General features: G+C 42.9%; 1 protein-coding gene across 2 annotated transcripts; it reads right to left on the reverse strand.

Moving 5' to 3' along the window:
- Nucleotides 1–514: 514 nt before the first annotated feature.
- On the reverse strand, nucleotides 515–104,999 carry DCAF5 (DDB1 and CUL4 associated factor 5). 2 transcript variants are annotated; one of them, XM_037900294.2, is made up of 9 exons: nucleotides 104,424–104,999; nucleotides 87,944–88,087; nucleotides 83,956–83,992; nucleotides 80,944–81,083; nucleotides 69,067–69,196; nucleotides 43,561–43,774; nucleotides 24,453–24,519; nucleotides 11,826–11,953; nucleotides 515–4,517 (listed from the first exon to the last, which is right to left on the reverse strand). In XM_037900294.2, exons 1-9 carry the CDS (start codon nucleotides 104,635–104,637, stop codon nucleotides 2,700–2,702), a joined length of 2,892 nt encoding a protein of 963 aa, XP_037756222.1. In that variant the 5' UTR covers nucleotides 104,638–104,999; the 3' UTR covers nucleotides 515–2,699. The 2 variants fall into 2 exon arrangements, with proteins under 2 accessions (XP_037756222.1, XP_037756223.1); XM_037900295.2 differs by lacking the exon at nucleotides 104,424–104,999 and adding an exon at nucleotides 104,238–104,366.
- Nucleotides 105,000–132,366: the final 27,367 nt, after the last annotated feature.

Below are 132,366 nucleotides of genomic sequence, written 5' to 3' on the forward strand. Positions count from 1 at the left end.
TTTATTTGTTAATGTCTATGCAAAGCAGACAGGACCTGGATTTTTTTAAAAAGGGTCTTGGCAAGGAGATGCAGTGTCCTGGTACTAAAATGTATCCCTCTTGGAAGCATGGAGAGCTGAACTGATCATACTGGATTTGAAGCTGTGGTCCTAATGAACAGCAATGCTATCTAATCTCTGGTGAACAAGGGGTTAAATCTCAGCCTAACTTCCCCCTCTCCTAGCGCAGGTGCTCAGATAAAGGGTTGAAAGTGTGACTGTTAGGGAATCATTGGAGAGTGTACATCTTTGGGAAGCCATAATGAGTCCCCACGGCCTGAGGTTATAAAACAGAGCTGAACTTCGAGCCCTGGGGAGCTTTTCTTCTGTTTATAGTAAGAAAATAAATTTGAATTCTTAGTGTGTTACTTTCTAAGAAAAGACCTTGCTTATTGTAATGCTTTTCAGCAGAGTATTTGGTCAGGAATTCCAAGTATTTCATAGCACATGCACAGAAGGGGGGAAAAAGTGACCGTAAAGGATAAAAAAAAGTTTCCAATTTAATGAACTTTAAAAGATAGATTTTTTGCTTTTGCAACCTTAAGATTTGGGCTTACAAAACCAGGATTTACAACAGTTTTTTTTTCCAAAGTATAAACAAAGACACTCTAAGAAGCCATCTCAATTACAGCAATCTGAGTCCCACTATTACAGAAATGTTTTTCCACTGGTAAGATAGCAAAATATTAACACTTCCTTGATGCTACTTATACTTGTTTTGAAAACATTTTCCCCCTCCAATCTTCTTACATGCTTGTTAAATATTGTATCATTCACCATCAGAGTTTTCCCTTAGAAAAGCTGACCCTGACCAGGAGAGAGGAAATCATCTATGGCACATAATTGCTCTCTCCTCCTCCTAATTCATCAAGGTTTTTCAGTTCCCACAAGAATAGCACATTCTTCTCCCTTCTCCTTCCCTCTCTCCTCTTTCCTTCCATCATCCTATCAGAAGCTCTCTCTGTCTTTCATTTTCTTTTTTCAGGGCATTTTACCTGTCCTCCAGGCACAGTGTATCTGTGAGGCAGTTACTCTGAAACCAGTGCTGGACCACAAGCTGAACAGAATGGTATTGCAAAAATGGCTTCCCAGACAGAGTTCCTTATTCCTGAAAATCAGGCAGCCTTTGCTAGCACTTTCTAGCAACTACTAGATTCAGCAGAAGCATTTTTTTCTTTTATCAATACTATCAGAACCAAACAAGTAATTTTTACTCCCTATGTAACGGTTTTCTCTTTCCTCCCTAAATTCCTCTCATCTAATTGTGTGGGCAGTAGTACCATTGCCCCAATACACCAAGCGTGCCAGGGCTGTTGGACTACTGCACTCTAGTAAAAACAGGGCCCAGCCAACATTACCCATCCTTCCAGGATGATATACCAGCTTCACAGCGACAAGCTGCAAAGCCACCCCTCTATGACACAAGACACCTCCTAAGTTTCAGCGTACCCACATTTAGGGGCAACTACTCTGAAAATAGCTCATACATACAAATACTTGTTGAGCTGGAATCCACAGGTCCAGCTGCAATTTCAATATTGCAGCACGGCAGAGGAAAAACCAACCATGTATTCCAATACAAGCCTATTTGCACAAGCTCCCTAGTGTGATGAATAAGACCAATTCTGATACAAATGAACAGCAAAATTGGAAAGGCTTGAAAAGTTGTATCAGATACACTATATATCCTTCCCTCCCTCCAATCTATAATAATCATCCTCTTTCTTTGATGGATTGCCTCTTGTAAGTACGCACACAGAAGGTAATGCTTTTGTTATACATCCCTGCATTCAGGGTCACACTCCAGTGACAATGAACCAAAGTATGCCAGGCATATTCAAGGGTCTTTTTCTGTGCCATATTTGAATGGCCTTTGATTGGAGTTGGGTCTACATCAATTCACACTTCTAACACCAAACATCAATATCTCAGCATAACGATGCAACTGTATTACCTTTCTACCTTTTCAAAAAAAAAGTTATCAGAGGAACAGCCTAAGTTGATTTTGGAAAGAGGCTTGTTTCCTACACCTTTGTATTCATATTAAAATTACTTCACTGAAGTACATCAACGTAAGTGCTTTATGAAGTATCTCCACATACGTAAACAAGGAGGATATTTTCAAAACATGGCTGACACATCTTTACTTTCTGAAGTGGAATACGGGGCCAGAGCGCTTTTTCCCATTTGCTCCCATTTTCTTTAAAGAACACGCTGCACACCACTACCAGTGTGGTCTAATTCAACAATCATCCTTCATGAGACCGCAAAGCCTGTAATGTATAACAACTATCAATATGCAAAAACTCCTTTTCAGCAGATTACTTACATTAACACCAGTCATATTAGGTGGCTGGCTGAACAAACAACACACGTTCACACAAGAATAAGTCAACTGTCTTAATAAGGATTTACTTTAAACAGAACCTTGAATGGGTACACTATACTCAGTCTCATTATCAGAGAGTTGATTGGATTTTTATACAGCACGAGCCATAGGCAATCTAAAATAGACTCACTGAAGAATGGAATGGAGAGTCAGAAATGCAACATTTTAGACCCCAGCTCTAGGTGCCTTTAATACTTCCTGTTTTTCTTTTTTTAAGGAGAGAGCGAGCACGCACCCAAGAGAGAGTGTGCTAAACAGATGTTTTGATTTATCATGTTTTTAACTTCTTTTCTGATGAAGAATTCTCTGAATCTGTGTCTTCAATCTCTGCTCTGTGCCTTTTCAGTCCTCCAAGAGCTTGAGAGCTCTCGCTGTCTGTCAGATGCAAGTTGCTGATATCCTCTTTTGTCCCCACACTGTAACTGTTGGAGTCCATTTCAGACAGGCAACAGTCTTTGTGCAAGGTCACACCTGTCTGTACAATGTTGCCATTATCAGCATTTAAGTGTGATTGTAGTCCTTGGGTTACAGTCTCCTGCTCTCCAAATCTCTGTCCATTGTTGAAGTATGAAGGGCAAGGATGTAAGTGGCCATTATTGTGATTTACACAGGATGTCTCAAGGTTTCTGTCCTCACTGTCATCAGTTTGGTTTCTGGAGTAATTACCAGATCCACTACAGATGGCGGCAGCAGAGAGTGAATCCTTAGAAACAGCCAATGAGTGGTGGCTTGATGCTGGTTGACACTTCGGGCTGTTTTTCTGTACTAGAAGTCCTGCAGTTTGAGTGCATGGCTCTTCGGTACGACTACTTAGCCCTTTGCAGATGGCTTTTCCATTGAGCTTTTTAGTCTCAAAAGAATGTTCTACAGACCCACTGCTGGTGTCTTGGGATGTGCTTTCTTGATCCTCCATCCGTCGCTGATTGTCGCGTTCGTGATCTTGACCATTACTAGAGTTTTCTACCATACCATATTCCTTTAAAGTTTCTTTGCTGTGGCTTTCAGTAGAAATATCTTGGGCACCTTGAGGAACTAATAAACTCAAGTTACTAGCATCTTCCTTATTTAATGAGGGTGCTGTACAGTGTCTTCCACTAGTTCCTGGTCTCCCCTCATCATTCTCCCCCTCTTCATGAGAGGATTCACCATCTTTACCAGTGGAATAGGATATATAAGAATATTGAAGCCATTTGTAAGCTTTGTAAATCTTTCTCTCTACTGATTCACTATCTGAGCAAGGAGAGGCCCTTTCTTTGAGGACCTCCATATTAGTGGAACTTCTTCCAGGTGAAGAAGCTGGAGAAGAAGAAAGGTCATCTACTTTAATCTGTGGGTAATCATAGATATCCTCACCTATGTAGGTGCTCACATTTTCTGGATTTGTACTAGTCCTCTCTTCCCTTTGCATTTTCTGTCGTCGTCTCAATGCATTGCGTTGACGTGTCGATGCACGTCTTTCATTCAATTCCTCTTCATCATCTGTGCTGCTACTACTGCTAGAACTGCTAGATTCATTCTCCTCAGGACTTGGGGACCTTGGCCGCGGGAAAAGGTCTGTGTCCAGTTCTGCCTCACAGGTATTCTCATCAGAATCAGACTCATTGGAAAGAGCCAGGAGACGTTTATCCTGATATCTTCTAAGTGCGGATAGCCTCTGTTGACGAGAAGCCACATCTTCTCTCGCTGGCGGAGATTCTGTTGATCTTAAGGTCCCTAAGTTATAGGCTGTTTCATCTGATTCTTCTGCCATTTGCGGTGGGGAGTGATGCAGAGAGGCAGAGGATTCTGATTCGCTATACCCGGAGCGTTCACTTACTCCAGCATGGAGCTGCAAGATGGTGCTTTCACTAAGGTCACTGTCGGAGTCAGAACTCCAGCCTTCAATCTCCCGGCGCACGAGGGAGTCAAAGAATGCCATCATTCGTGGATCCTCCTGGACAGACTGGTTGGCATAATCATGGGACAGACCACTGCCACTGTTCAACACAAGACTAATGTACTCTTCATGAGTGTAGAGGCAACGTGAATCATCCTCAATTCTACCATCCAGATCTCCTGTGCAGTCAGGCTGCTTATAAGGACTCCAGATCTGTAAGAGAGTGAAACAGAAGAATACATTGCATATTTTATATATATATATATATATATATATATACACATACACATACACACACACACACACACACTCTATTTTAAATACATACTATTTAAAAGCATTTCAAATACTACAGCAGTACAAATGCAAAGATTATGATATATAAGATCATGTTTTAGACTTCACTGTCCCCCGCCTCCCAAATAAGAACTTATAGTACTTGGAGAACTGTTCCTTTCACCCAATTCCAGATTTTTTTTAAAGGAGTTTTTCCTCCCTTGGCAGCTCACATCACAAATCTCCAATAGTTTCAGTATTTCAGACTATAATATTTCTTGCAAATATCAGTGTTCTATTTTTGTATAAATAGGTGTTGCTTTCTCACTATGGGTAAGAATACTTTGTTGCCTACAGTACAGTTTAAGCAATAATGAAGGCACTTGTTTCCCAGGAAACTAGGATCACTTGTAATGATGTGCGGTGACATTTCATCCAGTTGCATATTATATGTATATCTGCTCAGTGATCAGGATGCTCAATGCATGCAGGTAAAAAGCTGGATATTACTAGTACATCTGCTAAACAGTCCTGAATTAAAAGGTTATGTGAGAGATTGACTTCCCCACCCCTTGATGCACCTGATGTCAAGGGACTGCAGCAGATCTAGTCAAAAAGATCCCCCACTCCTGCATTCCCATGAAAGAGAGGGAAGTAAGAATGTTTAGATATTTATTTACGCTAACTTTGAAGGGGAGCTGGGCCGTGATGTTGGGAAATTCAGTCAGTCAGTGTCAACAGCCTTGGCTATGCTACCGGTGCAGAGCCCAGTGCTACTAGAAGTTTTCTTGATGAAAGAACAGAATACCAGTTCTCTGTCGGGATCTAGGGATGCACTAGCTAATGCAATACTTAGATCCTCTCACCTCTTTCTTTTATTTCCAGATGGAGAAGCAACAAGACTAAAGCATTAATCTGGACTCTGACACTAACCACTATCACCTGGCTAATGATTAATATAAGTCCAATATTATAATTATGTATATATGTATTGTAGACAGAGCTGTAGCAGCACCTACACTCAGGGTTGCCCAATGCTTCCATTGCAAAGACCCAATTTTCAGTCCCTTAGAATGCTCCCAAACTAATTGTTTGGGCTGCAAGTTTCCATGCTGGGTGTCTGCCTCAGACTGAAGTTTTTTTGGGAAAAGTTATAGAAAAAGTGGTTGAGCCCTTTCCCAGAAAGAACAGGAAACACTATACTGGTTTTGCCCATGTTAAAAAAAATGTTTACAACAATGATTTCATGGAGAAACTTGAGGCATCCTTAGCAGCAAGAATTTTAAATTTGTCAAGGAGGGAGGCTGTGTTAGGGACGTGCCTTTTGCTGTTCCTGTGAAAAGTGTCCAAATTTGGCCAAGTTAGGAGCCTTTGAAATATTTCCGTTTGTAAATGCTTAGTGGAGACTCGTTAGAATTTGGCAGATAAATTCTCTGCCGATTCCATCTGTACTGAGCATGCTCCATCCTGTACCACATGCCTACTGGACTGCCATGGGTGGCGGGTGTCATAGGCTGGGGGAGGCTGTGCCTCCCCAAATGGCGTGACCCTGCCCACACTCTGCCACCAGGCCTCCCCCTCCTGCTTTGCATGACTCCAGTCTCCCTATGTGGTAGCCCTGGCTCGGGCCACGCCACCTGCCCTTCCTCCTGGCGCTCTGGGGCCCGAGGCCATGCCAACAACCCTCCTGGCACTCCTGGGATGGGGCCGCGCCACCCCTCCCTCCCGGTGCTCTCAGGCTGGAGCTGCACCGCCCTCCCTCCTGGGGCAGGGCCTGCGGCCACAGTGAAAAGGCTCTGGGCTCCAGCAGGGGGACTGGTGGAAACATGGAAGGGGCGGAGCCTCGGGTGCAAGGGAACCCAGCCGGCAGTTCACTTGCCACCCATGCAACAGAGCAACGGAGTATCCCAGAGCTGCTGCTCCTTGCAGCCAAGGGCCACTGGAATTGGGAGCAGGGAGACTGAGGGTATGTCTACACAGCAAAAAAACCCAACAAATCTGCAATTGGTCCATGCCAGCCAACTCGGGTTCGCATGGCTCGGGCTGTGGGACTGTTTCATTGCTGTGTAGACTTCTGGGCTTGGGCTGGAGCTGGGGCTCTCTAGGACCTCCCAGAACCTGGGCTCCACCATGAGCCCGGGCTCCACCCTGAGCCCAGAAGGCTAAGCAGTAATGAAACAGCCCTACAGTTTTGAATTTTTGAATTACAGGGACTTTTGAATTTCTTCCTCCAAAATATGCCTGCCTGTAAAGAACAGGAACTAGGTCCCAAGCAGTGAAAGAAAACTGATCTGGCCTGCTCTTGTGAAAGTGTCTCTGGAGGAGTCTCTCCTGGTTCGGGAGCAATTAGGGCAGAGTTTCCCTTGTGGAACCTGAACTGGGTTTCTTCATAAACAAAATGCCTTGGCCTTTTGCCTGTCCTGTCTGGGTGACTACCACACTGAGGGATATGGAACAAAGGAAGATAATAAGCTTGGCAGGTAACAATCCCTAAAAGAATTCATCTCCCAGTAGAAAGAGGAGAGGAGAGGAGAGGAGACAAACACTACTCCCAAATTTTGGTTTTAAAACCTGGGAGGGCAACAGATATCTGAGTGGTTTCAGAGTAACAGCCGTGTTAGTCTGTATTCGCAAAAAGAAAAGGAGTACTTGTGGCACCTTAGAGACTAACCAATTTATTTGAGCATGAGCTTTCGTGAGCTACAGCCATCCGATGAAGTGAGCTGTAGCTCACGAAAGCTCATGCTCAAATAAATTGGTTAGTCTCTAAGGTGCCACAAGTACTCCTTTTCTTTTTGCAGATATCTGAGTGCAGAATTATCTGTCTGGTCAGGGACAAGGATGCTTGGATGATCATGCAAGGGGCGTAATTGAGCACTGGAGCTCTACTTACAAGTCTGAGCTGCCTTTGTTATTCACAGGAAGAGAAATGCAGCCCCAAGTGTCTCAGACTTGGGTAGAGGTCATAATCCAGGAAAATCCATGAGGTACTGCACATAATTTATATACCATGTCAAAATAACTGAAAAAAAGTTATGCTCTTAATGTAAGTGAAAATAATTAGAGCCACCTGACTACATCAGATTATCCTACTAAGCAGCAGCAGATAGCCATGTAGACATTGGCTTGTTACCACAGAAACAAGGGTGAAAAGATTTTCCTATACTCGATACACTGGTAATTTTCAAACAAGTGGAACAACATCACTCATCTTCAAACTCCAAAGCTGCTATTCATTTTAGGATTTAATGCAAAAATGGCATTCATTCTTAAAACTCTCCCTGGACTCGCTTTAGTTTGTGTCCTATGGACAGTCCCTCTGTACACCCAGCATCCCCTGCCCAGCTTGACAGACCTCCTCTCTGGTTTCACAGGTGCTGGTGGGAGTGCCTCATCTGCATCTCCCTGTGTCAGACCATTTTTTCATTCTGTCATTTAATTGTAAAGGATTGCAGTTTGTAGGAAAGATGTTACTCTAAATAAAACTGCAAAGGGCAGCTATGAAACCAGTACCTTAACTCACTTCTACACTCTTCAAAACCATGTCCTCCCTTCAGAAACCTGCACTTGGAAAGAGAGAGCTATACCCAGGGGTTAATGCATCCAGCATTTCCTCTCTGGTAATATGGATTCAAACACACTTTAATCCTGAGCAAAATGAGCATGATGGGGCTCAATCAGGGCTGTCTGAAGTACTCTGGGTTTAACTATACCCTCAAAATAAACATCCAGATTTGAATTTAAAGCTTCTTACATGCCATGTTTTCAGGTCTGGTGAACATCAAAAGTCCAAGTCAATGAGATATAGACAAGTGGGTTCATTTTAAAAATCAAAGGCCAAAGCCACCCCTGGAGTAAAACCACTGATTTTATTAGAGTTAAGATAGAGATTAATTTGGCCTTCATTTGGGACCCAGCACTAAAATAGCAAGTGTGTTGGCAGAAGTGCGTGGGAATCTCAAATAGCTGGTCTGTATTATACCTAGATGTTGGTATTGAAGTAAGGCACTGCTAACAAGTGCTAAATTTAGTAAAGCTAGTCTAAAAATTAAAACCCAAATGATTGCTTGTATCCACATTTTAACTCATCACAGACCTCCTATAGCTGAGGAAATAGAACACTAGTCAATAGCTGAAAGGTTGTCTTTATATCTTCATTTAAAAAAAAATAAAAACAAGGATTTTTTCGAGTGGCAGTGAAGGGAAGAGAAGAGCTTTTAAGAAAGATTTGAAAACCAGCTTTAGAGGTCAGTTGTACATCTTCCCTCTCACTTGTAATATCATTACATCCCTGGGGCAGCTACAGCAATTGCTTAAATGAAAGAGTCACATTAGGAAAGGATATACATTTTTGAGAGGCTTTAACGCAATAAAAAACTCTCATCTTTTCCATCCACCTGTTCGGTCTGCTTCTGCCCTCCACATGCATCTCTGCCACCTGGTCCTTTTCTTCCTCTTCTCCCCGGGCAGACTGCCTGGCTGCCTTTTTTCCTGGACATCATTCCCTCTGGTAGTTCCTGAAGCTTCTCATCCAAATACATAGCATAGACCCTTAGCAGAAGCAGCTAAATTGACTTTACCTTCTTACAGGCAGCTGCTTTTATTGGCCACCAGGCTTTTCTTTGCAATGAAGAGCCTGGACACTTGTAACAGGAACTGGAAACCAGGAGAAGCAACCAGCACCATGTAACCTACCTACTTTCCATGATGAGCAATTGCTCTGCAGATCAGTTTGATAACTGCTGCATGTAAGATGGTACCTCTAATAGGTTAGCAACCTTCACATGCAGTACTGCATTGCAGACCTCAGCACTGGAAATGAGCTCAAATGCTGGCAACAGACTTGAACTCAAGACATGCTGGCCCCTCAATGAGAAGGATAATTAGCTGAGCCAGACCGATGATGTACAACAACCAAAGGGCAAGAAGTTCTGCCACTTTCATGTATGGAGTTGCCTGGATTTTATTAAACTTTTTTCCCCCCAACTTGTGATCTTAAAGGCTTCAGTTTTTTCAAAACAGATAAGCGAGTTCCGTCACACACACTGTGACAACAGAAATTGTCTTTTAAAGGAAGCGCTGGAGCAGAGAGGTCTTTGAAAGAGTTACACAACCTAAGAATGAACACTTAACCGAATCAAGCTTTTAATCATTAGACAAAGAGGAAAAAAAAAAAAAAAAAAAAGAGTACACAAAAGCAACACAGGGGATGTGTTTATACCAAAGTTAATCCAACAGACTAAGCACAGTCATGCAGGAAGGATTCACAGGGTAAAGGGTCAATATATCCAAAATCCAAAAAAGAGGGACTTTAGACTGTATGAATTAAGTTCACAGAGCCAAAAATTCCTCTGGCAGAATTGCATTTAAATAGAAACAGGCAGTCTGTTAGAAATTGAAAGTCAATACGCTTCTAAAGACCATACAACAGACTTTGTCAAAATCCATATTTAGGATGATGCAATCCAGATATTTTCTTTTGTTTTAAAAACACACACAAGTCTCTCAGGAGAATATAAATGAAAATGGAAACAAAGAAGAGGAGGACAGTGGAGGTGCAAAACTAAAAAGTGTCACAGAAAGACACGAAGAAGAAAGTGGAACTAGGATAAGATTCTAAAGGCTGTTAATAGTTGGAATGTGAATGAAGCGGATAGGGATGAGACGTGGCCCAAATCCTTGGGAGCATGGCCCAATGCCCAACTTGCAGACTATTAAAACATTTATTGGCAGGGTAAAGGTTAATTTGTAACTGACTAAAAGCATTTAGTTATACTCAAACAACCGCCATTACAGCCACCTGCACTCAAGAATGTTACAAAGCCATTCAGCAAATGGTTTGAAGCAGGATCAGTTTTCATGGTTAGAAATTTGGTCAGTCTTGGTCTGTCAACAGGAATAGTGAAACAGAATTACTTATTTCCATTGCAGTGGCATGCAAAGCATGGGAAGTGCTGTACAAACACCTAGGACAACTCAGGAACAGAAGCCAACTTATCTTATGGCCCCCAAGAGAAGTACTTGATTGCAAAATAGGATATACCTCTGCATTCCACGTAGTTTCTGATAGGCACCGGCCTTCTGAAAATTCTACACATTTTTAAATGCAGACTACAGAGAAAAGACAATTCTAACATCTAGCAATGTCCATCCCCTCTTGAATACATACAAAGATATGGTAACTTATACAGCTCCACTTATTCATGTTGTCATTGTACAAGCACTTAATACGCTTTGTGAAAAATTAGAAATGGACCCAGGAGGTAGTACCTGGGTCGGATATAGGCTAAGGTTCAGTTGTACTGAACCCTTCCAGGATGTTCTCATGAAATTTCAGCCCAAAATGTCAGAAATCATATGAGATAACTGATCATACGACATTTCTGCCAGTTCGGGCCAAACTCTCTTGAGACGTTAGATATGCTCCAAATGAAACTGGAAAATAGGTTCCTTTTTCTTCAGGTCCAAGCAGGAACCAAACCATAGGGGAAGATTCAAATCCACAAAATTCAGATCTGACCCTATGCCCCCACACCATTTGAAATTCAAAGGGATTTAGACTGAAAATTCGACTTTTGCCAGTCTCTAATAAAACACTATATTTAACTGAAAAAAATCTGCTATTAAAAAAAGTAGAGACAACGTCAAACATCAGGAACATGGCACTGGTGTAATATGGATTCAAATATATGGAAAAAAAATGTGGCCCAAATTAAAGAGTTGGGTAAAAGACAAATGATATCCACTTGACAGGCTAGCCAACTTGAGCCATTGCCTTCAGAACACTGCTGCCAAACAGCAGCACTTGCTGATTATCAGCTAAGGGCTGCAGGTCACGTGGTGCTAACTGTTGTTCTGTATCCAGATGCTAAATTAAATTATATTAAAAAAAAAAAACGAGCTAAAAAACCCCCACACAGACATTTTTCTAATGTTATTTTTCTATGTATGCAATTGCTGTTGTTGCCACAGGAATATGACTGCAAATGGCAGGGTATTATGAAGGGGAGAGTGTCCATAAGACAGACAAACATTAAAACATAGTCCATACTACGAGAACCCCTGCTGTGAAGTCATGACAACTCATGGGACACACGCCCTGTTTGGGGCCAGACAGATAAAGGGGCTAGCCCTCTTGGCATCAAACCTTGGCGGGGGGAGTGAGTCATTAACAAAACAAAGGTGCTGTTTCAATATCAGTTTTTAAAAGGAAAAATGTATTTATGACAATGACTGTTCTCTTACCTTTATAATCTTTTCAACACCAGAGGAGCAAATCATGTAGGTATGGGGATTAAACCGGACCTGGTTTACAATTGACCGATGACCTTTCAACACCATAAAGGCACCATTAACAACCCTGCCGATCCCACCTAGTTAAACAGAAGAAAGAAGAAGGGAACTGAATTGGAGCACACTATATGTAACAATTCATCTTAACTATACTCTGTAACCCTTGGGTTGACAAATAGAATATCAAATCTGCACATAAGTTACTACAGAAAGAATGCAGCTTCACTGAGGACTATACCTCCAGCAAATCTGTCCTTGGAGACTACACACTTCAACCTCCTAAATAAAAAACATGGGAAGTTTTAGAACTCTGGGATAAGTGTGATAAATGTATTCATCTCATATAAAAGAGCAGCAACATATTTAATTGAACTGCAAGTGAAGCTGGCTTGTTTGAAGCAGAAGACCAAGAGTCTAAGTTTGAGGCAGAGATAAATTCACAGGTTGGTTCACCAATCATTGTGCCTTCCTTTATCAGTGGTAAAGATTGCAAGATAATTTGCAGGTAATGAAATGGAGCAAAAGAGCATTGTTCCACTGGGTGTGATTCCTTGTCATGAGGCAAAGGAAGTAATCCACACTGGCTACACAAAGGGGAGTGCCAGAAAACAATGGTAGTACCTGTAAGGTCCTACATTAGTGACTCACATTTAAGTGTGAGAAGCTCTCTGTATTTTATTTTATTAGGTCTAGTTCCTAATGACAGCTTTTCACAGAGTTGATTCTTCAATGTATTTATATGTAAGTATAATTGTTTTGAGAACACGCACTTGTATGTTTAAATAAGGAAATGTCATAATGAAGAATGTGAGCAAAAACAGCACTGTTCTTTAAAAGTCAAAAATGAAAACAACTACAGAGGAAGGAAAATGATCTATCAAAATATAACTCCTGAGGTCAAAATATATCTTTTAGAAAGCCGAACGTGGTTTACTGAGCTATGCTGCCTGCAGCAATCCTAACTCAAAAAAAAAAACAAACAAACCAAAAACCACCCCCAAAAAACCCAAAACACAAAAAAACCCAAACCCACAACATACACAGCTTGCTTGTTAGGTTTAAACTGAACTGCCTTTTCCCCTAAGTGGCTCTGCTCATGAGGTTTCTTTCCCCTTTGTCCCCATACTTGAGCTACTTCAGAACAAATATGGTACTGTAGTTCGATTCCTATGTTGTCCTAATTAACTAGCAACATTTTCTCCTGAAATGGAGAGTAGTGAAATTTCCATCAAATGGCCATTTCCTGTAGGAAAAGCTGCACTGACACTAAATGGCAGCCAGGCTGGCGGGGGGGGGGGGGGGGGGGGGGGACCAAAACCAAACAATCTCAAATACAGCTTTTATAGCAGCCTTCCTTTGTAGCTTACGTGAATAGCATGGAACATGTATTCTCCCTTAGGGAAAGCTTTCATCAGCTGATTTCTATTCCTCTACCCCAGAAAGCTCACTTCTCAACATGGCAATGCATAAATGAGGGACACAATGTGTGACAAGAACCCAGAATGAGAAGGACACAAAAGTACTTGATTTAAAATGTAGGATTTATTCCATTTATGTAAATAACTCTTTCCATAACTTCAGTTTCATGGAACTTTATTTCTGGCAGAAAGACTTTTCAATGGTAAAAGTGAAGGGATGTTAAATCTGTGAGAGACACAATTAACTTTAGGACTAGAATGAACATACCACATTTGAGATGTATGCATGAAAGAAAGAGGCCATAAATTATTTTTAAAAAAGCAAACAGCAAGACAGAGACAGCCTGGCCAAATGCTTCAAAACTTACAAAATGGTAAGACCCCCAGTAACCTGAGAAATTTGGAAAGTTCTTTCTCCTCACCTACATCTCTTCTTGGGCAGTCACCAAGATTGAACAAGGTGACATTTCAACTCATTTCGGCAAGTCTCCACAGAAAATACCAGTTATGACCCTCACCCTTTTCATGCTATTGTCCATGCTAGACATTCATGATCACATTCGTTCATGCAACTTGCCTTATTTCTATGGCATTCTTTCCAACCAAATCACAACTGTCAATCATTAGCATGCATCAGGCCAATTGTGCAAGGTTACACCAAGTGCATTTCTTGAAGTTCTTAGCTTGGTGGACAAACATTCCAGAAAAAAGCCTTAGGAGTAAAAAGGCAGAAGCTGCTCAGTAAATGTTTCCAGTACAAGTGATGCCAAGAAGGCAAGTTTTAAACCGTTCACTGATTCTACACACTGGCTACTTGAACACACTGTAGTACAAGATTCAGGTCTGATATTGGGAAATGCTTTGCAGAGGATTAGGAATGCTCCTAAGAGTCAGGCGCTAGAAGTAAAACGGGAAAAGGAAGGATGGTCTTGCGGTTAAAACACAGGCTTGCAAGTCAGACACCTTGGGCTCTATTCCCAGGCTTGTCACAGGCTTCTTCCATGCCCTTGAGCAAGTCACTTCACTATGACCTTCAGCTTCCCCATCTGTAATATGGTTATAATAGTTATTTACCTCAGAGTTATTCTGAAGATTAGTATTTGTAAAGTACATTGAGAGCTCTGGATGGAGAACAACATGTAAATGCAAAAGATCTTAAATACATGGGCATCCAGAACTTCACAGCTGTCACTATGCTGCAAAGTGTGGCCACTCAGAAATTCAGTGGCAATGGGAAAGGATCTCCAATCATTCTGCTCCAAAACTGGAAGTCCTTATCATTTCAGCTAACAGAGACTCCACTTGCTGGATCAGACTCATCTAGCTAATCTAGTCCAGTATCCTGTGGCCAGTATCAAATCCTTCAGAGGAAGATGGAAGAAAGCCTAAAATGGACAATTACAGAAATATTTCCCTATGAGCAGGTTATTCTAACCCTATCAGTTAATGGTAAGCTTATGCTTCCCAACACAAACGTTTATATCTCTTACAGTAATATTTTTATACCCTCCAAATGTTACTGATGAGATTTTTACCTCTTGTGACTTACGTGGCTATCCAAAAATTCATGGTCTTGTAGGTTGTTCCAGTTAGGGTGAGAAACTGGAGAGAGTCAGGTATTTCTTTGATGCAATTTCGTTTATTTACAAAAAAAAAATATACATAAAGTACTATTTCTCTGAATACAAGAGAAATCAAATGGGACAGTTCCTTTGCTTGCTGTTCTAAGCCTGCCTTTCCAGCCAGCACTCTGTGCCCAAAAAGCTCTTTTCTAGCTTTCCCTCAGGGCCACATTACCAGCACTTCTGTTACTCTTTGCTTGGGTTTCTCTCCACTTCTGTCACTGTTCTGTTTTTCAATCTCACGTACACACTCTTACTCAAACGATGCCTACCTGAGCTCCTGCCCATATAATTCAAAATTCCTGAGTGGCCTTGGATGTGCCTTCATTTTGGCAGGAGACATGGGCCTGTGTTTGGGGTAGTGGCCACTTAACTGTTTCAGTCACCTGATTCCAATGGCTTCTTTACATTTATCTTGAACATAAAGTGGCAGTTACACTGGACTCATAGCAAGGTTTAATTCAACCCATAAGAATAGCCATACTGCATCAGACCAAAGGTCCATCTAGTCCAGTATCCTGTCTTCCGACAGTGGCCAATGCCAGGTGCCCCAGAGGGAATGAACAGAACAGGTAATCAAGTGATCCATTCCTTGTCACCCATTGCAAGCTTCTGGCAAAATCCATAAACACTATTCTCATCCATTTATGTGTCGTATATGTCAGTTTACTCCAGCACTTTGTTTTCATACAGCTCAGTCTCTGACAGTGGTGAAGGCTAATGCAAACAAGTTATTTAGCTTTACTGTAATGTACTAATGCTCTAATCAGTCCTTTTACTCAATAGTGATCTGGCAGACTCATTCTAATAGGGTTTCATCTTCTAGTATACTTAAATTTTGGGAGGTTTTGGTGATTAGTGGTTCGAATTCCTAACTCCATCTTTAGTTTTATTTGCCATAGTTTGCTTCTTTCTGTTGGCTTCACTTGGACTGGACTTCTGTTTTATGGAGGACAACCGTTTGGCCAGAATAACCTCTTGTATTATGCCATTTGACTACACAGATTTTTTTTCCCCCCCTGCTGCCCTTATTTCTTTTTTGTTCAAGGGTATGCATACCTTCTGTGACTGACTCTGCACGGTAATTTCAATATTCTTGTGTAATTATAGTATACATATAAACTGCTTCTATTTTGAGTCTGATGATTTAATTTCCACACTTTTGACTTGAGGGTGTTTTTGATTAGCTTCCTTATTTTTTTTAAATCCTCCTTTCCGAAAGTTTAGCATCAAAAAGTTTAGCTTGCTTTTTATAGGATCCTTCCCATGAAGACTGTAAGTTTAGTTGTACTGTTGTCACTGTTACTCAGTGGCTCAACAGGGCTGGTAACTACTTTTTGATCTACTTCTACCTCCTACATGTTACTCAAAACTAGACTCCATAATAGGTCTCCTTTTGTATGCTCCAAAACTAACTGCTCCAAAGGAAGAAATGTTTAATTATTATTATTTGTATTACCATAGCACCTAGTAGCTACAGTGTCCCAACATATTGGACTCATTTCTGAGAGTGGTGCAAGCACAGGGTTTATGAGACAGAGCTGGGTATTTCGGATTACATTCAGCAGAAGGCAATGGAAAATGGACTAACCACCTTGGTTTAATTTTACATTATTATAGCAGAGTCTAATTCTTCTAGCACTAGCATAGAGAAATTAACTCAGAGATCCTGGATTACAAATCTGAACAAAAAAATTCTACAGGCTAATTATAGTTGTATTTAAATATCTTCAATTTCCTAGACGTTTTTTAAATGGCTAACACAATAATACTTTATGAAATATGTCTGGACTCTAGTTGTAGACAAAAAGTAATGCTAACCTGCAATGTGAATCTAGTAGGTGTCTAACAACACAACAAAGGAGTTAGAATTAGGCCTGTTTTTATAATCTGTACGAATTATCTGGAAGAAGGGATTTAACAGTAGGGAAATAAAATCCACTGATAATAAATTATGCAGTGCTGCAAATATCAGTTTGGACAGAAACACCACAGACAGGGCATGAAATACCAAAGTGAGATTACACTTAGAAACATGCATGCCAATACATTCAGGAAATGCTGTTAAACATATTGAAGGGAAGAGATATACTTGGAAAGCAGTAATGCCAACCAAGATCTACAGGTGGTAGTACCCACAAATTAGATAGGAGTTTGAAATGCCACATAGTATTGGGAAGGAATTAAGATTTTTGGACCACACAACCAGAAGTATCACTGAGGAACCTATAACAATCTAGAATGGAGAGGAGTTACTCAGGTGTAATGGGATGAACATAAGTAACAGATTGTCTGATTAGCTGGAAAAATGACCTAGTGTTGGAAGTCTACTAAAATGTGGAATAGTCTGAAAAGTAATGGAAGCCCCATTACTCATATAATTTAAAATTGGACAAGGCTCTGGAGAACTTACTGCAGGGAACAATCCTCCACTGGCCTCTCGAGGACAAACTGAGGGACCTAACAAAGTCTTTTCCGTCTAAAACTTAAAAAACAAACAAACAAAAAAAAAAACACCACTCATTCATATAAGGTAGAGTGACATTCCAGAGACAAACATGTAACTTCATACAAGCCTTGTGAATTATTCAAAGTGCTGAAAACTAGCGAGAAGGGCCAGATGTTCACAGCTGCTGCCAGTTTGCCACAAAACACCATTAATCTGTAATACATGGCACTGCAGTAGCAAGCCAATTTAAATTAATTTGTTTTTCCATTAATAATACTCTGGGCCACTTTGTGCCTTTAGGGCACAGCCCTGTATTTGAGTTGTATAATGCTAGGGGGAATCCATGGAGGGATTATATCTTCAGGAGTCATGTGGTGTGGGGAATGGTGATAGTAAGGAAGGACCATGGCCTTGCCTGAACTCCTCCCCATGAATAAGTAGGACACAGGTAATGAGATTAGACATATTTCCTGCAAGGGGGGAGAAGAGAAGTCCAGGTAAAACATCCTAAATTCTTCCTTCTCCCCACTCCCTTGTGCATCCATGAAGGGGACAGGTACATTCTGGCTCTTTGTATGTTAGCAAACACCTCTGTTTCTAGTTTTAAAAATACATGGCTTCCCATTTGCAAAGAACAAGCACACACACACACACAAAACAAACCAGATACACACAGCATGGACCAGACCCTTGTGTGTATAACAAACAAAAAAAACCCAAAACCACCCCAAACCAAAATACTACGCAAAGGGAAGTTAAGCAAAAAACTGGGGTTTCTATTCTCTCTCTTCTAGAGAGTGGGATTTAATAGTCTATAATGCGGACAAAGTGGAGGCCTGGAGAGGTTTTGAAATCCACAGGGAAATCTCAGACTGAAACATCTATAGAGAGTGGAGGCTTCTGCACAGAGGGTCAGTCCCTGTGCAATACTGTGCCCTGCCATGGGAGCAGAGTTTCCTCTGGGATGTTGGTGCTGGAGGCTCCCGATCACTCTTTGAACAACCAACCCACCCCACAACAAACCACATGCTTGACAGTCTGCAGGTGCAGAGGAGGACTTGAAGGAACGAACGCTGACAGTCAAGGTTAATTCCTCAGGATATTTCCTAATGGGTTTTCCAGGGGGATTGTCATGTGGAGCAGCCCCTCCACCCTCACTAGAATACCAGACCATCTAAATTGCATTTGCCATACCTGGGATGGGAAGGGGGAGTATGATGCTATATAAGATCAGCTTCTCCCTCCAACAAATTTTATGGCCAATTATTCAGGATTTCTACACATTTCAGGAAGTTGCAGGGGATAACATGGACCTAGCACGAGTTGTAAGTATCTCTTGGGAACAGCTCTTGTGAAACAGGCAAACAACATTAACAGGTTTTTTTTTTTTTTTTTTTTTTTTTTTTACTGATTAGCGTGACTGGAATGTAGGTGGGCTGGACATTTTGATGATAAATTTTTTTTACTTTTCCCCCTGGGATGTTTCAAGTAAGTCCCACCCTAAATGATCCAGCTCAGCATTCTTCATTAATGCAATTAGCAATTTTCATTTTAAGTGGTTAAGTCGCTGAAATCACTTCCTAGTCCCTAGGGGAAGGGCTAGGCCTATAAATGAAGATATGCTAGAAAGTGAACTTTCTATAGCACAATGGAATTTGATTTCAGTATCAAGGAGTTGCTGTTTGCTTCTTACTGTCAACTTCATTGGGAAACGCCAGCATCACTTGCCAGCAAGAACATGTGATTTAAAAAAGTTACAGTAAAAATCACTGTCTAGATTCAGGGCTGCATCTACCTCAGGATTCTTTGTTGCTAAAAGCTGTCGGCACCTCATCTACACTAGCCTCTTGTTACACTGGTGGAGCAGAACAAGCAGACAAGGAAAGACTTATTACTGAAATAAACTGGAAAGATTTGGAAAAGCAACACACACCCTTTACATTCGCTCTTCTCTTCTGTCAGGAGAAACACCGTCTGCTGGTGCTTTTAGCTATATAGTTCTCAAAAAAGTTATATATGCTTTTAGCTATATAGTTCTCCTAGCACATTGTTGGCACCATAAAAATTAACAATTTTTCAGAATGCTCTTCCTGAAGTTAAAAGAACAAATCTTGTAAAGTTATAAGGTGGAAAATAAATTATTTTTCTTGGATGTGGAAGTGCCAAAGACCCTAAGCATTAATGCAAATGGACATATTACAGGCATACACAGTGGTTGCCAAAGAATTCAGCACAATGAAGAGAAAAAGACAGGAGACTGAATTCTGGGGCAACCAAAATGGTAATTGTTGGGTATTTATGTTTCTCTTCCCTTTCTGTTCTCAGTGTTATCCTCACTTTTGAAAATAAGTATTAAAATTATTTTAATGCTGGTGAAAGGACCTAGAATGACAGTCCTGGATGCTGCAACTTCTATTGGATACAGCAGTACAAGCTGCCCAACAATGCCTCCATTCTGGAGGATGTCCTCTCTGAACAGCATTTGCCTTTGCAGCCCACTCAGGATTTGCCTTCTCTCCCAAGAAAGCCAACAAAGGCTTGTTAATGATAGTTGAGGTGGTAGTTTGTGCAATATGGACAAGTTTTGGTAACTACTGACCTGAGGCGGATTCGAACCAGGGAAAATGGATTTATATCCAATCACCAGTTGTGTGAGACACAACAGACTTTTTAAATTTAAAGTGTTTCAGAGTACATTCCCACTGGATTAGATCACTTCCCGCCCCCCCCAAAAAACCTCCACTAATCATGTTGAGACTTGGAAAGCTTAAAGCACAAACTTGTCTCCAATGCAATAAAATCTTGCCATCTAATACTTCAAGCATGAAGAGCTGTTTGCATTTGCAATGACATTGCAAAAAAGGGAAGAAAAATTGCATAAGTCGTGCTGAAAATTGCCATAATTAGTTTAGTAACTGGACCACAATGACAGGCCTGTTACTGCCAGCAGTTACAGAGTTACAGTCAAAGATGGTATTAAGGGAGATTTGGAAATGCAGTCTGCTGATCTGATTTATTAAGCAGCTCAAAAGTCTGGTAACAGTCATTTCAATTAAATAACTCAGTGATCATCTGATCACCTTCTCCAACCACAAAATAATAAAATTCCTGTTCTTAAAACAGCTTCTTGGAGTGATATTTAAAACACACACACATCCCACCGTGGTTTTGGTAAATTCTGTTGAAAAACCACAAACAGTTAAAAAAGGTTCTAACAGTCTTGCTGAGCAGCATGGGTGAGGCCTACATCTCACCTCACTTCAGCCTTCCTCACTGCCAATAGAAACTTGTAGAAATACTGGATTTGGTTACCCAAATAAATGACCAATGTCCCAGAATGGTGCTAGGGCGCCCTGTGCTGCAGGAAATGCTATCCATCAGAAGAAAGATAAAACTGAGACTCTGCCCACTTGTACCCTTCGATGAGGAATCCATAGCTTTAATGAGGGAATTAGCTAAAAAACTCACCAAGCCACTGATGATTATTTCTGAATAGTAACTGAGAACTGGATAGGAACTGGGGATGTAGGGGAAGCACAGGACCAAATGTTCCACCATCTTCAAGGAGGGAGGGAAAAGGTGAAGGAAGTGTGATTGCTGGCACTTATATATGTATATTACATTATCCCTATTAAAAATGATCAAACATATAGGGAGAAAGTTGGAAAAACGCTTTTAAGCTTCCTAACTATTGTATCATCACTTAAGTCTCTCAAGGTAAGCAATGAAAGCCCCCATTGTGTGGGACATTTAAAACTAGGCTGAACAAATCACTGGAGAGCTTACTGTGGAGTGGGGAATGACCCAGCCTGCCCACTGGGGAAACATCTCTAAACTACAATTATTTGCAAGAGTAGCAGAGTTTGTTCCAGTGTCCTGGAAAGATGCCAACACAAGTAGTTACACTGCACATACAGAAGAACCTCAGAGGTTGTTCATAACTCTGAACTAAACATTATGGTTGTTCCTTCAAAAGTTTACAACTGAACATTTGACTCAATACAGCTTTGAAACTTTACTATGCAGAAGAAAAATGCTGCTTTTAAGCATCTTAATTTAAATGAAACAAACATAAAAAGTTTCTTTAGTTTACAAAAATTTGACAAGGTTTCCTTTTTTTTTTTTTTTTAAAAAAGTCCTTTACGTTTAACTATGTTTAGTAGTTTTACTGTTGTTGGTTTTTCTGGTCTCTGATGCTTCCTGACTGTGTACTTGGGGGGAGGGATAGCTCAGTGGTTTGAGCATTGGCCTGCTAAACCCAGGGTTGTGAGTTCAATCCTTGAGGGGGCCATTTAGGGATCTGGGGCAAAAATTGGGGATTGGTCCTGCTTCAAGCAGGGGGTTGGACTAGATGACCTCCTGAAGTCCCTTCCAACCCTCACCTTCTATGATTCTATGACACTTCCAGTTCCAAATGAGGTTACTGCCTCTCCTAATCTGCTGTCGAGTAATGCTATGAGCTGTTAAACAGCTATCATCACTTTCCACCCCTGAAGTGGCTACATTTTGGTAATGAGTGAAGTTCTTCTTATTTAGTAATTCTGAAAAGCAATTTCAGGCTTGCAAAAAGGTACCATATCATACACAATTCATCAGTACTTCTCCCTCAAATGTGCGTTAATAGAAATATGTCTCAAAATCAATTAAAGAGGGCTCATAACTCAGCTGTAGTCATCTCTTTACTAAAAATACCAATAATTAGAAGAGTACAGTACAGTACATTATTTGTAAAAAACTTTAATTCATAACATTTATGATTGCCATAACTCTACCTTATTGGATTATGGGCATACAGACAGACACTTCTTAAGACTCGTACTGGAGGCCAGAAACTGAGCATGAGGGAATTTCCTGTATTAGCTTAGGTGGGGTGAGGTGAAAAAGGCCTCAGCACACCCGTGGAAGGAGATTTTTTAAAATTAAATAAAAGTAAATGTTGGTAATTTTTGTAGTCAAACCCCACTCACTGGGTTGAAAAAACTGCCTTGCCAGTTTAGAAAATGCCTTTTATCACAACAAAGAAGACTACATAAATTCTGGAGAATTCTCCCACTCGCTCTTAGGTTGGAAGAAGAAGTGAGTGAAGAAGACAGATAACTACAGATCAGTTCATCCTAGATGAACTGGATGGCTGGCAAATTAATTACCACAGAAGCCAATATCCATAAGATGTATAATGGCCCCATTATTACTCATGAAAATCTTGAAGAGTCATTCTCAGATCAAATTCTGGAAATGTTCAATGGGTACATTAACATGCATCAGGGTTTAAAAACAGATTAGCAGCACAGGATAGTTAAATTGGGCCTCCTCAAAGGAGTGGCATAATATCAGCAAATAAAGTGATGCCTATATGAGATAGGAATGATTTACCAGCAAGAGTATGAGCTCAGCTAAAGTCTTCCAAAAAGGGAACCACTCAAGTTACAGGAGATCAAGATATACATACTCTATCTCGTGATTTTCTGATTACTGCATTTGACATTAAGCAATTAGTTTTGTAACGGAAGTGTTGAAAGCTTATACTACTCCTACCCGCAAGTTACAGTAAGAACGGTCAGGAAAATGAACAGGAGTACTTGTGGCACCTTAGAGACAAACACATTTATTTGAGCATAAGCGTTCATGGGCTAAAACCCACTTCCTTGGATGCATGCAGTGGAAAATACACTAGGAAGATATACATATACACACACCCACACGCACACACACAGAGAACATGAAACACTGCGTGCATCCAATGAAGTAGGTTTTAGCCCACGAAAGCTTATGCCCAAATAAATTTGTTAGTCTCTAAGCTGCCACAAGTACTCCTGTTCTTTTTGCAGATACAGACTAACACCGCTGCTACTCTGAAACCGGTCAGGAAAATGTTGACTAACATGATATGTTAATTTGTGCTATCTCTAGGTATCAGTCCTTGTACACAGGTGCTCATTTGCTCAGCACCAAGTTCAGGATTGTGTGGTTCACAGCCAATAGCTGAAGACAACTAACAGAGGGATGGATCCTCTAGATATTAGGGCCATCAGCATCCATTGCCAGAGAAAAGCAGTATCTTGAATCCAGGAACTGACGGATAAGTAAAGGAAGAGTATATGAACAGGCCTATTTTAGAATATAGAAGTGTAATTTAGAATCTACACATATTTTCTCTTACTAATTTCAAATAGCTGTTTTAAACCAAACAGTTACACAGGAAAATGAGGAGAGTGATCTCCTAGAGAAAGGATGAGAGAGTCAGAGGAAAAGAGTTAAGTCAAAGGAAAAGGCAGGGCAAATCCATATAATCCTGGTAAAGAGACGTTAATATCTTTGAATTTCTATGGTCTAAACATAGTCATCAGTTTTGTATCCCAATAAAATAGATTATTATATAGAATCAAGTTTAATAACCAGTCCAAAATTAAGAGGCCTCATTTTCTCCAAAGTTCTCCAGTTTGCTGAGCCTTTTATGATCTACTCTCCCTAGCTCTTATAATTCACTGTACCTGAACAGCTTTTAAGAATAAAATAAAAACTTGGCAATTTACTTTTAAGGCAAGTTATCTGCTGCATTACTATGTAACTGTAGCACAGGAAGTCATCTTCTTATTAGCGTATGTGCAAAGTGCCTCACGTGGCACATGACCAGGATTCATCACCGAATTTGGTCCGCAGGTTGGATCATTAGCTTCCCCAACTTGAGCCAAGTACTGACACGGGGTGGGAGTGAATGCGGATCCCTGCCCCCCAGCAAAATATGTCAAACTTAGTTGTATTCTATATAAATAAGGTACACATTTTCAACAGTGACAATTAATAACTGAAGCAGTTCAAAGGAAGTGGTAGATTCTCCAAACACTTGACATCTTTAAATCAAGAGTCAACGTCTTTCTAAAAAGATATGTTCTAGATTAAGCACAACTCAATGCAACGGAGAGACTGGGTGAAGTTCTAGGGCCTGCATTATGCAAAAGGTCAGGCTAGAATAGAGTATATGAGGGTCCCTTGTGGCCTCAATCTATAATACAGTAGGATATTGTGCGATATTTTGAGAGGTACCTAATATTTAACACTAGTATTTGTCAGATTCCCCATACAAGCTTACCTGCTTCTGGATCCGGAGGAATTCTCCACATGTATAAGTTGAAGTCGTCAGAGCCAGAGAGGATGTACTATTAGAAATAAAAATAAATAAAGCAAATTACAGGTGAGGCATCACTTGAATTAGGTTCTCTTTCTTAAAAGTGAATTGAGAGAATTCCAGCTGTTTGGTCATGACTTTTAGAACTTCAAAAGTTTTACTTCTCTTTGTGTCTGGACAGGCTGCTGTCCCAATCACAGAACTCTGGACAAAAAAGGACGAGAGTTCGAAGCAAGCGTCTGCTGTCCATGTTTTATTTTTGGTCTGCTACGCAGTCTAGCCTCCAAAGCAGAGATGGATGTAGACCAAAATCCCAGACCCAACCACCCGAACTTTGAGCTCTCACCCTTTCCTAAACTCAAAATTGTTCATCCTCAGACACCACAAGCATCTAGGATGTGCCATATATTCAACCACCACCACCTGCACCACTGATGCCCTTTATGAAGATTACCATGAAAAGTCAATCACTGTTGCCAAGAATCATCTTGCTATTAGTCACTAGAGGGAAAATGACCAAATCTAGCTCTCTCTTCTTAAATTTCAGGCAATGCTGCAAATATGAGTTTATCACAATACTGTACTTTTTTTTTGGTTTATAGTTTTGCTGGGGAGAAGGTTACAAACAGCTCTCCTTTCAACAGCCTATAATGGATGAACAAAAGCTTTACAGTGGAGTCGCATCTTACGCAGGGGTTAGGTTCTAAAGTCAGTGCATAAGGCGAAAATCATGTATAGTCAAAATTACCCTTGAAAATCCCTTAAATTGCCCATAAAGTACAGTACTGTATACACTCCATCACATTAAGATTGGGATCAGCATCCATAGTGCTACGTATCTGTCAGAACGTAAGCCTCGTATACGTGGCCCTGAAACAGTGAATCACACCTTGTTCGAGAGGTTGGAGGTGGTACGGGGGGGGGGGGGGGGGGGGGGGGAAGAAAGACTACTTCAACGTCGTTATGCACAAACCAGAGTGCCACAGGGTCGCCAGGAGCATTCTCTATGATCAGCAACACTTTAAAGTCAAGACCTTTCTCTTCGAGGTACCGCTTGAGCTCTGGAATGAAACACTTGTGGAACCAATCCAGAAATAATGCTGCTGTCACCCAAGCCTTTTTATTTGATTGCCAGAACACAGGCAGGAGATTTTTGTTCTTGCCTTTTAGGGCCCGGGGATTTGCAGCCCTGTAGAGCAAGCCCGGCTTTATTAAATGCCCAGACGCATTGCCACAAAACAGTCACAAGGTCTTTAGCTGTTTTGAAGCCAGGGGCCTGTCTTTCTAATTTCGAAGTGTAAGTGCAGTTGGGCATTTTTTTTTTTTCCAGAAGAGCCCAGTCTCATCAGCATTAAAAGCTTGTTCTGGAAGCTAGCCCTTTTCTTCTATGATTTTCTTTAATTGTTCGGGGTAAGCTTTTGCTGCCTCTTCATTGGCAGATGCAGCTTCACCAGTAGTCTGCATGTTTTTGAGGTTGAAGCGGTTCTTAAAACTGTTAAGCCAACCTTGGCTGGCTTTGAATTCCTTCTCATCAGAATGCCGTCCCTCTTCGGCTGGAGGTTTGAATAGCGTGTAGAGGCTAAGAGCCTTTTCTCGCAACGTGTTGCCATCGATAAGCACACATTTACGGTTCATGTCTTCCAGCCATAAGTTTAATGCCTTTTCAGTCTTCACTAAAGTCTTACCATGCACCTGGCTCGTCACCTTAGGAGTTATTGGAGCACTTGATGCCACGGCTTGACGAATTTCTCTCTTGAATCTTGATGGCACGGATGCTAGATTCGTTGTGGTCATATTTACGCGCCGCGTTGGAGACTGACATACCGTCTCTCAGTAAGTCCAACACAGCCAGTTTTTTCTCCAGTGTTGGAACAGATCGCCGTTTCTTCAGTTGAGCACCAGATGAAGTAGTTGGCTTGCATTTAGGGGCCAAGTTGTACGAAAAATATGTACAGTATCTTTAAACACTAGAATCACACTCAGCAAGGCGAGATGCTCACACTATGAGAGGCACGCGGGAACTGAGACCGACTGAGGGAGGAGCAGATACACGTCTCCCATCTCATGCTCACTCCGGGGCATACGCTCATTGAATGGAATGGTGAGCTGAATCGCTCACACTATTTACATGTATCTTGTTATTTTTCTTTTTTTTTTGCCGAGCGTGTACAGTTGAATTTGCGTAAGTTAAATGCGTGTATGATGCGACTCACCTATACACGAAGGCACATTGCACATTACTTTATGTATTCCCTACTTTGCATAGTGCAAAGGTGCAGTATGACTCTGATGTGTCACTTTATGAAAATATGCTTATGATAGGATATGACATAACAGATATATATTATGCAAGATAGCTCATATGAGATATCATTGGAAAGGTTATGATTTACTGAATGTGATTATCCAATTTGTATGCATGTATAATTTCTGTATCTGAAGTTAGGAATATCAACTATGAATCTGTATTTCAAATGTGTTACTTTGGGCATCGACCCCAATTAGCCCTTCAGGTGCAACAATGGAAAAGCCAGACAGGGCTAATGGGCCATTAGCAGAGACAATGGACTGTGAAAGGACTTAGTCTTCCTGTGGACGCTCCAAACAGCCTACAAGTAATGGTGGCTACAGCCTTGCAGAGACATGGGTCTGAGTCACCTGGTACTGGACCCACCCCTTGGAATGTCAGCGATCTTCCACTGGGAGACAAAGAGCTATATAAGGCAGGGGAGTGACATCATTGAGGTTCTCCTCTGCCTCCCCACCTTAAGAGACACTGAAAAACACCTGGAAGCAAGAACTGAACTGAGGGGAGAAGGGTTGAGCCCCAGATGGAAGGACAACCAGCTTGCGAATAATACTAAATGAGGTTTCAAGCTGGAGACCAGTGTAGCTGTCTTTCAAGACTTTCTGTAATCTGCCTGCAACAATATCTAGGGTGAGAAATTACTATTTGTAACCAATTTCTTTAGTGAAATAAGCTTAGTTTGAGTGTTTGGTTTTATATGCTTAGTAATCTGCTTTGTTCTGTTTGCTACCACTTTAAATCTGCCTTTTACAGTTAACAACATTTGTTTTGTTATTAAATCCTGTTTCTGTAATTTCTAACTGGGGGAGGAGGGCAAGGAGTTGCGCATACCTTCCTCCACATTGAGGAAAGAGGCATATTTCATAATATACCTTTGGGTCTGCAATCCAAGGGGAGGTGGACACCTGAGTGCTGGGGCAAGTCCCTTAAGCTGAGCCTTCCCAGAACTGAACTGATCTCAGTGTCTGTTTCATCTTGCAGTTGGGTGTGGCCCTGCCTGTGTGTTGGCTGGAGGAGGCTTAATAGCCTGGTTCAGCAAGACAGGTAAAAAGGGTCCCAGGCTGGCATAACAGGCGGGCTCAGTGGTATCTCAGCACATCAGGTGGCATCCTAAGGGTGACATTGTCACAATGACAAGGGGACATTTGAAAAGGAGAACACTTCACTGCCTTCCAGTTGCCAGGGGACACAAAAACCACCTCTTACCACATCTTCCAACAACCTGCTCTGTGACTCATTTACCTTAATCTCAGATGATGGACAACAGGGTATGCAAACTAAGGACAAAGGGGCATATTCTGATCTCAGTTACCCTGATGTAAACTGAAAGTAACTCTGTTGGGTCTCCTGACTTATAAATCATTTAAATTGCTGAAAATCTGATTAATTTAGCCCCCAAAATCAAACTTTTTTTTTGTGAGTGACAGAGAGAAAGAAAATTTAGCCTTTTCTTGACCCCTGACAGAAGATAAGCTCTGCTTATCCGGCTTGAGTTTAACTGGTTTCCATTCTCCAGGGATAAACAAAACTCATCAGGCAGAATGATAGCAGGCTGTGAAGAGACAGGTCCTGTGATCTTAACACAGGACTAATAAACAAAAATAAAGCCAAACTACATGGAGAAACACACAACCTTGTAAAAATTGTAAACAATATGCTAGTTGCTGTACAGGTAAAATGTGTGCTGCCACAACAATGCAACATCAGACCTCTGGAATCGCCCCCACAAACACAATGCAAGCAACTATTCTTTTCTGCTCCCAGCTCCAATTTTAAAACTATATGGGTATGAGCAAGCATCTACAAATGCAAATTGCCTGTTTACTAATGTGAAGGAGCATGGATCAAATACCAGTTGCTTTACAAAACTTGTGTGCACTAGTTCTGTATTGCTTAGAGACTCTTCCTTTCAGTGCCAAGCACTCCAAAGAGTAATTCCTACAAGCCAACATGTTCAGGCACTTAGGCAGCTTACCAGTGCCAAAATGACCTAATGGTGCCAGGAATATAAGCGGTTCCCTTTCATATGATAGCTTGTAAGTGCTAGCCCACAGCAGGCTAGGCGACTGTGCCAGATCTACATAAATTAGGGTTTACGCAGGCAGCCTCCCAAACAAAAACAGTTCAAGAAACAAAGCAGTTCTGCAAAAGGTATTTGTTACACAGGAAAAGGCTACATGGAAAGTTTTGTTGTCGTTTTTGTAGTTGTTTAAATTATATAAAGGGTTGCCATCTTATCAACATTTGTTACCGCAGAACGTAATCAAAACAGAAACTGTTCAGCACAGGGCAAAGACGGCCCTCGTTTGAAAATAAAATGACAAAAATATCCCTGACAATGGTTTAAGGGAAAGCTAAATTTAAATATTTCTATCAGGAAATAGCTGATGCTGAACAATAATGCCCCAAGTTTCCCCCTCTACCAAAATCATTGTCATACCCAGCACCTCATGTCTTGCTTTGGACAATATACGTACTACAAAAGAAGTACATATATTACTTCGGGGGGGAGGAATAGCTCAGTGGTTTGAGCACTGGCCTGCTAAACCCAGGGTTGTGAGCTCAATCCTTAAGGGGGCCATTTGGGATCTGGGGCAAAAATTGGGGATTGGTCCTACTTTGAGCAGGGGGTTGGACTAGATGACCTCCTGAGGTCCCTTTCAACCCTGGTATTCTAGGATACGTCTATGATAATAACCAGAAAGAATTAGTTTCAGATTTATTTTTTTAAAGGGGAAAGGGAAAGAGAAACCAAAAGAAAAACCATTTGTAAAGAACAGAACAGATGCATACAGCTCGTCTGGAAACTTCAAAATGCATCAGGCTGCAGCCATGCTAAGAGTCTGGTTTGGGAGCAAAAAACTCTTTGGGAACCTAGTAACAAAGGGAAAAACTGAGGCTACGTACGTGGTGGTGTTAGTTGCACTTTAGTAAGTGAGTGTACGTAGGTCTAGTAGTCCAAGTTTTAGGGATTCTAACTTGCCATAACTTGCATGCCAAGGAGCTGGAAGAGGAAGTTAAAAGCTCCTCTCCTACTTTTTAAGTTACTCCTAAACTTTTCTGCTAGTCATTCACTTCATACTACATTCCTCTCTCCTAGCCCATTGATGAAGTTGCACGAGCTTAAACTCACTTTAGAGTCAGTGGGCCAAATTCAGAAGTGAGGCTGCAGAATTTGCCACAGAATTCACTTCTTGCCACAGACAGATGTACCAGAGTCCCAGTTTTCATTTTAAATAGTGAGTTGTGCCTAGCGATAGCCATCAAAAGCTGTTAGTAGCGTAAACTGAAGAAGAGAGTCACCTACACAAGTCTGCAGACAGCTTGAACCAATAGCTCAGAGATGGGAGTTCGGAACTTTGGGTAGGAATAAAAAGCCACATTTCAGAAGATACGAAGAATTCAGCATTTCTATCACAGAATTTGCCATTTTGCTGCCGTAAAAGCCAGTAGCCAACATTCCCCCCACCCCACATCTCCCTGCCCTACCAGGGTCTCCCTGTAGTTGTCTCTTGTTTTCCAGCTTTCCTCACAATAGCAGTTAACTGGATTACAGAGCATGCTCCCTGCACTGTTGCATGGAGCCACGTAGCAGGGGTCAGGGAACCAGAACAGGAGTCCAGTTTACAGTCCGGCACTGGGGAGCAGCCAGGAGTGTAGGCATGTGAGCTGCACTGGCTGAAGAACAATGCAGCAACTGAAAAGAGGAAGATGAGCTGCTGAAGCCATCTACAACCTCCCCATGTCCCTGGCACATTCAGAGAGGAAAGAAGGTTCTAATCTGCGCTGTCTGTACAAGAGCATTGGATCCAAAGCCTGGGGCATGTAAATGGGCCACCTGTCCAGGATTGTTTAGACATCCATTTTTGAAAATAATTAATTTTATTTCAATTAGTATTTAAATGAACCATAGTTGCATGTGGTATTGGAGGATAGGAATGGGAATGAAGTGTATTTCATAATAGAATGAATTAATACTGCTGTAGAATTTAAAATGTTGTTGCCATGGAGTACACAGCACCATGGTTATACGTTGGTAAGTGGCAGAAAGCCACTAAGCTGGTTTAAAGAAAGGCATCCATTGAAGGAGCCATATAAGCAATGTTATGTCAGCTTAGACTCCACTTTATATATGGTCCATGGATCTTAGGTTGCAATGGAATGTGCAAGACTAACAGAGTATCTTCTACCAGCTGATTTGCAGAGTAACACTGATGAGGCTCATGGAGGTAAGCCAGCAGTGATGGACTCACAAGGGTGTTAGGAAATACTGAAAGGATAAAGGGTGGGCCCCCAAATAGAGGATTGGTGAAATAGTGGTGACTTTTGAATCAGGCCAGACACGGAGGGAAGAGCTCACATGCTCAGATCTTTGGAGGAGAAGCCTCCACCAATGTTAAAAACACCTGCTTCATTGTCTGCATTTTTGCTGCAGTAGCTGATCACTACCGTAGAAGTTAACATGCAGAAAGTTCACATGTGCCATTAACAGAAAAGCATTTCCTAAGAATCAGCACATAATTAAGTATTTCATTCTTTTAAAGGGAATTCTAAGGAAAGGGATAGATAATAAGACAGAAAAAAATCATATGGTCTCTATATAAATCCATGGTAAGCCCATATCTTGAATACTGTGTGCAGATTTGGTCCCCCACATCTCAAAAAGGATATATTGGAATTGGAAAGTTACAGAAAAGGGCAACAAAAATGATGAGGTGTATGGACTAGCTTCCGTATGAGGAAAGATTAATAAGACTGGGACTTTCAGCTTGGAAAAGAGATGACTAAGGGGGAATAGGATAGAGGTATATAAAATCATGACTGGTGTGGAGAAAGTAAGTAAGGAAGTGTATTTACTCCTCACAACACAAGAACGAGAGGTCAACAAATGAAATGAACAGGCAGCAGGTTTAAAACAAGCACAAGGAAGTATTTCTTCACACAACACACAGTCAACCTATGGAACTCTTTGCCAGAGGATGTTGTGAAGGCCAAAACCATAACAAGGTTCAAAAAAGAACTTGATAAGTTCATGGAGGATAAGGTCCATCAAAGGTTATTAGCCAGAATGGGCAGGGATGTTTGCCAGAAGCTGGAAATGGGCGACAGGGAATGGATCACTTGATGATTATCAGTTCTGTTCATTCCCTCTGAAGCACCAGACATTGGCCACTGTCCTGAAAGACAGGATACTAGGCTAGACTGACCATTGGTCTGACCCAGTATAGACGTTCTTATGAAGGATCAGCCTCCATCTATGCTGTTAGCAACAACAAGGGGAAAAGACTTCTAGATGACAACAAATTGCCGATTCAGAAGTTGCCTTAGAAGGAAGAAAACTCTCAGGTGTGGTTAATATCTGCTGCTGAAGAATGCATGGATTCATTCTCAGAGCTGTACGTATGTTAATTCCAAGCATTTTATGCTATGACTATGACTTTGGAAGAGTTACTTCTAGACTTGTGTGTTCCCCTTTTGGTCCACTGCAGCTCCTCCCATTCCCCCCACCCCACTTAAGTCTCCCAAAGGAAATTACCACAGGCGATACACACAAGTTGAGATCTGATCTGTTGCTGCTGCAGTTGCACAACAAATATTAGCACATTCTAGAACCCTACTGCCTTCAAGTTTTTATTTTCCTATTGTTGCCTGTTGGAAAGCTCTCAGCATCTTTCTATCTATATTTCCTATATGAAGAATGAGAGAATTCCACTCTCTCTTACCTCCATGAAACGCTTATTCTGTTATACTGCTATATTGATTAATGCAAAGTATGTGTGTAAGGAAGGGTCACTTAAGTCTATTCCGATAAGCGGAACTCTATATCCATCTCAACCCCCACTTTGCTCTTAAAAAATAAAATAAAATAAATATCTGTAGTTGCCATTAGGCCTTCCATCATATTAGATCAGTCCTAAGATATGAGAACTACAGGGCAGATTCAAATGGATAACAAGGGAGATATTTTTCATATGGAGACTATTAAATGACTGACATCTACTTTACAATTCCACTAGAATTATTGTAGTAATTCCACGTTTCTTGGGTGTAGAAAATATGCACATGTGCAAGCAACAAGAGAATTTGTTATTTATCAAGGACCTGTTTTCAGTACTGCTAACACAGAATGCCCACTGACACATCTGAGACAAAAATAAGGACATGTCTATGGAAGAAGTTGGGGGAAATGCCTCCAAATTAATAAAAATAAAATAAAATAATAAAAGTGCAAAACTATTAGCAAAATACCACAGCCTGACAGGAAAAACAGTTCATGTCTAGGCTCCCCTCTTTCCCTGGAAGACAAGACAAGACCAAACAGTTTGCTGACCAAGCCCTTCCTTCCACACACAAGACTGTTGTCTCCATGCCTGGCTGTAGTCCCCAAGCCTGTGAACCCAGCTCCCTTTAAGCCTCTCAGTATGAGTTTTCCTCATCAGGGCAGCCACTTCTGAGGCCTCCCTCCTCCTGACTGATCCCTCCCTATTACTATCTCCAGCCAAAGGACCTGGCTTGTGGAGTAGAGCTGATTTAAGTACCTGTATCCAGGGCAGACTATTAACAACTTCTTACCCTGGCTCAGTGGGGAGTTCGTATACCCAAGCAAAAGTATGGAGAGAGGCAGGTGGAAATTATTCCTAGAAGCATGTGTTAGAATTAGAAAAACTTATGAATAGAAATGCTGTACTCAGTGGTGTTGTACCCATGTTGGTCCCAGGATATTTGAAAGACAAGGTGGGTGAAGTAATGTCTTTTGTTGGACCAACTTATGTTGGTGAAAGAGACAAGCTTTCAAGCTTACAGAGAGATCTTCTTCAGGTCTGGGAAATGTATTTAGTGTCATAGCTAAAGGCCAGGTCTACACTACACTACACACTTACTTTGGTATAACTACGTCATTCAGGGGTGTGAAAAATCCACCGCCATGAGCGACATAGTTATACTGACCTTAACCCCCCCACGTAGACAGTGCTATGTTGACAGGAGAACTACCACCTCTCGTTGAGATGGAGTTATTAATCCTCTCCCATCGGCTTAGCGCTTCTGGTAAAGATGCTCTACAGCAGTGCCAATGCAAGTTTGTCATGTAGACTGCCCAAATACAAGGTGGAACAGATTGTTTAGCATAAGTAGTTAAACACACATTTCAAGGCCATTAAGACCCCTCCAGTCATGGGGGGAAATAAAGGTGGGGGGACGCAACTGGGGAAGGGGTTGTTAGTAGGTTATAAATTGTTATTATAAGCCATACATCCAGTGTCTCTCAGTCCATTATCTTTTTTAATAAAGAGAGTCTAGCAAAGTCATGAATTTAAGCTCCCAGGCTCGTCTTTTGAAGGTGTTGAGCAGGTTTCCTTTGAGAATAGGAACTATCAGAGCATGATCACTCTGTGAAAAGTATTCACCCACAGGGAATATGGTATTTTTGTTTTTTTAATCATTTTCCTGCGTGAGTTCATTTGAGAGCACAGGGATTGTCTGGTTTCACTCACATAGTTGTTATTGGGACATTTAGTGCACTGGGTGAGGTACACCATGTTGTGATAGGCACATGTAGGACCCTTGCATCTTGAAAGGTTTGTTGTGGGAGTTGATCATCGAAGCAGTAAAGATATGTTTATAGGTTTTGCATCCGTTGCTCTGATGAGATCCGGTGCAGCTTTCAGCTGGTGTGTCCTGATTTGGGGAGAGTTTGCTTCTTCTGGTGAGCTTGGAGAGGCTGGGGGGTTCTTTGAAGGCCAGAAGTGGGGGTTCAGGAAAGAATTCTTTCCGGATATGGTCCCAATCAAGAATGGGTTGTAATTGTTAAATGACACCTTGTATAGGTTCCAATGTGGGATGACAGAAATATTATTTATCCATTAAACGTCTAAAAGCCACAGCTGTTTACTTAGTACAGTGTTTAGATACTATAGCAATAGGTGCATCCAAAACAGAGTAGATAAAATAGGAAACAAATTGAGAGACTACAGAGGAAACTGGTGGATGAGACAGACTAGATAACATCATTGGACTATTACTGTGGCATTGTTAATTGTTAGTTTTTCCATTCCAGGATTGGACATCAACACAGGAACACCATAAGCCGCTTACTCTTGGCCTCTCTATCAGGCAATTGTCGAAGCGGGGCAAGCTTTCAGTTCAATTCTTCCTGAATGACCTGCCTCTGTTTATAACAGACAATCATTTCTCCTTATTCACATTATTGCCAATTTTAAGATCTCATCTGATCAACTGAATTTCTTATTGTTGTCTGCAAAATTTCCAGCCCATCCTTACTAACTACCTGTTCTCCTTTCTATGAAAGGACTCTTGTAACGTCTACTCCTGCCTGGATAATGGTGGCTCATTAGTTTAGCATTTGTAGGTAGTGCTACGGCTTCCTGCTAAATCCATTAACCTTCAGCCGTCACAATTTTTGCTATGTTTTAAAAGCCTTGGTAACTATATGTATCAAAAAAAGTTTTTAATCAGGCAGAAAAGAAGGTTCATATCAATGGTCATACAAGGCATCTTGTTTCTAGAGGCACCATTTAAATGCCAAAGTTGTGACACTGAGAAAGTCTGAAGCTTTCCATTCCATACTTGCTCATTTCTTCAGGGATTTATACAAGTTTCAGTCCCCAGACAAGCAAACATTTGTACATTTGCTACTTAATGAAACTTATCTGCATTCCTGAGGTAACAAGTGCCTTCTTCCCAGCTTCACCATCTCTTTCCCTGAGTACAGATATCAAATCTACCTTTCCCTCTGGAAGATCAAACAAAAGGAAACCAAGCCATTCTATGTAAAAAGCATATAACTTAGTCATGAATTTTATTTTGATTAAGACTAAAAAGAATACAAGTCTGATGACGCCTCTGTGGGGAGTTTTGCCTTCCAAGACTCACTTTAGAAAGCAAGACCCTGTCCTTTATGAATAAGATATATAGGATTTATGCAACACAGCTATTCTGCCTTTCTAAATTCACAATCTAAATGCCCCCAATCTACTGTATAAGTTTGCCTTGTGTCCTAAAATTGTTTTTAAGTTTGGTTAATGTTGAAAACCAATTCCATTAACATGGCTGTGCCACAGGTGTGGACAAGGCACAAGACATACTGAAAATCATTCAGGCCTATGTAGTGTGACCAAGAGGATTGAGAGATTTTCAACACACAAATTTGACTATGATTAGGCTGCTGGTGCACAAGACCCACTAATCATAATGCTGGCCAATATAGTCTTATTGTGTCCTTGTACCCCCTCGATTTGTCTGTATCCATCTGTTATCTTGTTTCATACTTAGATTGTAAACTTTTAGGACATGAACCATGTTTTTGTTCCGTGTTTGTACAGTGCCCAGCACATTGGGGCTCCTAAGTGTTATGGTAATAACAAAAACAGTGGCTTAAAACAAAAAAGTTATCCTTTTTCACCCTAACCAGCACAATTCTATTAACCTGAAACTGTTTTCCAGGCTGGTTCTTTAAATTACTTAACATGGCTCAAACTGAAGCATAAACAGGACTTAAAACCGCCCCTCATCCTCAAGAAGCAAATCAAGGGAAGAGAAGAATCTTCTCCATTTATAACATTTACATAAATGTTTACACAGCATACACTGTTTGTCCAATTACAGCTGTTGGAGAAGGAAACAGTCATCAGCTACTGTTGTTAACCGTGTGCTGATAAACTTACAGAGATCCCCAAAGGCTTTCTCTGCAGTAATTGATTGATTGTTGCCCAGGAAGAGACATGCTGGTCTAATGAACTGTACTGACTGGACAAGAAAAGCCAGATGGCTGTGTAACAGAGACTAAAGAACTGCACTGAAAATTCAAATCAAACCACTACTCCCACCCCCAACACACACCCCAATCTTAAAAGCAACTGAGTGTCCAAGGGGCAATTTTAAAGACCGGTCATACAAAACTGTCATCAAAACCTATCAATCAATATTTTGCAAACTCACTGCATAGTAAAACTGAATTTTTAAATCACCAGGAGAAGTAATTGAAAGTCTATGATTGCATATTTCTGCAGCAAGGAAAATATTCCCACTACGTCCCAAAGAAAACAAAGAAGAAGTTTCTATGCATGCGGAAAGGAAGAAGGGTAGATGTAGACTATTTCTGAACATTGCTATAGCTGCAGGCATCCTGCATGCTTTTCCTGCTCTCTTGAACCCATTGAATAGAAAATTCTATTAATTATGAGAATACAAAATTCCTAGCCTTCTTATCACTATCCATCTAGAAAAGAGCATATTTTAAGCTTGGTTCTGAACACAGTTTGTCCTTGTCTACACTTGCAGTTAAACAGCATTCAGTACCAGTTCAGCTGCACCCATCCGCTGGCCCCTATTTTGTTAGCAACAGGTAATTTTTTTTTTTTTAAAAAAAAAAAAGCATAGACCAGACCACACCCATCATCCTGAAGAGAGAAGTCCTGACACTGCAGATTTCCTAAAGTGCACATAAAAGGAGCCCCAATTCTGCAAACCTCTGAAAGTGCATGAAATCAGGGCTCCTTGCCTGCAGAGCCTAAAAGGAGCAAAGGAGTACAGCTCCTTTTGTGCTGACCTCAATGTCCCGAGGACTAAGGCTCTCCTAAGGTCTTCAGGAAATGAGGGAGAAGAAATGTACAGGGCAGGAGGGTTGGGGGGAGATGAGGGGGAATCAGCAGAATCAAAGGGGGGTGTTCTCTATCACTTCTGCTGCAACTCAGATCCTATGAAGTCTCTTTTGGGATGGGATGGGAGGAGGGGAAGGAGAGACAAACACTGAAAGTGATGTTTGGCTATGGAATTGGGTTTCTTCAGCTTCTATATACAAAGCTCAGTTCCAACTGCATTCTTTAAAAAAAGAATCAAAGATGACTAGCCATTCAGCAAGCTAACTGACAGACACCAATTTTATCTCTGTAAAATATAGTAAGATGCTAAATTCCTTTTTATGCAAGCTTGTCCAAACCCCCCCCAAAAAACATATTTGCACATGAGTCCTTTACATTTCAAGACCTGACACTGCAAGAGAAATTAGTTGCCATGAGCTATCATTCATACTCCGGCATCCTTTTGCACAGGAAAAGCATACATGTACTCTTTAGAGAGGAAAAGCTCCCCTTTAATTTTTAAAGAATTAGACACTGATAAGTACCACTGCCTCAAAAATGTCCTTTTAACTAGAACGAATGCAGGATAGTACAACAAAAGTTAGATTTCTATACCACGGCAACACCCTCCCTCCCCCCATTTATGGGGCTTAGCAACCATATAACTAATCCTGTTTGGGAGAGAGCAGTGCTGATATTTTGATTAGTTGATGGGCACAAATCATATTATCCATCACCAGAGTTTAGTGTGCAGAGTTAAACGTAATGAAAGCTGTAACTTTATAGGGAGTTTGAACAGTCTGCAGTGCAGCAAGTGGTGCATTCCTGAAACTCCCCTCCAGTGTAATGTCAACAGAAGAGGCTGAGTGGTGATGTAATGTCTGAGGGCATGCCATAGATTCAAGACACTTTTTGTTCTATTCACAGGATACAAATTAACCCTTTTATTGAAGCAAGCAACAACCAGCTGTATTTTACTACCACAGGCCCTGGAGTGGTTCAAAATATATATAGTGTGAAATAAAAGCTGGTTATTGGCATTCTGTTCATTTGCACCACATATTGTAGCTGGGAATCATGAGCAGGAAGTTTATCTATCTTCAGGTTTTATACCACTGCCCACCATGAAGATACAAATGCCTTCCATTAAGTGTATATGTACTTGGACAAATTGTGCTCTTCATTTAAACCCAGGCAGTCCCTCTAAAGTTGATAGGGTGCATTGGTGTAACCAAGGCCAAAGTTGGGCCTATTCAGTCTGCCTTCCCCACACCCCTTATTTTCTTCTATGGGTGTGTGAGCAGCTAGGCTGGGCTGAGTTGAGCTCCTAATTAAGGCTAACAAGACACTATATCGTGTTTGTTCACTGATCAAGATCAGAGCTCCTGTAAAAGGAAGAGGCGAGGCTTCTTAGTAAGTGGCACATGAACAGTATATTCATATTTAATAACTAGGACAAGGGCAGAATTTTGTGTGGATCCAAATAATAAAAGTTTTCAGTCAGACTTTAGTCATCATAAGAACCTAGGTATTTGCAGAAGAGTAATATACCACTCAACATGAGTAAGGGTAGCAGAATCTGGCCCTAATATCATCATCAGTTATAATCCAAACAAATAGAAATTCATTATGGATTGATTAAAAAAAAAAAAAAAAAAACTAAAAAGGAATGCAGGTATTTGGTGCAAACTAAATTGAGGGTCTGACATTTCTGGGAAAAATCTTTCATATTCTGTTTATTTCAACAGGTTCATAAGGATAACGGTTATGTTAGTGTTCAGACTTGAATGATTCAGATGCTTTCATAGGAACACAAAGGCCTGTTACCAAGGACATAGAAAGAAGCACGGCTAGCTAACCTGTACCCAACAAAAGGGATATGTTCTTGTCACAGCCTATGTGCCCAAAATATCTGTAAGTCCAGTAGGAATGCAAACCTGAAGCACTTTTATAACATTTCTCTCAATTTCATTAATGATTGAGATTCAGTTTATATTTTGTATGATTTTTAGTTCAGCAATTTCATAGTGAGGTTAAAGAATGAACATTTCTACTTTTTACAGCTTCAGAGAACAATGATACTAACTCATCGACATTAGGCTTCTATTTCACTAGCAGCAGGTTTGCTTTAATACCATTTGCCTGCATGCAAATCACTTACAGCAGGTTCCCATTCTCAATGACAAATATTAAAGCATTTTCTATCCCTGTTCCATGGGATGGTTAACAGAGTCTATCGGGGGGGGGGGGGGGGGGGGGGGGGAGGGGGGAGGGAGGGGATTCCAGAGCACAAAACCCTATAAAGACATAAACACAAGAACACCTGTAGAGACTGGTGGCCATAAAACTCGCTAACAGTTTCAATCTTCATCACTGTCTGGACAAAGAATCATCTACAAGTTCTGTTAACAAAAAAACTACATTCTTAGCAATGTTGGTTATTTAGGACTTTTGCTGTACAATGAAAAGTGTACTTTATACTCTCTAGTGGGAATTAACCTTTATATTCAGCTATCAGCCTAATATATCTGTAAAACTAAGCTAACTAGCGAATAATATAAAGGGGGGGACAAAGACATGGAAATCTACCTCTTCCCCCAGCTCTAAACATGCAATAAATTTGCTATCCAGGAAATTTACTTTTCCTCCTCCTCCTGGTTTTGCATGATCATTTGCTAATATATTTATGACTTGTTCCGTACCTCATGCTTCATCTTTGAGACCCCCTTAAAATGGTCTCTTTCCTGCCCCAGCTCCCAAAGACGAAATAAAATGAATCATAGAATATTAGGGTTGGAAGAGACCTCAGGCGGTCATCTAGTCCAACCCCCTGCACAAAGCAGGACCAAACCCCAATTTTTGCCCCAGATCTCTAAATGGCCCCCTCAAGGATTGAACTCACAACCCTGGGTTTAGCAGGCCAATGCTCAAACCGCTGACCTATCCCTTCCTCCCTCTCCTTTCTTCCTTTTGTCAGGATCCTGAACTCAACCATCTCATTGTCACTGCTGCCTAGGTTGCTACCCACTTCTACTTCCCCTACCAATTCTTCCCTGTTTGTAAGCAGCAGGTCAAGAGGAGCACAGCCCCTAGTTGGTTCCTCCAGCACATGTGCCAGGAAGTTGTCCTCAACACTCTCCAAAAACATCCTGGATTGTCTGTGCATTGCTGTATTGCACTAGTTTAGTGGATAGCACTCATTTCTCAAGTACAGCCCTCTCAACACAACCCCCATCCAAGGGTGAAAGTAAGTTAAAGGACTTACCAGTACGCCAGAGTCCTGAGCAGGGGGCATGGCCTCAACCGGAAGAGGCGTGGCCTTAAATCCCCAGGCCCTTTAAATCTTGGGCCTGGGGCTCCAGCTGAGGTAGTGGCGGCTGGGAGCCCTGGGCCCTTTAAATCACCCCTGAGCTACCAGCTGCAGAGGCGGCTGGGAGCCCTGGGGTTCGGGGGCGATTTAAAGGGCCCAGCGCTCCAGCTGCCACTACTGCAGTGGAGCCCGGGGCCCTTTAAATCACTGAGGAGCCCTGGGGACTCCCGGCTGCCACCGCTACCCCGGGGCTCTGGCAGAGCTTTAAAAGGGCCTGGGGCTCCGCTGTGGTAGCGGTTGCCGGAGCCCCAAGACCTTTAAATCCCCGCCTGAGCCCTGCTGCCCGAGCCCTGGGGTAGCGGCGGCCGGGCTCCGTCTGGGATTTAAAGGGCTCCAGCCGCCGCTACTGCCCCGGCCCTTTAAATCCCCTCCGGAGCCCCACCGCCACTACCCTAGGGCTTCGGCAGCAGGGCTCCAGAGGGGATTTAAAGGGCCGGGGCAGTAGCGGTGGCTGGAGCTCCGGGGCCCTTTAAATCCCCACTGGCGCCCCGCTGCTGCTACCCCAGGGCTTTAAATTGCTGTCTTGGAAAGCCAGTGCCGGTATGCTGTACCGGGGCATACCAGCTTACTTTCACTTCTGTCCCCATCCCACGCCCTATTGAGGTATGCCTTTGGTAACCACATGTTTTCCATTTAGGAGTATAACTTTTAAATCAAATACAACTCTGTCAGGTGGTCTCAACTTTTATATAAAACTCCATATTTTTAATTGAAAATTAGAATAGAATATAAAGTATTAATCACTAGGTCCAATGTAAAATATTAAATCTTGAGTTACTTCCTTAAGATGTCTTGAACATAAAATTAAAACGAGGACTGAATCGTACATAGTCTGCTTAGCACATACCAGGAGACAAGAAATGAGAGCGGCAGCCAGAGAAAGCCTATCTTAAGCGACACTCACAAATTGAACATCCCTTTTATTTCCAAACCCTTCCTCCCATCTTCCTACTTCCAAAACAACCCTCAGATACTACAGTAATGGGATGCAGCATAACACTCTAAGATAAACAGATGGGAGCAAATTTCCAAGCTCTTTTTCTGTAAATTCTGTAATTTTTCTGGGTTTCATGAATGGACACATATCACACAAAGAAACAAAAACAAAGAACTCCAACACACCCGCCAAAGTACAGAATTTGCCTTACAAAGAGCTGCAGAAGTCTCTTGTCCTGTATCCCTTGTGGATTTGGATGCAGGTTCCAGCTCTTAACTTCATGTCTAGATATGCCCCACCAGGATGCAATTCCTGTTGGAAGTGACAGCCCTATCGTTGGAAATGACAGCCCCTACATGTCCAATTCCTATCACTGGATATTTTAAAACGTATCCAGTTACTTCTAACTATTGCTGTGTAGTTTCGTGAACTTTCATATTCCAATTAATTATTTTTGTAGTCCTCTAAATCAGTGGTGAAAAAAAAGTCATTGCAGTTTTCCTTTAGTTTGGTTGACTGGTGTACTAGGTACAAGCAAACACATGATTGGTATGCCCCGTTATACTTGACATTTCTGCAGTTAACAGACTTCCCCACACCAAAGATTAAGTTACATGTACATGTTTTGCCACCAGTGAAAGGTCTCCAGTGAACACCCTAAAAAAGTTTGCCATTTTGGAAGACTGCCCCAATGGTCTCCTGATGATGTTCCATATTATGTCTCAGCTTCCCTCTTTCCTTCCCTGCTCTAAGTTTCATCAAGAAGTGCATCCCATATTGCTCAGAGATTCCATATTGTATGTAACGCTTATACACCAGCTTCCTAACTGAACCAGATAACCTGTCTGTCGGGTTTTTCAAAAGGCAAAGAACAGGCCCAGTGAAGAATGCCCACACTCTTCCCATAAAGTAATGAAGTTTAAAAAGCTAAAGGTCGATCTGGGTCCTGAATCAGAGAGAAGGCAAACATCTTCTACAGAGCTCATGTAGTTCTACTCTGACCTCTAGAGGAAAAAGACTACTGTCATGTTTAGGTTTGTTCCATTATGGACCCATAAGTAGTGGCATGCTTCCAAAAAGGGTTAATTTGCTTCTGCAATATATTTCTTTGCCCTTTTTAAGTTTCCTTGGGGCAAACTCCTCTAATTTTTAGATTGCCTTCAGTACTGCTTCTGTGACTCTGATTAGAAATGCACAAACATACCTACTCCCTGTGCTTCTTAGGCACATCCACTTACTTCAGTAACAAAAATATGTTTTCATGCCTGAGCCCTTATAGTTACAAGAGACTCTATTCTATCTCCTGCATAGGAAACATATGTTCTGATTCCAGAATCTTTATTATTGATATCAGGGGAAATCTCACATGCTGGGCAGGTTTTATGGTTCCAGTAGTTGTAAACATTTGTTTTTACTTGTAAAATAATAAATTTGACACGTAAGTTGAGCAAGAAGAATTTTAAATACCCACAATGTTTGATTTTACAGGCCTGTTTCTCCTGGCTTTAAATAATAATAATTAAATGAAAGTAAGTTTATTTTTATGACCTAGACAATATTGTCTAATACACAGGTCTGAAAACTGATCAAATGAGCCTTTCAGAGAGCTAATTTTAGATTACTTTATTCAGATGTAGAATTTACCATACACCTTGGTGTGCATTAGTTTTCACTTAATTTCTTCCTGTTGCAATACTACACAATTTTAAGGCCACCCGCCTCCCCGTGTGTTCTGGATTCAGTAATATCCCCCAAATCAGAGAAGGCTCTTAAAGTGGTTTTCAAATGCTCATGAAAGCCTCTACTTTTGCACAGAGTAATTAGCACATGAGCTTGGGAGGGCACCACTTGCCCGTTACCTGGTCACGGTCGCCTGCAAAACAGCAGCTCTTCATGGTACAGGAGTTGAAGTAACCTTGGTTGTCAAACTGGAAGACAGGCAGTCGGGAGTGGATATCGTAGAGCACTGGTGGAAGACGCCGACGCAGTGCCAGCAGCTGGGTACCATTGCTGTTGAATCGGACACTCATGGCACTTTGAAGGGACAGATTTCCACCATAGCGGAGCAGTGAACTAGGAAAGGGGAGAGAGAACAAGTCAGGCAAGCTGCCTGAGATTTAAAGTTTACATAAGAGCATCAACTGTGTTTCACTTTTTAAAATACATATGTGATCTCCCAGTGTAGGTTATCAGAGTTTTAAAGAGAAGAGGAAATTCTGCAGAATGATCTTTGCTCCAGGTGTCGTCATTTTCATTATGCTGCCATATAAACAATTTTATACATCTGAATAAAGTCTCTCTCTGCCCCATTTCTGCAAAAGAACATTCAAAGCACCCATTCCCAAGCAAATTTGACTCAAAGCTTGAATGACAAGCTATCAAAAGTGCTCAGTTTAGAAAGGTGTCTGGAGATAGAGGCTAGTGCGGTTTGCTTAATTGACAGAGATTTTATTCTCCACCCTCCCACCACGTGCAGCAGATAGAATTCCCTGCATGGGGACAAATTCTAAGACACAGGTGATTACAATTGTTAAAAAAAACCAACCCACTGTTGTTGTAGGGTTGGGCTATTTGCATTTTTGACTAACCCTGCCAGCACTCAGATCTTTTGGTTCATCCGGTGCCCTAACTATTGTGGGCTAATCCCTTTTTGCTATCGTGTTGGTGGAGGATGGAGGCTGCAGCTCTTTATCCACAAGTAGATGATCAGACCATTCCCTCATTCCAGCTTCCATTTACAGTTTCCATCTCTACAGCACATCAGGTAATGCTAGTGGGGACAATCAGCTCCAGGCATCTTAAATAAAAGACTACTTTAATATTACGTTATTATGAAAAAGCATAAGATAAGAGTTAGCCAATCTCAAACATGTCACCTACAAATACTGCTAAGTAGGCAAAGTTTATATTCCATATGACACGATTGCCTAAAATTCTTACATGGTAGAAGTCCATAGCCTCACCCAGCACGCTGATCACAACCAGTGTACCTATGTCAGCTCTTGGTCACGTGTCCAAGACAAAAGTGAGTGTTGTGTGTCCCCAGACCCTAAAGATTCTTCTTTATAGGAAAACCAAGATCTTTGTCTCCCACAGGTGCCCAGGATAATAGGAACTTGGTTTGAGGCTTGGGTTCCTTTGTGCTTCCAAATGCATATTCACTCTATGGATGGGAAAAATCTTTTGTTTCCTCTGTGTCTGGTTTAAAGGGATTTAATGACTCCTACACAACATCTGAGATGGACCTTTTGGTTCATGGGTTTGGGGGAGTCCCCACCAGATGATCTGTCCACCTTCAGTAGCTAACAGGCATGTGCGTGCAGATGTAACATTTTCAGAGGAAGTTGACTCATAGGTTTTAATGCATCATATTTTCAGATATAGTTCTCTTCCCAAGACTTTTATAAAAGTGAGTCACTCCCCATGGAAGGGAATCTGCATTCCACAAAGGTTTAAGCATGTCTTGTTTCATGACATATACTGTAAAACTGAACAGATGCTTGCTCTTTAGTTAGAGTCAAGAAGAACCTATTAATGTACTTAAAATGGGCTCAGTTTTTTCCTCTCAGTGGTCAGAGCTGGATTTCCTTGAAGAAACTAGAGGCATTTTTCAAAAGTCCTATTACCTGACATTTTGTTTTCTGTCACCAATTACCTGACATTTTGTTTTCTATCTTCCTGCCAGGACATGCCTGCATCGGACTCTTTGCTCTCCAAATCCCCACTACAAGGGTGATTTAATTAGATTACACAGCACACTCCCTGTACTATTCCACGAAGCCAAGCAGCAGGTGGTTGGGGAGTAAATTGGGGGTGGGGGGAGGGGGAAGAAGAGGTAAAAGCAGAGATGGCAGAAGGGAGTTGGTGCTTTATAGCAGAATGGGGACCATGTTTGATAATTGTATATAGAAAGGTCGATGGGGAACGACAGGAGTATACGTGATAAGGGAGAAATTTAATAGAAGACTCACATAGGGAAGGGTGAAGAAGAGGGTCTGATGGTTAAGGAAGCATCTGAGGTGTACATCATAGCAGGGAGTAGGTAGTGACATCTAAAATCTTGCATACTTTTTGATTCAATTGTCAACTTTCTAAATGGTGCTCAATATGTGGATGATATAAGCTCCTAAAGATTTTGCATAGCCTTGGCCCAAACTTATTGGGCAACTCCAAACCTACTAGAACCTTCCCAAGACAGTAAAAGGCTACATCGGGGGAGGGGGGAAAGAGGGGAAAGTACAATAAACCAAGTTTGGAATTTCTAGATCTAAACTATTTTAAAGTTATGATGTGGCAAAAAGGTAAAAATGTTTGGTTTTTCAAAAACTGTCATAATTGTCACTTTCAGGTTTTGGGGCAGGGATAGTGTCTTTCTCCATCAGTTGTGAAGTATATAGCACATCTTTTTTGTGGGTGATTAGTCAGATTATTAGCACTACTTTCCCCAGTTAAAAGTTTCTTCTGGTAGAAAAGCGCGTGCACACACGCACACACACACACACACACTTCAGGTGGTCTAGTTTATAGTGCAAAGCTAGTTACAGTCTTAACTACCTGGTGACTAACATGTCTCCCAATAATCTCACTTTTCAGTATTATGGCTGCCCCCTGAAGAAAGCTCATAAATGCATATTGAAAGTTTCTAATTCAAGATAAAAGAGCTCTTGCTTCTCAGACTTAGATTGTTGGGCTGAACAAAATAGGTACAAGTCTTCTTTTAAAACTTTGATGTTGGGAGATTAGAATTTTCCCTTGTACCATCTGAACTTGTACCATAAGGTGCCCCCAATGCCCAGTCCCACAAGGATACATTTGCAATACAAAACAAAATAGTAGCCATCACATACACAACACTTTGACATGTTTTACATATGCAAAAGATAATTAATGGGTAAAATGGACTACCAAATACAGCAAGAGAAGCTGCAGCCATGAATGTATTCAAAGGAGTTGGACAAACATTAAACCCTCTGTGCGCTAGGAGATGGAACATTTGTTTTAAAATAGTTTTCAAAACACAGCTCCCTCCCCCACAAACTTTAAACATTTAGCCAGCAGGAGTAGATCTAGCCAAATCGCAATAGCCACCAGATTTAGAAATAGTAATTCAGTCCTGTAGAAGCAGATGCCAAGTAGGCTTTCTGAATCAAATACTGCATACTGTTTGGTCCACAAACCTGTATTACATTTGGCTTGGGGGCATATGGGAAAGTGAGGAAAATGCATTTGCAGACTTCAGACAGGACTGCATTTTTTGCTATACACAGGGGCTTAAGAGGGGGGAAACGAACATAACAGGGTACAATCCATAGCTAGGTAAGTGAATGGATCTAGAGAAGCTGTGCGGCACTCCTTGCAGCCTCAACTATACATTCAAGCCTACTTCCCACAAATTACGTCCATTAGACTGGCAATTCTTTTAAGTGAAATTAGCAATGCGGTAGGGATTGCCTCCAACTTCACTGTACCAAGTCAAGCTTTACAACCCACCATCAGCGTGAGCCTACCAAATATCTGCTCACCAAGTGATGCTTAACTATTAAGTAGCTCTCAGAATAGATCTCGGTGGGAATTTGGGTAGCTTTTAATGCCCACCTAATTCTCTGCTGAGTCTGGACAAAGGAACTGAGAAATCCACCATCTGAAGTTCATTTCAACTTTGAAAAGTGACTATAAGAATAGCATCTTCTTACTCAATAGATCAGATTCTTAGCTATTTTATTTAGTGACTAAAAATAAAAGTTGTCACTGTTTTTAATCCTGAAAAGCCAACACAATGAAAAGAGTAATGCACAAGTTGGAATACAATCGCATCTCAACTACGTTGTTCACTAAATTCCAAACACTTACACCTGTGCAAATCCACTGAGACAGCGGGGCACCCTAGAACCTTTACTACAGGTGACAGGGATATTGAAGAAAAAAAAAAAAAAAACACAACTTGCCTCACAAACTCTGGGGTGAGTTTGCAGGACTGGCAGTGGGGGGGGGGGGAGGGAATCTGTTTTTACTTGTATACTGTTACATTTGCCCTAGAGTTAGTGAGAGATATCAGTGTTTTAGAGTCACATTTCAGAAAGGAAATCTAGAGAGGATTTTTTGAGGTTATCATCGCTGCTGTCGGGGGTGGGAGGAAAAAGTATGGCCATTCTGAATTTCCCTCACTTGTTTTTTATCATGTCACCTTCTCTGTAGCTAGAAGAGAAGACAAAAGTCTCTCCCCAATGAACAGATGACAATATATGCTCATGGGGCTTTTTATTCTTCCCCTGTGTGAGCCACCAAGTAATAGGAACATAAAACTTTAGTCACTTGTACTCAGTGAAGAGGTGTCACTTCCCTGATATGAAATTGAGGTATTCAATCAGTACAGGTTTTGGCTCATTTTAAGACTGCTTTCTCCTCCTCCCTTCCCCCCCATCACTTATACTCCCTCACAACTTTCCTTCACAGAGTAGTTCTCAGAGGTGGCATCCTCTTGCAGGAAGTGTTATTAGTATAACCAGGTAGAACCAACAAATATCCCTCAGAGAGATGAAGGCCACCACCAGTAACAAGATACCTAAAGTCAACTCTCAGAGATCATCATCTGTCATGGTAATACCAAGCACAACCAAAGCAACCACTGACGGAGCATGTCTGAGTGAGCAAGGTAACACTCACTTTCTGCCATAAGTATCACCCTCTTCACTCACTCATTCAGAACTATCCTGGCATTTTGTCTGCTTCCACTGCCAGCTGGGTGAGCCAGATTTGGAATGCTGGCATTGCTGCACAGCTCTGGAAACAGTCAACGACAAACATACACTTGAGGTTTTTTTGGTGGTGGTAGTGGGTTTTGTAGAATTAGGAGAAAAATGTTCTGTCTATAGACTAAATCTAAGTCCTAACACATATATACTGGCATTGGGGGCAGGGTGAAGGAGAGAATGACAGAGTTATGTACAATATGGTCATTGCCATAACTGGACGCACTGTGTACGGGCAGCACTCATGTGTTAACCAAACATGGAGCTCAGATGAACAATATTAGGCTGTCAATCCAAGATCAGCACCATTAGTGCAAATAAATCCATTTTTGCTGGAAGCTGGGGGGGGAAGGGGTGGAAAGAGGGGAGAACCACAACAGCCAGTATTTGCATCAGCTCAAGGCTTCCTTTCCAGGGAAAGGGGTGGGGGGGTGGGGGAGAAAGAGAACCACTTATGCCTGAAACAAAAAATTTGCCTTTTAAAAAAGTGCTGTTTAAATAAACATGCCATTTTTTTTTTTTTGAAAGATGGACATTTGGTGGGTCAGCATAAGTTTGCCTGAGTTCTTCATAAGTTAGCTTTGCCACACTTAGTAGCCACTGATACACAGAGAATAGCATAGGACCTTGGGGGAAGTTTAAAACAAAAAGTGCACCAGGATAGCATTAGCGGAGCCATTCAATACACATTCCTTTTGATAAGCAACAAATGTTACACAACAAAATGGATTACACTCAATGTCTTTAGGAAATGAGAGTCATTTGTGGGGGAGGAAAGGAAGGAAGGAAGGAAGGGAGAGAAAGTGTTGATAATTCCAAGCAGGGTTGTTTACAATATAATGTAATAAAGAAGATTGACCTTAAAAGGAAAAAAAACAAATTGAATGCTCGTAACTAATATGAAAACAAAATGTCTAATACACATGATCACATGCCATCAGGTTTGTCAGCATCTCTGTAACCACTAAACTGAGGTACTTCTAACAGTCCAAAAAAAGAATTTGTAATGGGATAAAACCTGGCAAAAAGAATCTAAGCCTGGGAAAACAGAGAAGAAGTTTTTAACAGATCAGCTAAGCTTTGAAAGAAGGTTGTTTTCAATACACAAAACAGGAAGTTCTTATTTATTATGGATCACCCCCTACAGGGACTGAAAATATTGATGGTATAGAAGAAAACAAGACGACAGTCTTAGCTTTTGAGACCAGTGGACTTCTCTACTTTATTTACAAAGCCAAAACAAACCTGCTATACATCTAACCTGCTTTGAAAACATAAGCATGGCCATACTGAGTCAGACCAGTGGTTCATCTAGCCCAGTACTCAGTGGCCGGTACCAGATGCTTCAGAGGGCATAACTAAAACAGGGCAATTATCAAGTGATCTACATACTCTGTTGTCCAGTCCCAGCTTCTGGCAGCCAAAGGTTTAGGGACACCGTGAGCATGGGGTTGCGTCCCTGACCATCTTGGCTAATAGCCACTGATGGACCTATCTTTAATGAACTTATCTAGGTTTTTTTTTGTTTTTTTTTTTTAAACAGCTATACTTTTGGCCTTCGCAACATGCCCTTGTAACAAGTGTCACAGGATGACTGAGTAGTGTGAAGAAGTACATCCTTATGTTTGTTTTAAGCCTGCTATTAATTTCATTGGGTGACCCCTGGTTCTTGTGTTATATGAAGGGGTAAACACTTTCTTATTTACTTTCTCCACATCATTAATGATGTCACAAATCTAGCCTCCCCACCGTAGTTGTCTCTTTTCTAAAAGTCCCAGTGTTTTAAATCTCTGCTCATATGGAAGCTGATCCTGTCCCCTAATTTTTTTTTTTTTTTTTTTTTGCCTTTCTCTGTAAATGTTTCCTAATTCTAATATATTTTTTTGAGATGGGGCGACCAGACCTGCATGCAATATTCCAGGTGAGGGCATACAATAGATTTAGATAGTAGCATTATGATATTTTCCCCTCTTATTATCGATCCTTTTTTTTCATGGTGCTAACAGTTTGCTTTTTTGACTGCTGTTGCACATTGAGCAGATGTTTTCAGAGAATTATCCATAATGACTCCAAGATCTCTTTCCTGAGAGGTAACAGCTAATTTAGGCCCCATCATTTTGAATATATAATTGAGATGACTTTTCCCCAGTGTATTACTTCACATTTTTCAGCACTGAATTTCATCTGCTATTTGGGTGCCCAGTCACCCAGTTTTGTGAGATCCCTTTGTAACTCTTCACAATCAACTTTGAACTTAACTATCTTGAGCAGTTTTGCTTGCAGCTGCGAACTTTACCACCTCACTCTTTACCCCTTTTTCCAGATCATGTATGAATAGGTGGAACAGCACTGGTCCCAGTACAGAGCTTTGGGGGACCCCGCTATTTACCTCTCTCCATTCTGAGAACCGACCATTTATTCCTACCTTTTGTTACCTTTGTTACCAGTTATTGATCCATGAGAGGACCTTCCCTCTTATCCCATGACTGCTTACTTGACTTAAGAGCCTCTGGTGTGGGACCTTGTCAAATGCTTTCTGAAAGTCCAAGAAAGCTATATCCACTGGATCACATTTGTCCATGTTTGTTGACAGCCTCAAAGAATTCTAGTAGATTGGTGAGGCATAATTTCCCTTTATAAAAGCCAGGTTGGCTCTTCCTCAACATATGGTCATCAGTGTCTGATCATTGCAACTATAGTAAAAAATGGAATTAATTTGCCTGATGATCAAGTTAGGCTTAAACAGCCTCTAATTGCCAGGATTGCCCCTGGAGCCTTTTTTTTAAAAATAGGCATTACATTAGCTGTCCTCCAGTTATCTGGTACAGGGACTGATTTAAGCAATAGGTTACAGACTACAATTAGTAGTTCTGCAATTTCATATCAGAGTTCCTTCAGCAGTCTTGGGTGTATACCATCTGGTCCTGGTGAATTATTACTGTTTAGTTTAACCAATTTCTTCCAAAACCTCCTGTACTGACACCTCAATGCGGGATAGTTCCTCAGATTTGCTACCTAAAAAGAACGTCTCAGCTGTGGGAATCTCTCACTCACATCCTCTGCAGTGAACAGCAATGCAAAGAATTCATTTATCTTCTCTGTAAAGGGCCTTATCTTCCTTGAGTGCTCCTTAAGTACTTCAAACCTCCAGGGACCCCACTGATTGGCAGGCTTCCTGCTTATGATGTACTTAGTTTTTGAGTCTTTTGCTAGTTGCTCTTCAAATTCTTTTTTGGCCTGCCTAATTATACCTGTACACTTAACTTGGCAGAGTTTATGCTACTTTCTATTTTCCTCAGTAGGATCTGACTTCCTATTTTTAATGGATGTCTTTTTGTCTAACTGCCTCTTACTCTGTTTAGCCATGGTAACATTTTTCGGACTTTTTAAAATTTGGGGTATACATTTAGTTTGAGCCTCTACTACAGTGTTTTTAAGCAATTTCTATGCAGCTTGCAAGTGTTTCACTCTTGTGACTGTTCCTTTTAAATTTCCGTTTTAATGAACTTCCTCATTTTTGTGTAGTTCCCCTTTTTGAAGTTAAGCTATTGAGGTTGGTTACTTTGGTATTCCCCCCAACCCCCCTACTGAGTTCTGTGGTCTCTTAATGCCCGTGAAACACAAAAAAGGGAGGTGAAAATAACCCAGCAGCGCATACAGTAAAATTAATCTACACATACAAGATGTTCCTAAGAATTCTAATATAATTTAATAGTATGTGCACAATGTTCTGAAGGCCCTGTAGTATTTCTAATCATAGCAATACTTTGTACAGGTAATTCCTGTAGGATGATACTACCCAGAATCCTTCACAGGAAATTGGGAGTCTTTGTTTGGAGAGTGAAAAAACAAGTTTGGGCAAAATTAAGCTTCCAGGTCTGTCTTCCCATAAAAAAATTAACCCCACATAAGCACAATATACTACTTCCTCCCAGACTGGATAAAGAGTGGAGAAATTTAGGGTAAACAGTACTGCCAATCTCAAACATTTAAAAAAAACAAAAAAACAAAAACCATGTGCCCCCCTCACCCCACCAAAAACAAAATATGTTTAAAAATCATGAGGTTAAATTTTATATTTATAAAATCTGAGGGAGTGGGGGGGAGGGTTTGCTTTCTGGTTCTTGTAGTGCTCATTTAGGTCTCATTTTCAAGTTTTTCCTCCCCAACCAGGAAGGCTAAAAAACTTTCATTAAAACAAACCAAAATAATTGACTTCAGGAGCTGGGACTTTAAAATAAATATCACAAGACTTATGATAAACTTGTAAGAGTTGGTAAAACTGGGTAAATATCAGGAAGCGTTTCCTTGGGTTAGAGCCAGGGCTGTCCCTAGCCATTTCGATGCCCTATGCAGCCCCCCACCTGTGGGGGTGGGGGCCGAGGCCAGCCTCCATGGGGGGGAGCAAGAGCAGGCTTGGGGGGCGGTTTCCTCCCTGTCCCCCCAGCATGAGCTGGCAGAGTGGAGCTGGTTGGGGCTGGGTTGCTCCACTTCCTGCCGCCTGGTCAGTGCAGGGCAGGGCCAACCCCTGCTGCAGTCCTCAGGGGAGTGGGAGTGGGGGTGGGGCTGGGGCAGGAAGAGGTGGAGCGGAGGCAGGGCTGGGGCGGAGAAGGGGCGGAGGCCATGGGGAAGAGGCAGAGCAGGGGCTGGAGCAGCACACAGCTGCGTAGGGCACCAGGAAATTTGGTGCCCCCAAAATTTCCTGATGCCCTATGCAGCTGCGTATTTTGCATATGGATAGGGACGGCCCTGGTTAGATCTGCCCCATCTAATTTGGCCATTGAATGCAGCCTTTGCCCTGCCAATGAATTCAGCCTTTCTAGACAGTTCACTTCTTTCACATATATCTTTGTGCCTTCTTCCATTTTGTCCTTTATTCATAGACAAAGCTACAGACTTTTGGGCTTGGGGGAGGAAGGGTGAAGAGGAAAGCATTAAAAAAAAATTCTTCTTCAAACCCCTCCTTCAGACTCACATCCACCATTATGCCTACAGAACACAGCCAGATGACAACAACTAGGCAGCTGAGTCAAGACTACTGCTGATTTTGCAAAATCATGCTTATTTTACTGTTAACTAATGCTTCTTCCATCCCCTCTCCATTTGCTTGTTTCATCCACCTGCTGAGTCTTCTCATAAACCTGTCCCAGAGAGCTCAACCTCTGAATCATCTTCATGACATATCTGATAGCACCTAGCAGAATGGAGCCCTGATCCCTGCTTAGGTCCTCTAAGAGCCGCTGTAAATCTAAATAATAAGCGAGATCTACCAGACTGTAAAATGGTTTTTCAACAGAAACAGAAGACCCTTTGTTTGATTTAAAAAGCCAAGTGGAGAATTTAAAAAACAATCCTGCTATGACCACAGGGAATGGTCTGAATCACCTAATAGACCTCTTCCATCTCTAAATTCTCTGATTTAGGATTTTATTATTTAAATTGGTCAAAAGTAGCAGTTGTATGGTAAGGTGATGGTGTGTGAAGGGAATATATGTAAGTAGGATTCAAAGCAAAAACAAACTACAGCAGATTCCACCAGATAACCAGACTGATGAGACACCAGATATGCTATAGGAAGGTGACCTTCAGACAAAAACAAAGGCACAAATTATTGTTTCTGAAATGAAGCTGATTTAACATCAGTAAAAAGCAAGGTACACAGCTGCCAGGGAAGGCAATATGTTTGTCTGGAAAGGTAATTCATAATGAATTAAAAACTGCTACACTTGAAAAGTGAATTTGTTACTATTACTTTACTTTAGCAGGTTTCAGAGTAACAGCTGTGTTAGTCTGTATTCGCAAAAAGAAAAGGAGTACTTGTGGCACCTTAGAGACTAACCAATTTATTTGAGCATAAGCTTTCGTGAGCTACAGCTCACTTCATCGGATGCATACTGTGGAAAGTGTAGAAGATCTTTTTATACACACAAAGCATGAAAAAATACCTCCCGCCACCCCACTCTCCTACTGGTAATAGCTTATCTAAAGTGATCACTCTCCTTACAATGTGTATGATAATCAAGGTGGGCCATTTCCAGCACAAATCCAGGGTTTAACAAGAACGTCTGGGGGGGGGGGGTAGGAAAAAACAAGGGGAAATAGGTTACCTTGCATAATGACTTAGCCACTCCCAGTCTCTATTCAAGCCTAAGTTAATTGTATCAAATTTGCAAATGAATTCCAATTCAACAGTCTCTCGCTGGAGTCTGGATTTGAAGTTTTTTTGTTGTAATATCGCAACTTTCATGTCTGTAATCGCGTGACCAGAGAGATTGAAGTGTTCTCCGACTGGTTTATGAATGTTATAATTCTTGACATCTGATTTGTGTCCATTTATTCTTTTACGTAGAGACTGTCCAGTTTGACCAATGTACATGGCAGAGGGGCATTGCTGGCACATGATGGCATATATCACATTGGTGGATGTGCAGGTGAACGAGCCTCTGATAGCGTGGCTGATGTTATTAGGCCCTGTGATGGTGTCCCCTGAATAGATATGTGGGCACAGTTGGCAACGGGCTTTGTTGCAAGGATAGGTTCCTGGGTTAGTGGTTCTGTTGTGTGGTATGTGGTTGCTGGTGAGCATTTGCTTCAGGTTGGGGGGCTGTCTGTAGGCAAGGACTGGCCTGTCTCCCAAGATTTGTGAGTGTGTTGGGTCATCCTTCAGGATAGGTTGTAGATCCTTAATAATGCGTTGGAAGGGTTTTAGTTGGGGGCTGAAGGTGATGGCTAGTGGCGTTCTGTTATTTTCTTTGTAGTAGGTGACTTCTGGGAACTCTTCTGGCTCTATCAATCTGTTTCTTCACTTCCGCAGGTAGGTATTGTAGTTGTAAGAATGCTTGATAGAGATCTTGTAGGTGTTTGTCTCTGTCTGAGGGGTTGGAGCAAATGCGGTTGTATCGCAGAGCTTGGCTGTAGACAATGGATTGTGTGGTGTGGTCAGGGTGAAAGCTGGAGGCATGTAGGTAGGAATAGCGGTCAGTAGGTTTCCGGTATAGGGTGGTGGTTATGTGACCATCGTTTATTAGCACTGTAGTGTCCAGGAAGTGGATCTCTTGTGTGGACTGGTCCAGCCTGAGGTTGATGGTGGGATGGGAATTGTTGAAATCACGGTGGAATTCCTCAAGGGCTTCTTTTCCATGGGTCCAGATGATGAAGATGTCATCAATATAGCGCAAGTAGAGTAGGGGCGTTAGGGGAAGAGAGCTGAGGAAGCGTTGTTCTAAGTCAGCCATAAAAATGTTGGCATACTGTGGGGCCATGCGGGTACCCATAGCAGTGCCGCTGATTTGAAGGTATACATTGTCCCCAAATGTAAAATAGTTATGGGTGAGGACAAAGTCACAAAGTTCAGCCACCAGGTTAGCCGTGACATTATCGGGGATAGTGTTCTTGACGGCTTGTAGTCCATCTTTGTGTGGAATGTTGGTGTAGAGGGCTTCTACATCCATAGTGGCCAGGATGGTGTTATCAGGAAGATCATCGATGGATTGTAGTTTCCTCAGGAAGTCAGTGGTGTCTCGAAGGTAGCTGGGAGTGCTGGTAGCGTAGGTCCTGAGGAGGGAGTCTACAAGCAGTTGTGCCAGAGTCAGACTGCAAGACTATCATGATGTTCGACACTAGTACACACACACCAGGACTGACACTGCTAAGTAAATGAAAGAAAGTGCAGCCACACACCTCTTCGGCATCAAAAGTAATCACAACTTTCTTAAGTAACAGGTGATTGATTACGGAGGTTTTGCTGTTATATTAGTCCTTCCATTAGAGAGTCTCAAAGCAGAGATTTACAACCAGCCAGTTAAGCATCACATGCTTTCCTATAAATGGGTAAACTGAGGTAGAGAGATTTGCTCAGCTGACAACATGACAGAGTTGAAAACAGAAGTCAGGGTTTCTGACTCCCAGTCTGTTATGGGAAGTTACTTTTATTCTCGGGGGCGGGGGGGAGAAACAAACAAAAAATCTCTCTAAATATCCTTTCATGCTCCCATTTATTGACTTTTCCATAAAGGATTTAGTGATGTAGTTTTCATGAAAGCTGCTATATAAAATGAAGCTGAGTAGTACTGAACCAAGGCAGGAAAATATGTATGCTGGAAAGGTCATACCTTTCACAAAGGCCTTGCACCTATTCACCGCCAACACTATTCTGGAATCAAAGCAGCAGTTAATATATAACTGCTGAAAGTGTTACAGGTACCCTTTCACAAAAGATATTCCTAGCACAGGTCACTACCATTGGTGTGGGACTGATTTGGCACTAGTAAGAGAAATAAAAGGAGAAGAGCCAATTACATGTGGTCACAGAGTGCATCCCTTTTCTTATGAGCATGCGCTTTGCTTCCCTTCCCAAACACACCTTACTCAGGTAATCCTTACTCAGCCCATCCCTCTGCCACTTTCCTCAAGCACATGAGAAATGAATGTACACAAGAGAAACATGTAATCAAAGCAGTAGATCACTCCATTCCTTTTACACCACCGCCTACATGTGACACAGAGACCCACTGGGTACCAGCTGCAAAGGGTTTACTGTTCTGTAACAGCAGTTCCTAACAGACCTGAAACTCACGACGCACAGCACACCACTTCCAGGGTATTTATCCATAAAGAATATCATGTGAGGTTTACACTAAAAGCTGGTGTCACGCTGATTATGACTGTGATTGTAACATGTATGTATTGTTACTAGATACTGGAAATGTGTTCTTATAGTTTGCATCAAAGTGTTAATTCCAGGCAAAAGTGAAAAACTGGTTTCTTTCCAGACCAGATATGTTTACCCATCTATCTGCTGAAATGTAAATTGAGTGTTGTCTCATTCACAGTCACCTTCATGCAGATGAAGGATTGGGCAATTTATCAGGAAGAGCTGAACGGCAGGGGGGAAAAAAAAACAGTCTTATCTGGGGGTGCACTTCAAAAGGTTTACTGGACTAGCTGAGGGACAAGGAAAGCACCTCATTATCTTGCATCTATGAAGTAAACGAACACTGTTTACACTCATGAAAACGGGATCAAAACCAGCCTCGGCTGGAAATGCTGCAAAAAGCATTGGGGCAGGTAAGCCTACTCTAGACAAGAGGTTAGCTTGTTACATTTAGACTAGTCTCTAGAAATTGTGTATTTTGTTTTATATGTAACCCTTCTGCTTCCATTATCCTTAACTTACTCTCTCTTGACTCTTGATAAGAAACTTATTCTTGTTTTCACTATAGATATATCTCAGTGCTGTGGTATTGTACAAGGTATTGATCCTGAGTTGAATCATACAAGCTGGTGTGTACTGTTCTCTTAGGGACAGCATATCTGGCATTACTAAGAGCATTCGATGGATAAGCAACTGAACACGGCAGGGGAATGCTTCAAAGGGCCTCAGGGACCAGAGAGCATCTACTGTTAATCTGCAAGGCAAAGTAAGGGCTGGCATAGCCCAGACAAGATTGTTTCGGTGCCTAACAGGCTGGAGGAATCAGGGAGCTGACACAGTTAAGCACACAAGTCTCCCCCTCGCTGGAGGCACAGGGGTAACAAGGTGACTCGCAGTCTTGGGCACCTTGAGAACTGTCAAAACACGCAAACTAAAAACAAACAAGTTCATTAACAATTCACCCTGAGTTTCAAAGACAAAGGAAAATAAACCCCTTATAAATGGACAAGTCATTGGACCTTTGAGACAAGGCTGAGACACAGAGGTGCCATTTCACAGCTATCACAAAGCAATGCCTTGTCTAAGGAAGAAGTATATCTAGCAAGTGCACTACATCCATCTTAGGACACACCCCTATGCCAGTGAATAGCTCTATTGTCCCCCCTTCCCTCTTGCTTGGCTCCTGGCCTGTGTTTTTATGAGTGATTTAGTCTTTGTTCTGCAGGTGTTAAATACCCTCATTACACACAGACATGGAGGTCACACTTTTACCTATAAACAGGGTTTTGTTTTGTTTTTTTAAATTGTACCTTGTTTAATTATACTTCTAATAGCCAGCCAAAAATAAATTGCCTTCCTAGTTGCAATTGAGAGATCACAGATTGCTTGCTTGCATCAATAACTTTGGTGAACACAATCAGTAACTTCCTTTTAGAGCTCCTTCTCCCTAAAAGGCTAGCAGCTCCCTTGCAAGAGGACCCACAAACAACCCCTTGTGAATAAAGTCCATTTAACATGCGTATAGCTTCTCTTCTCTCAGACGGAAGAGTTTGTTTTTCCAGACTAGTTCGGCATTATGTTCTATATATGTATACCTGGATCACCTAATTTATCTAAGTATTAGAAATATTCATTTTGATACACTTACCTCTCACATGGACACTGAGCAAGTCTTACTATTTGTAAAAAGCTTTGAGATCCTTAGATAATAGTGACAGGTTTTGTTACTAATAAGAAGCCACTCAACTCAAAAAACTGTCAGACTCCTCCAAAATTTCACTTTGGAGATGGGCCACTACCCCTATTCCACTCCCTTGCCACCCTCTCCTCTCTGCAAAAAAGGAAAAAAAAAATTAGTGTAGAAGATTCAAATTAAAAAGCAGCCTTGCCTCTTCTCCCTGGCACTCCTACATAGAAGGATATGAAGAATCGGTTCAGAGTAAGGTCCAACCACAATTTCTGAATGTGTGTTGAAAATTGTTTGGTCCTGTCTATATTTTAGATTAGTTTTCAGTACCCCCCTGCAACCATTGATGACACCAGTTATCAGCAACTGGTAAGATTTTTTTTTTTTTTTTTAGTGTCCACAAGTTGTCTCCTAGTTCAGAGCCCATATAAATGTGAAGAAATGGAGGTGGGGGAAGAGACAGAACTACAAGCATATAGTGCCATTCTCTTTTTGGGCAACTAAAAACAGTTTACCACAGTAACACTTCAGCAGTACCAGCCAGTGCCTATTTCTTCTCAGCTCTGGACCCTCTGACCTGCAGCAGAGCTCAAGCTGCTACAAATCTCAATCTTGGGTTCAAAAGACTATGGTCTGGAGCAAGCCAGACTCTACTGGGAGTTTGAGAACACACACTTCAGTGGGAAAGGGGTGCAGCAGCACAGAGCTCAAACACAGAAGCTTGTTACTAATGGACACAGACTGCATAGTTAACTCAAGTGATCGGTACCCAAGTTAGCCTAGCCCACGTGTGAGCAGCAACATGGTAAAGCCACACTCAAGTTACTGTGCCCATACACTGTTGCCATACTCACTCATGTGAGCCATTAGGACTTCTGTGATCAAATCCCATGTTTCTCAGTACTGCAGTAAGCCGAGATTAGCACTTCAATGGTTTAGCCTGCAGTCAGACTGCAAAGTGGGCCAGTTACCAGCCTGAGCATGAGCAGCACTCCGGCTTTAGCCTATAACCCAGGACAGACCAGCTAGTTCAGGTGTAAAGCACCACCATACTCTGATGAGAGGTTTTTGCACACAGACAAAAGCCAGGTCAGAGGCAACATCTGAGTAAGATCCCGAGTCCATTGCAAAGTTAAGACAAGCTCTAAAAAGGCATGGAGGCCGAAGAGAGACGGCAGTACCAACCTCAAAAAGCATGATGTACCTACCAGGTTGTATCCAGCAGAGACTCTTTGGGTATGTTTACACTGTAGTTATAAAGTGCAATTCCCATCGTGGGTAGACAGATTGGCTCTACCTCAGCTTGAGCTAGCACACTAAAAATAGCAGCATGGATGTTACAGCACAGGCTAGCCACTCAAGCTCAGACCATGGGTCTGGTGGGCTTGGACTCACTCAAGGAGCTAGCTAACCCAAGTTGTCACCAGTGTTGCAACATCCACACTACTAAGTGAGGGAGACTCAGGCTGTCTACCGGGGCTGGGAATCACACTTCCCAGGTGCAGCACAGACACACCTAGTGATAAGCATCTTTAGAAATATCTTAGGTAAGTGTGTATGGGTATCTACACCAGCAAATTAGAAAAGTGTTCATCTCAGGAGTACAAATATTTGGCAGCAAATACACTAGCAGTTTGCTGTGCAAATTTTACAGATTTAAAGCAGCACCCCTGCTTTTAAACCACTGGAGCAATGCATTTTTCCAAAAGCTACCACCAAAGATTAGATGTGCATGTAAAACTTTAGGAAAGAGAAATGCTCGGCCCTGAAGAAAACAGGACTCACAGGTCAAGTGGTGGATAAAGTCTGAATGAAATCACAATATCTTCAACAACTGATCCATTTCCAAAACAGTAATTATGCTGAAGGCTTTAACACCCTCAAAAATAGAACTACCACCATACAAAAATCCTCATCCTACGAAATCTGGCATAGTACCAAAGATCTCCACAAACTCAATAGGGTTGCACTATCAGTTTCAGTGGTTTGCTGCATTACTTTTCACAGTGGTAAAAAGCGGTCTTCAGACACAATTGGAAACAAACGCGCAGATCTCAATTTAGCATCTAGGCATGTAGGGCACTTGTACTGAATTATGCATTGCCAGGAGGAGCCCAGGTGTGGAACAATAGCCAGTAGTGCAGGTTAAGCGTGAGGTGTATCAGTTGAGCTGCATGGCAGCACAGAACTAGAGTAAGAGGATGCTACAATTTAGGTCTGAGATGCATTTGTAGAACTGTGGGAGAGGACTGCAAGTCAGATTTGAGGTGCTTTGGTAGAGCTGTGGTGGCGAGAGTTTACACTGCATCTATTTGTCCTGCCTCTACTAGCTAAGACCAGTAATTTCGACAGGTACAAAATTAGTCAAACACACATCAAAAGGCAAAAATGACAGGAAAGAGGAAATGAGTTAACAAAAATGCTGATGACTAATAGTTGACAAAAATGCATTTTTTTTTTTTGCTGCACACAGCAGCACGACTTTCATTTAGAAAAAAAGGCTGGCAGATGTCCCAACACAAAATAAATAAATATATATATATATATATATATATATAGAGCGCATATAATTTTACTGTACTGAACCAATTAAACAGTTAGTGCTTATACAGAGCCAACCAAAGGGATGTGGTTTCTTGGCCATTTGAAGGGACTTCTGCAATTCCAAAGCTTGTGAATTAGCATTTATTTGTTGGTACCATGTTGTCTGCTCTTGAGATTACTAATTTCTTTCTCCCCATTTGAATACCACAGCTCTTATCACTTGACACTATGGAACATGAGACTGGTGCCACAATATGGTCACAAAGAGCACTAACAAACCCCCACAGTTCCTTTCCTCAGAATAGGCCCTTTTATGAACAGAGCTCTACTTAAAGCACAGTCATAAGATCAGACTATGTACAGATCTTTTACTTCCACAAGGAATGGAGAGCACATTACAGTTGCTGTTTATTTCAGGCTGTCTAGATCCAGTAGCAATGCTTAACTAACATTCAAACTCATAAGTGCCCTTCCACAATGGAGGTTTATGTCATTCACAGCAAGGGGGGGAAAGAGGGCAGACGGAGTACTGGAGAGAGCTACTGGAAAATATTATATGAATAAATAGCACCCTATTAATTTTAACTAGGAGAAAAGTCAGTACAGCCCAGACTACGTTTTTTCCTTAGGAATCAGAATTATTCTTACATCTCACATAATGGATGGGATTCAAAACAAAGGTTCCATAGTAGACTTATATGCCAGGTGGGAGGGGGAAAATGTCGCACTGCATAGCAGAGTGCAGAGGCCTTACACTGGACCCAGCATTGTGGAAGTTAACTCTTCAAGTTTCCATTAGCTCACACCCACACAGGTAGACAGGACTGAGGTAATATAAAAAAAACCAATCAGGAGTTAAGGGTTGGATTTTCAGTGGTGCAGGCCACCTGAAGTTCCCATCCATTTCACTTGGTGCTGCTGTTGCTCAACACTTGGAGACGGCAGTTACGTTATGCATGTACCATTGTGAAAGCTTGCAGAGAACCAACCAAAGCCAGCCTCAGATAGTGCTCTTCTGGCAAGCTTGTTAAAGAACCAACCTGTATTAACCCAATGTATCTCACATGCACAACTTCCAAAGTCTTTCGCTTCATTCACAGCGGGAACACCTTGATATGTTAACATCCTGACTGTTGGTATGACACAGTTGAGAGCTCTTCCCAAAACAATCTTAGTAGCTTAACTAAGCTACTGCTGAGAAGAAACAGTCTGACTTATTACTTTAGTGCCTTAGTATGTACAAATGATACCTGCAAAGGTGCATATCTATAGTCTAATGCCATGTGTGCCAGTTCACTGAAATCCAATGGCTTGTAATAGCAAGGGGTTAAGTGGGTCCAGGAGACTATTATATTCTCCTTGCTCCCACTAATACAGTTAGGATGAGTCCATTCTGTGACTGCAGAGGCTTCTTTACAAGCTGTTCTGCTTTGAGCTACAAAGCCACCTTTCAGTACTTTCTTTGGGGAGACAGGGAGAGAAATGCTCTCTTTTTGACTTTACTGGAGTCCCAGAGACACACTGAATTTTACCCCATTTTACATTTTCCACATGATAGCCCCCACCTTTCCAGTACATTCAGACAGGAAGGAACATCCTTCAAGTCCAAAGGATCTGCTCTTTAATTGATGGGAAGGCAATCCCTACCTACAGAGCTGGAACTTGCTTCCTGGGCTTGGAGTATGAGAGAGACAGTAAGACCAGGCTCCAAATCAAGATGCTAATGTGGATGAGATTCATTAAGCCAGCCCTCTTAGTTTTAGTTTTTGTAAATTCTGTATGAATAGTAGTGCATCTTAGGCTCAGTTAAATTTTAGACAATTTATGCAAATAGCTTTCTTATCTGAAGGGGCAATATATATTGGAGGACTGTTCTCTTAGCTGAGGAAAGAAGTTCTACAAGGCAACTAAGAGCTGATTTGATTTTAGGAGTTGCTTGTTTTGTTTTTAAAGTGATGGTGAAAGCTACTGTCTTAACCTGGACACCCACCTACTTGAAAGCAGACTGACTTATGTGACAAGAGCTAGAAGTCATAGTACAGCCATCAGATGGTAACTTTTGGTCACTACAAACCTTAGTTGGATTTGAACCAGTCTCTTATAGGTGAGGAGTTCCGTATCTCACTACCAATCCCCTAAGGAAACTATTCAGTTTCTCCCCCTTTCACTCAACCAAACAAGACACTTGTTCCTGGGCAGGATTTAACACCTTCACCCTTCAAGAACGAGGCATAGGGGTGCAAACGCACCATCCTCATCATGAACAGCAGTCACAAAGCACTATTGGGAGTTCATGGGAATGTTTTGTTTGCTGACCATTTCAAAAGTGGAAGATGGCCAAAAACAAGAGGCGCCTAAATTCATTCTGATCTCAAGTGATTTCCAGATTAGTTGACATAGGTAAGAATAAACCTCATCTGACTTTACTAAAGGGAGAGAACTGAGATGGAGAAAGAGACAGTATATCCTTTAACAGGTTCCAGATTTAAAAAAAAAAAGTGGAAAACTTGAGAACTTAAAAATACTGTGTAATTAGACATGTCAAAAGGAGAAAATATGTAATCTGCCTTATTTACTTACCCCAGGCAGTTCTGTACAATACACTTCATTCTTGTAAGCAAAGACAATTTTTAAGACACACACAAACATGTTTTTTGGGTACACAATATGGATTCTAGACACCATCTAGTGGCACAAAAGCCTTATGACAGCTCAGTCTGAATAGTCATCCTCCTCAAGGATTTGCAAAAGCAGTGTAGCATTTTCCCTACAGAGCTCACTAAACATGGTACCAAGGTATTATTAAAGAAAGAAGGAAAATAAGTAAGACCCATATGATTTTGGAGATCTGTTTCTTTTGACAAAACAACCATATGCCCCAGCTAGGGTTCATAAAACACAAACAGCACTGTATCAGCACTTCACATGTTGGCACTCAGGGGCCAAAGCACCATACTCAAGACTCCCAAAATATCAGTGCAACAGAAAAATGCACTTGCTGTGTTGAATCAGTCTGGCAACAGAAAAGCAGTTAATTGACTTGGCTTGTATTTAGAGATTAGCTCTTTCTGTTGGTCAGTCTCTCATACAAGATGTAACCTGGGACTCATTTAGTCAGTACATGATCAAATTTAAGACTTGACCAATGAAACTTTTTTGAGTCCTATCTCAAGCCTGTGTAATTGTCCCTATCTTTCCCCACATATTTAGAGGAAAGTTTGGCTTTTCATTTTATCACTACACTGCAATAGTTAGAAAGCTGCTATTGTCTTCTGCTAATCGGAAGGCTGATCCATTTCAAAGCCCGGGACAAGTTGTACTCATACAGTAGGAACAGAAATTGAAAAATATTTTACAGTTTTTATGGTTAAGTTAGAAGGGGTGAGGAGTGCTGTTTATGTAGTGTCATGGTTGCTAATCTCTAGTGGTTGATGAACAGAAGGTATAAAAGCCTCATTACTGATAGAAATTCTCCTTAGCGCAAATGGCAAAGACTTTTGTATTTTGGAACAAAATAACCTGAAATTATAACCCAGCTAATTCATAGGGTATAAGGCTAGAAGGAACCACTGATCGTCTAGGCTGACCTCTTGCATAATACAGATCATAGAACTTTCCCAAAATAATTCCTGTTTGAACTAGAGCATATATTTTTAAATCACCAGATATAGGGAAGCGACCACCACAAAGTTGTTCCAATGGTTAGTGGTCCTCACGGTTAAAAAATTACGCCTTATTTCCAATCTGAAATTGTCTAGTTTCAACTTCTAGCCATTGGACCTTGTTATACTTTTGTCTGCTAGACCTTCAAATTTTTGTTCCCCCTGTAAGTACTTATAGACTGTGATCAAGTCATCCCTCAATCTTCTCTGTAAGCTAAACAGATGGAGCTCTTTGAGTATCACTATAAGGCAGGTGTTTCAATCCTTTCAACATTCTCATGGCTCCTCCCTGAACCATCTCCAATTCATCAACAGCCTTCTTGAATTGTTGACACCAAAACTGGATGCAGTATTCCAGCAGCAGTGCATTAGCGAGACATACAGGAGGTAATGTAACCACCCTATTCCTTCTACTTTTCCCCTGTTTCTACCTCCAAAGATCACATTAGCCCTTTTGGCCACAGCATCACACTGACTTCATGTTCAGTGGATTGAAGAAATCTGGAGGGGGGGGAGGGGGCGGTGATGGTGGACAGAGTCACTGCTTCCCAGGATAGAGTCCCCCACCCTCTATGGCCTACATTCTTTGTTCCTAGATGTATAAGTTCACAGTCTATTTTGACCCCTTCTCACCATCCCAGCCAGCTTGGGGGTGGGAGTTGCTATATCACACAACATCCTCCAGTGTATACAACTACAACAGCTGAGGCATACTTCTGAAACTACACAAAAGCCTTGTCTAGACTAGAGTTTAAAGAGGTGATGTTAAGGCGGTTAGCAAGTTAGCCAACACAGCTGAAGAGTCTAGTGTAGACAAGGCATCCAGCCTTTAACTCATTGAGTTGCTTTAACTTGACCAGTTTAACACATTCTAAAGCAGGAGTGGGCAAACTTTTTGGCCTGAGGGCCACATTGGGGTTCCAAAACTGTACGGAGGGCTGGGTAGGGAAGGCTGTGCCTCCCCAAACCCTAACCCTATCCGCCCCGTCTCACTTCCCATCCCCAACTGCCCCCCTCAGAACTCCCAACCCATCCAACCCTCCCTACTCCTTATCCCCTGACCACCTCCTCCTGGGACCCCCTGCCCCTAACTGCCCCCCCCCCAGGACTCCACCCCCTATCCAACCCCCCCGCTTCCTGACTGCCCCGACCCCTAACCACACCCTCGCCCCCTGACAGGCCCCCCCTTTCAGAATGCTGCCCTGTGAACACGGGCGGAGGACTCAGGAGGAACAGGGGCAGCTGTGCAGCCAGAGAGAAGCAGCCGTTTCCCCTTCAAAGTGCCGCTTCTCTCCAGACAGCTGCGTGGCCGCCCGGTGTTCCTCCTGAGTCCTCCGCCTGTGTTTGCCACGCTCTCGCCACCTGCACCGCCCGCCTGCTCCCTTGTGGCTGCAGGTGAGCCTCCCTTCCTGCTCTCCCCTGCTCCCGCAGTGCAGCCCCCTCCTGTGCTGGCGGCATGGTGAGCTGAGGCTGCGGGGGTGGGGGGGGCAGTGGAGGAGGGGCTGGGGACTAGCCTCCCTGGCCGGAAGCTCAAGGCCCAGGCAGGACTGTCCTGCAGGCCACAATTTGCCCACCTTTGTTCTAAAGGCAGAGTACCTTGTCTACACACTACTCTTCAAATATGTAAGTCTTTGCCAACATATTCCAGTCCAGTCAAGGCCTCAGCGGCCTAATCCTGCAGCCCTTAGACAGTGAAAAAACTCACTGAAGTCAATTATGGGACTTTTTCTTGAGTAAGAGATGCAGAATCTTGCCCTAAATGAGGATTTCATGTGTCTGAGATTCAACTTCTCCCTGCAAAGTTTATTATTTTGTTCAAAAATAAACCTGTTAAATCCAGAACAATATAAATAGCAGCCAAAAGACAGAACACACTCTGATTGGTAACTCTTTTTAAGGTGACAATTTTAGGTATCAGCAAGAACAAAGCTATACAAGTATGGATTAAATTAGTGTGCTCTGAAATAAAGGCAAAGTTGGTTATTCCTCCCTTCCCTGCCACCCCCCACCCACGAACTCTCCATTCTGCAGTAAGTTACATATTACTAAGGCTAAGCAATGGGGCAGAACAGTGTCTTAAGATTGGAGTTCAAAGTTATTCTGCAAGTCGGTGACAGAAGCAGCAGGCTCCGAGGGAAAAAAAATCACTGACTACTTAGAGACCAACCCAGAGACCTGTCAGGATGGAAATAAAGGTCTAAATGTCGTAACAAAAGTATAAACTGGTCAGCAAGAGAGTGCTGTTATGGCCAGAAAAATGTTGGTACCATTTTATGCATGTACTATCTTACATATATTTATTCAAGATCATTTCTACTGCCTTTAATGACAATAATTTTGGCTACTTTCTAGTCATGCTAGCCCAGCACAGCCCATCCAGCTATTTGGGAGAGCACATTACACTCTATTCTGGCTCATCTAGGAGTTTGGTAACTAAGGGCTTATTTATATGGGGCAATTTTCTGGCATAACTATACTGCTATAACTCCCCATGTGGACACTTATTCTGGAATAGAGAGCTGTATCATGACATAAATTAAACTGGAAAAAGGCACTCATTCTACAATAAAAGTGTCCATACTGAGAGTTATAGCAGTAGAGTTATGCCAGTAAATTTCCCTAAGTAGACAAGCCCTGAGTTGCAACCATGGAAGCTTTATTACCACAGATAGGGGTGAGCCAGAAACAAAGAGCCCAGATTGTTTATCTTTTTACAAGCAAAAAAGATATTTTATAGTATTGACAAAGGAAAAAAACGGAGCTGGGAACCTGACTGTATCAGTGAAACCGGGACACAGAATTCTACAATTAAACTGTTAATAATTATTTAGGGCTTGTCTAAACAAAAATAGTGCACTGCAACCTGGAATGTAAACATAGTACACAGCAGGCCAGTGGGAGCCGCAATCGGCTGAACCTGCGGATGCAGCAGGTAAACAAACCGGTCCGGCCTGCCAGGGGCTTTCCCTGAACAAGCGGCGGACCGGCTTTGAGAACCACTGTCTTAACATGTTTAAATGAGTTTTCTATAAAAGCCAGTCCTAATCTAACTCCATTAGATGAAGATTGGTCTGCCCTACCGGTGGATAAGTAACAAATACAAGTGTGCTGTTGTCAGAATAAAATTGTAAATCTGGGGCGATGGGCAGTGTAAATCACTGTAAATTCATTGTCTTGGAATTCTCTCTTTTCATTTATCTGCACGTGACAATTTTCTTTACTCTCACTGTAATGACATTTGCGTATTTCCAATTACGAAACAAGAAAAAACAAAAAGGGAAATTTTGTACTTGAACTGCTCAAAAGAATTCTCAGACTATGCTAATCAAGAGAAAATTAAATTTAGTTCTAAAGTTAAATTTGTAAAAGGGGAGAAAGAAGAACATTCCTTCCCAAAAAAGCAACTCCAACAGAAAAAGCCTAAGTGCACATACCACACTCAGATGTTGCACATTAGGGATGTCCTTCACTTAAAAAGGAAGTATGTCTCCCCTCATATTGTAATCTTATGCTCTCATTTTGAAATTGTAAATTTTTGCCAGAAATGCGGAATAATGAAGTTGAATGAGACGATGGAAGTCTGGTATCCATAGGACTTTTTGAATATCTAAAACTCTTGGGTAACAGAGTCGCTGCTGGGTCAGTTCACCCAAGGCACAGACTTTGAAGACTGATGGCTTTTTCTCCTGTTACTCAAAAACGGCTAGCTTCCACTAAGGTTGCACACTCTACTAGTATTTCAGTGCATCAGTGCTGGGTGTAAAGTTAAGATGCAGTGATAATAGCCTGGTGAGCCTTGCAGCTTTCCAAAACTCCTGGGGAGATGAAGCCCCATTATGAATAAAAGGAGTTTTCGTATAAAATCAAGGTTCTAATATATACACTAAAAAATTAACCCTCCATTATTGCAAAACTTCATGCCCCCAATTTTTTTTTATTGTGCCTCTCATTCAGGTCCTTTTTCACCACCTCACAGTTGGACCACAGCTAGTTGAATGGCATGCTAGCACCTACGAAAAGAAGATTAGACAACATAATACTCTATGAGAATAAAGATAGCCAGCTCTTACCTCTGTGGTTTGCGAATATCCCAGAGTCCCACACCCTCTTTAGAGTTGGCAGTAGCCAGTAATCTGGGTTCTACTGGATTAAACATCACACTATGAAAGGCTGATGGGTAGTTTGCCAAGCAGAAGGGCTCTGTTGAAAAAAAAAATAAAAATGAAGATTTCAGACATAAGAACAAACAGTGCATGCAATTGTTCTGATGCAATGATTTTGCAACTCACTATACCGTTTCCATATAGTCATCTGAAAATACAGATTTCCCTGCAGATTCTTAAGTTAAACACATTCCAAACAATGTAACTGATGTTTTGAAATCTACCCACATATATCATCTTTGCCCAGTGTGGAAAAATCCCATATATGGGACTTTAAGAAAATTCTCCACATAGAAGCTTAACAGAAGAGTTTAAGGCCATGACATTATACAGATCCAAAATGTCAATCTCATTAAGAGGGAAGGCAAAAGCTGATCAGAGGAATGAATTCCATAGTCAGTAGGTTCTTAAATCAGAGGTTCTCAAAGTTTCATAGTGCAAACCACACATTTACTGAAGGAATAAATTTAATGGAGCCCTCCCCATTCATACAAGGCAGCAGCAGTACTTGCTTACATGGAAAAGTAACATTACTTAATGAAACTTAGCAGCTAGAAACAAGGGGGAAGAGTCAGAACCATGTGAGAAGCCATCTCTCCACAGATCACGAGCTCGTATTCTGCAGATCACAAATGCTCTAAAGATCAGTGTCAGAGAACCACTGACTTTGGTCACTTATTTTTAATTCTAAGTGTTATTCAACAGTTTTGTGATTCACAGAGATGTGCTGAAGTTCAGAGGAAACATACCTGGTACACATAACATCACATGTAGGTAAATTACTTGGTTAAGTAGGTTTAAGCTTCCAATAGCATAATCTGCATCAGCTTTTTATTCAGTGGACATGAAAAAATTAGTGTTAGTTACACCAATTTTATGTTCTGTGGTGACCGCAATCAGCCCTGGCTGAATATGGGCACAACTCTTGTTAAAAATCAGCACTAAAGAGTCTCAGCACCTCTGAAAGTCAGGTCACTTGTATTGGGTTTTTAACATTAAGCACTCAAGTTTGAAAGTGTTGGCAAAAGTTCGTACTACCCAGCAGAAGTAGTGTCACTAGGACTACATTTATTTTTGTAATCACTAACAAACTGCCTTCAAGTCTTATATACAGAACAATAAAATAAAACCAAATAAAAATACATAACTTTTTAAAGAGAAAGACATGCAACTAACAAGGCATGTGCCAGCCATCATCTCCATTCTTCTACTTCTATATTATATGCTTTTCTGCCACTTTTTTTGACTCAGCTCTACAGAGTAAGGACCTTCTTCTTAAGTGTCCGTATAGTGCCTGCTACAAATGTGGCACGTATCCAGTTTGAGACCTCTAAGCAGTGAAGCATTTAAAAAAAACACAAGGATCTGCTATCCAGTTTGAAGAGGAGCTACTCTACCATTAGAAATCACTGGAAATGGAAGTTGTTTTAAACTGACTGACCCACATTTGCAAGCATCCAACATTTTGGAGATCTATAAATATAACAGGGCAATTTTCGAGAGAGAGGGTGTGGTTTTCTTTTTAAAAAGAAGTTTCAAGAGCTATTGATTAGAGAGATCGCCTGGACATCATAACGTCTCACAGCTAGTGATCAGTTTATCCCTGTGATTTCCTCCCAAATGATCCCATTATTCAGTCTACCCTATAGCTACCCAGGACTGGCTTTTGGTGCTCGTGAAATTGACTTCCTTTTTGGAAATACTTTTAACCAATTTGCAGCCTGAGAGGGGTCAAAGGCTGCCATTGATGGCACATGTCAAATGCCTGCAGCTGAGCCAAGTACCTCAATGGAACAGCTAGTGTGACCTCTAGCTATGAAGGGGAAAAGGCGAATAGAAGGAAAATTCACCAAGCACAGGATAGATAAAGGGACCCAGTGTTTTAATAGAGACTGCCTTTGTAGCTTTGGTCAAGTCTCAGCCTCCAGCTGATCTCAATTTTACAGACAGGGAAATGTTTCTATTTTATAGTGCTGTTCTGGTGATTAAAGTTTATGAAAAGCTATTACAAGTGCTTAAAATTTATTGGAAGGCACACACAACCCTCCAGTGACTGCAGGCCTAACAGCTCCTAAAGCAGAGGTCTAGAGAGTTGTCCCTTAAAATGCACTGACAGCTAGGCATAGGCCCGAACACGAGCAGCAGGTCTGCATTTCTCCCTCCCATTTTTAGTGTTCACATTTGGAGTACCCAAGACTGTCCTATGAGTAGTGATGTGATCAGAATTATGTTGACAGAGAAAAGAGGGGCAAACATTTGTTTGGCAAGCCCATCCAAAAGCACTAAGGCTGGCTGTAGGCAACAGGCAGTTTCAAAAGCAGACTAATGGTAAAGCTGATCCTTTCAGTTTACATCATCAAATTGGGTTCCTGCTGGGACATAAATGCTGTAACATTAAAATGGCAGCCCTCATTGAGAAACAGACCCCATTCAGTGAATGGAGATACTGGAACAGTGACAGATTGCCAAATGAAGGGTTTTTTTATTTAGAAAATATTCACTTGGCCGAGTTACTGTAACTAAATCGCTGGAGTTTCACCTGCATTAAAGACACACTACAGTACTGTACTTCGAAAGGTAACTTTTCTCCTAACTTACAAAAGTCTGACAACTTGTTTAATTAAAAACAGATTACACATCCAAAATTAGTCAATTTAATGAATAAGGGATTTAATTTGGTTATTGCTTTATTTCACACTTGCAGCTCTCACACATACCAATACAAAAAGGTTTGTTTCTTACAAGACAAGTTCAATACCATCCCTTCCAAAACTTGAGAAAACAAGTTTTTAAAGGGAAAGGCTATGCAAGAGACTGAGGGCTTGGGGGAACTGAATTCCACTCTATCACTGTTAGTTAAAATAGAATATTTAATAGCAGCTTCTACATGAGATTTGATATTTTAAAGGAATTTGCCAGGATTTTGACCCTGCATACATTTACTAGTAGGCACAGTGCTCACTACCACAAATAGTCCCATTGAAGTCATTGAAATTATTTATCGTGATGAGCACTACGTCTTGTAGCAAAATGATTGAAGGCTTGGGACTTAAATGCTCAACAGGAGCCTCCATACATGTTTGTTTCTATTTAATCACTAGAAAACATGCAGATTTTATAGTGAATCCCAATAACCCTTGGACAAAAAGCCATCCTTATCAACCAACCTCTTAAGAGGCTGCCCCAGAACAATCTCAAATGTATTGAGTGCAATCCTGCTCCTCGTTGGTTATAAGGCCATTTCTTAAATGAGCCCTGGTCTACACTAGGAGTTTAGGTCGAATTTAGCTGCGTTAAATCGATGTAAACCTGCACCCGTCCACACGATGAAGCCCTTTTTTCCCCGACTTAAAGGGCTCTTAAAATCGATTTCCTTAGTCCACCTCTGACAAGTGGATTAGCGCTTAAATTGGCCTTGCCGGGTCGAATTTGGGGTACTGTGGACGCAATTAGACAGTATTGGCCTCCGGGAGCTATCCCAGAGTGCTCTATTGTGACTGCTCTGGACAGCACTCTCAACTCAGATGCATTGGCCAGGTAGACAGGAAAAGGCCCACAAACTTTTGAATTTCAATTTCCTGTTTGCATGGTCACCTGCAGCTTGCCACGCTGGCCAGAGCTCATCAGCAGAGGTGACCATGATGGAGTCCCAGAATCGTAAAAGAGCTCCAGCATGGACCGAACGGGAGGTACAGGATCTGATCGCTGTGTGGGGAGAGGAATCCGTGCTATCAGAACTCCATTCCAGTTTTCAAAATGCCAAAACATTTGTCAAAATCTCCCACAGCATGAAGGACAGAGGCCATAACAGGGACCCGAAGCAACGCCGCATGAAACTTAAGGAGCTGAGGCAAGCCTACCAGAAAACCAGAGAGGCAAACGGCCGCTCCGGGTCAGAGCCCCAAACATGCCGCTTCTATGATGAGCTGCATGCCATTTTAGGGGGTTCAGCCACCACTACCCCAGCTGTGTTGTTTGACTCCTTCAATGGAGATGGAGGCAACATAGAAGCAGGTTTTGGGGACGAGGAAGATGATGATGATGATGAAGCTGTAGATAGCTCACAGCAAGCAAGCGAAGAAACCGGTTTTCCCGACAGCCAGGAACTGTTTCTCACCCTGGACCTGGAGGCAGTCCCCCCCGAACCCACCAGGTGGAGAAGGGACCTCTGGTGAGTGTACCTTTTAAAATACTATACATGGTTTAAAAGCAAGCATGTTTAATGATTAATTTGCCCTGGCATTTGTGGCTCTCCTGGATGTACTCCCAAAGCCTTTGCAAAAGGTTTCTAGGGAGGGCAGCCTTATTCCACCCACCATGATAGGACACTTTACTACTCCAGGCCAGTAGCACGTACTCAGGAATCATTGTAGAACAAAGCATTGCAGTGTATGTTTGCTGGCATTCAAACAACATCCTTTCTTTATCTCTCTGTGTTATCCTCAGGAGAGTGATATCATTCATGGTCACCAGGTTGAAATAGGGAGCTTTTCTTAAGGGGACATTCAGAGGTGCCCGTTCCTGCTGGGTTGTTTGCCTGTGGCTGAACAGAAAGGTTCCCCACTGTTAGCCATGGGGAGGGGGGGTGTGAGGTGCTAGCCACGTGGTGGGGGGAGGCAAAATGCAACCTTGGAACGAAAGCACATGTGCTGTGTATGTAATGTTAACAGCAAGGTTTACCGTGAAAGAGTGTAGCCATTGTTCTAGAAAATGTGTCTTTTTAAATACCAGTGCCTCTTTTTTTTTCTCCACCAGCTGCATGTGTTTCAATGATCACAGGATCTTCTCCTTCCCAGAGGCTAGTGAAGATTAGAAGGCGAAAAAAATGCACTTGTGATGAAATGTTCTCTGAGCTCATGCTGTCCTCCCACACTGACATAGCACAGACGAATGCAGAGTGCAGGAAGGCACAATAAGACCGGGAGGAGAGGTGGCGGGCTGAAGAGAGGGCTGAAGCTGAAAGGTGGCAGCAGCATGATGAGAGGAGGCAGGATTCAATGCTGAGGCTGCTGGAGGATCAAACCAATATGCTCCAGCATATGGTTGAGCTGCAGGAAAGGCAGCAGGAGCACAGACCGCCGCTACAGCTCCTGTGTAACCAACCGCCCTCCTCCCCAAGTTCCATAGCCTCCTCACCCAGACGCCCCAGAATGCGGTGCGGGGGCCTCCGGCCACCCGGCCACTCCACCCCAGAAGATTGCCCAAGCAACAGAAGGCTGGCATTCAATAAGTTTTAAAGTGCTGTGTGGCCTTGTCCCTCCCTCCTCCACCACCCCACCTGGTGCTTCCCTCCTCCACCACCCCACCTGGGCTACCTTGGCAGTTATCCCCCTATTTGTGTGATGAGTAAATAAAGAATGCATGAATGTGAAGCAACAATAACTTTATTGCCTCTGCAAGCAGTGATCGAAGGGGGGAGGGTAGGGTGCTTAGCTTACAGGAAAGCAGACTGAACCGGGGGGGTGGGGGTGGGGGGGGTGTTCCATCAAGGAGAAACAAACAGAACTTTCACACCGTAGCCTGGCCACTCATGAAACTGGTTTTCAAAGCTTCTCTGATGCGCACCGCGCCCTCCTGTGCTCTTCTAACCGCCCTGGTGTCTGGCTGTGCGAAACCAGCAGCCAGGCGATTTGCCTCAACCTCCCACCCTGCCATAAACGTCTCCCCCTTAATCTCACAGATATTGTGGAGCGCACAGCAAGCAGTAATAACAGTGGGAATATTGGTTTCGCTGAGGTCTAACCGAGTCGGTAAACTGTGCCAGCGCGCTTTTAAACTTCCAAAGGCACATTCTACCACCATTCTGCACTTGCTCAGCCTATAGTTGAACAGCTCCTGACTACTGTCCAGGCTGCTTGTGTATGGCTTCATGAGCCATGGCATTAAGGGGTAGGCTGGGTCCCCAAGGATACATATAGGCATTTCAATGTCCCCAACGGTTATTTTCTGGTCTAGGAATAAAGTCCCTTCTTGCAGCTTTTGAAACAGACCAGAGTTCCTGAAGATGCGAGCGTCATGTACCTTTCCCGGCCATCCCATGTTGATGTTGGTGAAACATCCCTTGTGATCCACTAGTGCTTGCAGCACTATTGAAAAGTACCCCTTGCGGTTTATGTACTCGCCGGCTTGGTGCTCCGGTGCCAAGATAGGGATATGAGTTCCGTCTATGGCCCCACCACAGTTAGGGAATCCCATTGCAGCAAAGCCATCCACTATGACCTGCACATTTCCCAGGGTCACTACCCTTGATATCAGCAGATCTTTGATTGCGTTGGCTACTTGCGTCACAGCAGCCCCCACAGTAGATTTGCCCACTCCAAATTGCTTCCCGACTGACCGGTAGCTGTCTGGCGTTGCAAGCTTCCACAGGGCTATTGCCACTCGCTTCTCAACTGTGAGGGCTGCTCTCATCTTGGTATTCTTCCGCCTCAGGGCAGGGGAAAGCAAGTCACAAAGTTCCCTGAAAGTGCCCTTACGCATGTGAAAGTTTCGCAAGCACCGGGAATCGTCCCAGACCTGCAACACTATGCGGTCCCACCAGTCTGTGCTTGTTTCCCGAGCCCAGAATCGGCATTCCACTGCATGAACCTGCCCCATTAGCACCATGATGCCCACATTGCCAGGGCCCATGCTTTGAGAGAAGTCTGTGTCCATGTCCTCATCACTCACGTCACCACGCTGACATCGCCTACTTGCCCGGTATCGCTTTGCCAGGTTCTGGTGCTGCATATACTGCTGGATAATGCGTGTGGTGTTTAATGTGCTCCTAATTGCCAAAGTGATCTGAGCAGGCTCCATGGTTGCCGTGGTATGGCGTCTGCACAGAAAAAAAGGCACGGAACGACTGTCTGCTGTTGCCCTGACGGAGGGAGGGACGACTGACGACATGCCTTACAGGGTTGGCTTACAGGGAATTAAAATCAACAAAGGGGGTGGCTTTGCGAGAAACTGAATGGCCCCCTCAAGGATAGAACTCAAAACTGCGTTTAGCATGCCATTGATTTCACAGAGGAAGGAGGGAGGGAGGAGAAAATGAATACAAAACAAATCTGGTCTATTTCTTGTTTTGAGCCACTTCATCTATCTTTATACGTCTTGCTGGCAGCAGACTGTGCAGTACGACCGCTAGCCATCATCATCTCCTGGGTGCTTGGCAGAAGACGGTGCAGTACGACCGCTAGCCATCATCTTCTGCTGGCTGGAGGTTAAAAGACAGCGCACTGCCGGTATGACTGAATCGCCACGAGACAAAACAAGAGAAATGACCTGGCTGAGTCACTCCCATGTTTGCCCAGGCGCCCGGTTAAAAGAGCACCCGGGACTACATCGATGACGGCTACCAGTCATACTGCACTGTCTGCTGCCAAAAGGCAATTAACTGCTGCTGTGTAGCAATGCAGTACCACGTCTGCCAGCACCCAGGAGACATATGCTGGTGGTTAGCTGAGCGGGCTCCATGCTTGCTGTGCTATGGTGCCTGCACAGGTAACTCAAGAAAAAAGGCGCAAAATGATTGTCTGCCCTTGCTTTCACAGAGGGAGGGAGGGAGGGAGGGAACGGGGGCCTGACAATATGTACCCAGAACCACCCGCGACAATGTTTTAGCCCCATCAGGCACTGGGATTTCTATGCAGAATTCAAATGGGCGGCAGAGATAGCGGGAACTGTGGGATAGCCACCCACAGTGCAACGCTCCGGAAGTCGACGGTTGCCTCGATACTGTGGACACACTCCGCCGACTACATGCACTTAGAGCACTTGTGTGGGGACACACACAACTGACTGTATAAAACCGCTTTCTACAAAACCGACTTCTAGAAATTCGACCTAATTTCGTAGCGTAGACATACCCTGAGTGTCAGTAACAGGTACAGCTGAAGCAGTCACAAATCTGGAATTGCAAGTACAAATGATTTCAGAAGCCTTAGTTAAACCTGAGATTAGCCATATGATGCTAAATACAGTTTCGTCCTTTGCACACTTGCAGTTAAACTGTGCTCAGCTCTACCTGTTGCTAACACCCGTTGTCAGCAACAGGTAGTTTTCCCAAGGCTTTACAATCTAACTGCTCAGAAAGAGACATTAAAGGAGGGTGGGTTTTGTTGTTGCTTTTTGTTTGATTGGTTTAAGAAAAAAAACCTATTCAGAGACCTACCTGTTTAGTTAGGTGTTCACTCAGTATGGTGTATTTTAATAAACCTAAATTGTGTACTTACACTATCGAGTAGTTTAGCTCAAAAACTGAGGATTTAAAAAAAATAAAAAAAAGTTTTGCATAGGGCTGTCAATTAATCGGAGTTACCTCATGCGATTAACTAAAAAATATTAATCATGATTAAAAATATTAATCACAGTTTTAATCACATTGTTAAATAATACAATACCAATTGAAATTTATTAAATATTTTTGGATGTTTTTCTACATTTTCAAATATATTGATTTCTATTACAACACAATACAAAGTAGAAAAGTGGTCACTTAATATTATTTTTTATTACAAATATTTTCACTGTAAAAACAAAATAGTATTTTTCAATTCACCTCATACAAATACTGTAGTGCAATCTCTTTATTGTGAAAGTGTAACTTACAAATGTAGATTTTTTTTGTTACATAACTGCACTCAAAAACAACACAAAGTCCACTCAGTCCTACTTCTTGTTCAGCCAATCGCTGAGACAAACAAGTTTGTTTACATTTACGGAAGATATTGTTGGCTGCTTCCTTTGTATTTATGTTCCAGATATGCTAAACATTCGTATGCCCCTTTATTCTTTGGCCACCATTCCAGAGGACATACTTCCATGCTGATGATGCTCATTAAAAAAAAAAATAATGCGCTAATTAAATTTGTGACTGAGGGGAGAATTCTATGTCTCCTGTTCTGTTTTACCCACATTCTGCCATATATTTCGTGTTATAGCAGTCTCAGATGATGACCCAGCACATGTTCATTTAAAGAAAACTTTTACTGCAGATTTGACAAAATGCAAAGAAGGTAGCAATGTGAGATTTTTAAAAACAGCTACAGCACTCAACCCGGGGTTTAAGAATCTGAAGTGCTGTCCAAAATCTGAGAGGGACAAGGTGTGGAGCATGCTTTCAGAAGTCTTAAAAGAGCAACACTTAAATGTGGAAACTACAGAACCCAAAACCACCAAAAAGGGAAAAGAAAGGAAAAAAACAAAAAACTAAAACCTCATTTACTTTCTGCTGGTGGCATCTGACTCAGATGATGAAAATGAACACTTGTCAGTCCATTTTTCTTTGGATAGTTATCAAGCAAACCCATTATCAGCATGGACGCATGTCCTCTGGAATGGTGGTTGAAGCATGAAGGGACATGTGAATCTCTAGAGCATCTGGCACGTAAATATCTTGCGATGCTGGCTTCAACAGCGTCATACGAACCTGTTCTCACTTTCACGTGACCTTGTAAACAAGAAGCAGGCAGCATTATCTCCTGCAAATTGTACCCAAACTTGTTTGTCTGAGCTATTGGCTGAAGTAGGACTGTGTGGGCTTGTAGGCTCTAAAGCACTGTTTTATTTTTGAATGCAGTTATTTTTTTGTACATAATTCTACATTTGTAAGTTCAATTTTCATGATAAAGAGACTGTACTACAGTACTTGTATTGGTGAATTGAAAAAAATACTATTTCTTTTGTTTTTTACAATGCAAATATTTGTAATAAAAATATAAAGTGAGCACTGTATATTTTGTATTCCGTGTTGTAATTGAAAACATCCAAAAAAATGGTATTCTGTTACTATTTAACAGCATGATCAATCGAGATTAATTTTTTTAATTGCTTGACAACCCTCGTTTTGCAAAACCCAAAATGCAGTAGAAATATTTTAATCAAACTTCACTTTTTCCCCTCCCTTGGACAACATACAAAAGCAGCTTGAAAACTGAACCAAGCCTGGAACGAAATGTTAGATTTCACCACGAACCAAGCTGTATAGATAGAGCACTCAGCATACACGTCACAGACTATTTTATATTTGTGTTTGAATAGAGACAGACAAGCTTCCAAGAAGGATGCTGGCCAGTTCCAGGTTCTCTTTCTGTACTACAGAATGTACCACCACTGGACATCATAGCTACCTGAGAATTTTTGTTGTAACACACAAACAGTGGGGTTCAGAAAAGTTGTGGGTTTATTTTAATTAGAGCATGGTTTATTTTTATTGTTTTGCAAAGAATTTAAAAAAAAAAAAAGAAAGAAAGAAAGAAACCCTGTTAAAAAAAGTACTACATTAAGGCACTTAGTTTCCATATGCAGAAAAGAACAAATTTCTCCAGGCAACTAATAAATGTCTTTGCCTTCTGTCACATTAATTTCATAGATCACGAAAGAACCTGAACACAAAGTAAACTCTCGTCCTCATCACATAGAATAAAGTGTAAATACAGAAGCAGAAAATTTTACATGAGCCAAATTAATGATTCAGTAACCTCAAAGGTAAATTTTTAGTTCACGTTGCATACAGAAACTGGATTTATTATAAGTACTTCTAATGGGCTTTCATGTCTAGTTCAAGGACTCAGTTCATTCTAGGGCCTGAAAATGCAGGCCAGAGGGGTAGTGCCTGCAACCCTGCTAGTCACAGACAGCTGCACTAACCCCAGAAGTGGGCAGCACTGACATGTTAGTGGGCAGGGTCAGGACTCCTAGCAGATGAGCTAATTCAGTGAGGAACCAAACTACTGTGGTTCCAAACAGCAGCTTTATGTCAAATAAAATGTTATATTAGAGGGCAATAAGATGAAACTGATGTAAAGTCAAGGAGGAGAGAGAAAGGAAATAATTACTGCAGTGACATGCACAATGTTCTGAATTAAATTTCCAGACAAACTATTTTAAAATGGAGTTAAGGGGGAGAATACGTACCAGTCATTTACAGTGATATACTACAGGATATTGTAATTATCTCCAAAATGATCTTTATAATCCCAGGAAATTCAGATTTAAGATGAAATTTAAAAAATATGGAAATGCACAGTTAGGGCACCTAAACAACCTTAACTCTGCTCTAGAATGACACCATACAATAACCATATGATTATGATTACGGCATTTTAATTTCAGACTAGAGCAAATTGATTTTTAGAAGACACTTCTTTTTCTATGTATCTTCAAAAAGGGACAAACGGAGAGGGGAAAGAAAAAGGAGAGCTCACATGCACCAGCTGTTAGGAGATGGGACAGTCTCCCTGAATGCAGTAAAACTAAATATGATCTTTGGAGTCTGATATTTGAAGCCGTGTAGGCTGGCAATCCTGTGCTCTTACTAGGGTTACCACCTTTCTAATGGCTGGTAACCAGACCCTGAGACCCTGCCCCTTCTCCACCTCTTCCCCCAAGGCCCTGGCCCTGTCGCAGTCAGGGTCTTCACCAGCACAGCTAAGGTCACCTTACCCAGCACCTGTGGGCTGCACAGGGCCACGCACTGCTGCAAGCCACACAAGCAGCCAGGCCCCTGAGGCAGCTGCAGCTGCTGCACTGCCCCTTCTCTCTGCTTAGGATTGCAACATTTTCCACAGATTTAAAAACAGCACCCATACAGACACACAAGCTAAAACCTGGACTGTCCAGCTGAAAACCAAACGGGTGGCAACCCTAGCTATTACCACAATCCAACATTAGTACAAGATAGCAAATCACCACCCACATGAATCATGCACCATACTCCTTCCCCACCCCCAAAAAAGGCAGCTTGTCTGCATTCAAGAGCTTTCTCTACATTAAATACTCTTTTCTGCCTACAGCGCTCACCTCCATGGGGAGACTCTCGGATATCCCAAATGAGAACCCGGCCATCGTCGGATGAACTGGCAAAGACGTTATCATTCACTGGGCTCACTGAAAGGCCATACACTGCATCTTCATGTGCAAACACATCCAAGGTCTCACTGCTGCAAGACAAACATGTATTATTTCCCCTCCTTTTGGTGTACATTGTTTCAGGAGGCAATTGAGAGCCATAGTTTTGTCACCTGACAGTACTGAATGACAAGATCAACACTGCTCAGACTAGATATGAAGTTCTTGTTATGGAATTAAAATAATATTTGCTAACTAGACATCTATCACAAAAAGCGTCCAAAGTGCGGTTGCATTAGATAAGTTTTGCAATAAGTGAGCTAAGTCAGTTCCTCTTTCTTTTCAACTTGTAACCTTTAAAAGACTACTAATATACTAGTAATTGTAAACAGAATTAATATAAAATAAACAGTTACTCAGCTGTGACTTTTTAAGGAAGGGAACATGAGAAATAATATTTTAAAGTAACAGGGTAAATTCATATATATATTTAACACCAGGAATGAGTCTGGCCCAACACATTCTGTGCTACTAATAGCACTGAAGCTTATACAATTGCAAGAACTTCATGCCAGGGTGGAGCCAGCAACTTTGACAATAATATTAAGGGAAAATACATTTGTCTGATATGAGTTAATATACTTTTTGGAATTTTGGGGGTCATACCTGTTTTAAAGAAGTAAACTTGCTGAAATTGTGCTTTTTATTTTATTTGCATTTCTTTAGGGAGTAAAAAAGGTGGTCTCAAAGGGTTCTGGTTTTAGTTAAAGTTTTTGTTTGCTTGCTTGTTTTTTTACCCTGGAAATATTATGAATGTCAGCTCTGGTTTCCTGTGTTTGAGAGGGGACTTCCTGGGGCCCGAAAGATAGCTAGCTTTCATTTCTTAATTAAAAAGGGACAAGGAGGTGGAGAGTGTTGATTCTTTAATACAAGCTTTCTTTCACCTAGAGGTTTGTCAATCATTGGAGTTAACTGTTAAAAGAACAACAGTTTTAAGAAGTCTCAGCTACTTAGCTTTCCTCTTCGGATGTCATTTCACTAGTTCTCTAGTCAGTGTCTTCCAGGATAGACCACACCTGAATTTCTAATGTGGAAAACAAGCTAAGACCACCCCCCAAAACCCCCAATCCCTTTTCCTCACATGTACTCTTTATCCAACATACAGCAGCAAAACAAGGGTTCAAGCCCAGTTTCCACTCTCCTCCCATCTTTGTAGGTCACTTTGAAAAGGAGCAAGAAAGGAAGAATGCCAAGAAAAGACAGGCCAGCATGACTACTTAAAGGCTAGAACAGCCAGTGTGAGGCTCCTGGATTTGTATTTCTTGGGGAACAACCTAGATGCATAGTATGACTAGCAAAAACTCCAGGGTACAGAAAGCATTCAAGGAAATCCTGTCTGAAATTAATGCAAGTTTTAGCAGTGCCCATGCTAAAGCTGCTGATCTAGGAGAGAGATCGAGTAACTATCTCGGAGGTGACTAACTTGGAAAGCAGTTCTGATAATATAAAGGCCAGAAAAGCAGTAGCAGGAAGTCCCACTTGAGCATATGAAAAAAAGAATTTGATGGAGCTAGTTTACATAGAGCCATCATTAAAACATAAAATGTTAAAACAGAATGAAATTTTAGAAAATTAAAAATCAGAATTCAAAATATCACACTGACTGGGTTCCCCACAGAAGATGGTGCAAACAAATATTGCAGTATTAGAGGAATGGGAGAACTGTGCTGCAATTGGACATAATATATCTGAAAATCCAGTATGTAACAAAAGCACATGCCAAAACAAAATCAAAGGAAGGACTGTACTTAAAACACTCAAGCAAGATATATGGTGAACAATCATTTTCTGTAAAAGATGCCAGTGACAAAAACTGCTTGTCAAAACTAGGGATGTGGAGGGATATAAAACAAAACTGTATAAGGTTTTTGTTTTGTTTTACATTCCCAGGTGTAAGCCAGAGAACACAAGCGAAATGGAGAGGATTTGTTCTTACTAAGAACAAGTGTGAAGAGCAAGACATACAGATGTTATATTTTCTCTTCAGTCAAATGTCAGGTCAGACACTCAGGTGAAACATATATTATGCTGAATAAAAGTCCCCAAAAGACTTCTTAACAAGTTTAGCAACAGCGATCCTTCCAAATTATGCTAACCAGGACTCAGGCAACGCAGAGATTTAAGGTTTTATATTTCTCGCTATTCTTACATCCGTTCCTGCCTTTTCTGACTTCGTATTCATTTTTCATCAGTGCACATTACATTACTTAACAGTTTGTGGAAGTTAAACAACACGTACAGACCAAAACATTACCCTACAAAGGTTGTATCCCAGAAATCAAATCCAGCTCAGAAGAAACATACACTATCCTGATTGTTCAACTCTGATATTTAGACAGGGTAACAGTATGATGTTAAATATATTTTGGATAACCTTTCTACCCATGTTATCTCACTATGACTTCTAGGGCACAATTCCCCACAGCCTTCTACTTCTGGTATCAAGTGGGTATAAAATCCTACAAATGCGAATGACCACTGCCTTGCACCTTGTGTAGTTATTTACACCTGTAGGAGTTCACACTCACTTTGTACCAAAACTGCAAGGCTTTGGGAAAATGGGCCCTTGGAGCCAGATTTTTAAGAGGTATTTAGGCACTTAATTCCCCTGGACTTCAGTGGGAATTAGGTGCGTAGGTGCTTTTGAAAATCCCACCACAGCCTCGATACCTTTAAAAATGTGGCCCTTCTACTCTGTAATTCCCCATTTGCACATACTACTGTCTTCATGAGAGTACCTATCCCACCCCCAAAATAACATGAAACCAAAAGGTCACCCGATTTTAAGACCATACATTTTGGGCTAAAATGTTCTTTACTTTTCTTCTAGAAGATCAGTTTGGATGCCTCCAATGACTAAGGTTATGAAGCTGAAACAGCAGTGGAAACAAACTATGCATTTACCTTTCAACATCATGGAGTATAACTTGCTCATCATTGCCTATAAAGAGAAATATAAACACTTAAAATCACGTACTGGTCATTAAAACTTTATAGTTAAAAATAAATAAATAAAAGTTTTTGCAATTTCCATTTTGAAAACGAAAGCATTCTGGAGCAATGACCAGCCTGGTTGCCCAATGGTCAGCACTCTGCTCATCTACACAGAAGCTCTGGGTCAATTTCTGGTTGTTGTCTAAAGCACCAAGGCCTTACAGGAGCGAAGAGTGCTGTAGAAGACTTAAATAAGTCTTATTTAAGGCTTAGGCATGCCTCACATTGCTCAGACGCTTCAGTTAATTAAGGAGTGTTGCTGATAATACTCGGACCAGTCTCAGCCAAAATTTTAGTGTGTGCATGAGTGGAGAAGGTGACAAGAAGTTTCAGGTCTCCTACAGAGACACCTACACCCACTGCAATTCACAAGGAAAGATGTAACTGCTTAAACAGTTACAGCAGAGGAAGGGCAAACTAGATGCTATCACAGTTTTAGCATTTGAGTTGTGAGCCCAGTGCACTCTGCATGTTAGTACAACAGTGCTCAGTGCTGCTGCAGTGACAGCATATTGGGCTACAATCACTGTTACGCAGGTGTGCACACACTACTGTGACCACAATTATTTTCATATTAAAAATCAGATAGCCTCCCTTGATCATGTTCCTTAAATGCAAGTCAAATGGTCCACATGAATGCAGGCTAAAGGAACTGCGTCCATAAAAAATATCCTGGTCCCTCCATGCACCTCCAATCTCTAGTATTGAAGGTTGTTCCCCCTCCTGCATTCTCTGTACTAAACACTAGCAAATACAGGTTTAGCATCTTCTGTTTACAAAAGATTCAACACAGCATTATGCATGCAGTTACCATTCATTTGCAGTAGAATGAAGAAAGGATAAAATAAAAACCAAAGGACTTCATCCTTAGCCTAAGTGCATCTATCCATCCCGTAAATATGATGCCAGCTGTCAAGCAGTGAAGCTCATGTGATGTTCAGGAGAATGAACATGGGTTCAGAAGGAACAAGAATCCATTTATTGATATGCATTTTAAATGTAAAGAGAACTCCAAATTTTCGTTTATCTTGCACATGTTTAAATCTGTTTGTTCCATGGAATAAACATGAGAAATAAGTTTACATGTAGCTAAGTGGAAGCAAGAAGTGTTTTCATATGTCCACAAAAACTCTTTAAAGGCTCCTGGCAAATGAGGACACAGAGCAACCATTACTGTGCCAGCATTAGGCTATGTCTACACTTCAGCTTATGCCGGCATAATTTGTGTTGCTCGGGGGTGCCAATAAACCACCCGTCTGAGCATCATAAGTTACACCAACATAAGCGTTTGTGTGCACAGCGCTATGTTGGCAGGAGAGCATCTCCTACCAACACAGCTTCTGCCATTTGCAGAGGTGGTGCAGCATTGTACGTGTAGACATGCCCTTAGATTACTGCGTAGTGGCTCTTTTCCATGGTCCCTTAATCAAGCCATTTACACAAAGTGCCTAGTTTAGATCCAATAAAGCCACATTGATTTATATGAAATTACACCAATGAAGAATCTGGCCTAGTTTTTCCAAGGACTTCGAACGCCACCCAATATACTCAGATGAACTGGGGAGGAAGCCATTACATGATGCTGACTTCAATCTCCTACCTATTAAGGAACCTGCTTTCCCCTCCCACCATAAGCTGCGGGAGCAGAGTGGGGAAGCAGAAAGAAGTGGCCGGGGGGGGGGGGGGGGGGGTGGGGGGGGGGAAGAATACAAAGTGGCCATGACTTGCCTCTATCTCTGGTTCTGTCTCTATGGTGGGAGGAAAAGATGGGGATGTGGCCAGGACCACAAGTTGACTGGGTTACACGTGGCACCCTAGTAGTTGCTTGCTGTTAAAAGCGTCACCACCATTCAGTAGGGTGTAAGTAGGGTTCACAATAACTTGGTTCTACTGTGATATTTAAAGAAAATGCATACAATTTGTGGAGAATAATTTGGTAACAAGTGTGTGTGTGTGTGTGTGTGTGTGTGTGTGTGTGTGTGTGTGTGTGTGTGTGTGTGTGTGTGTGTGTGTGTGTGTAAAAAACTCTTCCACTTCATTTAGAAAATCTCCCCTTTTGAGAATACTGGTTAGGACAATGAAAGACCAGAAAATGCCCACTATTCTTTTCAATTATACTTATGGGGATGGAATAAAGCATATACAGAAGGTGGTTTGGTAGTCTAAGCCCCAGATTTCTATTAGTGGGACTCCATGGAACCACAAGTTCAGTTCAGCTTTTCATCCACCCAAAGTATGAAGCTGAGTTCAATGCAGTTTACTATGAGTATTTTAAAACCATTCATGTTCTTTGTGTTCATTGGACATTAAAGGCTCCAGAGCATTCTTCATAGGAGCAGGGTTTGCCTGGTGTCTTTGGCCAAAGTTTCCTTTCCAAAGTTTCTTGTGCAGAGCACTGTCCACCCAGCTGCTGCCCTCCGCTCTAGAAGTAGCTTGATATAATAAACTCTACCTGTATACATACACACAAAATGCTTTGAGATCTTTTGGACAGAAGTTAAAAATATATACTTGTTTTGGGCAACCTGCCTCAATCCATAAACACACTGTCAAACATTTTCATGATAAGAAGGAGCTCTTCTTTCATTGTGAGTATGAACTAACAGTTCCACTCAGCTTAATCAAGTTTCCATATTTTAGTTTTTCAATTTGCAAAAATAAATAATCTGATTTTCTGTGGTTGAACTTCAACTTACTTCAAATTGCAATATTATACTGCGCAGGAAAAAACCTTTACACTTGCACTTCTATCATACCTTTCAAGGATGTCAGACCACTTTATAAAGTATATTTAGCCCCCTTTTATAAAGGGAAATAAAATAGAGAAAGTAAGAGACTTAGTTTACAGCGCTGACTATAAAGTTCAAAAACTCAGTGGGAGAAGGAAATCAAGAGCTTCAAAAATGTGCTAAAAAAGAAACAAACTTAACTACACCATAGGGTGGGCAGATAAAGGATACACATTTCTTTCCCTTCTTCACTGGTCTCATTAGACTGTAGAAGGAATGCTCGGCATGGATTGATACATATATAAATATCCATTCAATAAAACATGTTTATTCCCCTCCCCTTCTCTGAAAAAAGTTTCAATATTTAAAAAAAAAAGGGGGGGGGGCAGGGGGGAGAATCTAGTACTGATGAAAGGTGTCAGACCAAAAATTTTAGAGACTGCAGTCCTCTATATATTTCTCCAGAGCAAGTACATATTTCTGCCACACAGCTTCTGTCCCAATACCTCAATGCTGAATTTTAAGAATGACAGTTTTCAGTTTTAACAGCCAGTTTACTACCAAAGTGAAGTAAGACTATCAGCAAGTGGGCCAATCAGTGCCAAGTGTGCTGTTGGTTTTTCAATGTAGACATCTGCCCACTGGAAGATGGAATGAGATCCCAAGCTCATTTCAGAGACCACTTAACAGCCATCAGATGGTAACAGCATTTGATCACTACCAACCTGTTCTAAATTTGAACTGGCAACCTATAGTCAAAGCACTGTATTCCATGCATACTTGTGGAACTGTCAGACTATTCTGTTGGATGGCCTGCTCCTTAGCTGAGCCAGAGCTCAAGGAAGGGCAAAGGTGGCTTTTAGCCACCTATCCACTTCTTCAATCTCCAAAGGCTGATCTGGATCCAGTGATATCTTCCAGAAGCCTCAGAGTGCTAGGCTTCATATGCCAGGTTGGGGGAGGGTCAGGAGCAATGGCACAGAGCAGACTATGCCACCTCAGCAACATCCAGAAATTTTTCCCATTTCAGGGGGCTCCTCGGGGGCCAATTTAGAGCAGTTCTGTGGAGGCCAATGAGTCTTTGTGTGGGATAGGACCTGGCTTATTGTTTTTATTCTAAAGAGTTTATAATCCAGTCTCCTTAAATCAGGTTTCTTTTCCTTCCTTACCTCCAGAGAACACTTTTGTGTTACCACTGTTGAAAGCTAGGCAGAAGATGTTAGAATGATGCTCCCCTTTCAGCTGCACTGGTTTGACTCTGGAGTGGATGGCTTGTTCCATATGCCAAAGCAGGACCCGGCGGTCATCCCCTCCTATAAAAAAAAGGAAAGGAAGCCTGTGTGACAGACTGAACTAAATGTAAGCCAATGGAAGAGAGAAGTAAGGTATTTAATACTGTCAACATTCACACAGGCTTTGTTAGGATGCAGATTGGTTTACCACACACCCCGATCCACCCTTCCACCCCCATTGGTTTGGATATGCTAATAGTTACCAAGAAAATTCTTCACATCAAGAGATAACACCTGGACATTTGGTTATCATTTATGAAAAGCAGAAAAGACAGTAGGTTAAGTCTAAAAGATTAAATACTTTCTTTTTGAAAACAAGAAAAACAAACAAACAAACAAACATTCTTTCAGCATATACAGACACCATCAACCTGCAGGGACCAAAAGAACCTCCCATAAATTGGGCTGGCTACAGGACAGGGTGTTAAGTATCAAGATTTTAATACAGATGCATCAGCATGCCCTCTCAACCTACTCTTAAATTAAAGATTTGTAAAGGGTTTTAAAAAAAAAAAAATGTATTTCTGTGGTGAATACCTGTCACAGGCTGGTTGATAGTGGCAATCAACAGAGCAATATGGGCTTAAATCCTTTTTTTTTTTTTTTTTTTTTTTTTTTTAATTTGCAGCTCTTTATACTTTTCACCATTTACCTGGTCACCATTTTGAAAGGCAGTAAGCCATCCATAAAATATACTCAAATATTTGCTAGACAGATAAGGCAAGAGTTGGAAAGGAAATATTAGCTGATTTTCAAGCTTCTAAAAACAGTATAAAACAACAGTGATTAGACTTAGGCAGAATAACATCTGACAATGCCCTTTGAATGTGGCGTGCTTATGAAAAAGCACATGTTTGAAGATTTGGATAAGAAACTGTTTTTTAAAGGAACAGCCAAATAAGTTAGGCTCAAATAAATTTAGTTGGTGATTTTTATATGTGAACAACAAATTATATTGGAGATTAAAAGAGTCATTACATAGAGAAAAATTTCAGTTAAAACATTTTAACATTTCCTTGCACAACTGGAAGCCCAAAACACAGCAAACTTGGGCCACCGTATGGGCCAAAAGTGAAACTGACTACAACCAAAGTGAAGCTGATTACTTGGATAATAAAATTAAACCAAAGTCAAATGCACAGAGTTAAAAACACAAACAAAAACAAAAACAAAAACACACACACACACCACAACACACAAAAAACAACCACCCCACACAATAAAAAAGGTTAAATATAATCAGATTTGTCAAAACTTTTTTAGTAACAGAAGGAAATTGTTTCATGGAATTGAGTTATACTGAATGTGCTTTTAGTTACCAGTTTCTCAGCTAAGTGAAGTGTCTTAAGACAATCCTTCTAAAATCTGTTAACACACAGCACAGCAGTATTCAAACACTTCTTATACAATAAATTCCTTGGGACAGGGACCATCCCTTTGTGATGGATTGGATCACAGAAACCCCCTTGAGGCTGCCAACTGATGTGCCAAGACTACTACTGCCCCTGCTTTCTCTGCCAGCTTGGGACTGCAGCACCCTGTCTTGTGGAGCCAGACACGCCATTCTTCTCCAGCACAGACCCAGGGTCTGAACCATGTGCCCCAAAGCTGAAGACTTAACTGAAAGCAACTTAAGAAGTGTTCCTGTCTTTAACACTCAGATGCCCAACTTCCCATGGGGTCCAAACCCCAAATAAATCCGTTTTACCCTGTATAAAGGTTACACAGGGTAAACATAAATTGTCCGCCCTCTGTAACACTGATAGAGAGATATGCACAGCTGTTTGCCCCCCCAGGTATTAATACATACTCTGGGTTAATGAATAAGTAAAAAAAGTGATTTTATTAAATACAGAAAGTAGGATTTAAGTGGTTCCAAGTAATAACAGACAGAACAAAGTAAGTTACCAAGCGAAATAAAATAAAACACGCAAGTCTAAGTCTAGTACAGTAATAAAACTGAATATAGATAAAATCTCACCCTCAGAGATGTTTCAATAAGTTTCTTTCACAGACTGGGCACCTTCCTAGTCTGGGCACAATCCTTTCCCCTGGTACAGCCCCTTGTTCCAGCTCAGGTGGTAGCTAAGAGATTTCTCATGATGGCTGCCCCCTTTGTTCTGTTCCACCCACTTATATATCTTTTGCATAAGGCGGGAACCTTTATCCCTCTGGGTTCCCACCCCACCTTCTCAATGGAACAGCACCAGGTTAAAGATGGATTCCAATTCAGGTGACATGATCACATGTCACTGTAAGACTTCATTACGCAGCCCACAGGTACACAGGAAGACTTACAAGTAAAACAGAGCCATCTACAGGTAATTGTCCTGGTTAATGGGAGCCATTAAGATTCCAAACCACCACTAATGGCCCACACTTTGCATAACTACAATAGGACCTCAGAGTTATATTTCATATTTCTAGTTTCAGATACAAGAGTGATACATTTATACAAATAGGATGACCACACTCAGTAGATTATAAGCTTTGTAATGATACCTTACAAGAGACCTTTTGCATGAAGCATATTCCAGTTACACTATACTCACACTCATTAGCATATTTTTTATAAAATCATATAGAGTGCAACGTCATACCCTTCCCCTATTTTTGTACTGTACAGTGCAAGCTGATGATATATAGACTTGTAATGTGTTCAATAATCACTAGGAATAGAGATGCCAAATAAGTGACATGTCCAGATTAATTATAAATGAACTTCAGTTTATTGGAAACCGATGTGAGCTTGGCTTTCTTGCTGGCTGGAAATGTGGCACAGGAAGTTCACATGTACACTCCAGCTGTTTTAGATGAGTGAATAATTAATAAAAGTGAAGGTTTCAGAGAAATGCAAGAAGCGGTCATTGAAATACATTAAATGAAGTTTTTAAGGTGAAGAAACCTGGCAGACACTGACACTTTTAACTGGTTACTTTTCAGAGATCAGAGTTATTGTCAAAATATCAACCCGTTTATGACGATCATGTCTTTTAGTTGTCACCAGCCAGCAACACCAACAGTTTAGGCTCAAGCCTTCAATATGTAGGGGAGGTGATCAGCAACATTACTGTATTTCTATCAGATATTTCTTGAGATGCACATTGTAAGAGGGCTTTTTGTAGAGTTAAAATATAATTTAATATTCTATTATGGGAACAATATAAGACTGTAAAACCACCAGCCACAGGTCTACATTACCCAAATGCTCCTAGTTCTCAAACGTGACTACCATCAACTATGATTCACACAAACTCTGTTAATGCTGTAAAAGTGCATTTCCTGTCAATGCAATCTTTAAGAGTTAAGGAAATCACCAGGTAAGGCAACATTTGCATTTCCCCCCCCCCCCCCCCATCCCCCATCAACCTCAGTTCACATTTTACCATCTGAACGACACAATATCCAGGGACACTCAGGAAGCTCATCTGTAAAATAAATTCCCTTTGACTTCCAACAGACATTCAGTCCGGCTCTGACAGAAGTTATGAAGGTTACTCAAGCAAGCATAAGCATTGCACAGCAGGGCTTCCCTGCTGCAGAACTTTGTACATTTAGTGCATGCGTTCGGAAGAGGAGGAATTACAATTTGGATGGGAAAGAGTCTTATCCATGCTACAATTTAACACATTCAAGTACTGAGAGTTCAACATGAATTCCCTCTCCCTGTCGCCTCTATACATCCCCTTCTCTTTAATAGGTTCCTGTCCCCGGCAGCTCCCTTTTATGCCTCCTAGACATATGTAACACTCCTCTGCAAACCTCATCCACAGCCACTTGCAGACCAGCTAAAGTTTGGTACAGAGAGTATGGATTACCTCCTATAGCAGTGGTTCTCCAAGCCAGTCCACTGCTTGTTCAGGGAAAGCCCCTGGTGGGCCGGACTAGTTTGTTTACCTGCTGCGTCCGCAGGTTCAGCCGATCGCAGCTCCCACTGGCCGCAGTTTGCTGTTCCAAGCCAATGCGAGCTGCGTGAAGGGCGGCCAGCATGTCCCTTGGAGACCATACCTCCATTGTACAACTACAAGCTCCACTTCTCAGGAAAAAGGTGTAACTCCGCCGTATTGCCAATATCTTAGGTATTTATATGGCTACTCCATTATGACACCATCTGAGCATCTCATTATCTTTAATAAATACTTATCCTCATATCAACCCTGTAAGATGGAGATAATAGCAATTCCCTATTTTACAGATGGGGAGACTAAGGCCTAGTCTACAATGAAAAATTTTGCTGGCATATAGTTATGCCAACTGGCAGAGAAGAGGGGAAGGGTAGAAACAATAACAGTGCACCTAACCAGCATCTCTACGCCTGCAAAAGCCCTAATGTAGATGCAACTATACTTCCAAAAGAGTCATTTTGCTGTAGAGCTTATTTCATTCGGGAAGCTGTTTCAAGCTATACCAGCAAGAGAACTCTTTTGGCAGTATAAGTTGTATCTCCACTAGGAGCATTTATTAGCAAAGCTATACCCACAAACCCTTTCTAGTGTAGGCAAGGCCTAAGAAATTTGCCCACAATCACACAAAGTCTTTGGCAGAACCAGGCACTGAATCCAGGTCTCTGAATCATAGGCTAGCACCCTACCCACTGGACCATCCTTTCTCTAGGACATGGTGGAAGAAGGCAAAGAGATTTTAGATTCACAGGTAAAGTTGCCTGAGAAGTACAGCTTGTAGCTCCTCTCTGAAGGCAAATCTCTCATGGCTCACTACAAGAAAGTCCAAGAGTCCCAATCCCGCTGGACTGGGACTCCCACTACCAAAGTTTAAGTCCAGAAGAACCTATGGTGGCACAGCTGGATGGATGGAGGGGCAGCACAGAGGAAGCTAAAGTGTGGAGTTTGTGTATTACTGACCCCATCCCATCTAAAATGGTGGTTAGAATAACTAGTAGGTGTACGAACGGCAGTGCTTTACAGTGTCACGGTAGCATTAGAGATAAAAACAATTTACATGGGTCATTCAAATCTTAATTAAATTCCTTCTGAGTTGATATTTGCTATGCCGTTTTCTCAGACAGAAAAGGAATGGTTCTGAAGTTTTATTTAAAAAAAAAAAAATCCATTGAGTCATAATCTGTTGACAATTACTTGCATCATGATTTTTCCCGGTACTGATAATAAACTTAGACCTCTATATTATTTGCATCAGCAGGATATCCTTTCTTCAGGATTGGTACAACTATTGCCTTTAATCAGGGAAAAATAATAATGAAAGTAATTTTCAACAGAACAAGTCCAATTTTAGAGAAACTAGTAGGCACACAACAATGAGATTTCAAACCAGGCCAAAGTTACACTGATCAAGATATTCACACTCAGAGTTCACAGGAAAAAAAGAAGTGAGAATGGGGATTAGAGATGTTTGCTTTTTTTCCCCAATCAACTTGAAGAAGGCATTTGATTTGATTTGGATGAAAGCATTAAGAAAAGTAGTAAAATCAAATGGAGTTCCAGATAGGGTAACTGCAATTGTAAAAGAAAATTATGTACTGAGACTCCTGCTGTGCCATAAGATTTGGTGGAAAATTAAGCAACTTTTTCAAGTCAAAGTTTAGTGTAAGACAAGGAGGCATGGAATCCCCATCGCTTTTCATCATAGTTCCTATTTTTAAGAAAGGAAAAACAGTAATCCGGGTAACTACAGGCCTGTTAGTTTGACATCTATAGTATGCAGGGTCTTGGAAAAAATTTTGAAGGAGAAAGTAGTTAAGGACATTGAGGTCAAAGGTAAATGGGACAAAATACAACATGGTTTTACAAAAGGTAGATCGTGCCAAACCAACCTGGTCTCCTTCTTTGAGAAAGTAACAGATATTTTAGACAAAGGAAATGCAGTGGATCTAATTTACCTAGATTTCAGCAAGGCATTTGATACGGTGCCACACGGGGAATTATTAGTTTAATTGGAAAAGATGGGGATCAATATGAAAATTGAAAGGTGGATAAGGAATTGGTTAAAAGGAAGACTACAGCGGGTCATACTGAAAGGTGAACTGTCAGACTGGAGGGAGGTTACCAGTGGAGTTCCTCAGGGATCGATTTGGGGACCAATCATTTTATTACTGACTTCGGCACAAAAAGTGGGAGTGGGCTAATAGTTTGCGGATGATACAAAGCTGGGAGGTATTGCCAATTTAGAGACGGACTGGGATATCATACAGGAGCATCTGGATGACCTTGTAAACTGGAGTAATAGTAATAGGATGAAATTTTATAGTGAGAAATGTAAGGTCGTGCATTTAGGGATTAACAACAAGAATTTTAGTTATAAGCTGGGGATGCATCAATTAGAAGTAACGGAGGAGAAGGACCTTGGAGTATTGGTTAACCACAGGATGACTATGAGCGGCCAATGTGACATGGCCGTGAAAAAAGCTAATGCAGATTTGGGATGCATCAGGCGAGGTATTTCCAGTAGAGATAAGGAAGAGTTAGTACCGTTATACAAGGCACTGGTGAGACCTCATCTGGAATACTGTGTGCAGTTCTGGTCTCCCATGTTTAAGAAGGATGAATTCAAACTGAAACAGGTATAGAAAAGAGCTACTAGGATGATCCAAGGAATGGAAAACCTGTCTTATGAAAGGAGACTCAAAGAGCTTGGCTTGCTTAGCTTAACCAAAAGAAGGTTGAGGGGAGATGATTGCTATTTATCCCTCTGATATATTTATAGAGAGCAGAGAGGGAGAGGAATTATTTAAGCTCAGTACTAATGTGGACACAAGAACAAATGGATATAAACTGGCCATCGGGAAGTTTAGACTTGAAATTAGATGAAGGTTTCTAACCATCAGAGGAGTGAAGTTCTGGAATAGCCTTCCAAGGGAAGCAGTGGGGGCAAAAGACCTATCTGGCTTCAAGATTAAACTCGATAAGTTTATGGAGGAGATGGTATGATGGGATAACATGATTCTGGCAATTAATTGATCTTTAACTATTTATGGTAAATAGGCCCAATAGCCTGTGATGGGATGTTAGATGGGGTGGGATCTGAGTTACTACAGAGAATTCTTTCCTGGGTATCTGGCTGGTGAATCTTGCCCACATGCTCAGGGTTCAGCTGATCGCCATATTTGGGGTTGGGAAGGAATTTTCCTCCAGGGCAGATTGGAAGAGGCCCTAGGGTTTTTTCGCCTTCCTCTGTAGCATGGGGATTGCTGGAGGATTCTCTGCACCTTGAAGTCTTTAAACCATGATTTGAGGACTTCAATAGCTCAGACATAGGTGAGAGGTTTATTGCAGGAGTGGGTGGGTAAGATTCTGTGGCCTGCATTGTGCAGGAGGTCAGACTAAATGATCATAATGGTCCCTTCTGACTTTAATATCTAGGAGTCTATGTTCTTAAATTGGATGTCAAGAATGGTAAACAAGTTGGAGGGTATGGTACTCTAATCTAGAGTTAAGCGCTTTACTTATTGAGATGACATCATACAACTGGCAAAGATGTTTGAATTAGTGAATATACTCTTTGCTACTTTGGAAAATTGGTGTAGTCAATTTAGAGTTACAATAAATGGTAAGATGAAAGGGTTTTAATTTTGGAAAAGGGACAATACATAAAGCATTGAAATGCAGCTGCGGTGAAGTTGCAGAACAAGTAAAAATCACACATGTACCTAGGAAGCTTGATGAGTGCTGATGGTTCCATCAAGGAAGAGGTTAAACAGAGATATACTTTAGCTACAAGTGCTGCACAGAAGTTGTTGAAATCATGAACTGATAACAACAGTATGTTTGGTACCAAAGTGATAATTCATCAAACCAGCGTATTACCGGTATTGCAGCTGCTTCTGGACCATAGAGTATTAAATGAAACTATTATCAGAAGGCTGGAGACAGGTGAGATGAAAATTCTTCAGAAGATGGCAGGTGTAAAGTGGAATGATTTTAAGATAAATAAAGTTAGGAGGAGAGCAGATGAGAAATCATGGTACTGGATTGACTGCAATAGAAAATATTACAATGGTGGGGAAGAGTGTAGAAGACAAACAGATGACAGGATGCCAAAGAAAATAATGCAAACACAACAGAGGTCAGTCTGACCTAGAGGCTAACTACCACCTAGATGGTGGGACACCGCATGCAGGGACATGATCAGGCTGGACTTAATGGGCGAATGAGCCATGGACAGGAACGAATGGTAACACTTGTACTGCACCTGTAAAGCTGCTATGGAATGAGAAGAGGAGTCATAGAACGGTACATAATGAATCTTCCTCTTAAAATGTTGCATCCACTTTCCTTACTCCGACAAATCAGATGTCTCTTGGCCTGAAGTAACTATATCAAGATAGCATGTTCATTCTCAACAGAACTTCTCTCCTTGAGTGTATTCAGATACCCCATCTATTTAGTTTAAATTAGTACCCAAGTTTTTACAGCATTTTGGTCATATCAGCACTTGCTGAACCAGTACAGCTAAGATCCACAAGGAGTAAGGGAAATCCAATGTAACAAAACTGTTTACTAAAATCCCAATCAGTTATACCTGTGCCACTGTAGACAGAGACATTGAACAGGTGCCAGAGGCCTAATTTGGACTGCCAAACCTTTATTAATAGTAATGATGTGCAAAATGGGAAGAACTCAGTTTAACTCACAGATCCTGGGTTATGTTTGCAAGATTGGCGGTTTGAAAATCGCAAATTGAGCATGAAACTCCACAATGCCATTTTTAGTCACTTTTCAGATGGAATCACATTTTAAAGGCTTTAAACTTGCCAAGTAATTTAGTCGTCAATGAGGACAAGGGCCTTTAATCATTAGGGGTCAAACTCTGGCTTTTTGCCTCAGCCCCCCATATGAAGCTGTCAGCCACGTAGAGAAATATGCCAAAGAAAAATCTACCTCCAGGACAATCTGGGAAGTGATCACCCTTCCCTACAATCCCAATTCCTCTATATCCACAGTATAAAACAAAACCCCCACATCAGTCAGTATGTTCTCCTTACTCTAAGGCTGCAGTGACTCTAGCACTTGGGAGAGGGGTAGGTAGATTTCCTGTACCCTACTCAAAGGTGTTATACTAAGGTAGCATCTACACTAGTAATTTAACCCTTTCCTAGCAGAATTGCAGGGCCATAAGTTTAAGCAGAAACCATTCACTGCCTTCACATTAGCCATACTGAACCACTGCAGTTTTGCCCCACATACACATTCGTGCTTCCCTGAACTGCTTCAGCTGATGCCTTCTTAGTAGGTAGCTATCCAACAGGTCTCAACACTATGGATTCTGGGAGATGAGAGTCCACTTTGGGACAGTAGCAGGAAGGCCATCTAAAATGTTTCCGTACTGTCCACACTAGCCCTAAAATGATACAGACTGACCCAGTATTTAGCCTTGCTGAAAGCAAATCTACTCTCACCAATATTTGCTAGGCACTGTAAACCATCTGGATCACTTATGTATGGACACACAAGTATTATACAAGCATGCTAGGAAGGACTAAGCAGCTCTTCACACAGAGTTCCTCTAATGTATACAAAGCCTAAGTGAGCTCCCTGAGCCTCTCTACTTCCGGTATATACCAGGACCAATCACTGAGGAACCAGTGCCCCAGGGAGGTGACACCCCCAATCCCAATTGCCAAAACCTATTGACCAACCATCTAGAGCGGAGTGTCCCCACATTTGCAAGGGAATTGCATGCACTTTTATGCCAGGACTGCACTTGGCCCTTTTTAAATGTACTTAGTAACACGATTCCCCTAACAAAAAGAGGTAATACTTCTCTAGTGTTGTTGCTAAGGTCATCTCATTACCCTGCTTCTAATCCACACTCCTTCGGACTTGCCTGGCAACAGAATGAGAGGTGCATTACCAAACTCTCTCTCTCATCCCTACAAGCTTCTAATTAAAACTTACAATCATAGGCAGGTCACTTAAATATTATTTTGTGAGGGGAAGAGCAGCAGAGTGGGAAAAAAGCGCAGAAAAATGCATACAAAGATTAAGGAAACCTAGAACCATAATACCCTCCAGAAATTCTCTTGGTGATGCAGTTTAAACCAGAAGAAACTAGGAGGCACTGATAAACACATACTTGTGTTTATCAAAGATAACAGGGATGCATGGGGGGAGATGGGCAAATGCATTAAAAAGAAAACATACCCAAAAGCAAGGCTTGAAAACACATTATGTAACACCTACTAGCCCAAGAATAAAAGTTCCTAGTTAGGATTCCTCTACCACCTCACCTCTTTAAAGCCACACCCTCCAGAAACCTCACCCCTGTAATTTAAAGGAATCAAATAGTTGAGTATAATTTACTGTGTGCTATACTTAACTCTTACATATAGTCAATCAACCTCAATTTTTTTGGTAATGTAACTTGCTCTCAAGGCTGTGGAAAAGCAGGAAAAATACTGTTGAATAAGCTTGAAAACTTTCACATTTATTGGTCCAATAATATATCTACCAAATAATATCTGATGAGCTACAGAGGAAGGTGTTTTTTTTTTCCCCAAATCCTTCAACTAATTTCACTGAATAGTATTCAGCCACCCTTACTTACCTCTCTTCCTTATTTGTTAGACCTTTCCCTTCCTAGTGTCATTCTATTTTTCATTGTTTTTCCTATTGCAAATCATGATGTATCTTGTCGCAAGGGCTTGTCTATATGGCCTCACAGTTCAAGCTACAGTATGCTTGCATGCTGTGCTGTAACTCCCCTATGTGTTACGCTGCAGGCACAAATTAAAAGGTACTTAGTTAGCATTAATTTAATCCATATGCGCTGCAATTCATTCCCTCCAAACTGCAGGGCCACATGGACATAGACTAAGTGGTGGTCTTCAGGGTCTGTCTCCTCCTTTCCTTTCCTCTATCCCCCACTTACATCTCTTGCTCTCTCCTTATACATTGTATTTTCTACTTCCTCCCTTCCAGTCTCTTTTCTTCTCCTACTTCTGTCCCCTAAACGTCAGTGTCTCTCTCTGAAGTGCCAGTATCAATTTTACAATTAAGGAATCCACAACAGAAAGAGTAAGAACCTCAAGACTGATGGGTTAGGCTTAGAGCCTCGCTAGAAATTTTCTATCACATTTGAAGTGAATTAGACAAGGAGCTCCCAAATGTGGACACCCTAAAAAAAAGCAGGGGGGGGGATTCCTCACCAGGGTTCAAGAAACTCAACTTCTTTTGACACTTTGTAGCACCAATAAAAATGTTAAAATATTAAAATGAGAGAACTTACTTCACTGGATTTATCCAGGTGAGATCTGATACACAGGACCAACGTTGATCAAATTTTTAATTAAGATTTAAAATATCAACATTAGGATGGTACACTGAAATCCTATTTTAAAATTTATTGGTGATAAATGCCTGTCCACACTGGGGAAATTCTTCCCAAAAATGTTAACTGGAAAACCAGTTGGAGCTATAATGTAAACCAGATTTAGGCAATCAGAAATGCATTTACTGAACCAGTAAGTAGCCTTGCAAACTCCCTTAGGATCCACTGCTTCTGACAACAGTGTCAGGAAGAGTTGGATATGTACCCAGAGGACATTCCAGATAATACAGTGAAGAACTGTGCTAACTGAATCAGTATGTCTAGAGTGAATGCACTAAGCACAAGTGGAATAAACTGGCACCATTGAAGGCTAAGTTACAAACAATTCAATTGTCAAATCGAGACACAGACTATAATGACCGGAGCACTAGAATAATTGTATCAAGACAGTAAAATTGTGCAACTGGGAAACTGTTTGCATTCCCTCTGCTCACATTCCCAGGCTACTATGGGCTTAGTAAGCATCTCCCCTACTTCATCCCTGCCTCAGCATCCCGACTGTTTTGACAGAGCAGTGTCCCAGCTAGCCTAACCTTCCCTTGAGTCCTTCTCCCCAATGAATGTCATTGCCTGCCTCTTCTGCTGTTCACAGTTTAAACATTAAAGATGCCTTTAAAAATAATCAGGCTCTTTTCGGTTTAGCTTTAATAAAGTCTGTACTTTTTAAGGGTATTGAATCTAATGGGGAATCCATAATGCTTCTGCCTTTTAAACACCTAATTCTTAAATGAGCAACTAAGCACCTGTCTGCCATTACCCTATAATGCAAAACGCTCTCGATTTTCAGATTTCAGTGATAGCCGTGTTAGTCTGTATCAGCAAAAAAAACCACACGAGGAGTCCTTGTGGCACCTTACAGACTAACAAATTGATTTGGGCAGAAGCTTTCGTGGGCTAGAACCCACTTCATCAGATGTATGAAGTAAAAGATACAGGAGCAGACCTGCACATCTACCAATGTGATATATGCCATCATGTGCCAGCAATGCCCCTCTGCCATGTACATTGGCCAAACCAGACAGTCTCTACACAAAAGAATAAATGGACACAAATCTGACATAAAAAATCATAACATTCAAAAACAAGTAGAACACTTCAATCTCTCTGGTCACTCAATAACAGACCTCGAAGTGGCAATTCTTCAACACAAAAACTTCAAAAACAGACTCCAACGTGAAGCTGCAGAACTGGAATTAATTTGCAAACTAGATACCATCAGTTTAGGACTGAAGAAAGACTGGGAGTGGTTGGGTCATTACAAAACCTAAACTTAATTTCCCCAATACTAATTTTGCCCTACTGCTACTTACACCTTCTTGTCAACGGTCTGCAATGGGCACTCTCTTACCACTTCAGAAGTTATTTCTCCTCCCTTGGTATCCTGCTGTTAATTGATTTATCTCATTAGACTGACCTAACACTTGGTAAAGCAACCCACATCCTTTCATGTATTTATACCTGCTCCTATATCTTCTACTTCATACATCTGATGAAGTGGGTTCTAGCCCATGAAAGCTTATGCCCAAATAAATTTGTTAGTCTCTAAGGTGCCACAAGGACTCCTCGTTTTTGTTTTTTTTACTCTCGATTTTGTGGTCACTGATAAGAGGAAACAGTTTGCAACAAATGGCTATGATACCCAGAGAAAATGAGAAATTCAGACTACCGATACAAAGCCAAAGTTAAGGTAGTTAAGTACACAGTGTAAATTCTCCTAATTCCTAATATCTGAGTTTCTAGTAAGAAACCTCAACCATTAGAATCACAAAATTCAGTTATGATTGTTTTTTTAAGTGTATTACAATGTTAGTATTTTTTTCCTCGTGATTTCCTGAGATCTGAAAGAATACAGCTCCATTGATATACACCTCCTAAACTCTATAGAAGGGAAGTGCATCTCCTGTAGTCCACAGATGTGCAAGAGAGGATATTCCTTCCTGTGAATTTTATTAACACTGTAGATGGGGAATTCCTCTCCTTTCCTATGAATCTGCAGATATTCATTAGAGAGAAGCCCTATCTAGGAAGTGGATGCACACTGAGGTAACTGCATCAATTCCATCACAAGACTGAAGGGGCTCCTAAGGCAATGTTTCCCAAATGGTGGGTCCCGACAGACCACTGGGTCACAGAGAGGTTCCAGAAGGGTTGCCACATCCAGGGATGGCTTAACCATTCACTAGGCCCTGACTGAGGCAAACATACACTTTCCCTGGCCCAGTGTGGAAGGGAGGTGCGTTGGAGAGTTAGCCTGCCTTGCATTCACCCCACAGCAGTGGTTCCTGTCCCGCAGTGCAGGGTCCAGCTCCCGGCATTGCAACACCACTCACTCAAATTTGGCCCAGGTACCCCATGGCAGAGGGGCAGATGGCCAAATCTAAGGCTATGTTTACACTATGGACCTTACAGCTGCACCTCTGCAAGGTCTCTTGTGTAGCCGCTCTATGCCAGTTGGAGAGAGCTCTCCCACTGGGGTAATTAAACCAATGAGTGGCAGTAGCTATGGCGGCAGGAAACACTCTCCTGCCAACGTAGCGGCAGCACTTTTGTCAATGAAACTTATGTCGGTCAAGGGGGGTGTTTTCTTCATACCCCTGACCAACAAAAGTGCTAGTGTAGACAAAGCCTGGACGATTAGAGTTGAGAGTCCATGCACCAGATCACAATAACTATAGTGGGGAGCCAGGCCCGGCCCTGCAGGGCAGGAGCCACTGCTTTGGCGTGAATGCAGGGTGGACTCACCCTCCAATGCACCCCATCCCTTTGGGTTCCTCCTCACCAGGCCATAATTAGGGTTATGATGCCAGGGTGAAGGGTGCATATATGTAATGGTGAGTAAAAAAAAAAAAAAAAAAAGACAAAATGCAGTTAGTGGGTCGCCTTAGTAGAAAGTGTGGGAATCAATGTCCGAAGGCTTTTCCAAGCAGCAGCAGCAATGTGAAACTAACATGATTCATGCCAGTTTCTCTTGCTGTCTACATGCTTCTTAATAGCAGCAAAACACACTGGTCATTTGTGTGTCTGCCACAGATTAGGAAAGCTAAGAGCAGCAGCAAAGGCACTTGAGCTGTCGGTGGATTTAGGGCTTGTCTACACAGAGACATTTACAAGCATAACTATATTGCTATAACTCGCCACATGGACTCTCTTACTCCAGGGTAAATGTCTACATGGGGCGTTACCATGGTATTATAGCGATATACTTATGCTCCTAAATTTCCTTGTGTAGACAAGCTCTAGGGAAATGTAGGTTTTCTTTTCTAACAATTATGACTAGAATTTTTCTTTAATTAGTTTCTGCAGCAGTTGATGGCATTTGCCTGGAAAAGATTCTTACTCAGCCCTGTCAAATGGGGTTTTGCAAGCACAAGTGTTGCTACAATACACTATGGCGAGGCAAAAAGCACCCATTATGACCCCTTCCCCCTCCCCCCCCCCAGTGTCTCCAATTACTGTTCACAGCATATCAGATAGCCCCCAGGCAAAATCCTGAACATTTCTCCTGTTTGGTTTGCATCAAGTATGTTAGGACTCTTACAAATGAGAATCCATTTTTAAAGCAAAGGCTGCAAGAGACATAAATCTCCATGATGTGCCATTAGTACATGTGATTATTGCTAGCAGAAGGCCAGAGAGGCAGGAAAAGTCAATTTCTCTCTTTACCCCATTTTGGAGGAGGGCAGACCTTTATTTTGGAGGAAAAGTATAATCCCCTTTTCCAACCCTATGGGGTGGAGGACCTTTTGCAATACACACACGCACAGTTTGGAAGACCATGACTGTCAGTAAGGGGAAGTGACACTCCTCTCCTGTCTCTCATGTCCCCATTTTGGGAAGCTTGGCTGTCTGGAGTGGGAGGGAAGCTGGGATCCCACTCCCACACACAGGGAGAAAGGCCTTGGTGGGGGGCTGTGACACACTCCAGTCTGGAGGGTCTTGGCTCTCAGTGGAGGGTCATGATCCCTTCCCATCCACCCCGCAGTCGGGGGCCCCTGGGTCGGGGAGGGGAGCTGCAGGCAGCCCTTTCCTTACATCGGACGGGCGCTGGATCCCCTCCCCAGGCGGTGCTGTGACCCTCCCCCGGGTTGGGAGTCTCGGGCTAGGTACGGAGAACTGCAACCTCGAGCCCCAGCAGGGACGATCTGGACGCTGGGCGAGCCTGGTCCGGCCTCCCCTCCCCTGGGCGGAATAGGCCATCGATTCCCCGGCCTGTCGCTAAGAGGAGCCCAGGAGAGCGAGGCCTGCAGCTCCCAGCAAAGCCCCGGCCTGGAGTTTGCTCCCTGCCCCTCCGCGCGGAAGGGGAGCGAGGCGTGAAGCACCGCAGGGGAGAAGGCACCTGCGGCAGCCCCGGGGGGACCCGGGCACGGCGCCCCGAGGCCGCTCTCCCTCCCTCCCCTCAAGCCGGGCCCCCCTGCTACCTGACAGCGCCCGCACCCCAGCCCCGTGCGCCGGCCGCCCCGCAGCCAGGAACGGGCACCGCCACCCGCCGGCAGGGAGATCCACCCCGCGGCCCCATCCCCCTCAACGGGGGCCCAGGAGCGACCCGAGCCTCCCAAATCCACCCAGAACAGGGCTGCCCCCCCCGGACCCCCGCAGCGCGTACATGCCCCCCCCCAGCAGCCCCCCGCCCTCCCCAGTCAGTGACCCGCCCCACTGCACCTCCCGACTCGCCCCAGCCCCGGCTGGTCGCTGGGACATGTCACCGGGCTCTGACAATTTCAGCCCAGCTGGCTCCCAACGCCTTCGCCGCGCAGTGAAGCGCATGAAACCCCCTGTACCGCCCCCCCGGTGCCAAATACTTTCCTGCAAACTTTGTTGGGGATTCACGCCCCCCCCCAATAAAATAATACAAAAATAGGATGCGAACCTGTCAACCATTTTAGATCCCTCCTTGGGGAACACTCGTCCCTTGCGGGGGTGGGGAGACTGGAAACGCCACCACGATCCCCCCCTTTCCCCGGGTGAGCGGGGGTGGGGAGGGAGGCGAGATGGCCGCGGGGGGGGCTGGCAAGGACTGGGGCGGGGGGGGGGGGGGGAAGGATGTTTGCTTTACCTGAGACCAGCCACTGGCCTCCATTGTTGGAGAATTCAATGGCATTGACACAGCCGAAGTGGCCCAGTAGGTCCTTCTTGTAGAGGTTTCTGCAGCCCCGCAGGCGTCTCCTCTGAAAGTCCTGGGTGAGCAGCGGGTCTCCCTGCAAGCCCCGCTGGGACAAGAAGCCCACCACCGATCTCATGCTGCCCCCCGGCCCAGATCTCCTCTTCATGCTGCTGCCTCTGCTGCTGCTCCCCACCGCCCCCCCCCCCCACTCTCTGCCTTCTCCCCTCCCCCCCTTGTTATGGTTATGATGATTTTTCTTTAGCCAGCCATAGCAGAGAGAGGTGTTAGACACTCCGTTGCTTCCTGATCCCCCTTAAACTCCTCCCCCGCCTCCCCCCAGCAGCTGATCCACAGCTGCAGCCTTTTCCTTAATGCAATTCTTCTGCTGCCTGGGTTTGTCTGAATGTTGGTGGTGGTGGCAACGCATTTGGGTGTTCAATGGCTAACGCTGGCGTATAATAACTCGCAGACTTGCTTATGAGGGCATCCTGTTTTTGCTCTCCAACTTATTTCAAACACCCCTTCCCCCCGCCCTCCAGAAAATCGCTGCGGAAGTACTTTCTTTCTGCCCCTACGGTCGGATCAAGGTGTCGTATCGTTTCCCATCTGGAGGGTTGCCGTCTGAAGGCACTACTAGCTCTTTTGGATGGGGGCAGGAGTGCGTGCGAAGGATGTAAAAGGGGGCAGCAGCGATATGCCTGACGTTGGTATCTGTTGCCTCTCAAATGCAGCGTGGCCGCTGATCCTCAGAAAACTCTACATTTCCTGGAGTTGAGCGTATGTAATAAAACCAGTAGGTTTCAGGGTCCCTGGAATTCGTTCCCCTCTGCACTGACTAGTAGGGGCTTTCTTTTCCATGCAGTTCCTAGTAGTGGGAAATTGCTGAAATGCAGCTAATTTTTGGGATGGTGAAGGATAAATCTATATTAACACCATGTCAATTTCCTGGGTGTCAACACAGCTTCTTCAGGGTAAGAATAGCCCTAAAAAACCCGTTGGGGTTACCCCAAAATGAGCCTAGAGGGAAAAGACTGTTTCTCCAGCAAAGCTGCAAAATAACGCCTTGAGACAGACATTACCATTAATGGGGATGCTTTCATAGAAGTTCACCTTGAAGAAAAGGGGGGGGGGGGGGAAGTGACCTTTTTTTAAATCTCAAAAAATCTTGAAACTGTGGGAGTTGAGTATAAGGAATAAGGAGTAAGGAAGGCTTTTCTAAAGTGGGTTCCAGCCTATTCTGATACTTGCTAAGAGCTCTTTGAGATGCAAATGCTGGGACATGTAACCCAGTAACTGGGAAGAAAAAGAGTTTGTGGGGGGTGGGGGGGGGGCGGAATTGGCAGAACCTGTGAAATTTGTACTGGAAAATGTTGGTGAATTCTTCCCTCACCCCCAAAATGGTAAATTTCTACAGGATTTCCTTTTATCAACCAATGGTGATTTTTTTGAAAAAAAATTGCTCTTTTCCCTCCCCTTGTCTGCCCTGAAAACTTATGAATTTCAGCAAGGTTTCCCGCTTCCAATCTACTGGATTGCTGTGGATCTATCCTCATGAGATGCAGTGAAATTTGGCAGGATTTCTTTCCCAAATCTGGTGTATCACCTTGCTATGCTGCAGTACCTGTGTGCGTGGAAGGGGGAGAAAACTATTTTTATTTTCTGTTCTACAGAGCCATATTTTTAAATTTTAACACCAGATACCATTGTAAGACAAAAGGAAAATAATTTTAAAAGCAATGAAAGTACGATATAGACATTCTCTATGGCCCCCATCTTGCAAAGACACACACGCTCAATTTTATACACTGTAAGTAGCCTTAGGATTTTTAGACGCACAATTCCTAATGGGTGCAGGTTAGTACCTATGGAAGTTGTAGTTTAGGCAAGGCTCAGAGGGTGGGAAATATCTCTGAGCCTTATCTGTGTAAAGATGCCCATGTTGGGAATTATGAGCCCCCAAAATCCTAGTGTAGACAAGATAGAAAAAAAATGTCTTTACTTCGTGACCAAAACTGTTGTGTAGCATTATTGTGTACTCTTAAATAGCTGCCATGTTCAACCTCAGCGGTGACTGCTTTGCAATAGAAGATGAAATGATTTTGTTCTAAAAGGCAGTAAAAAACTTTGGGATTCTTCTTGGCTAAGGTTTATAGAAAGACCATATAATCCAATAAATCACACTTTTTAACCAATAACACTGTAAGCACTATTTTTAGTAGCAAACCTTTCAATTATATTAAAAAAAATAGGAGATTTGACTATTTAAAGTGTTCAGCTTTTGTTTTAGACAGCATTCTTTCAAATGAATGAAATGTCAGTATGTGAAAATGTCTCCAAATACACTGTTTGAACCCAAAAGATAATAAATGCATAATAGTAATTTGACAAGAACATCCAACCACAGTGTGTTATCTGAATGTTTCTGATACAATTATCACCTTAACTATATTAATATTGAGACATTATATAAGGTTTCATATTTAACACCTGACATTTTTTAGGCCTTGTCTATGCCAAGGATTCGCCCTGTTTGCAGCCATAAGTGGCCAGCCATTAGTGCACTGTACTCATGCAAATTCCTAGTGTAGACGGGCAAAGCTGCTAAAAGTCATGATTTGCATGAGTGAAAATTACCCTAGTTTCACACACATGGGTAAACTGCACTGGTGCAAATGATAGTTTATTGTAGTTTGCCAGTGTACACTAGAGGCACCTTTTACAGTTGAACTAGAGTCTGGTCATTGATGGCCAAAATTCCCTGAGTAGGCAAGACCTTAGTGACATTATTTCAGTCTGTAGATTCAAAACTGTCCCCATCAGTTTACATTCTATTTTATTGTATTCCACATCGTTTTTTATACTGCCATCATCATTGTAGCATCTGATATTAAACAACGTGATTAACTTCTGCACGTATGGTTCATTTTCTCTCTCATCCTCTTCCCAAAGGGGAAATTGTGTGATCAGAGTAAAGTATTGGTAGCTTTTTAGTTTTTTAAAATACATATGTGTATGTACCTTGCATTTGGAGAGGAAGGTGGTAAGGTTTATGGTAGTTCTTAGTTTGTTCCACAGTCTGGGATCAGTCCTGAGAAAAAGCTTTGTCCTCTGCACAGATAACGGGTATAAAGGCTATCTTCAAAACCAAAAGTACCAGAACTTTTTCGTACTACTTCATGGAAGTTTTGATTTGGAGAAAACAATCAAATCTGTGAGTGAAGAGAGGGGAAACATTACATCCTAAGAATGTGTGGGTTTCTGTTGTCTTTGAAAGAAAAATGATGGGCGATGCACACCAGTGCCACCAAAGGTCATTTTTCTCACAAAGTCTAAACGCATTATCTATTTGATAAAAATGCTGGTAAAAGTATTTTTTTAACCTGTTTCCTCTTTCTGATTTATCTTAAAATAGAATTATAATTCCTAAAGAAATGATCATTTCGTATGCTGCTGAGTAGGATCTGAGCACATTTTGTTTTTTTAAGGAGACTATTCTGCTGTATTTACTCCTGAGAACATCAGTCTGATCAATACAAATATATTACAGGGCTTAATTGTGCAAGCCCTCTGAGAATGGAGCATCTGTTGGCTTTAATGGGAGTTCTGTAACATGGATTTGGGGAGGAGGGGAAACTTCCTGAATCACGCCCACTGAATTTTATTAGGTTAACATTTTAAGCATTTGGGGAGACTGTTTTGGTTGATTGGTCTGGGGCTTTTGCTTTCTGTTCTCCCTCACCATAACAGACAAACCAATCTTTTTGAAATTCGAAGACTTGAAATATTATGTAAGTTCATCAGATCCCTACACTAGGGAATTAGTGACCGCTAACATAATGAAGAGAGAATGTAATGTTTTCTGTGGGGAAGATTCTTTTTGTGTATTTTGGGCGTGCTCCAGCAGCCACTGTGGTCAATGGCACAACTCTCAGTGGCTTAAATAGGTTCAAGTTTTCAGAGATGCCAAGGGTTGACTGTCCTTAAGAGTGAGATTTACAGCCTCAAAGAGTGAGAGTTTCCAGGTGGTGTGTTAGGTCATTGCCTAAGACAGGGACTCTTACCTTTGGTCCTTGGCGACATCCAATAATCCAGGTTTTTAATCCAATCAGCACTTATTAGTTTGTTTTAAAATGTACACTGCTTAATATTGCATATGAAATGCTTAAATGTCCTAATTCATACTAAAGTCTAGGGCAAGTGAAAATTCTATATGCAATGCAAACCAGTGGATTTTAATAAAAACAATTATTTGCTAGTTGGAACAAAAACCCGGATGGTTGGAGATCCCTGAGGACCAGAGTTAATAATCCCTGGTTTAGGCACACTGGCAGTGGACAGAATAAGAGAAATATTTGATAATAAACTGTTTTTATATAAACCTAACAAAAAAGAAAATTGTTTTATCAGTACAACAATGTTTATTTTGCATATCACCTTGTCATAGTGATCATCCATTTGAAAAACACTTTACAGTACAAATATTATTTGGTTTGTATATTATTACTCATATTACATTTACAGCAAACTAAAATAATCAGATTCCAAAATAAATAAATGCAAAATAAATTAAAATGAAATTATTAAAATGAAACACAAACAATACATTAAATGTACTGTATGTAAAAATAAAGTAATTAAATAGAATTTTATTAATTTGAAGCTAACAAACCATAGATAAAGGATTCAGATTCCACATTTCTTCTAGTATCTAATTTGGTTTCACATTTTATTAATGTGCTTTGTTATATTGTCATGTGGCCCCCTTTGCTGTTTTTATAACTTCTTTTGGTGGCTCAAACTTGAATCATAGCTCAGGATTTGCCAACTTCATTTGAATAATAGAGGACAGTGTCCCATATTGCTCAAGGTTAGGTCTGAATGGTCTTTTGAACAAGACTGAACACTCTCTCTTCTCCTGCATTTGAGTGGGGGTAAAACTAAGACAAGCCTGGCAACCCTGGACAGTAATGGGAACTTGAGAAGACCACATTTTAAAAAAAGAACTCTTGCTAGCTACTGGGACAATGAAGGGCTATGTATTTGTCCAGTGTGGTTTAATTTTTGAACTATTTTGCAGTACCTGCAAACTTTCAATCAACTCCTGCTCAGTTTTTGGGCAAACTATATTTTTTTGACAATCAAGTATCCACCCACCCACCCACACACACACAAAAATCCTGCATAGCCTCCTCTCTTCTTCCCCGTGTGTATAGAACGTGGGTCTGTAGTCTCCATGGTTACCACAGTACACAAGCTTGGAAAGTGGCTTTCCAAGCTCTAAGCCAGTGGTCCCTCAACTTTTCAGGGTCATGCCCTCCTTACCTGCCCTCCTTGCCCTTGTCCGTGCCCCTCCCCCTGGAGCTGGGGCCATGGCTCCTGGGGAGGGGGACGGACAGGGGCAAGGGGGCTGAGGCTGGGATCATGGCTGGGTGCACAGTTGGGACGGGGTGCAGAGCCGTAGCTGGGCTGCAGTTGAGGGCCGAGGCTGGAGGCAGGACTGGGAGCCAGAGCTGCAGCTGTGGGTGGGGTCAGAGCAGAGCTGGGAGTGGAGCAGGGCTGGGTGGCGCTCCCTTCCCACCTCCTGTGGAGGCTGGCCTGGGTCCCGCCGTGCCCCCGCTGAACATTCCTCTGTGCCCCTCTAGGGGGGCGAGCCCCACAGTTTGGGAACCTCTGCTCTAAGCCCTGTGCCTGAGTCCCTGGATGTTTGTGGTCTCTTTTAAATCTTTATATATTTACTCAAAATTAGTGAGAGATGCATATGAATGTGTGTGAGAGTGAGATAGCATGCTAATGAGAAGGGCTGGATTAAGGCAGGGGCTTTAAGAGCTGCAGCCAAGGGCCCTGGCTAAAGGGGGGGTGCCGCAAAAATAAATCACAGGCAGTGATCTCCAACTCCGGGCCACTAAAAGTCCTGCAGTGCAGCAGGGTGCTCAGGCAGGCTGCCTACATGCTGTGACCCCATGCCGTGACCCCATGCCGCTCCCGGAAGGGGCCAGCTGCTAGCATGTCTCTGTGGCCCCTGGTGGGGGGAGAGGCAGCTCCACATGTTGCCCCCGCCCCCAGCACCGTCCCATAGCTTCCATTGGCCAGTTGCCGGCCAATGGGAGCTATGGGGGCGTTGCTTGCTGGCACGGGCAGTGCACAGAGACATGGTGTCCCCCTCTCCCCAGGGGCCACAGAGACGTGCTAGCAGAAGGCCGTTTTCAGGAGGCTTGCAGGCAGCCTGCCTGAGCCCTGCTGGACTGCTGGCTGGGAGCTGCCTGTGGTAAGCACCTCCCGGCTGAAGCCTGCACCTCGCACCCCCTCCTCCACCCCAACCCCCTGCCCCAGATCAGAATCCCGTTCCTCCACCCAAACTCCCTCCCAGACCCCTCACCCCCTCCTGCACTCCAATCCCCTGCCCCAGCCCCCTCCTGCACCAAACTCCCTCCCAGGAAAAAGACCTGTATATAGGGGCCCCACAAAATCTAATAGCTCCGGGCCCACAGGAAAGTTAATCCAGCCCTGCTAATGAGTGAGTCTCGCACCCAGTGAGTGACACTTGACATGTCTGAGTTTGGGGGCCTTAATGCCTAGAGAATGATAGTTCAAGTGGGGAAGGGTGGATAAGAGATTCAGTTGGTTAGAAGAGGAGTACTAGTGGCACCTTAGAGACTAACCAATTTATTTGAGCATAAGCTTTCGTAAGCTACACAAAAGCTTATGCTCAAATAAATTGGTTAGTCTCTAAGGTGCCACTAGTACTCCTTTTCTTTAGCTGTAGCTCACGAAAGCTTATGCTCAAATAAATTGGGTTAGTCTCTAAGGTGCCACTAGTACTCCTTTTCTTTTTGCGAATACAGACTAACACGGCTGCTACTCTGAAACCTGTCAGTTGGTTAGCTTACTACTAGCCTTTTACTTTTGGAGACCTGGATTTAGATTCATTGTGTGATCCTGGCCCCACTGAAATCACAGGCATAGCTCCTATTGATTTCAATGGGGGCAGGATTTCACCAGTTACACCTATGTCCACTGCCTAGCACAATGGGAAGCAAATCCCTGATTTACTCTTCAGACCACTGTGGTTGAATTGCTTACTCTTCTCTTTCTTATAATGAATGTCTTACTGACAAAATCTATTATTATACTGTATTATAAATTCTGTAATATTTGAATGAACATATATCATTTCTATACCTTGTATGTAACTAAGCAAAACAATACAAATAACTCAGAACAACTTTTTTTAAAAAAAGCTTTCTTTTAAACATAGCTCTATTCAGAAAAGTGACTGCAAAAATGGCATAGTGAGGTTTTATTCCAATCTAATTTATTCAGGTTTTTCTACTGTCCTCATTACCGCAGTATCTGAACACTTTCTAGAAATGCATTAAGCAATGTGACTAACATTGGCCATGTTTATTATTTCTCTGTCATGGCATATCAAATTTGCTCAGTTTAGCAGCTGAAGGATTTTTTTCCGAATGGTTCATGAACAGGAAAAAAACACAGTTTAACTTTTAGATCCCTAGATCACACTTGGACATTTTAAAGTAGGAGATTATTCTAATAACTGCAATTGCACCTATTTGAATGTCAAGAGCATTCTGAGGCCCTGTCTACACTACAGGGGAAATTCCATCTAAACTACACAATTTGAGTTACGTGAATAGCATAACTCAAATCGATGTAGCTTAGATCTACTTACTACGGGGTCCACACTTCGTGATGTCGACAGGAGACGCTCTCCCGTCGACTCCCCCTACTCTTCTTGATCCAGTGGAGTATAGGAATTGACAGGAGAGCAATCTGCGGTTGATTTAGCGGGTCTTTACTAGACCCACTAAATTGACCACCCATTCATGAATAGGCACTCATCGATCCCCTGGTCAGTGTAGACAAGCCCTGAGTATCACACAGCACATTTATAGACTCCTAAGTAATTTTGAATTTATTCTGATCCAGAACCTCTTTTTCCCACCTATCTGGACAATGACAAAATCCTTTCACTTCTTCCTCCTCTGCATCATACAAAAAATCCACCACTTCCTTTCCATCCTGACAGCTGTACAGCTAGGGTTGCTAACCCTCCAGGATTGGCCTGGAGTCTCCAGGAATTAAAGATTAATCTTGAATTAAAGATTAGGTCATGTGACGAAATCTCCAAGAATACAGCCAACCAAAATTAGCAACCCTATGAACAGCTTGTCCATTATTCCATACTCTGCCCACAACGCAAGTTGTCTGCAAATGAAGCCCCACCCACTTGAAATGACAGAACGAGATGTCACTCACAGTAGATTGTGCAGATGTTGAAAATATAACAACACATTCTGTGCTAGGTTCTTCCAGTTTAGCTTCCTTGTGGTATGGTTCAGATACCCTACCAGGCTTTGCTGGGTTCACCTCCCCTTCGTGGGGCCTGGATGCCCCATTGAGCTGTGTGGGACTGACTCTTTTTCAAAGGGGCTTGACTATCCTTCTGGGTTTTCTGGGACAGATTTCCCCCTCACTAGGGTTCAGATGCCACATGTGCTCCATTCTTCCTGTTTGGCTTCTTTGTTTCACAGGTCAAATGGGGAGGGTTGAAAAGGTGGTCCTCTCCCAGGCACCTCCTATTGGTGACTCTCAGATCCAATGTCACTCATAAAACATTTGCAGATCTTCATACAATGACCAACCCTCTCATTTCTTACATGTGCAATGAAATAGTTAACAATGCTTACATTTCAATAATCCTCAGTGAGGGCATTTTTTAGAGCTATTACATTTTCTCTTTAAACCCCTGGTAGACATCACTGCATTAATCACACTTGGTTCACATTTTGACTTAAAAAGCAAGTTACAATTACTTAAAATGAGATTTTGGCTTGCATATGGAGTGCAGGATTGGGCCCCAAGCAATATGTATTTTAATTATTAGTGGGCCAGTAGGGCCCACAGGTAGCTTTTTGTTCATTGTCTTCTAATAGCACTTTATAACTCTGAACTTGAGTCTCTTCTTTTTGATTATTGGTTACCATTGATTTCCCTTTGAATATTGAGTCATACTCTAGTTTTCTCCCTGTTACGAAATGAGCTAATACTATTATTAAAAAAATTGGGACTTTTGGCTGAAACCTTTGCACAGAGATCTCAAATCAGACTATTGAGAGACAGAGTCTCCTTTAGCTAACTAGGCAGCCCTACTGCTTCCAGATGCAAAGGTTCCCAGTTAACTGCTGAAACACGTTTCTCGTAAATAAGAATAAGTGTGCATTTAATGTTTACTGATTTGGTTACCTTCTTATCTTTGATAGCGTCCCTGACAGGCTTTTGTAATCTCTATTTTTGCCAAAATGTACTCATGCATCAGTTGCTTTCATTTATTTTTAATTTGCCTCTTTTATGTGAATAAACTGCTCTGTAGATGGTGTGACAAAGCTCTGTCCTTGCCTCCATGGCTCCCGTGTTTCCTGGCGGATTTCGCTAGCCTCAGAGGCTCAGTGTGACCCTCCACGTAACCCTTCTTTCTCTAGAGACAAGGGTCACAGTCTACTGAGCCATTTTCATCATAAGCCAGTGAGGGAGGTGAGGAGAAGTTATCCTTCCTTGCACAGTCTCTGTTGTATCCCAGTCTCAGTGATTAATCAGGGGGCAAAGGTGGGGGGGGGGGCAGCCCGGGCCCACCCTCTACTCCGGGCTCCAGCCCAGGGACCCTAATAGTATCAGCTATGGTAGCTGACCTTTTAGAAACATGACATGTACAATTCCCTGGGCTACTTCCCCCACAGCAGCCCTCACTTCCTCAAGCTCCACTTCACCCTTACCTCAGGGCCTCCTTCCTTGTGCCTGATATGGTGCGTACTACTCAGCCTCTCCAACAGCGCAACTTCCTCCCACAGCGCCTGACATGCACACCCACCTGACTGACTGGGAGGCTTTTAACTAGTTTCAGCTAGCCCCTGATTGGCTTCAGGTGTCCCAATCAACCTAGCATTCTCCCTGCCTTCTGGAAAGTTCTTAATTGGCCCCAGGTGTCTTAATTGACCTGGAGCAGCTTCCATTTCACTTAACCTGGTACCAGGGATTTGTTTAGCCTGGAGCTAATATATCTATCTCCCACTACTTTTCTAGAGCCATCTGGCCTTGCCCCGTCTCATATCCACCCTCTCTGCTCAACAGCATAGAGTTGGGCAACTTGGGACGCCAGGCAGTATGCTCGTGACAGACCATCAGCGTAGCCATGGTGGCATCCAGCCCTGTGCCCTATGCGGAACTGGAATGGTTGGAGGGATAAGAACCACCTGGTGATCCTTGCATTCTTTTCCTTATTCAGTTGCATCCACTGGAGGGGTGCATGGTCCGTCACAAGAGTAAATCGCCAGCCTAAGAGGTAATAACGCAGTGTCTCCATAGCCTATTTGACAGCAAGGCATTCTCTCTCAACTACTGCATATTTCTGTTCTCTTGGGAGAAGCTTTCTGCTTAGATAGAGGATCGGGTGTTCCTCTTCTCCCACCATTTGCAACAGAACTGCTCCCAACCCCACCTTGGAAGCGTCTATTTGTAAAATAAATTCCCTGTTAAAGTCCGGGGCTATGAGTACGGGGTCATTATAGAGGGCCGTCCGAAGGTCTGTAAATGCCCCCTCTGCTGCGTCGGTCCACTTTACCATGTTTGGACCTCGAGCCTTCACCAGGTCCGTTAGGGGACTTGCCCTAGTGGCGAAGTGGGGAATAAACCGTCGGTAGTAGCCTACCATGCCTAGGAACGCACGGACCTGCTTCTTTCGGGTCGGCTGGGGCCAGTTTTGAATTGCCTCTAGCTTATTCGTTTGGCGCTTCACTATGCCCCTTCCCACAATATATCCCAGGTACCTAGCCTCTGCTAGCCCTATGGTGCATTTAGCGGGATAAGCAGTGAGGCCAGCCCGCCTTAAGGTGCGCAGTACTGCCTCAACTTTCTCCAAGTGGGTTCCCCAGTCTGGCGTATGGATGATGACATCATCTAGGTATGCAGCTGCATAACTAGTGTGGGGGCGCAGCAGCTTATCCATGAGGCGCAGGAATGTGGCTGGGGCCCCATGTAGTCCAAAAGGGAGTACGGTGTACTGGAATAGCCCATCCGGGGTGGAAAGTGCTGTCTTTTCTTTAGCTTCTTTGGCCAGAGGAATCTGCTAGTACCCTTTTGTCAGATCCAGTGTAGTCAAGAATCGGGCACTACCCGTTGGTCAACCAGTTCGTCGATGCGTGGTATGGGGTATGCATCAAACTGGGATATTTCATTCAGTCGGCAAAAGTCATTACAGAATCTCATGGTACCGTCAGATTTAGGCACTAGAACAATTGGACTGGACCACTGACTGTAAGATTCTTCAATAACCCCTAATTCTAACATTTTCTTTACTTCGGCCTTGATTTCTTCTCTTTTGGCTGCTGGGATTCGGTAGGGTCTCAATGTTAACTTGGCTCCGGGGATCGTGCGGATATGGTGATAGGTCTCAGTCGTCCGCCCTGGTTTTGTAGAGAACACATCTCTGTTGCAATTAATCATGTTGGCTGCCTCGATCTTTTGGATCGGCGTCAAGTTGGATGATATCCTCACTTGCTCGTGTAAGTTATCCTCCTGGGGAAGGGTCTCCTGCATGACTAAGCATGCCTCTCGATCATGCCAAGGTTTTAGAAGATTGATGTGGTAAATTTGCTCCGATTTCTGGCAGCCTCGCTGCCGCACCTTATAGTTCACCTCTCCCACAGCTTCGATTATTTCGTAGGGTCCCTGCCACTGGGCCAACAGTTTACTTTCTGCTGTGGGCACCAGTACCATCACCCGATCCCCTGGTTGGAACCGTCGAAGCTTCGCTTGGTGGTTATAATGGGTTCTTTGGGTCTCCTGTGCTCTCTCCAAGTGCTCCCGTACAATGGGTGTAACTCGGGATATCCGATCTCTCATCTGCAGTACATGCTCAACTATGTTCCTTCCGGGATTTGGCTCCTCTTCCCAGGCTTCTCTGGCTATATCCAATATGCCCCGAGGGTGGCACCCATATAGTAGTTCGAATGGAGAGAAACCCGTGGAGGCTTGCAGAACCTCCCGGATGGCGAACATGAGGTAAGGCAATAGGGTATCCCAATCTTTCCCATCCCGGCTCACCACTTTCCTGATCATGGCCTTGAGGGTCCTATTGAACCTTTCCACAAGGCCATCTGTTTGCGGGTGGTATACAGAGGTCTGTAGGGCTTGTACATGGAGCAATGAACAGAGATCTTTCATCAACTTGGACATGAAAGGTGTCCTTTGATCAGTCAATATCTCCTTGGGTAGCCCAACCCGGGCAAAGATCTGTACTAGCTCCTTAGCTATTGTCTTAGAAGCTGTGTTGCGCAGGGGAACAGCTTCCGGGTACCGGGTTGCATAGTCCAGTACAACAAGGACATGTTGGTGGCCCCGAGCTGTCTTCTCTAGGGGCCCTACCAGATCCATGGATATCCGTTCGAAAGGAACCTCTATTATTGGAAGAGGTTTCAAAGGAGCCCGCAAGTGTGGGCGAGGGCTATGTAACTGACACTCCGGACAAGAGGTGCAGTATCGCCAGACATCTTCATGTACTCCTGGCCAGAAGAACCTCCGCAGGATCCGTGTCTGGGTTTTCTCTACCCCTAGGTGTCCTCCAAACAGGTGACTGTGGGCGAGACTCAGTATGGCTTTTTGATGTTTTCATGGCACCAGAAGTTGTTGTATCTCTTGCTCCTGCATTTGCACCTCGCAGTACAGGAGATCTTTCTTCACTCTAAGGTAAGGTCCGGGACCCCGGACCTTCCCATCCACGGGTATCCCATCAATCTCAGCCATCTCTTTCTTGGTGTTATCATATCTGGGGTCCTCCGCCTGGTCCCACCCAAAAGTCTCTCTCGCAGGACTAACGTGCCCAAGCTCCCAGGGGCTGGCTTCTGCTTCTTCCAACGGCTCGCCGCCGTCATGACTGGGGGCAGCTTCTGGCTCATCTTCTGTGGTGGAAGTTTCTCTGTTGGCTGCTCGCGTCCATCTGCCTACTAGGGAGGTCTTCTGACCCTGGGTCAGGATCCGGGTACCCAAGGCCTTCGCGGCCTTCCTCTCTTTTTTTGTCTTCCGGGTCTTTCGGGGGGCTGAGAACAGATCCTGAGAAATCTCAGCGAACGTCGGAGGTTGACATTCCCCCGGTGCCGAGTCGCTGTCCTCAGGGTCCCCACCTCCCTCCAGCCTCTCCGCGGGGAGTAAATTATCAGACCCTAGATAGTCCCTCCCAATGACTACAGGATATGGGAGTTTAGGAACTACGCCCACGGTCACCTCAATGGGGTTTCCCTGAACCTCTATCTCCACTGGGATGGTGGGGTAATGACTCATGGCCCCATGCACGCACGTCACTGCTACGTGTTTGGCTTGTAGCAGCTGACTACTTTTTACCAGCTTACCCGATATGGGGGTGATAGCACTCCCAGAGTTCACAAGCGCTGTAGTCTCTGCTCCATTTAGCCTCACTGGCCTGGTGTAATTATGCGGGGCTAATGCGACCCCCGCGAGGTGGATAAGGGAGCATGGGACCTCCCAATCCCCCAAGTTACATTGCATAGGCTCCTCGGTGCTGGGACACTGTGCTGCTATGTGTCTCCACTCCCCAAATGCATAACAACTATAATTGCTTTTAATCACTCCCCTATCCCGGGGGTTAGGGGGTTTAGTCCCGGGGTTCCCCCCACTCAGGCCAATCCCTTCCTTCTGGGGTCCCCGCTGGTTTTGCCCCCCTCCCCTTCCACCTAGGACTCCCCAGGGGTTTGGCTGCCCAACCTTCCAGGGTTGGGGTCGGGTGCTTGCTTCGAAAGGGGCCTTCCTTGGGTAGTCGGGTCAGTTCCCTGGCTGTCATCCGTCTTTCTACCAGTGTGATCATCTCATCGTACGTGGACGGATCATTCTGGCCTACCCATTTGCGGAGATCTGGCGGCAGTCCCCGCATGTAATGGTCTATGACCAGGGTCTCCAAAATCTCCTCCGGCCTGCACACCTCGGGCTGTAACCACTTCTGTGCGAGGTGTATGAGGTCGAATAGCTGGGACCTCGGGGGTTTGTTCTCCTGGTATTTCCACTCATGGAACCTCTGGGCCCTTACCTCTGCCGTTACCCCTGATTGTGCTAGGATCTCTGCCTTCAGACAGGTACAGTCAGTGGCATCCGTGGCAGGCAAGTCAAAGTAGTCCTTCTGGGCCTCTCCACACAAAAAAGGGGCGAGAATGCTGGCCCACTGCTCCTGGGGCCACGCCTCACGCTGAGCAGTCCTTTCCAATGAGAGGAGATATGCCTCTATGTCATCTCCTGACATCATCTTTGGCAGACAACCAGTGGCCCTCAGGGTTCGCGTCCCCTCGGACCCTCGGGCCTGGGTGGTGAGGATCTTCAGCTGGTCCACCACCTCTCTCAAGAGGGCACGATCTTGGGTCGCCTGGCTCATCAATAATTGATTGGTTTCCTGCTGTAGCTGCATAGACTCCTGTTGTGCCATTGCCTGAACCCGGGTGGCCTCCTGCTGGGCTGCCGTGGCTTGTACCAGAGCTCTTACCACCTCCTCCATTGCGGTACAAAGCAAACAAACAAAAACCAAAACAAAAAAAAAAATCCAAAACCCCAGTGCACTTTTTTTTTTTTAAAAAAACCTCTTTCTTCCGCCACACTGTGAACGAAGTCCCACTCCTCACACCAGTTGTGACAAAGCTATGTCCTTGCCTCCGTGGGTCCCGCGTTTCCTGGCAGATTTCGCTAGCCTCAGAGGCTCAGTGTGACCCTCCATGTAACCCTTCTTTCTCTAGAGACAAGGGTTACAGTCTACTGAGCCATTTTCATCATAAGCCAGCGAGGGAGGTGAGGAGAAGTTATCCTTCCTTGCACAGTCTCTGTTGTATCCCAGTCTCAGTGATTAATCAGGGAGCAAAGGTGGGGGGGGGCAGCCCGGGCCCACCCTCTACTCCGGGCTCCAGCCCAGGGACCCTAATAGTATCAGCTATGGTAGCTGACCTTTTAGAAACATGACATGTACAATTCCCTGGGCTACTTCCCCCACAGCAGCCCTCACTTCCTCAAGCTCCACTTCACCCTTACCTCAGGGCCTCCTTCCTTGTACCTGATATGGTGCGTACTACTCAGCCTCTCCAACAGCGCAACTTCCTCCCACAGCTCCTGACGTGCACACCCACCTGACTGACTGGGAGGCTTTTAACTAGTTTCAGCCAGCCCCTGATTGGCTTCAGGTGTCCCAATCAACCTAGCATTCTCCCTGCCTTCTGGAAAGTTCTTAATTGGCCCCAGGTGTCTTAATTGACCTGGAGCAGCTTCCATTTCACTTAACCTGGTACCAGGGATTTGTTTAGCCTGGAGCTAATATATCTATCTCCCACTACTTTTCTAGAGCCATCTGGCCTTGCCCCATCACAATGGTTAGATGAGCCATCAAAGAAAGTTGCTGTTTACTGGAAAATGCTTGTGCCCATGACAACAGGAAAAATAAAGACTTTAAATTCACTAGATGATATGATTCTGTTTTGGTAGTGAAACCACATTCAGAGCAGACATGGGGTTTCCATTATTCTTTACCTCTCTCTACAAATTATTCTCTTTGAAAATATATATATATATATTTTTTAACTTTTCATTTTTTTGAACAAAACTCCGATTGCCTTAGAGAGCCAAATAAACACTTTAAAGGAGAAACTGTCTGTTCCAACCTAGCCCAGTCCCTGTCTCTGAACAGACACCAGTCAGTAGTGATTTGATCCAGCCATTGAATCCCATGTGTTTCTAAGCCCCCTGAGCAGAGTGACTGGTTTTTAGCTCTGGGTCTCCCATTCCCAGGGACCGCCCCTGTCTCTGACACCCTTCTTCGGCAGTGGCACCCCACAGCCTGGCTGCCTTGGACCCCAAAACCAGTTCCACAACCCTCCTGAGCTCCCAGCTGCTTAGGCACATTCCCCCAAAGTCCACCTCACTGTGGAAGCTCAGATTTCTCAATTAATCTCTTGAGGGACTATATGGCGGTAGTGCAAGTAACACAGGCTTTGCAAAGGAATGTCTTAATCCCAAACACATTACTCTTAAAAAAACACAAGAAAGTTACAGATCTATGGAAAATGACAAACTCCCAATGCAATTCCCCTTAGTCTGACCTCAACATCTCTGTGATCACTGGGATTGGTCCAAGTCCTTAGGCCAGGCAGCTCTTCCAGCCCTCTTGGCCTGGCCATCTTGTTTCTACTGGTGGAATGGCCTCCCTTGCTTAGAGAAGCACCTCTTTTAAAACCGACTCTGTCCCCCATTTTCTCATGTGCTGCCTGCAAGATGGGGGGGTAAGGACTATGTTCCAGGCCTGCCCCCCTTTAGCTTCTGTGTAGAAAGACATTCAAAGTCAATGGCCTTTTGGTGATAGAAAAAAACATTGTTCTAGTAACAAAGCGTAGTTCAATGTTGATGGCTCTGTCAGAGCTTCTCAAGGACAATCTATCCCAGGGGTGGCCAACCTGTGGCTCCTCAGCCACAGCAGCTCCTCAGAAGTTAATATGTGGTTCCTTGTATAGGCATCGACTCCCGGGCTGGAGCTACAGGCACCAACTTTCCAATGTGCTGGTGGGTGCTCAGTGCTCAACCCTGGGCTCTGCCACAGGCCCTGCCCCCACTCAACTCCTTCCCACCCCATCCCCTGAGCCTGCAGTTCCCTCGCTCCTCCCTGCTCCCCACAGAGCCTTCTGCACACCACGAAACAGCTGATTGGGAGGTGCGGAGAGGGAGGGGGACGTGCTGATTGGCAGGGCTGCAGGTGGGCGGGAGGCGCTGGGAGCGGGGGTGGAGGGGGAACTGATGGGGGTCTGCTGACGTATTACTGTGGCTCTTTGGCAACGTATATTGGTAAATTCTGTCTCCTTCTCAGGCTCAGGTTGGCCACCCCGATCACACCTCTGCCACAGAATGGATGCTCTAATCTACAATGAAAGTTACAATCACAAGTGGTAAAAACAAAATGAAATTCACAATGACAAAAGTGCTTTGATATTGTGATAGTTTGGAGATGTGACAACACATCTCCAAACTATCACAATATCAAAGCAATTTTAAGCAACAACTGTCATTGTTTCAGTGTCTCCATACACACTGAATGCAGATAGTTGAGATTTTAACCATATAAAAGTTTGGAAATATAAACCTGAGATTTTCAAAGAAGTTTAAAGAAGTTAGGTGCCCAAATCCTACTGAATTCCGATAGATTTTGGTCACCTACCTTGTTTATGCTTCTTTGCAAAATCCAATGCAAAACTTAAGGTTCTCACTAAATAACCAGAACTCTGTCCCCTGGCACATATATATATATATATAGCAGTATTGTCTAATGGTCCCAACTTCTTTGTGCTGGAGTCTCATGTTGATTATATATCAGGACTTGTTCCCAACATGTACCCTCTTGCCATGCCTGGATATGGTTGCTGCTTCTCAGTTGGTTTTTGTCCTTTTCTCTTTCCTGATTTTGTCTGTCTCTATCTTTTTTTCAGTTTGTCTCTTAATTTTATATTTATTTTGGGAAGGGTGGAGGTTATTTGCCATTTTACACTCTTCTTGTTGTTCTTTATTTTGTGTTTTTCCCACTGCCTTTTTTTTCTTTCTCATAGTTCCTTCTTTGACTTCCCAATTTTCATCCTATGTTTGCTACGTTTATGTTCCTTTCTACTGGCTTCAGTGGGGATGGATTTCCATTTAATGAAGGATGCCTGTTTGGCTCAGATAAACTTTTGCAGGCTCCATTAAACAGACTGTATTTTGTCTTGCCTTCCTGCTTTCATTTTAGTTTAAGGGTATACATGACTTCTGTTAGCCCTGTTGTGGTTTCCTCAAGTAGACTCCAGGCTGAACGTAAATATTTTAATTTCCTCACTTTAAACTTTAGGATCTTTTAAAATAACTTCATTTATTTTTAAAAATCCCCCTTTCTAAAGTGTAATGTCATTAATTTTTGGTACAATCCCTGCCCCGAGGATGTTGAATTTAATTATGCTGTGATGACTATTGCTTAAAGACTCAACTATAGTTCCAACTTTTTTTTTAAAGAAAGAAACTCCTCTTTATTACGTAGTAGAAGGTTGAGAGTATCCTTTCCTCTTCTGTGCTGCAGAACTAACTTTTCCAAGAAACAATAATTTTAAGTGTCAAGAAACTGCTTCTTTTAACCTTGTGACATATGACTACTTTATATGCAGGCAGCTGACGTCATCCATTTATAGTGCTTTATTAGATTTATTTACCTCTTTGGATCTCCCTCAAGATTTAACACTTGTTATATTTTTCTTGACCTGGAGGCAGGTAATGCAACCATACTGGTATATTTGCATTTGTATGACTTCAGCTTTGTATCCATACAGATTCTAGTGTATGGTCTTCTCTACACAGCAATGTTTTTCATAGGTTTCTATGAAATCTTTCAAGTATAGTGTGATTTTCCAATTTCTACTACTTAATCTATTTTTCTCTGTATAGTTTCTACCCAACTAAAACAGAATATAGTTTATTTTCCATCATTGCACCATATTTCAAAAATGTCTGTTATGTCAAGGTCCTCTCCAATTGCCAGGTTTTGTAATTCACCAATTTTTGCTCCTAATTTCTCACACTGGTGTACAAACATTTGTAATGTTTAGTTTTGACGGAGTGCCTATTTTTTAAACAATTTTTTATGCCTTCCTGTTCTTCCTCTAATTTTTGTGCTATCTTTTATTATTTGATAGATAATTACATTTGTATTATGGACATCTCAAGCTGATGTCTCAGTCTTAGGGTTTCCCTACACACAATAGTATTGTTTTAATATATATATTTAAAACAGCAACCCCTGCAATGTGGATGCAGTTGTATCAATATAAAAGTCCTTTATACTTGTATAATTATTCTCTTACAAGAAGGGGAATAAATTATAGTGGTCTAAAGCCTGGTTTTCTACACTACATAGTTAGGTCAATGCAAGGCAGCTTATGTCATGGGCAGCATGTATAAGAGGCTTGGGGAGGCTAAGCCTCCCCAAAAAAGGCTGGCCATGCAGGAGGGTAACTGCTGGGGATGCAGTGCAGGTCACCTCCCTTTGGAGGCCCGCCAGCCCGTCGCTTTTGGAGCATCGGAAGTTCCCTACAGGTGGGGTGGGGGGGCTCACCGGCGCCTGGACCATGGCCCAGCCTGCGCTCTGCCCCAAGGCCCCACCCCCACTCAGCTTCGTCCCCCTAGGCACCGGCTGCTCACTCCTTTCTGATGCAGAGTTGAGCGAGCAGTGAGTGGGTGGGAGGGCCTCAGTGGAAGAGGCAGAAAGGAGTGGCCAGTGGGTGGGGGGTTTGGGGGAAGAGGAAGAGAGGAGCGGGCAGGAGGTTTGGGGGAAGAGGAAGAGAGGAGCAGGAGGTGGATGGGTGGGCCTTGGAGGAAAAGGCAGATAGGAGCAGGCAGGGTGGGCTCAGGGGAGGGGTTGGAGAGGGCCTCAGGGGAAGAGGTAGAGAGGAGCAGATGAGGTAGCTCAGGAGAGGGGGTGGAGTGTGGACGGGGCCTCGGGAAAAGAGGCAGAGTGGGGCAGGACCTTTCGTGGTGGGGCCTTGGTCTGAGCGCTGGTGGCCCATCAACTTCTAGGGAGCTTCCAGCACTCACGTGTAAGCCTCCCCAAATTAAAGACTCACGCACCGCTGTGGCTTACATCGACCTAGCAGTCACGCGTCTACACTCAAATTGGTCGCCCACCACTATAAGCACCCTGTTATGCCAATATAGTAACACTACCTCCCGGAGTGGCATAGAACCACAGTGGATGTACTTCGGTCAATGAGTGTAGAGACCATAACTGTCCTCCAGCAGCAGTCCCAGTCCCCACAATGCCCCACACTGACCACTCTGGTCACTGTTTTGAATTCTACTGCCCCAGTGTCATGGAGACTGGAAGCCCCCCATCATAAAAATAAAGGGAAGGGTAACCACCTTTCTGTATACAGTGCTATAAAATCCCTCCTGGCCAGAGGCAAAACCCTTTCACCTGTAAAGGGTTAAGAAGCTAAGATAAACTCGCTGGCCCCTGACCAAAATGACCAATGAGGAGACAAGATACTTTCAAAGCTGTGGGGTGGAGGGGGGAACAAAGGGTCTGTCTGTCTGTGTGATGCTTTTGCCGGGAACAGATCAGGAATGCAGTCTCAGAAACTCTGTTAAGTTAGTAAGTAATCTAGCTAGAAATGCGTTAGATTTCCTTTTGTTTAATGGCTGGTAAAATACGCTGTGCTGAATGGAACGTATATTCCTGTTTTTGTGTCCTTTTGTAACTTAAGGTTTTGCCTAGAGGGATTCTCTATGTTTTGAATCTGATTACCCTGTAAGGTATTTACCATCCTGATTTTACAGAGGTGATTCTTTTATCTTTTCTTCAATTAAAATTCTTCTTTTAAGAACCTGATTGATTTTTCATTGTTCTTAAGATCCAAGGGTTTGGGTCTGTATTCACCTGTACAAATTGGTGAGGATTTTTATCAAGCCTTCCCCAGGAAAGGGGGTGCAGGGCTTGGGGGGATATTTTGGGGGAAGACATCTCCAAGTGGGCTCTTTCCCTGTTCTTTGTTTAACACGCTTGGTGGTGGCAGCATAGGGTTCAAGGACAAGGCAAAGTTTGTACCTTGGGGAAGTTTTTAACCTAAGCTGGTAAGAATAAGCTTAGGGGGTCTTTCATGCAGGTCCCCACATCTGTACCCTAGAGTTCAGAGTGGGGAAGGAACCTTGACACCCCCCACTTCCCTTTAAAGCCCTTCACCCATGCAGCACCGTGTATACCTCCACAGAGCCCAAGTCACAAGCCCCTGCCATGAACAGCAAGGAGGAGAAGGTGGTGGACAAGGAAGAGGAGGACTATGGGGGACAGGTGACCGGGGGATCCAGCTGCGCAGCGAGCCAGGACCTATTTTTGACTCCACTGCAGTCCAGCCAGTCAAGCACGGGTGAGCCTGATGCAGGGGAAAGAAAGCTCAGGTAAGTGTGTAGGTGAATTTTTAGTTACATGGATGGTATCCCCAAAGTAGCAGGACTCATCTTTTGACTTTTCATTAATGTACTTGTGCTAGAAGACGTAGTGGTAAAACCAAGAGAGGTAGAGTTGCTATCTACTTTTCATTCCTCTTTAGAGTTAGGCAGGGGGACCACGTGGAGCAGTTTGGTTATGTACGTAGGGATGTCCTTTGAATCCTGAGAGATCTCAGTGAAACTTTCATGGAGGTATTCTGCAATTCTCTGCCAAAGGTTTCTCAGAAGGGCTGCCTTCCACTCAGCAGGTACTATTGCCGTACACAGGCCAGCAGCACATGGGCCTGGGGGCCTTCAGAATGCCAGTCTAAAATTCAGGAGTGAGAAATCAGCTAAAATTACCACTGCCTGCGGAAAATGGTGCCAGTAATCAGTGCCATTGCCCTATACTAATAGATTCATGCACCCGAGCAATTTCCTCCTCACTTCTCCGACCCCTGGTGGGCTATACTCACCATGGCTACTGCAGTGACTGGCGCCACACACAGGCAATCCCAAACAGAAGTGAGAACGTAGTGCTTACAACTTTAGGGGAGCAAAGGGAGTGAGTTCAGCATCTTAAGGAATACACTGACAATGGTACCTCTGCGTGTTTTATCTTCTGCTGTGCTGCCATTGCGGCCTTCAGGGTCTCCCACTTCACACCCATGGAAGGCCTGAGCCAGATAAGGAGGAGGAAGAAGTGGACTCAGGATGACATGTTCAATGAGATCCTGCAAGAGCTGTTTCGGACTGTGAGCACAGGGCTTGGAAGAGGAACATTGCAGGTACCCTGGAGAAGGAATGAGTGGAGAGGAGAAAGGCCGAGGAGTCCTAGCAGGAAAAGGAAAGGGAGATGCACCAGGACATAATGGGGCTTATCAGGCAGCAAATACATATGTTGCAGACTCTGATGGACCTGTAAGTTCAAAAATCCCAGGCCTGCCTTCCTCTGCAGCCCATAGAGAGCTTCGTATACACCTGTCAAGCTACTGGGAGTAGCTCACGCGCATGATTACCAACCTCAGGGCAGACTGTCAAGAAACAAGGCACAAATCCCAAACTGTTTGTGTGTTCTATAATTAGATTTCGCCAACCAAGTAACAAGTGTGAACTCCCAAAGCACTATAACAGCTTTAACATGGAGCCACAGACAGTCCCCTTGGGCTTTCCAGTCTATCTTGTCAACCAGGCAAACCTCCCTTAGTGATAGATCGTCCCTTACACCAAAAATTACAACAATTTTCAGGCCCAAAGGACCAGTCACTTACCCCTGGTCAATTGTACCTTAGAGTTCTTGCCAAAGACAACACTTGTAGCCAATCTGTAATAAACTAACTAAAGATTTATTAACTAGGAAAAAGAAATGAGAGTTATTTACAAGGTTAAAGGACGTAAACATACACACACACATGTGTTAGAGTCATAAGTTCCAAAAGGAAACAGTGGCAGCTTTATGCAAGCTCTATATGTCTATAGGGCTAACTCAAACTAAGCAGCTTGGGGATCCCTTGCTTATGCTTCAAAATATTGCCATCTCCAAATTCCACGCAGAACAGTGGTAACAATTTTCCTTGACAGAGATTTTTATCCCTTCCCCCAGAGCTCAACCTAATGGGAGGAGGGTTTATGTGTGTCTCCATTTCATGGGTGTGGGGTGGAGCAATCAGCAAAGTCTTTTGTCCACTCATACTCCACAATGGTTTGTCTGACATCTATGTGTCTTCTTTTGTTGGCCAGGAGATCATACCTCTTATGATAAACTAGTATTTCACTCTTGGCCCTGGTCTACACTACGGGTTAGGTTGAATTTAGCCACATTAGGTCGATTTTAAAATGAATGCTTCTACACAACCAACCCCGTTCTGTCGACCTAAAGGGCTCTTAAAATCTACTTCTATACTCCTCCCTGGCGAGGGGAGTAGTGCTAAAACCGACCTTGTTGAGTCGAATTTGGGGTAGTGCAGATGCAATTCGATGGTATTGGCCTCCGGGAGCTATCCCAGAGTGCTCCAATGTGACTGCTCTGGAAAGCACTTTCAGCTCCAATGCACTAGCCAGGTACACAGGAAAAGCCCTGGGAAATTTTGAATTTCGTTTCCTGTTTGGTCAGTGTGGCGAGCTCAGCAGCACAGGTGACGGTGCAGTCCCCCCAGAATTGCAAATGAGCTCCACCATGGACCAAAACGGAGACACTGGATCTGATTGCTGTATGGGGAGAAGAATCTGTGCAAGCCAAACTCCGATCAAAAAGAGGAAATGCTAATATATCCGCCAAAATTGCACAGGGCATGGTGGAGAGAGGCTACACCAGGGATGCACAGCAGTGCCGTGTGAAAGTTAAGGAGCTCAGGCAAGCCTACCAAAAGACAAAGGAGGCAAACGGTTGCTCCGGATCAGAGCTCCATACATGCTGCTTCTATGATCAACTGCATGGCATTCTAGGGGGGGACCCTACCACTACCCCACCACTGTCCGTGGACAGCTGCAAGGGGGGGAGTCTCACGCAACAGGGAGGAGGATTTTGTGGCTGAGGAACAGGAGGAAGAGGAGGAGGAGAATGCGCAGCAGGCAAGCGGTGAATCCATTCTCCCCGGCAGCCAGGACCTTTAAATTACCCTGGAGCCAATACCCTCCGAAGGCAGGATCCCCAACCCTGAAGCCGGAGAAGTCAGCTCTGGTGAGAGCACATTTGTAACTACAGTACAGGGTTTAAAAGCAATTGTGTTTAATGTTTGATTTGCCCTGAAGAATTGGGATGCATTCGCGGCCAGTACAGCTACTGGAAAAGTCTGTTAATGTGTCCAGGAATGGAGCGGGAATCCTCCAGGGACATCTCCATGAAGCTCTCCTGGAGGTACTCTGAAAGCCTTTGCAGAAGGTTTCTGGGGAGGGCTGCCTTATTTCGTCCTCCAAGGTAGGACACTTTACCATGCCAAGCCAGTAGCAAGTAGTCTGGAATCATTGCAGCACAAAGCATGGCAGGGAATGGTCCTGGGTTTTGGTCGCATTCAAGCAACATTTGATCTATATCTTTCTGTGTTAGCCTCAGGAGAGTGGTATCATTCATGGTCACCTGGTTGAAATAGGGGAATTTTTGTAAAGGAACAGTAAAAGGACCCCGTTCATGCTGGGTTGTTTGTGCTTGGCTAAAAGGGATCATCCCAGAGAATAGCCATGTGGCAGAGGGAGGGGTGAAGGGATCATCCCAGAGAATAGCCACCTGGTAGGATGGGGGGAGGTGTGTGCTGCACATCCACCCGAAAACTGCAGCCCCTCCTTCTAAATGTGAAACCCAACCGGCATTGCTTGCTATGGGAGAGGATGGCGCTGCAGTTTGAAACCATTCCCACATGTTATGAAGGCGTAAGAAGCCAACTCCATGTACCAAAAGGCTTACCACGGCTGCCTGGAAACCGAATTCTGTTGCCCAACCATTTGTGATGTGTCACCATACTGGCAGGCGCTCAATATAAAAGGCAAAATGCGACCTTGTACCTAAAGCACGTGTGCTGTCTGCTGTGAATTGCTTGATTCACTGTGAAAGAGTCTCCCTTTGTTCTCAGAAATGTATCATCTTAAATTTTACTCTCCCTTTTAATCTCCCCCCAGGTGCAAATGTTTTTATGCCCCCCCATCATCTCCATCCCTGAGGTTATCGCAGATTAGAAGGTGAAACAAATGCACTCACGATGACTTGTTTTCCAAGATCATGCAGTCCTCCCGCACTGATAGGGCACAGCTGAATGCATGGAGGCATTCACTGGCAAAGGCCAGGAAAGCATTAAGTAAGCACGAAGAGCAGAGGCAGGAGGCAATGCTGAAGCTAATGGGGGAGCAAACGGACATGCTCAGGCGTCTGGTGGAGCTGCAGGAAAGGCAACAAGAGCACAGACCGCCGCTGCATCCACTGTATAACCCCCTGCCCTCCTCCCCAAGTTCCATATCCCCCTCACCCAGACGCCCAAGAACGTGGGGGGAAGCTCCGGGCACCCAGCCACTCCACTCCAGAGGATGGCCCAAGCAACAGAAGGCTGTCATTCAAACAGCTTTGATTTGTAGTGTGGCTACAATAAGCAATGAGGCCTCGTCCTTCCCTCCTCCCCCACCCCACCCAGGCTACCTTGTCAGTTATCTCACTTTTTTTTTTAATTAATAAAGAAAGAATGTATGGTTTCAAAACAATAGTGACTTTATTTCTTTTGCCAGCTGTGATCGAAGTGGGTAGGGTGGTTGGCTTACAGGGAATTAAAATCAACAAAGCGGGTGGGTTTGCATGAAGGAGAAACACACAACTGTCACACCGTAGCCTGGCCAGTCCTGAAACTGGTTTTCAAAGCTTCTCTGATGCGCAGGGTGCCTGGCTGTGCTCTTCTAATTGCCCTGGTGTCTGGCTGCTCAAAATCGGCTGCCAGGTGATTTGCCTCAACCTCCCACCCCACCATAAACGGCTCCCCCTTACTCGCACAGATATTATGGAGCACACAGCAAGCAGAATAACAATGGGAATATTGGTTGTGCTGAGGTCTAACCTAGTCAGCAAACAGCGCCATTGAGCTTTTAAATGTCCAAAGGCACATTCTACCGCCATTCTGCACTTGCTTAGCCTATAGTTGAACTGCTCCTTACTACTGTCCAGGCTGCCTGTGTATGGCTTCCTGAGCCATTGGAGCAAGGGGAAGGTTGGGTCCCCAAGGATATCTATTGGCATTTCAACATCCCCAACGGTAATTTTCTGGTCTGGGAAGTAAGTCCCTTCTTGCAACTGCTCGAACAGCCCGGAGTTCCTAAAGATGCGAGCATCATGTACCTTGCCCGGCCATCCCACGTTGATGTCAATGAAATATCCCTTGTGATCCACCAGTGCTTGCAGCACCATTGAGAAGTACCCCTTGCAGTTTACGTACTGGTTGGCAAGGTGGTCCGCTGCCAAGGTGGGGATATACATTCTGTCTATCGCCCCACCACAGTTAGGGAACCCCATTGCAGCAAAGCCATCCAGTATGACCTGCACATTTCCCAGAGTCACTACCTTTGATAACAGAACATCAGTGATTGCTTTGGCTACTTGGATCACAGCAGTCCCCACAGTAGACTTGCCCACTCCAAATTGATTCCCGACTGACCAGTAGTAGTCAGGCGTTGCAAGCTTCCACTCACTTCTCAACTGTCAGGGCAGCTCTCATCTTGGTATTCCTGTGCTTCGGGCTGGGGAAAGCAAGTCACAAAGTTCCATGAAAGTGGTCCCACCAGTCTGTGCTTGTTTGCTGGGCCCAGAAACGGCGTTCCACTTTATCAACCAGCCCCACTGCCGCCATGATGTCCCAATTGCCACATTCCGTGCTTTCAGGATCGTCTGTGTCCATGTCCTCAAAACAATTGTCCTCGTGCTGGCATCTCTTAACCCTGGCATCTCTTAGTTCTGCACTTACTTCAGGATAATGCACGAGGTGTTTACAATGCTCACAACAGCAGCGGTGAGCTGAGCGGGCTCAATGCTTGCTGTGGTATGGCATCTGCACAGGTAACCCAGGAAAAAAGGCGCAAAATGATTGTCTCTATTGCTTTCACAGAGGGAGGGAGGACCACTGACGACATGTACCCAAAATCACCCGCAACAATGTTTTTGCCCCATCAGGCATTGGGAGCTTAACCCAGAATTCCAATGGGCAGCAGAGACTGCGGGAACTGTGGGATAGCTACCCACAGTGCACCGCTCCGTAAGTCGATGCTAGCCACGGTATTGAGGAGGCACTCCGTCGACTTAATGCGCTTAGTGGGGACATACACAATCGAGTGTATAAAATCGATTTCTAAAAATCAACTTCTATAAAATCGACCTAATTTCGTAGTGTAGACATACCCTTGGTAATGCTTCTCTCCTGACTGAGTGGTTTCCAGTTTCATAGCAAACACTTTTATAGTCACAAAGTAAACAAATATTACCTTTTACCGTGGGATATTATAAGTGAGATTAATGCATGCGGCAACTCACAAGCATTTCATAAAGTTCACACACTAAACATATCTCTAAAAATCTAATACCTATTTTAACAATATTAACACATAGGTGAGCCAGACTGGTTTCTAGATATGCATCTGTTAGTTTTCAGTGGGGCCTAGGTGCCTTGGCACGAGCTGAAACCTGGTCTGCCAGCGTCACAATCCCCCCTCAACATTCCAGGTGGCATCATGAGTCACAGCACTACCCTATCACTCCACCCCGGGGGATCTTAAAGACAATCGCAGCTTCACATACACAGACCTGTGAAATCCATGGTTGGTATATGAGTAGCTAAAATGGACATGAATGTTCTTTCCCCTTAATAAGTCCTGCTCTCTTAATTTATTAAGTTTTATTATGTTTTTAATGTATTTGGTATAAAATTGCATGGTTTTTTGCACTGATTTTCTTACAGAATAAAATTCTATTACATAATTCATCTTTATTAATTCGCAACCTATGCTGCCGAGTGCTCAGCAGTTCTGACATCAACAAATTACCTCTTACTGCACAGTGTCACACAATTCATAGAATCATTCAGAAACAAAATTAATAGGTGCACTAACAATGTTATATTCCAACAGCAGTCACCACACAAGTCCTTCCAGATCACAAAAGAGCAGGGCCAGGTAGAGCACACTTTAACAACACACATTACTCTGGTCTGTATTAAAATGGTCTTTCAAAGCCATTCAGTGCTGCATTGAGCTCTTCTAATAGCCCTTGTATCTGGCATTTCAAATTCAGCAGACAGTCGGTGCACCTCTGCTGTAGCAACTTCTCCCACTTTGCTTCACAGATGTTGTAAAGGACAGAGCAGGCAGCTATAACCACTGGGATTCCCACCTG

This window comes from Chelonia mydas, chromosome 6 (genome assembly GCF_015237465.2).
Source record: "Chelonia mydas isolate rCheMyd1 chromosome 6, rCheMyd1.pri.v2, whole genome shotgun sequence".
Classification (NCBI taxonomy): Eukaryota; Metazoa; Chordata; order Testudines; family Cheloniidae; genus Chelonia; species Chelonia mydas.

Excerpts from the sequence above, each read along its gene's own strand:
- DCAF5 (XM_037900294.2), bottom strand. The coding sequence starts at position 104,637 with ATGAAGAGGAGATCTGGGCCGGGGGGCAGCATGAGATCGGTGGTGGGC. Across the intron at positions 81,084-83,955 it reads ATACTCCATGATGTTGAAAG|CAGTGAGACCTTGGATGTGT; the intron begins GTAAATGCATAG and ends TTTGTCTTGCAG. Across the intron at positions 11,954-24,452 it reads TCCTCCGGATCCAGAAGCAG|GTGGGATCGGCAGGGTTGTT; the intron begins GTAAGCTTGTAT and ends CTGTTTAACTAG.